The sequence below is a fragment of the Lissotriton vulgaris genome, chromosome 5, assembly GCF_964263255.1.
Source record: "Lissotriton vulgaris chromosome 5, aLisVul1.2, whole genome shotgun sequence".
Lineage (NCBI taxonomy): Eukaryota > Metazoa > Chordata > Amphibia > Caudata > Salamandridae > Lissotriton > Lissotriton vulgaris.
In genome coordinates, this window is record NC_141693.1 from 1,367,290,173 (window position 1) to 1,367,434,351 (window position 144,179).

The 144,179-nt window shown below is 46.0% G+C and overlaps 1 protein-coding gene across 2 annotated transcripts; it reads right to left on the reverse strand.

Moving 5' to 3' along the window:
- Positions 1 to 8,132: 8,132 nt before the first annotated feature.
- LOC147712609 (5' exonuclease Apollo-like) lies at positions 8,133 to 109,923 on the reverse strand. Of its 2 annotated transcripts, XM_086923316.1 has the most exons (5): positions 109,843 to 109,923; positions 109,457 to 109,678; positions 59,587 to 59,752; positions 44,166 to 44,348; positions 8,133 to 10,392 (listed from the first exon to the last, which is right to left on the reverse strand). In XM_086923316.1, the coding sequence occupies exons 2-5, from the start codon at positions 109,643 to 109,645 to the stop codon at positions 9,185 to 9,187; spliced, it is 1,746 nt and encodes a 581-aa protein (XP_086779442.1). In that variant the 5' UTR covers positions 109,646 to 109,678; positions 109,843 to 109,923; the 3' UTR covers positions 8,133 to 9,184. The 2 variants fall into 2 exon arrangements, with proteins under 2 accessions (XP_086779442.1, XP_086779443.1); XM_086923317.1 differs by lacking the exon at positions 44,166 to 44,348.
- Between the last annotated feature and the right edge of the window lie 34,256 nt (positions 109,924 to 144,179).

Sequence of the window (144,179 nt, forward strand, 5' to 3'; positions counted from 1 at the left end):
ATATTTTCAAAGCCTCTATACTGCTTAAGCACCTGTACTAACCGCTTATAATAGGCATGCATGGACTCCTTAGGTTCTTGTGTCGTTCTGTCTATTTTCACCCAATCGGTTTCATTAGGAGGGATTTTCCCTTTTAAGAAAGTAGTCACTTGGTGATACTTTTTCATCAATGGGATTCTATCAATGTGAAGGAAGTAGTTATTTTATTCGTTTTTGCAAATTATAAGGTGAAGACTTGATGTCTCGAAGAAGTGAGAAAAGCTCTCTGCGGGTGGCAAAAAGAGAGCACTATGTGCTTTTAAAATACCCCTCACACACTACGAATCCCATAGTGTCATGCTTCATCATAGGGGTCTTCCTGTCCCTCTACGGAGCGGGGCGTGCTGCGACCTACGAACTACGCAGGAGCACTTAGTTTCTGACGATAGGCTATGTGTGGTGTGAGGACAGTGGTAAGTGATAGGGGTGTAGGGACCTATGTGCGTGTAAAGGTGATGTAAAAGAATATTTAAAAATTCCCTGGCTAGTAGAAAACATTGATTTAATGACTTCTCTGGCTGGGAACAGTAAAAAGGGGGTAAATAAGTAGAACGAAATACGTTATCTACTTGTTCGACATGGCATGTTTCGTAAGCAGTCCCCTCCTGCTTACTCCTCAGGACCTCTATTGGTCCCTACTAACAATACTCAATTCTAAATAAATATAGTATGCCTAAAGTCCTAGAAACTAGTAGCAAAAATCATCTACTTAGTTTTGCTTCTGGGCTTGAGTGGGCCCCCAATGAAGCGCAAAAAAAGGTTTGACCTCTTGTGGTCCCTATGGAAAAAAAAGGAGAGAAAATACAGTTTGTAAATACACATAAAAAGACTATTCACATAGTTCTCATGACCCGCTTGTTGCGTGGGTCACATTGTGGCATAGTATCCATATAGTTGTGAAGCTTATTTTACTCTCAGTCATTCTGGACAAAAAAGGACCAGTGATATATTTTTCTTCATAATCCTGGTACAGTGGGTATAGTAGCCCTCCAAAATCTCACACGAAACAGTGCACACACCTCAATACATTCCACACACACATTCTACAGCGATCCCATGTCATGTGGGTCTCATCGCAACAAGAAGAATCTAATTAAGAGTTTCCATGTTGCGAATGGAAATGAAAATAAAGGAGACATGAAGGTAATGGAAATGAGACAAATCACTGGTCCGTTTTCTGAAAAAATGAACGAAAAACACACATAGGGCACCTATCCATGAATAAATGCATATGGCATATACATACAGTTGTTTTACATGTTGCGTGCCCCATGAGCCTGCATCTTAGGGTTTTAATCGGCAGTATACTGTGAAGAAACAAACATGATAGAGTCACTCGAAATGCTTATTTTCGAGTGCGGCCCATTCATAGCGTCTGACCAGACATTTTTAATGACCCATGATCTAGGTCTAACTTACGTGACCGCTTTTGATAATCGCAAAAACCACAGTTGATGGACAGAATGCAGAACAATGTCATACATTCACCCCAGTACAGAGATCAGGGCCTAAATCCAGAAACCGGTCCTTGGATGCTTGATTCCGGTCTGGGAAAGACATGGCTTGGTAGTTCGGGCTGGACTGTTCCCATGAGGCACAGGGTCAAGGCTGATTTGCATATAGCCATTGTCTGACCTAGGGTGGTGTGGAGTGCAAAAAAACGATGGATTTAGGCCCAGATCTTTGTACTGGGGTGAATGTAAGACATTGTTCTGCATTCTGTCCATCAACTGTGTTTTTTGCAATTTTCACCCCGAGTGTGCTGGGTATGCTCAGACGTGAGTCCCAGGCTCTCCACACCACTGGAGTCAAGCTATCCAGGCTGAAGAAGGCTGATAGCCAGAAACCGGTCCTTGGATGCTTGATTCCAGTCTGGGAAAGACATGGCTTGGTAGTTCGGGCTGGACTGTTCCCATGAGGCACAGGGTCAAGGCTGATTTGCATATAGCCATTGTCTGACCTAGGGTGGTGTGGAGTGCAAAGAAACGATGGATTTAGGCCCAGATCTTTGTACTGGGGTGAATGTAAGACATTGTTCTGCATTCTGTCCATCAACTGTGTTTTTTGCAATTTTCACCCCGAGTGTGCTGGGTATGCTCAGACGTGAGTCCCAGGCTCTCCACACCACTGGAGTCAAGCTATCCAGGCTGATAGCCAGAAACCGGTCCTTGGATGCTTGATTCCGGTCTGGGAAAGACATGGCTTGGTAGTTCGGGCTGGACTGTTCCCATGAGGCACAGGGTCAAGGCTGATTTGCATATAGCCATTGTCTGACCTAGGGTGGTGTGGAGTGCAAAGAAACGATGGATTTAGGCCCAGATCTTTGTACTGGGGTGAATATAAGACATTGTTCTGCATTCTGTCCATCAACTGTGTTTTTTGCAATCTTCACCCCGAGTGTGCTGGGTATGCTCAGACGTGAGTCCCAGGCTCTCCACACCACTGGAGTCAAGCTATCCAGGCTGATAGCCAGAAACCGGTCCTTGGATGCTTGATTCCGGTCTGGGAAAGACATGACTTGGTAGTTCGGGCTGGACTGTTCCCATGAGGCACAGGGTCAAGGCTGATTTGCATATAGCCATTGTCTGACCTAGGGTGGTGTGGAGTGCAAAAAAACGATGGATTTAGGCCCAGATGTTTGTACTGGGGTGAATGTAAGACATTGTTCTGCATTCTGTCCATCAACTGTGTTTTTTGCAATTTTCACCCCGAGTGTGCTGGGTATGCTCAGACGTGAGTCCCAGGCTCTCCACACCACTGGAGTCAAGCTATCCAGGCTGAAGAAGACTGATAGCCAGAAACCGGTCCTTGGATGTTTGATTCCGGTCTGGGAAAGACATGGCTTGGTAGTTCGGGCTGGACTGTTCCCATGAGGCACAGGGTCAAGGCTGATTTGCATATAGCCATTGCCTGACCTAGGGTCGTGTGGAGTGCAAAAAGACGATGGATTTAGGCCCAGATGTTTGTACTGGGGTGAATGTAAGACATTGTTCTGCATTCTGTCCATCAACTGTGTTTTTTGCGCTTTTGATAATCAGCATTAGTCCTACCCCATAGCAGCTCCGTGGGATCTGGGAGGGATGCCAGGCACCATCTATTTATGCCGGAAATGCAACTACGAGACAAACGCTGTGTCATCCTCGCCAGCTTGTTCTGTTGTTGGAAAGCTAGAGCGCTAACAAAAAATGGCTGCTCACTGTGGCACAATCGGAGGTAAAAAAGACCCGATCTTTAGGTTTTTCTTCTATCGTTGTTGTCTCATTAGAGAATGAATATTGATGGCTCCAATATAGTAATAGAAAAAATAGAAAAAATGCCATTGACAGCGGGTGGGTCCTTTGCGATGTTAGTAACGAGCAATGGTGAATTACATTATTTTACGAGTAAATATGAATTAAGTTGGTCTGACAGTGATTCTGATCCTGGCCAGACACCCACAAAAGTTATCTACCATCGGGCACTGGAACCCCGAAAAAAAGCCAGTGTCACTCAGGGAAGCACCAGTGTGTCCTCTATTGGTTGATGCGCTGAGGGTCAAATTGACATAGAGAGGCTGTGGTTGGGTCGCCTATGCCAGCATATTGACGCCACTCTTTAGAATTAAATTGTATTCTGTCAACAAAATTAGTGAATCATTATTTACAGAGTTTTATCTGCTGCACTTCCTTGTTGGTTCATAGATGTCAGCTCATATTGGTGCATTAGTTATGTCAGATGGCAACTCATATCCATCCATAGACCTGGATAGAGGCCTAGTTAGTTTATTACAGCTGTCCCCACGGTATCTCGTCATTAAGGCCAGTGTTATTGATGTCCAGACGGAACACCCACCTCTGTTCCTTCTCGAGGAGGTGTTCTTCTCTTGCCACTTGTTCAATTATTGTCCAAGAGATATCTTCAGGTTTGTGGTCATTTTCCAAAAAGTGTGTCGTTAATTTTGTACTTGCTCTGCGGCATTTGATAGTACTTTTGTGCTCCCCTATTCTCGTTTTTATGGCCCTGCTGGTCATGCCCACATACTCAAGACGGCAGGGACATATAATCAGATATACAACATTGTTGCTGTTGCATGTTGTGAAACATCTCTGTTCCCAGCTTGTTCCATTCCGGAAAGCCAATTTTTTGCTCTTTTTTGTTAGACAATAAACCTTGCATTTGCCACATGGATGGTGGCCTTGGACAAAGTTGGAGTTCTTGCTGGGGTTATTGTTCAAGGTTTTAGGTCTGGTGTGCACCAGTATGTCTCGTATACTCCTCCCCCTTCTGAGAGAACATAGGTTTTGGCAACTGTAGTCCCCCACTGTTCAGAATCTTCCAATGCTTGTTAACAATCTTGGTGACTTAGTTTGAACTCGAGTTGTATGTAGTGATACATATTGGTCTTTTCTCTTCCTCTTTGGGTATTTTCTCTTCCAGAAGGCTCTCCCTACAGTTATTTTGTGCCCTCTTGAAAGCTTGATTGATTACTCCCTCTGGGTACTGGCGGACTTCCAGTTTCTTCCGCAGATCTTTAGATTGGAGTTTGAAATTCTCAATTTTGGTGCAATTCCGCCTCAGGCGGAGGAATTGCCCATACGGTAGATTGTCCCGTAGATGTTTGGGATGGAAGCTACTGTACATGAGTAAACAATTCTTGGATGTGCTTTTGAAGTGGGTAGTGGTCATTAATCTTCCATCTCTAGGAAAAATGTTGAGGTCGAGGAATACAAGACTGCTGTTGGAACAGGTACTCGTGAATTTTAAGAAATCGTCCTGTAGATTCAACCATGTCAAAAATTGTTGTGACGTTCGTTCATCACCATCCCAGATGATGAGGATATCGTCGATGTACCTCTTCCAAGTTCTTATCTTCTGTCTGAAGGGATTACTGGGGTGGAGTATCCTGGTGGTTTCCAGATTGTGCACGTAGAGACCAGCTATACTGGGAGCGAAGGTGCTCCCCATGCTGGTCCTGTGCTTCTGTAGGTAGAGGGTGCCTCCTTAAGGGCCAATGAACAGCACTTTACAAATACTGGACATTTACATTTATTTATTTACATTTATATGCCCATCTATCTAAATCCTCAGGAGTAACCATCGTTTAGCCTCCCGTTCCAGTAGGGCTTATAGACACCTTTTATTTCGCCTTTTCAGATGTAACTCTCTTTGGAGTCTCAGTTAAAGGTTCCATAATTGGAAGATCCATTAATGAAATAACCGAATCACTCTCACTGGCTTGATCATCAGACATCACTATTTCCTTTCTAAAATTACTTAAAGGAACTGTTACAGTTTGTGTTTTTGGACTACTCTTTATCTCCATACAATGGGATCACGGGACCAATTTTCAATGGTATATCAAAGCTTCAGTATTCAAATTCAACTAACTTATTTCCTGAACTGATTCTTCTCTAGTTTTAGTCAAAGTTTCTCTCTCACTATCTGGTAACGCCCTTGCATTTGATGTATCATGAAGAATCTGTGGAACTAATGGTGCTCCCAACACTGAAGCACTCAGGGTGACCCTACTAGGTATCTCTTGATACGATGAAGGGCTTTTAATTAAAATATCCTCCAACATTTTGTCATCTGATTCTCCATACTCTTGACACATCCATTTGAGTTGTTTTCTCCTTACACTTGCCTCTGGACTGCTCTTCAGCCTTTAACATTGGATATAAACCCTCTGATACCACAGCTCTTCTCCATTGCTTTATCTGATCCGCACGTGAATCATATGGATATCTAGGTAAGAATCCTCTAAATCTCTTGCCACCTCTGAATTTCTCTCTTTTAAACGCCTCAGTTTCCCATTTTTCCAAAGTCTTATACGGAATGAACCTAGGCCTTGGTTCTAAATCATTAATTCGGATTCTCAAATTCTTCAGAATTCTCCCATTAAACTAACCATGTTCTGGGAAAGCTAGAACACCTTCACCTTTGGTATAATCCATTCAATTCTCCAACCATATGCAAGTAAGATATCCTCTTTCCATCATCATAAATGAAGCAGGCGCTTTTGGTGGTGGAATAGAAATTCTCTCTAGTCAACACAGGCTTATCTTTCTTAAAGAAATTCTTAATTTTCTTTATTAATGTCATCTTCCTCTTTCCTCCATACATTCTAGACGAACGATATATGAAAGAGTTTTCCGTAAACCCTCGAACTCTGTTACCTTTGTCTCGTGCTATCTCAGCGCGATTCACACCAGCGATCAAATCAGAATTCAACATACAATTTCTTTCTTATCCAATCCTAACAAAGCTCCTATTAAGCTACCAATCAAAGGTCAGGCTTGCGCTGCTCGTCTAACCAATACTAGCGTGTCCTTTTGTGATTCAAGTTTTATATAATTCAGAAACTGTTTAGGATTAGTTTATTCAATACCTAAGTTCTATTTTTAAGTGACCCTTCACAGATCAACAAGCTCTTTCCTCTGGTCGATGGACCATTAGTTGAATTTTGTTGATGGCGATAATTAACATAAAACTAACTTTTTTATATTTAAGTAAATCACCACAGCCTCAAGAAGTTTTCAAATCTTTATCTAAAATTTTAGATGCATGTGAACAATCTCAATACAGTGCAGTCACCATCATTCATAGGAGAGAAAATTCAATTAATAAACAATGCATTTATCTCAGACTCACGCAATAACTGATGTCGGAAAGGGAGAGGACAGAGAGAAAAGATCAAAAACATTAGTAAATAACAGAAAATTATATTTACCAAAGATGGTGTGGATGACCAACCCCCTGGCCAAAGGGCTGTTGGGGGTCCCCTGAGATAGATTCAGAAGACAAAGACTTCAGGACAGGATAGTTCCCTCTCTAAGATACCGACGGTTGCGCACACCCCTCTCTGACAGGCTCTTCCTCCTCGAGATTCTTCTGCAATCTTCAGATCTAATCCAATTAAATCGGGATACAAATTTCTGCTTCATGTTTTGCAATCAGCTCATTAGCAATTCAACATCTCACAGAATCAGCTTTTCTACCCATCATACAGCAAGTATCTATCTGCATCTCTCCTCAGCTCTGACTAATTAACTAAAGCTATCTTAATTATACTTTTCGTTCTGCATGTTCCACCCATTAATGTTTCAATATCGCAAAAATACTAAATTTGATTGGTACGGCAAAGGGGTTCTTCATCACACCATGCTTACATGTCACTAAATTCAGTTAAACCAATGTTCGTAAACCCAACCCCTTACTTTGTATACACAAATTGTATTTGCATATTCTACTTGTATCAATATAGAAACATTAAAACATTATGATGAATAGAACATTTCGCTGTTGAACTCTGCACTATCCGTTTCCATGAAGGAGCACTCGATCTTGGCTCTCTTTCAACTGCTGTGTCATGGCCTTCATGGCTTCACTCAGTGTGCATGCGCAGACTTTGCGTAATTTAGCTCATTCAGTTATGCGAGAAAGGCCCAAATACGCACTAATGATAAAAGTCATAAGACAGATGTTAATTTTTCAAGATAAGTGTTTGCACTGCATACCACCTACCTCTACTCTATCCTACTTTATTTATTATACTTATCCGTGTTAGCATTAGTAAAATAGCTTTATTTATTTTCAGATAAGCAGGTGCGATACATGCGAGTCTTCAAGTCGCCATGTTAATAGCTTCTGCTCATGCGCCAGAATTTCCCTCCAAACATTAACTTGTCATACTACGTAGATGTAGTTGATGCATACGCAAAACAGATTTCCCGTTTAAAGTGGTGTTAGTCCTTCTTCAATGTTATCTGCATTAGTACATCCATATGCAAGTTTCACTAACCCACAAATGTTCGTGTAATTGTGTATTAGTTTCCACAAAACTTTATTAATAACTTGTTAGTGAGTTAAACGAGCGGATTGCTTCCGAGCAAGTTTCTTTTCTCTGAGACCTTGCTCTATCACATTGATTAGGAAATGGGTTGTAGGAATGTACAGATGCGTCAGAACATTAAGATAAGTGTCCACTGCACACGAGTTGCAGAAGTTTATAAAATGTATAAACTAGGTAAGCGTAGTCTACAATACACAACCTATAACGGATAGTCAAAGTGAACATGTAAACTAATATTACACTTAAGCAATCCATAGCATAATGCAGCACACAGTCTTTATTGGGAGGAATTGGAACAATTTTATTTTCGAGACGAATTGCAATGGTCCCAAAATAAAACAGGTCTCAGCATCATTATTCTTTTGACATACACATTTTGTACTACCGTTAACATCTTTATATAAAAAAAAATGCAGAAACGTTTTACTTACATTTGAACACATATCTTTTTAGAAAATTAGTACTGCTACAAAAACCTAAGAAATACAATAAAAGCAGGAAACACTGTATGGACCATACAAACTACCTTCCAGATACTGAAAGAAACATCTCAATGCTGTAAGATAAGCAATGAGATTGCTTGTCAATCTGACTTGAAGCAACACAGTAGTACGAATTGCGGGACTCCTACATGGATTGTCAGCAACACAGTTAAAATGGACAAAATATGAAAAGTCCCAACACAACTATTGGTATTTGGAGGGCCTGGTTCAGTTGGTTTTCCATCAGCAACTCTAAATTTGATAGAACTCTTAATGTATCAAATGTAGATGATTAGGATAATTGTTTTCTTTTTGTTGATTTTCAACATTTACTATTTTAATGCACAGATGCTATTTTTGCACTTTTTCTTACGGATGTCACTTTGGTGACTACTAGCAAAAGCACCACTGCTTGAAAAAATGCAAAATATTAAGCAAAATATTAAGTACAACCCTAGAAAACTAGTTTCTGATATATGTGTTGCTATATGAAAATATGTCCTATTTAATCTGCACAATGTTACTAGCAATCCTATCTGATTTAACCTTGCCATATTCAAGAACATCGAATCACTCTACTAGAAATATTCCAGCGCGCTCCTCAAGCCTATAAAACAGGAACATTTGATTTTGCGAGAGATATAGGATTTGTATATTGAGCAGGAGACATAGCCAAAGACAATGCAAACACACCTGATCGGAGACAGAGGTATCTAAAGAAAAAGAAACAAAGGTAGTCAGTAGGGGAAGGCCACAAAGCCATACCTTTGGTTTCACACATTTATTATACACATTAGTAGTGTTCTAGCATCTTTCACTCCTAAAAATGTAATCATATAATCTCTATTGGCTTGATTTTGAATTTATGGCAATAGTTGTCAACTGCTCTGTGGAACTGTTCACTATTGTAGACAATCACTTTGCTTAGAGGAACCAAAGGAAATTGTTCTTGTCCCCCACGATGAACCCTAACAACAGAACCTTTGGAAAAACTGCTCGCAGAGCATTGCCTCACTTGTACAGAACGTGTCCTTACTCCGTCAATAGGCTGGGCATTTACCAAGTGGTCCTTTGTGGATGAATGTTGCTTGGTGAAGTCCATATGCTCAGCATTTGAGTAAGATAGAATGTCTTTCTCTGATAATATATTGCAACTACTAGTTTTGGCAGTGCGTCCTGCTATGAGCCACTGAACCAAGAGACTCTGAGAGCTGAACGGATATACCTTCTTGTCCTCCATTACAGCAAGAGTTATGCTTTTACATGGGCTGGAGCAAATGGGTTCTTGAAGAGTTCTCTTCAATTGCCATTTCTTTGAGTTACCAGGCACTTCTGCATCCTTTCTCTTCCGGTCACGTGGCGAAGCCGTCTTGGAACACTTTTCCGTAGTAGCTAATGTTCCATCTACCTGTGAATTTGTTTCACTCTGCTGATTGTCTCTCAGACTACGCAATGCCTTCTGATAGTGTCCATTTTTCTCTGGAGATTCAAATATCACTCCTTTATGAAAGTGAAGAGAGGTAGATGGTACTGGCAATCGTTCAGCTTTTCTACCCAAACAGTGCAAAGATTGTTTTGGATGCCTCATAAACTCCATAACAGATTTTGGAACTTTTACATTTAACAACGTGTTTTGGGGTGAGCCTAGGTAATCCCTGAAATACACCTGGCACATTTTGGTCTTAACAACAGGCTCTAAGGAGGAGGGCTTCAATCTGCCTACAAATTCAAGCAGCTCTTCAAAGGACGAATGGTCAGAGTAGGGGACGACATGAATATCCTTGTGCCACATATTAACTTGTCGGCTGGTTGGCAGAATTGCAATTGTTGGGTGAGTGCGATTCCAGTGCATCATGTTCGCAGAGTTTACAGCAGACTGCTCAACAACGCTGATCCTACCTGCTGCTTCTTCTGATGTGAAAACATCTTCCAGTTCTAAAAGCTTTAGTAATTCAAGTCTTTGGGGACTCACAACAATCCACGTTTGAAAAAACCTGGCTAATTCAATCAGTAATGACTCTTTTCCTATGCTGTAAAGACCTGTTAAGGAGAAAATATTTTAGTGCGGGAAAAACTTGCTAAGCATAGCATGACAATCTTAAACAATTAACAATAGTTTGTCAATCCAAGGTCAATTATGGAAAAAGTATTTAAATCTATAACTGCTTATGAGTAAATGCAGACACTTAGCAATAATGTATAAATAAAAGTTTATTACAAGTTCTGAAGTAACTCATAAACATTACCAGACATTATTTTGTTTTGTCCATAGTCTTCTATAATTGGCTAAATACTTACTGTCATATAGTGCACTCCAGAATATCAAGTAGGTTACTTTAGGCTTTTTTCCTACTGCAACATTCACAATTTTCAATTGACAAACCTAGCTCTATTTGGAGGTACGGGTCTGCTATTAAGTTACTACTAACTGAAGGGTGCGCCTATGATGGTGAAGGGGAAATGGAGTATTAGGTTATGTGATCCTCAGCCTCAATCCATTCAGATTGTGGTGCCTCATGATATGGGTGTTACTCCATGTTATTTTAGCGAGTAGGTCTTCTACTATTTTCATTTTTCGATGATATGGTTGAACTGTTGGCTAATATCACCAACTGTACCACCTGTTGAAAACAATTGCAAACTAATAAGTACACACTTAGTTACGTACCTTCTAAAGCAATATTTCTGCTCATCTTCAGGCAGATTCCTCACCTTATGAATATCGTTCAGGTGCCAGACTGGATCCAGAAAATGTTCTGCCCCCAATAACTTTCCGCTCCACCAGGTGGCGCTAGGCAGATACAGCTGGGCTTTACCCACCCAGAATGTCAAGGCACAAAGCTATATAAGGCACCAAATCGATGAGCTTTTCCATGCCTCACTAGTTCATGCAGAATGGAATGGAGATTGTACATGACAGAGGCAATAACATCAGACAGTACACTGCATACCTTGGAATCTTATTAGCAACATTAGAAGCTCGCAAGGGAAGTGGGAAGGCAGCGAATCACAGTGTCCACAGGGTAAATCATTAACGAAGGAAGACATGTTATTCTTCTGATGGATACTTCTTCTCAAAGCAATACCCACCAGGAGTACTGCCAACCAGCCATGGCTGTGCAGTAGTACTCTGTGTACTCTGCGGAGTACCTCCTGCATGATCAAAGAGAACTTGGAACTGGAACAAGAAATGATTTATCAATTCCCATTCTTATACAGGTACAGCAGACGGGGATATCTATTCTCTGTCGACACTTTCACAAACTGTTTGGATTGGTCCATCTTTCATGTGTTCTTCTAAGGCTGTCCTCCAGACTAAGCCTTTGTTTAGGGTGATGATTCTCACAGCAGGGTCAGCACTTAGTTGGAAACCCCCCAAACGATGTACACATAGTTGTCAGCTTTCTGTACCGTACTAGCAACATCCGCACCTACCAGGGTTCCGTTCGACAAAATTATTTCAAAAGGACCCTTCACACTTTTGACAACAGCAACTGCAGCCCCACCCTTCACCTCTATCATCCACCATGAGGAAGTATTTAGGAAGACTTATCAGCCGCTCTGTGCAGCATAATGAACTCATTTGATTTTAATGGGGAACTCTTTTCGTGTTTCAATGTCTACGTCCCCTCTCTCCAGTTTCAGGAATGTCCTGAATACAGTTTCACTGTTTGGGAAAGTAACCTCAACTTCATTTTGTGACCATGGGAGCCAAAGGGGCACTCGTGCCACCTTTAATTTAGTTCCATCACACATGGACAATGTGTGTAACACACAGAACACACGCATACATACACAGACACATGTGTTTAATGGAACATTTCATGAGTATGCCAGTAGCTAATTGCTCTTGTGATACAGATCAAAAAATGTCTGGTTTCACTAGGATCACAAATAAAAAAAACGAGTTACTTACCTGTACACTATGGTTCTCCAGTATTATCTTTCATAGATTCACATGCTTGTATCTTTCCCGTCTTCATGGTGGGAGTCTCACGGTAACAGAATGACCATAGCAGTACCATAGAGAAAGACTGCATAGAAAATCCCATAGGGAATGACATAATTTGGTAACTAGACCTCCTTGTTGTTTGGTCTAAAACTCAGTCAATCAGCAGAAAGCCCTGACATCACACTCCCCAGCAGAGCTCCCCTACCTTAGATTTCCAGCCCCAAGTAAGAGACATGGATATATCCAGAGGTAAAATGTACTACCTGAGAAACGGGGAGGTGGGCGGGCGCATGTGAATCTATGAAAGATAATACTAGAGAACCATAGTGTGCAGGTAAGTAAATACTTTTTTCTCCAGTATTGACGCTTTCATAGATTCCCATGCTTGTATCAGAGTAGCAAGTAGTACATATATCTCATAGTGTTTCCAGGATAGAACCCTACGATCTCTGGGCTCTGCTCCTAAACCTTGCGAAGTATAATCTATTGCACATCATCCAGTATTAATAAACAGTCTCTGCTAACTATGAAGATGAAATGCAGATTACCTAGAACAGGACTAATATGGTGCATTATCCAAACATCTATCCATAAACTACTATATCTATGCAGGAACACTCCAAAACCACTTTCAATCCCCACGGACCGGCGAAGCAGGAGACAGACCACAGGATCTGGCAAATCGATTTTCTTCATTTTACAGGTAAACAGCAATGACGCTTTTCGGGCTCACGAGCCCTTGATCACATGCAGATTGCATTCACCTTTTTGTTTTTATAATTGCATTCAAAGTGCACGCCCCCCAATCCTTCTCATTGCTGGTCATGTGACCATAAACCATGTAAAAATACTGTCAACACGTTTTCGTATTCGGTGACATAAAACACTATCTTTATGTGTAATAATACAGCCCTAAAATACATAAATGTATTTAAAACACTAAAGCCACACATTTTAGGAAGCGTATTTACGACCAATTTTTTCTGAGTCGTTTAAAAATATACAAGAAAATAAATTAGCATAAATGCCTGGAACTTCCAATATTTTGCAATTATATTTCTGTATAAATACATACTACAATTTAAACGGATAAATCCCACGAAATGAAGGAAGTAACAAACCTAGTCAGACATAAGGTATCAGTATACTGTTTTTGATGCAATAGACAGTACTGGATGGAGGATGTTATCATAATAAAGTGCATCGAATATTCATATATAACTAGGTAACACCTCTGCCTGATGTGCAAAAACTGTGCAAAAGTTAGTACAATATATACTCTAAAGTGCAAAGTGTATGATACACAGATATATGTATAAATATTGTTAACAATAAAAATGGTTGTAACCAAAATCCAGTGTTAAAACCATATAAATAACATATTTAAAAACAGTAATTCATCAAACCTATTATTAGTCCAAAAACTATTTGTAGTGTATAAAAAGTGAAGAGCAATATTTATCATGTATACAGGTGACTGTCGGTGTGATGTATCATATCATTGGTTACAGGGAACCTGTCTACCAAGACAAAAAGATTCATGAACAAAATAGACCCTATAAAAGTAATTTGCTTGAAAGAGAAGGGTAAGATGGTGAGACTAAATCCCATGTGCAAATTGATAAGGGAACAATATACCCATAAAAAGTTATACATATCCTCTGTGTTATTAAGCCCATTGGGCCATTTGCTATCAAATTCCAAGATCATAGCTGCTTCAAGTTGCCTCAACTGAAGTTCTCTGTTTCCAGCTCTGCGCAATTTAGGAACGGACCCCACCACATAGTATTTCAGGCTAGCTACGTTGTTATTATGTGTTCTTTTAAAATGGTGTGCTACCGGATAGGCAGGGTCACTATGCAGGATGGCTCTAAGGTGCTGTAGGATCCTGACGTGTACCTGTAGTTTTGTACTGCCAATGTAATTTAGGCCACATGTACACGTCAGGACATAAACTGCAAAATCAGTCTTACAGTTAAAGCTACCAGAAATGGCAATATCAGAGGAACTGAAAGTAGTTCGATAGTGAGTCTTGTTGATTCCAAATTTGCACGCCCTACATGTGGAACACTTCTGGTACCCTAATGCAGGTTGAAGCCACATAGTGTTCAGTCTGGTCTCTGGACTGCTCCAGTCCAGAGCAGATCCCATGCTTTTAGCTCTTCGAAAAGTGACCAACGGGGTACTAGGTAACTTAGAACCCAGTACTATGTCTGTTAACACAATGGGCCAATCTCTCTTGATGATAGTCATGATTTTGCTTTCTTCATTACTGAAAGCAGTAATTAACCTAGGACAGTCTTTACTCTCGTTGGTCGCAATCGAATCAGTATCCAAATTGTCAGGGTCAATTGGATTCGATGGAAAAAGGCTTTCTCTAGAACGTAGGCTAGCTTTAGTTATAGCTTGATGCATAATGTCAGAGTATCCACGTGTCTTTAACCTAGCCTTCATCTCTTTCAAGCATATCTCAAAATCACCAGTGGAACTACATATTCTCTTGAGTCTTAAGATCTCTCTTTTTTTTTATATTAAGTTTTTTGGCATCAGCAAAGAGGGAAAAAAAATCCAATCAACAAAAAGGAACAATAATACAATTCAAATCCATGATAAGCAGAGTTGCCAAAACAATAGATCAGTTGCTATAAACCATAAAGCAGAGAAAATACAGAGTAAGAACAAAAAAGAAAAGAAAAAAGAAGAGAAAAAAGACAAGAAACAGAAGCACATTATAGATGAAAACCAGAAGCGATAACAAAAGCTTCTCAATTTCCTATCCAATTAGTAACTGGAGACCATAAGTTGCGAGCAAATGTCTTTCTTATACCTTTCAGTTTGTATAATGCGGTTTCAAGATAATACATAGATAAAAGCTTATTTCGCCACAAAATAATATTAGGTGGTTCTTCATCAAGCCAGCCTGACGTTATACAAAAACGAAAAGCAGACATACATATGAACACAAATCCAATGACTGGATCTAGAATCGAATTAGTCGCATTTTCTTCACAACCAAACAAGACTAAAGATGCTGTTAATTTAACTGGAATGGTGTTTTAGCGCTTCTAAAATTTCAATATTTTCCAAAAACATTAAAGACTGTGACAACTTCTGCAAGCAAAAACTACGTACCTGAAGATATTTAAAAAAATCAGAGCGAGGTATATGATAAGTGTGCATCAAATAATCAAATGAAACAAAGTCCTTCTCTGTAAATAGATCTCCCAATTTCTTGATGCCTAGGTTATTCCACCTATACATTACCCCATCCTGAAATATCACTGGCAAAAAGCGCAGTTCTGCAGAGGTGTGTATTTCGTTAGATTTATACTGAGTCGAAATTTTCTTTTAACAGATCGCCAAATAAGAAAGGCTGTGTCAAATATCTTGAATTTAGTCTTTTTGTAGTAACTGGGCTCTATGATCCGATTTAGACATTGTTTCGCCTCTGTGCCCAGGAGCATTTCATAGATCGATGGGGATCAAAAAATCCTCTATATGATCTTCCGGTAGTAAAAGTACGCCCACGTATTGCATTATTGCCATCCAATGATAAAGTTGGAAATTTGGCATGCCCCACCCCCCTCTATCTCAAGATAGCTCACAACTTTTTAGCGCTCTCCTTGCCCGGCGGTACCCCCATAAAAATCTGGAGCTCATTCTCTCTAAACGAGCAAAATAGCCTGATGGTATTAACAACGGTATGGCTCGAAATATGTATAGGAATTTAGGAAAGATAAGCATTTTTACCAAATTACTTCGACCTAGTAAAGAAAGCTTCAGATTGTTAACCCTTTCTAAAATTCTATTGGAAGATACTATTACTGGATCTAGGTTAATAGGGATAATGTCCTCAATGGTAGCAGTAATTTTGATTCCAAGATATGTGGCCTCTTTATCTATCTTCATATTCTCTGGACATCCTACCACAGAGTGTATAAGCTGAGTTTTATCAATATTCAATTTATAGCCAGAGAAACGGCCAAATTCCTCTGCTGACTTTATAATATTAGGTAGTGCCGTGTTGAGTTCTGCCGTAACCACGGCTATATCATCAGCATAGGCACAAACTTTTATTTCCCAGCCATTTAATTGTACTGGTTTAATTGAAGAATTCTTTTCCAGCTTTCGGATAAAAGGATCAATATATAAAGCGAATAGCAAGGGGGAGCAGGGGCAACCCTGTCTCGTCCCCCTTGCTATCCGCACCAAACCTGACAGAGAGCCCGAAATCCGGATTACCGCAGTCGGTTGAGAGTAAAGTGTTCTTATTGCTTTAATAAACTCTCTGGGAAACCCCATCTTCTCCATCACTGACCACAGAAAAGCCCAGGTGACCCTGTCGAACGCTTTTTCGGCGTCCAACAGGGCCACCCCGACCGGGGAGCCAGTCCCCTGAGCCCAGTCAAGCAAAGATATTATTCGCCTAACATGGTCCGTGGTACCTCTACCCTGTATGAAACTGTGTTGTCTTATGGAGACAATCCCTGTCATAAGATCATAAGAGTCTTAAGATCTCACCATAAGGAATACTATTGATAGTATGCTTGGAATGTAGACTAGTGGCGTGCAGTGTCGTGTTACCAGCAGTAGGTTTTCTGAAAAGAGTTGTTTCAATTCTGGCATTTTTGATGTACACTTTCACATCCAAAAATTCTACTTCACTTTTACTCATGTGGGACGTGAAATTGAGGTTGAGGGAGTTATCATTTATCTCTTTCAAGAACAAAAATGCTTCTTCTTCATCCCCTTGCCATAAAATAAAAATATCATTAATGTAACGTAAATATTTTACAATCTTTTCATTAACCCATACACTATGTTTTGTGTTGAGGACCTGTTCCTCCCACCAGCCTACGTGTAAACACGCATAGCTGGGGGAGAAGCAGGATCCCATCGCCACACCCCTTAGTTGTTTAAACAAATCTTTACCAAAGAGGAAAAAATTATTGTAAAGACACCATTCAATGAGGCTGATAATTACTTTGTTGTGTTCATGATATTCATGCACTCTTCTGCTTAGGAAATGTTTAGCTGCTTTCAACCCACTGATATGCTCTATACTAGTGTAGAGAGACTCTACGTCCAAAGTTATTAACAGCACATCCTCGTTCCACTCTAGGTCCCCAATTTTCTGCAGAAAGTCACTAGTATCTCTGGCATAGCTCGGCAAGTTATTTACCATATCCTGCAGAAAAAAGTCAATATATTGGCCGACCTGTTCACTAGCACTTTTTATCGTGAAAACATCGGTCTTCCTGGCGTTGGAACTATGCACTTATGAACTTTGGGAATTAAGTAGAACCCAGGAAGGACTGGGAATTCATTGTTCATGAACTTGAATTCTTCCATAGAAATCAAACCTTCTCTGCGCCATTTGGAAAACAATTTAAGTAGTCTCTTTAGCCTTTGTGTATTCTTCATGTGTGGTTTTTTCATAACAGTAACATCCTGCAGTTGCTTCCATGGTGTAATCCTTTTTAGGCCAGATGACGACATTGCCACCTTTATCTTTGGGTGGAGAATTTGTCCATTGTTCATAGAAATCAGATCCTGTGATATCGGGCACTGAATCCTGGGAGCTATTGAGAGATGGAAAAGTTCAGAGAACCAAGCTTGCCTTGGCCTCGCTGGAGCTATCATGATTAAATGGCATGCCTCTGATCTCATTTTCTGAAGTACTCAGGATATTAGAGCGAATGGAGGAAATGCATAAGCGACCATTCCTGTCCAACATAGATAGAGCGCATTGCCCCATGATTCCCGCCTGCAGAAACCTACTTGCGAAATGTTTGCATTTTGAGTTGTTCTGGTCTGCAAACAAATCTAACGTTGGCGGACCCCACTGATGCAACACTCTTAGGAGTTGATTTTGAGCTAGCTCCAACTCGTGGGACACACTGGCTGATCTGCTCAGAATATCTGCCCTTGTGTTGTTCATCCCTGGAATGTGTTGTACCTGGAAGGAGATGTTGTGAAGCAGTAGCCATCTCCAAATTTTTTGCGCCTGTGCCGACAGCAGCTTCGCTCTTGTACCTCCTTGTTTCAAGAGGCAGTACATTGTTGTTGTACTGTCTGTTCTTATCTTAACTGTAGAATCGTGTATCCTGGGGAGAAAGGCTTTTAAACCCAGGAATACTGCTTTCAGTTCCAGCATGTTGATATGTAGTTGAGCTTCTTGTTTGGACCATTGACCTTGGATTTCGAGGTCCTGGAGATGCGCCACCCAACCTTGAAGCGAAGCATCTGACATCATTACGTAACTGGGACGTTGGGGCTCGAATAGCAGACCTTGTGTTAAATGTTATCTGATCTTCCACCATGACATAGCTTGTTGGATTTGAGAAGATAAGGAGATTTGATCTTCGAAGGACCTCTGGGATTGTATCCACTGCTTGTCGAGGAGTTCCTGCAAAGGTCTCATATGCAGACGGCAATATGGTATCAATGGGATACAAGAAGACATCATCCCCAACAAGGACTTGTAAATTCTCACTGAAGTGTACTTTTTTGACTGTAGGGCAGATGCCAGGTTTAAAGTTTTTAGAATCTGCTCCTTTGACGGATAGGCTTTCGCTTCCTTTGTGTGAAGCATGGCCCCTAGAAATTGAAGGGATTGCGAAGGCACTAGGGACAACTTTTCCAGGTTGACTTGAAGGCCCAGGCAATTAAATAGATCCATGCAGCATTTTAGAGAGATCTGAACTTCTTTGTAAGATGATCCTTTTATAAGCCAATCTTCCAGATATGGGAAGATTTGGTGCCCTTGCAATCTCAGGTGAGCTGCCACTGGTGCCATGCACTTTGTAAAGACCATTGGAGCTGATTTTAATCCAAAAGGCAGCACTTTGAACTGGTAGTGGTGCCCTTCCACTACAAAACGCAGACACTTTCTGTGCTTTACATGAATCCGAATATGGAAATAAGCGTCCAAGAGATCCAGGGATGCCATAAAATCTTTTTTGCGTAGAAGTAAGAGAATCTCCAGAAGTGAGAGCATGCGGAACGGAATTTTCTTGAAGTGATTCAGATCCCTCAGTTCCATTACCTGCCTCCATTTTGATGTTTGTTTTTTCTTTATCAGAAAGAAATGTGAGTAACGGAACTTCCTCTATAGCCCCTTTTTCTATCAGAGACAATACTTCTGCTTTGAGAGCTGATAGATGTTGCTGCTGTCTGAAGACAGGAGGTTGATTTGGGGGCCTCTGTACAAATTACAGGGTATGGCTTTGGTGAATTATATCCAGTACCCATCTGTCTGTTATCGACAACCATTGTTTTGAAAAAAGAGAGATAATGGTCGTTGCTGGGGTCTGACCAAGTGGAGGGCGCCTTGATGAAGTCACTGACCTCTATTAGATTGCTGTGCCTTTCCCCTCGGGGCATTCTTTCCTCTGGATTGCTGATGGTAAGAGGGATTTGAGGAACGGAATTGCTGGTTACTGGAATATTGACGGCAACCTTGCTGATTGTATGGCTGGTACCTGTTGGACTGGTACAATGATCTTTTGCTAAATTGGCCTCTAGATCCTCTCTTCCGAAAGGATTGGAATCTGCCCTGCTGAAGAGACCCCAGCGCCCGCGCTGTGTCCGTATCCGTATCCGCCTTGATTCCTTGGAGAGCATCATCGATGTGTTTACCGAAGAGATTCTCTCCGTCGAAAGGCATGTCAATGATTTTTGCCTGTACCTCCGGTCTAAAAGAATTGGCCTTCAGCCAACCTTGTCTTCTGAGAGCCACTGCTCCCGCCAATTGACGAAACGCTACTGAAGAGATGTCCATAGCAATGTCAATGGATTCGGAGGCCGCCATCGCCCCATCCTGTAAAATAGCTGCTGCTTCCTCTTTTTTATCCTCCGGAAGGTGAGCCAACAATGGCGCTATATCGGACCACATCTGTCTGTTAAAACGACTGATGAGAGCCATAGCATTTGTGGCCCCTTCTTTGAGAGAGGTGAAGAAATACCAGGGAGGATAAGCCGATCACCAGAGCAGGGGGCAAGCTAAGGTGAGCGGCCCTTTGAGGCGTGGGAGCTGGGGTTCAGATTGGACACACCTGGATGGCTGAGTGCCGTGTCAATCTACAGTCAGGTTCCAGTGGCAGAATACAGTGCTGCTGAGAAGTGGCTAGGGTTACCACAGGAGGATAAGCGACATGAGAAGAATGATGCCTGATCCACATATACCCTGAAGGCCTGAAGGGAGGTCACTCTGCTGAGGATAGAGTGGTGGGAGCAGCTAAGTTTTGCAGACAGCTCAGGTACCTGGAGAGGTGCAAGCGGGCGGAAGAGATGACAAGGTCGTTGCGGAGAGCTGGCTGGAGAGGTGCCGGCCTGGCGCTGAATAACTGACGGGCGAGTTACAAACACTCGTGGCAGAAGCGGTGGCTTTGGTGACCGGGATGGCCACGAACAGCCGAGAGATGAAACCGAAACCAGGGCAGGATCAGGCGAAAGGGCTGGAAGAAGATCGTAATGCCCAAAACGACCCGGAGGGAACGGCGCAGGAACAAAGACTGAACAAACGCCTGGATGGAATACTAAAAGCCATAACAGCGACCAAGGAGTCCTTGCATCAGGATATTGCACAGGTCGCAACAGGATTGGGTCTCTTGAGAGCTGATCATTCCAAGCTGGCGGACAGGGTCAAGGAAAATGAGCTACTGCTTCAGGATCTCAAGCCTGCGGTGGTGACCGCAGAACATAAGTTGAATGATGTACTAGATTGCTTGGCGACACTGGAAAAGGGAGCAGAGGATTCTGAAAGTCGTAATCGGAGAAACAACGTACGGGTAGTAGTTCTGCCCGAAAAGACAGAAGGGCCTGACGCGGTCGCTTACATGGAGAACTGGTTCAAGACGGTAGTGGCCCCGGAAGGCCTGTCCTTTTTTTCCTCGGAAAGGGCGCATAGGGTTCCAGTCCGGCCGCCCCCGACGGGTCGCCCGCCTCGGCCAGTGGTAGTCAAGGTTCTGCACTTTAAAGACAGAGATTTGCTGATACAGCGGGCGCGTTCGGCAGGTCCTTTCCAGGTGGCAAACAGTGCGGTCACGATCTTTCCGGATTACACCCAGGATGTTCAAAAACGCCGGGCCTCTTATTTGTCCGTGAAAAAAGAACTAAGAGATGAAGGAATACAATATTCTCTGCTCTTCCCAGCTAAGTTACGAGTTATCCTGGATGGGACGACACACTTCTTCTAAACTCCTGAAGAAGCATGGACTTGGCTTGAATCGTACAGGGCTGGCACGGACCGCAGAGGTAGGGGGAACCGAGGAAAGCAGAAGCCTACCCAGGTGCGCAAATTGCAACGCATCCGCAAGTGCAACAAAATCCAGAAGACGCTGCAGAGTACCCAAATGGCAGCGGACAAAAGAGGGGCTCTGGCGGCGACAGCAGTGATAACAGGCTCACAACAAGAGGGGCAGTCGATGGGCTCGGAATCTGAAGATGGAGGGGGAAAATCTGGCGCGGACCTCTAAGATGCAGACAGTGCTGGGGGACCGTTGGTCACCCCCCAAACGGGGGATGGGATTTTTAATGAGTGACACCGCCGAGAGTGGACTACTGATAGATGGCCCTGGTGGGACTGTTGAAACCGGTAAAAAAAAAGGACAGCAGGTACTGTGGCTGACTATTATATGGTGTCTTGGGCTCTGGGTGGGGGCATGGTCTGCCTCCTGTTGGCCCTGAACCACCCTCCTATTGCCCTTAAGGCCATCTGTAGTGGTACGATCATCTCCTCCTCGTACCCAGTAGGGCGAGGCACCCGACAGGGTTGCCCGCTCTCCCCTCTGTTATTTGCTCTGGCTATAGAACCATTAGCTACTTGCAATCGATTGGGTAAGGCGTTTTGGGGCCTGAGGCTCCGTGATCAGACACACTTCATATCACTATATGCGGATGATTTATTGATGTTCCTAGAGGATGATGGGGAGGCATTGGAGGGGGCGCGTGCTCTCCTCCGCAGGTTCGGAGACATCTCTGGCTTGAGGGTAAATTGGGGGAAGACTTGCCTTTTCCCTGTGTCCCGGGCACGTGACCCACCTACGAATGTGCATGATGTCACATGGGAGCCTCATTGCCTCTCTTACTTGGGGACACATGTTTACCATACCCAGGAAGACCTAGTTGATGGAAATATTGGAAGAGCTATGAGAGGGCTTAGGAGTAGCATGCAACTCTGGGGAACGTTGCCACTGTCGATGGCGGGCCGAGCGGCGTTGCTGAAGATGGTGGCACTTCCCAGTCTGCTCTACTTCTTCCGTACATTGCCGGTGTGGTTATCTCTCGCCTTCTTTCGTCAACTCCGTTCTATGGTGACCGGTTTTCTTTGGGGAACTGGACGGAGAAGGGTGGCGTTGGACACCCTGATGCGGCCCAGGGCAGAGGGGGGACTTGCTGTCCCAGATTTCGAACTGTACTACCTGGCTCCGCAGCTCCAGGGGCTCACCCAGGCAGTGGCGCTGGAGTTTAGGGGACCTGAATGTCAATTTGAACCAGAGGTGGCACGGCACGTCTTGTCCTTTGTAATCTTGCAACAAAAGCTAAGGATGGATTCATTAACTATGGAGGAACGCACTCTGAGACTTTGTTGGAAAAGGTACCATAGAAAGATATGCCCCAGAGATACCACTGGGCATGTGTACGGCACTTCCGCATGGGGGAGATTGGTAGGCCCTTGCGTCATGAGAGGAGCTTGGGCTGCAGGTAGTGGGGGACCTGTATAGCGAGGGCCTTCTCTTGTCGTATGACGTACTGCAGGAGAGATTTGGACTGCCACGGGGTCATTACTTAATCCATACGGCCTTGGTTACCACCATTCAGAGATACTGGGGGACGGGCCTGTTAAAACCGCCAGTGAGAGCTGCATGCCAATATGTAACTTTGGCGGCGGGTACATTCAAGGCAGTAACCTGTTTATATAGGCGAATGATTGAGGAGGGGCTGTCACCACTGCAGAGACTACGATCACACTGGAAGAAGATATGGATAAGGTAATACCGGACTTGGCCTGGACGCAAATAGTTAGGAGGGCATGGAAGGCACTAGGAATGCTAGATTTCAATTGGTTCATTTCTTTGTACTGCATAGGGCGTACCTTACTCCAGAGAAGATTAATCAGTACTTTCGGGTAGATACTGCGCATTGCCCCCGCTGCAGGTTGAGGGATGCGGGCCTTCTTCACATGCTGTGGGATTGTCCGCAGTTGGGCACTTATTGGGAGGACATCGTCACAGTATTAAAGGATATTACGAACAACAGATTAATCCGGATAAAGGAGCCTGTCTTTTACATTGATTTCCCTACACTAGCAAGACAAAACTGACGAGCAAGTTCCTGGACTTGGGGTTGGTGTTGGCCAAGAGAGAAATTACGTCCCATTGGAAGACCCCCGGGGGCCAGTTTCATTAGATGGAGGGCCCCTCTGCTTACATGGGGGGGAGTGAGAGTGTGATTCGGATGCAGCAGGCCCAAAAATCACACAATGATATGGCACGGGAAGCTTTTGGTCCCTGAACTAAGAATGGATGGGACGGATGCTGATTCGGAGCTGAGTGCACCTGTGGGGTATGACTGATTGTAATGTAACGGTCCTACAACAGCAATGTGGAGAGACATGGAAAAGGTTTCCCCCCACTTCTGATGTAGTCACGAGATTACGTATGGCTGCATGACTGGTACCATGACAATGTTCAGTTATTTTATTTTAACAAATTGTTGCACTGAGTAGACTTGATTGACACGCCGGTGAGATGGGATGGGGGAGGGGGGTAGGTGCAGGTTGACCTAATTATGCTGAGGCCTTATGGTGCGATGTTCATGTGGAACGATCCGTGCTATGGGCAGGCTCTTAACGATTTTTTGAATGTTCTGCTTTGATTGCACTGTAGCGAGTCAAGTTATTGCAGCCTGTGCCCTGACGAGACCATGCACTTGTGTAATTTGGATTGGTCATCTTGTACGCTAGTTGTGTATAAAAATAATAAAAATATATTTTTTTTAAAAAGGGAGACCTCAGAGAGAGGGAGACCTCGGAGAGGGAGAGGGAAGGAGAGAGAGAGGGAGACCTAAGAATGAGGGAGACAGAAGGAAGGAGAGTGAGGGAGACTTCAGAGTGAGGGAGACCTCAGAGTGAGGGAAGGAGAGAGAGGGAAGGAGAGAGAGGGAAGGAGAGAGAGAGGGAAGGAGAGAGAGAGGGAAGGAGAGAGAGAGGGAAGGAGAGAGAGAGGGAGAGAGAGGGAGGGAGGGAGAGGGAGGGAGGGAGACAGAGGGAGGGAGACAGAGGGAGGGAGACAGAGGGAGGGAGACAGAGTGAGGGAGGCAGAGGGAGGCAGAGGGAGGGAGACAGAGGGAGACAGAGTGAGGGAGACAGAGTGAGGGAGACAGAGTGAGGGAGACAGAGTGAGGGAGACAGAGTGAGGGAGACAGAGTGAGGGAGACAGAGTGAGGGAGACAGAGTGAGGGAGACAGAGTGAGGGAGACAGAGTGAGGGAGAAAGAGGGAGACAGAGTGAGGGAGACAGAGGGAGAGCTCAGAGAGAGGGAGACCTCAGAGTGAGGGAGAGGAAAGGAGAGGGAAGGAGAGAGAGGGAGGGAGACCTCAGAGTGAGGGAGAGGGAAGGCGAGAGAGAGACCTCAGAGTGAGGAAGAGGGAAGGAGGTAGAGGGAGACCTCAGAGTGAGGAAGAGGGAAGGACAGAGAGGGAGACCTCAGAGTGAGGGAGAGGGAAGGAGAGAGAGGGAGACCTCAGCGTGAGGGAGACCTCGGAGTGAGGTAGAGAGAGGGAAGGAGAGAGAGGGAGACAGGAGGGAGGGAGACAGGAGGGAGGGAGACAGGAGGGAGGGAGACAGGAGGGAGGGAGACAGAGTGAGGGAGACAGAGTGAGGGAGACAGAGGGAGGGAGACAGAGTGAGGGAGACAGAGTGAGGGAGACAGAGTGAGGGAGACAGAGTGAGGGAGACAGAGTGAGGGAGACAGAGTGAGGGAGACAGAGTCAGGGAGACAGAGTCAGGGAGACAGAGTGAGGGAGGGAGACAGAGTGAGGGAGGGAGACAGAGTGAGGGAGGGAGACCTCAGAGTGAGGGAGAGGGAAGGAGAGAGAGAGGGAGATCTTCGAGTGAGGGAGAGGGAAGGAGAGTGAGGAGACCTCAGAGTGAGGGAGACCTCAGAGTGTGGGATACCTCAGAGTGAGGGAGACAGAGGGAAGGAGAGAGAGGGGAGACAGAGGGAAGGGAGAGAGGGAGACAGAGGGAAGGAGAGAGGGGGAGACAGAGGGAAGGAGAGAGGGGGAGACAGAGGAAGGAGGGAGAGGGAGACAGAGAAGGAGAGAGAGAGGGAGACAGAAAAGGAGAGAGAGAGGGAGAGAGAGGGAAGGAGAGAGAGAGGGAGAGAGAGGGAAGGAGAGAGAGGGAAGGAGAGAGAGGGAGGGAGAGAGAGGGAGGGAGACCGGGTTAGGGAGACATAGTGAGGGAGACAGAGTGAGGGAGACAGAGTGAGGGAGACAGGGTGAGGGAGACCTCAGGGTGAAGAAGACCTCAGAGTGAGAGAGAGGGAAGGAGAGTGAGGGATACCTCAGAGTTAGGGATACCTCAGAGTGAGGGAGAGAGAGGGAAGGAGACAGAGGGAAGGAGAGAGAGGGAGACAGAGGGAAGGAGAGAGGGGGAGACATAGGGAAGGAGGGAGAGGGAGACAGAGAGGAGGAGAGAGAGAGAGGGAGAGAGAGGGAAGGAGCGAGAGGGAAGGAGAGAGAGGGAAGGAGAGAGAGGGAGGGAGACCGGGTTAGGGAGACAGTGACGGAGACAGGGTGAGGAAGACCTCAGAGTGAGGGAGACCTCAGAGTGAAGAAGACCTCAGAGTGAGGAGACCTCAGAGTGAGGGAGACCTCGGAGTGAGGGAGAGGGAAGGAGATCTTCGAGTGAGAGAGAGGGAAGGAGAGTGAGGGATACCTCAGAGTGAGGGATACCTCAGAGTGAGGGAGACCTCAGAGTGAGGGAGACCTCAGAGTGAGGGAGAGGGAAGGAGAGAGAGGGAGACCTCAGAGTGAGGGAGAGGGAAGGAGAGAGGTGGAGACCTCAGAGTGAGGGAGAGGGAAGGCGAGAGAGAGAGACCTCAGAGTGAGGGAGAGGGAAGGAGAGAGAGGGAGACCTCAGAGTGAGGGAGAGGGAAGGCGAGAGAGGGAGACCACAGAGTGTGGGAGAGGGAAGGAGAGAGAGGGAGATCTTCGAGTGAGGGAGAGGGAAGGAGAGTGAGGGAGACCTCAGAGTGAGGGAGACCTCAGAGTGTGGGATACCTCAGAGTGAGGGAAGGAGAGAGAGGGAGACAGAGGGAAGGAGAGAGAGGGAGACAGAGGGAAGGAGAGAGGGGGAGACAGAGGGAAGGAGAGAGAGGGAGACATAGGAAAGGAGGGAGAGGGAGACAGAGAAGGAGAGAGAGAGAGGGAGAGAGAGGGAAGGAGAGAGAGGGAAGGAGAGAGAGGGAGGGAGAGAGAGGGAGGGAGACAGGGTGAGGGAGACAGGGTGAGGGAGACAGGGTGAGGAGACAGGGTGAGGGAGACAGGGTGAGGGAGACCTCAGAGTGAAGAAGACCTCAGAGTGAGGGAGACCTCAGAGTGAGGGAGACTCAGACGTGAGGGAAGGAGAGAGAGGGAGACCTCAGAGTGAGGGAGAGGGAAGGAGAGAGAGGGAGATCTTCGAGTGAGAGAGAGGGAAGGAGAAGTGAGGGATACCTCAGAGTGAGGGAGAGAGAGGGAAGGAGACAGAGAGGGAGACAGAGGGAAGGAGAGAGGGGGAGACATAGGGAGAGGGAGACAGAGAGAAGGAAAGAGAGGGAAGGAGAGAGAGGGAAGGAGAGAGAGGGAGGGAGAGAGAGGGAGGGAGACCGGGTGAGGGAGACAGGGTGAGGGAGACCTCAGAGTGAGGGAGACCTCAGAGTGAGGGAGAGGGAAGGAGAGAGGTGGGGACCTCAGAGTGAGGGAGAGGGAAGGCGAGAGAGAGAGACCTCAGAGTGAGGGAGAGGGAAGGCGAGAGAGAGAGACCTCAGAGTGAGGGAGAGGGAAGGCGAGAGAGAGAGACCTCAAAGTGAGGGAGAGGGAAGGCGAGAGAGACCTCAGAGTGAGGGAGACCTCAGAGCGAGGGAGACCTCAGAGTGAGGGAGAGGGAAGGAGAGAGAGGGAGACCTCAGAGTGAGGGAGACCTCAGAGTGAGGGAGAGGGAAGGAGAGAGAGGGAGACCTCAGAGTGAGGGAGACCTCAGAGTGAGGGAGAGGGAAGGAGAGAGAGGGAGATCTTCGAGTGACAGAGAGGGAAGGAGAGTGAGGGATACCTCACAGTGAGGGATACCTCAGAGTGAGGGAGAGAGAGGGAAGGAGACAGAGGGAAGGAGAGAGAGGGAGACAGAGGGAAGGAGAGAGGGGGAGACATAGGGAGAGGGAGACAGAGAGAAGGAGAGAGAGGGAAGGAGAGAGAGGGAAGGAGAGAGAGGGAGGGAGAGAGAGGGAGGGAGAGAGAGGGAGGGAGACCGGGTGAGGGAGACAGGGTGAGGGAGACCTCAGAGTGAGGGAGACCTCAGAGTGAGGGAGAGGGAAGGAGAGAGGTGGAGACCTCAGAGTGAGGGAGAGGGAAGGCGAGAGAGAGAGACCTCAGAGTGAGGGAGAGGGAAGGCGAGAGAGAGAGACCTCAGAGTGAGGGAGAGGGAAGGCGAGAGAGAGAGACCTCAGAGTGAGGGAGAGGGAAGGCAAGAGAGAGAGACCTCAGAGTGTGGGAGACCTCAGAGTGAGGGAGACCTCAGAGTGAGGAGAGGGAAGGAGAGAGAGGGAGACCTCAGAGTGAGGGAGACCTCAGAGTGAGGGAGAGGGAAGGAGAGAGAGGGAGACCTCAGAGTGAGGGAGAGGGAAGGCGAGAGAGAGACCTCAGAGTGAGGGAGACCTCAGAGTGAGGGAGACCTCAGAGTGAGGGAGACCTCAGAGTGAGGGAGACCTCAGAGTGAGGGAGACCTCAGAGTGAGGGAGACCACAGAGTGAGGGAGACCACAGAGTGAGGGAGACCACAGAGTGACGGGAGACCACAGAGTGAGGGAGACAGAGTGAGGGAGACAGAGTGAGGGAGAGAGTGAGGGAGACAGAGTGAGGGAGACAGAGTGAGGGAGACAGAGTGAGGGAGAGGGAAGGAGAGAGAGGGAAGGAGAGAGAGGGAGACCTCAGAGTGAGGGAGAGGGAAGGAGAGAGGTGGAGACCTCAGAGTGAGGGCGACCTCAGAGTGAGGGAGACCTCAGAGTGAGGGAGAGAGAGAGAGAGACCTCAGAGTGAGGGAGAGAGAGGGAGAGACCTCAGAGTGAGGGAGAGAGAGGGAGAGAGAGAGAGACCTCAGAGTGAGGGAGAGGGAAGGTGAGAGAGAGAGACCTCAGAGTGAGGGAGAGGGAAGGAGAGAGAGGGAGACCTCAGAGAGAGGGAAGGAGAGAGAGGGAGATCTTTGAGTGAGGGAGAGGGAAGGAGAGTGAGGGATACCTCAGAGTGAGGGATACCTCAGAGTGAGGGATACCTCAGAGTGAGGGATACCTCAGAGTGAGGGAGACAGAGTGAGGGAGACAGAGTGAGGGAGACAGAGTGAGGGAGACAGAGTGAGGGAGACAGAGTGAGGGAGACAGAGTGAGGGAGACAGAGTGAGGGAGACAGAGTGAGGGAGACCTCAGAGTGAGGGAGACCTCAGAGTGAGGGAGAGGGAAGGAGAGAGAGGGAGACCTCAGAGTGAGGGAGAGGGAAGGAGAGAGGTGGAGACCTCAGAGTGAGGGCGACCTCAGAGTGAGGGAGAGGGAAGGAGAGAGAGGGAGACCTCAGAGAGAGGGAAGGAGAGAGAGGGAGATCTTCGAGTTAGGGAGAGGGAAGGAGAGTGAGGGAGACCTCAGAGTGAGGGAGACCTCAGAGTGAGGGATACCTCAGAGTGAGGGAGACAGAGGGAAGGAGAGAGAGGGAAGGAGAGAGAGGGAGACCTCAGAGAGGGGGAAGGAGAGAGGGGGAGACAGAGGGAAGGAGGGAGAGGGAGACAGAGAAGGAGAGAGAGGGAGACAGAGAGAGGGAGAGAGAGGGAAGGAGAGGGAGGGAGGGAGGGAGGGAGAGAGAGGGAGGGAGACCGGGTTAGGGAGACAGAGTGAGGGAGACAGGGTGAGGGAGACCTCAGGGTGAGGGAGACCTCAGAGTGAGGGAGACCTCAGAGTGAGGGAGACCTCAGAGTGAGGGAGACCTCAGAGTGAGGGAGACCTCAGAGTGAGGGAGACCTCAGAGTGAGGGACACTTCAGAGTGAGGGAGACGGAAGATGAGAGAGGGAGACCTCAGAGTGAGGGAGAGGGAAGGAGAGAGAGGGAGACCTCAGAGTGAGGGAGAGGGAAGGAGAGAGAGGGAGACCTCACAGTGAGGGAGAGGGAAGGAGAGAGAGGGAGACCTCAGAGTGTGGGAGAGGGAAGGAGGGAGAGGGAGACCTCAGAGTAAGGGAGACAGAGTGAGGGAGACAGAGTGAGGGAGACAGAGTGAGGGAGACAGAGTGAGGAGACAGAGTGAGGGAGACAGAGTGAGGGAGACAGAGTGAGGGAGACAGAGCGAGGGAGACAGAGCGAGGGAGGGAGACCTCAGAGTGAGGGAGACCTCAGAGTGAGGGAGAGGGAAGGAGAGAGAGGGAGACCTCAGAGTGAGGGAGAGGGAAGGAGAGAGGTGGAGACCTCAGAGTGAGGGCGACCTCAGAGTGAGGGAGACCTCAGAGTGAGGGAGAGAGAGGGAGACCTCAGAGTGAGGGAGAGGGAAGGCGAGAGAGAGAGACCTCAGAGTGAGGGAGAGGGAAGGAGAGAGAGGGAGACCTCAGAGAGAGGGAAGGAGAGAGAGGGAGATCTTCGAGTTAGGGAGAGGGAAGGAGAGTGAGGGAGACCTCAGAGTGAGGGAGACCTCAGAGTGAGGGAGACCTCAGAGTGAGGGATACCTCAGAGTGAGGGAGACAGAGGGAAGGAGAGAGAGGGAAGGAGAGAGAGTGAGACCTCAGAGAGGGGGAAGGAGAGAGGGGGAGACAGAGGGAAGGAGGGAGAGGGAGACAGAGAAGGAGAGAGAGGGAGACAGAGAGAGGGAGAGAGAGGGAAGGAGAGGGAGGGAGGGAGGGAGGGAGAGAGAGGGAGGGAGACCGGGTTAGGGAGACAGAGTGAGGGAGACAGGGTGAGGGAGACCTCAGGGTGAGGGAGACCTCAGAGTGAGGGAGACCTCAGAGTGAGGGAGACAGAGTGAGGGAGACAGAGTGAGGGAGACAGAGTGAGGGAGACAGAGTGAGGGAGACAGAGTGAGGGAGACAGAGTGAGGGAGACAGAGTGAGGGAGACAGAGTGAGGGAGACAGAGCGAGGGAGGGAGACCTCAGAGTGAGGGAGACCTCAGAGTGAGGGAGACAGAGTGAGGGAGACAGAGTGAGGGAGACAGAGTGAGGGAGACAGAGTGAGGGAGACAGAGTGAGGGAGACAGAGTGAGGGAGACAGAGTGAGGGAGACAGAGTGAGGGAGACAGAGTGAGGGAGACAGAGTGAGGGAGACAGAGTGAGGGAGACAGAGTGAGGGAGACAGAGTGAGGGAGACAGAGCGAGGGAGGGAGACCTCAGAGTGAGGGAGACCTCAGAGTGAGGGAGAGGGTAGGAGAGAGAGGGAGACAGATGGAAGGAGGGAGAGGGAAGGAGAGAGAGGGAGACAGAGGGAAGGAGGGAGAGGGAAGGAGAGAGAGGGAGACAGAGTGAGGGAGAGACAGTCAGAGTGAGAAAGAGGAAGAGAGGGAGGGGGACAGTCAGAGTGAGACAGTCAGAGTGAGTCAGACAGAGGGAGAAAGGGAGTGAGAGGGAGTTAGACAGTCAGAGTGTGTGAGACAGGAAGACGGAGAGAGGGAGAGAGAGAGTGAGGGAGTGGGAGAGAGACAGGGAGTGGGAGAGAGAGAGGGAGAGAGAGAGGGAGAAAGAGAGGGAGAGAGAGAGAAAGAACGAGAGAGAGAGATGTGTGTATGCCGGGTCTGATGGCTCAGTGGACGAAGGCGTCCGCTGCAGGGACCTGTGATCAACCTCATGGTCACAGTTTTTTTTTGGTTGCTCTAGCCCTGCCCCCTCCCCCACTGACCCCGGCCCCACCAGTGCGGCCCTCGAACACAATCCACACTGTAAATTTGGTCCCCGAGAGAAAGTTTGTAAGTACCCATTCAATAGGATAATGCCAAAGTGTGATTTGCAGCTTCTCAATCATTTCCTAGCAAATTCCCTTTCACATCCCAAAGCACGCATGAACTTGAAACAAAATAAAGAATCAATAAACCTCCTACTGCCCCTAGGGTAAATAAAACCCATATTTGGCTAGTGCACTGCATGGACTCATATCTAAGGGATTGGTCCACTTTTGGCAAAACACATTTGTACTGATTTGACATACTGTGTAGAATGGGTTCTCAATATTCCCTAGGACCCTACATCTTCAAAGAGTTTTGGTGTCCCATTCCCAGCTTTATAGAGTTAGAGAAATTAGCAGAACACACGCCCATAAGTGCCAAGGCAGGTTCTTACCTTCCAACCCAACCTACTCCCTCGTCCTTCTTTTCCTGCATACCTTGGGGCACTGGATTACAGGTATCTCCAGAGGGTAGCTGGTTCAATATCTTGCTACTGGGAGCAGTTACAGTTCTGGAAAGGGATTAATTATTTATTCTTTGCTGCCAGAAGGACTTTCTCTTTTTATTTAGAACTGTGAAGCTTCAAAAGGAATGACTAATTTTTCCATCCACCTTACTTGGGGCCCACTCTGTGCATCCTTTCTATGTGGACTTCAGATTGGTCATCTCCAAGTATGGTCAAGAATAAGCCCACTAAGAATGCTTCCAGGCTGCGTTCATCTTCTCCCTGCTCCAGGCTCCTAACATGACCATTGCTGCATTTAGACCTGCTCTGAAGGTCTTTACATTTGAGGATAGCAGCTTCTGACTGAGCATGCAGGGACACTATTTCAGTTTTCACCTTGGCTTCGTTCTTCTCCAAAATGTTATTCTTGGCTTCTCTAGGATCCTAGTCTCCACGGAGCCCACATATGTACTGCAAAGATCTATTTTGAAGCCATGTTAGGTCGGTCACATTTGTTAATATGTTTTTAGTTACTCTTTCTTTTAAGTTTTAAATGCTCAGAGACTGTTTAACAGGTCGCCATTAGTGAGGTCTGTGTAGGCCAAACTCACAATTGATGATTCAGAAAGGTACGATGGAGACCATGCAGGCTTTTCTGTATGTCTGGCAAAAAGACGTGAAGAAAGTAGCAGGCCTCCAAAATTCTACTCAGCCACTTGGAAATGCGAGTAAAATATTATCAGGTCAAACTATTTTTAGCTCCTACTAGTCCCATTTGGCTAGTAAACTCAGGCTGGAAAGGAGCAGGTGCCCTTTTCATTCAGAAAGTGAATGAGCAATAAAGATGCCATTACATCTTGTTTTTATCTTGACACATTTGCTGTCTGGTCAAGGAAAGAGGTAAAATGTCAGTTTGTCTTTTAACTAACTGCTGTTTGGAAAATAAGGTTTATTTTCCTCGCTCTTATTAGAGCTAGAGGTTTTTATCAAGTGAGCTCTCTGAAGATGTCAGTTATTTTTCCCTAACACATAAGATTTAAATAAATAGCCTGTAAATTAATATTACAAATATTTCAAAATATATCAGGAACTACGAAAGCACATTGTTTGTAATTAAGAAGTGTGATGCAACCAGAGTTAAACAGGAGCACAACAAACCAGAATACTTTACTTGTTGATGTGTAAGGGACACATATTTGCAGAAACTTTATTGCCAAACTTTTATGTTTGTACACTATATAGTTTTATCAGTAAAGCTGCATGTCAGTGGAAAGGTTTGTGCCCATTTCAATGTAAAAGCTACTGATTACCAATGACAGTGTGCTACCACTTTATACTTTAGTTATGTATTTATTCAACGGGAAACATTCCTGCCCCCGATTAAAAGGCTTTTAATGAACTAACAGGCAGGGCAGGGATCACGTGTATCCTATATGTGGCTAGATTTGTATTATATGTGGAAAGGAAGTTTTGTCTATTAAATCAAACAAAAGAGTTTTTTGTACAGCAGACATGCTAAACTCGCATATTTGTAGGTGTTCTCACAAGTGATAATGAAGAAAATGGAAGCTCAATGAATTAAATTATTCGCCCACAATCACATAATTTGAAACCAGTTTATGGGTCAAGAGCATTACAAATAGGTCAAATAGATTATTTAAGTCACTGGACCCCCTGGTCTAGTAACAGTTCTATGATTTTCCGATGCCTGATTAGTCACCCCTTTTGGGTATGCTTCTTTGGTGGCATGGGCCTGCGTGGATCCATTCTTCTGGGCTAGCGGGTTAGAAGTGTAGGATGCTGGAGTTTCTTTGTGTTGGTTCTCCTAGTTCGCACATTCTCTCTGGCTTCTTCTGCAGTACAGCCTCTTCCACCTTCTCCTCTCCTCTACTCTGCACCAGTAGATAAAAGTGTAAAGCAAGCAACCACTAGACACTCCAGGGACACTTTGGCAGGCTTTTTTTAGTCTGAGGGCCGTGACATTAGTTGTTAAATTTAGTTTTGCCTCCATGAAGGCTCAGTGCAATTACTCAGTACTTCCTCATTTTGGGTCCCCATGTTGTGCCACTTTCAGAATTAATCTGCTCTGGTGTACTCAGGTTCACTGTGTCAATCACCACTGTTATCTAGGTAAACTGAAGGAGATTCATCACCCAGGCTAACGAACAATGGCTGGGACTCCCCAACTCAGGAGTCGCCAGTGCCCATACAGTTCTTTCTGATTTACATTACAGGTCCCTGGATCCCAATGTGTCTAGGTATTGTTTGGTGTGAGAATACTAAAGGACAATTATTTTTCCCAAAATGGGGAATCTTCACATAGACTAGATATAAAAAGTGTTACACATGTAAGTTTGACTACTCCTACATAAAAAGTAAACAATAGAAAAGAATACGTTTCTCGAAAAGTATCTAAAAAATAACATTTGTTTCTTAAAATAAAAATATAAAATTAAATACACAAACACATATGTAATAATATTATATATTTAAACAATATTAACAAAACAATTATTTGTAATTGTTACTTAAATAACGTCCCACCCTATCCCCATAAAACACAACACACATCTAATTATAAAACAAATAATAAATACATTACATAATTTAATTACAATTATTAATTAATCAAACGTTTATATTTACTGAACTTCCCACCCTATGCCCCTACACCTAAAGTTAAAAATATATATAATAATTTCACAATCTACAAAATCAATTAAATATAATTATTACTTAATTAACTTCTCACCCTATACTCCTACAAACTGAACCTGCACCAAAAATAATTACAAGATTTACAGAAGTATCAATGAAATAATTAATATTAATCAAAAAATAATTATTAAGTAATTATACTTAGTTAACTTCCTACCCAATACACCTATAAACCTCAAAACCTGCTACAACACTATAACTTAATATTAACAATTAAACAAAAATTATAAATAACTTAAAATTTCAAACTCTTTAAAAAAACATTAACAACACTTAACAACATATAACATATACAAGTACAATATTACTTAAAACACTAAGATAATTAAGGAATGATATTTTTTACAACAATATTACTGTAAAGCACATTATCAGCAATATTCTTGAAAACAATATTTAGATTTTTGTTTTTTAAACTAAACGTTTGTCAGCAATAGTCCTGCATCACAATATTTTTGTGACACAATATTAAAACCTTGCTATTAGTGTCACTTGATATTTTGTCCAAATACCTGTAAAATATAGCTTAACCGTTCAACCTAAGATTGCTTGAAAGCAATGACACTTTCTCTTGGTCAGTGTGACAATCTGGCTGACCTTTCTCCCTTGAGTGAAACTGTTGTACCAAACGGTAGGCAGACAAAATATCGAGTTTTAAATATCGACATACAATAATGTCGATGTTTAAATATCGAAGGGACATAATATAGAAAGTAAGTTATATCGATATGTTTAATATCGTTAGTAATATCGATGTTACTAATATTGATGTTAGTAATATCGATGTTACTAATATCGATTTTTGTATGATTTTTATGTATATTATTATGTATTTAATTTGTATTTATGTAATTTAAGTACATTTTGTATTTTAGTACCGTAGCAGGTTCTGGGTTTATAGGGGAATAGGGTGGGAAGTAAATTAATGATTAATTATTAGGAATAATAAATTACATTGAATTATTTGGTAATACATTTTTATGAATTGGTAATTAATTTTAATTAATTGTTTAATTGATAATTATGTTCTGTAGCGGCGTATGGATTTATAGGGTAATAGGGTGGGAAGTAATTTAATTATAATAAATTCTTTATTATTAGGAATTATAAAATATTAATTAATTGGTAATTAATTTTAATTAATTGGTAATTAATTTTAATTAATAGAATAATTGATAATTATGTTCTGTAGCGGGTTCTGGGTTTATAGGGGAATAGGGTGGGAAGTAATTTAATTATAGTAAATAAATTAATTATTATTAGGAATGATAAATTAATGTTAATTAATTGGTTATTCATTTTTATTAATGGGTAATTATTTTTAAATAATTGATAATTATGTTCTGTAGTGGGTTATGGGTTTATAGGGGAATAGGGCGGGAAGTAATTTAAATGTAATTAAGTAATAATTTATTTTAATTCATTGTTTAGTAAATTATATTATTGTTAATTAATTATTAATTTGTAATTTATTATTATTAATTGGTATTTATTATGAAATCATTTTTACTTAATTATTTATTGCTAATCATGTTTTTAATATTTACGCATTGGTATTTGTAAATAGTTTATATTTATTTAATAATTAATTTTTATTTTTATTTTACCTTCTACGCTATCCAATATTTTCCCTACTGTTGCACTCTCTGGAGTTGGAATAGTAATTGTTACCCCTACGCTACCCAACACTTTCCCTACTGCTGCACTCTATGGAGTGAGAATAGTCCAACATTTTCCTTACTGTTGTTTTTTGGGAGTTGGAATAGTATTTTATTCCCTCTGTTACTTAATATTTTTTGTATTGTTTTAGTTAATGTAGTATATAATTAATTGAAAAAATATTAAAAATAAATGTATTTATTTTAATTTGTTTTGCATAATTATTTAATTTTTATTTATGTTATTATTTTATGTGTATAGATGAATTTGTATTATATAATATTTTTAATTATTTATAAGTTATTACAATAAATATTGCAACTGATTATTAAGTATATATATTATATTTATATGTCTAATTATTTTTTTTATTACATTATGTATATTACTTATTAATTTTAAATAATATAATATATTTTGTACTATGTTTATTATATTTTTAAGTATTTCTTAATAAATTTTACTTTTTTTAATTAAAAAAACGATATTTAAAAAAAACGATATTTTTTACATCAATATTTTTGTACTTACCTTTTTGTAGATAGGATGTCGATATTGTTCACATCGATATTATTGCTCCGATATATTTGCAGGTCGATATTTTGTCTTTCTATATTTTGTCATAGATCCGTACCAAACATAGAACTGAGAGCCTGAAAGTTCAGATGCTTACAGGCTTACTGGGTACTGTCTCCGCCAATCACAACGCTGCCACTGCGAACCCGCCACCCGCGAGCCACGACTGATCTTTACTCAGATGACGGATAAAATGTATACCAAACAGGCCCGCTCTCTGGGCAGGTAACAGCGATGGGGCAGTGGGGCCGGGTGAGGAGGGGGGTATTTCGAGGGTCGATGCCGAAGGAAAATAATTTTCCCTTGACATTATCCCTCGAAATCCCTCCCACGCAGCACCTCCACTGTTATCTGCATGGACCGCGGCTGATAACATACCCCTCAAAAACATAAGGTGAAGTGACACTGAGGTGACATGTTTATGATACAAAATCTAAACATGTGAATAAGAAGATTTGGTTTAGTGTTAACATTGGTGGCCTCCCATGGAGATTCAATCCTTAAAATTGTATTTAAGGGGGGCGTGGCCAAGATGGCGACCGCGGCAGACGTGTGTCTGTGAGGCTCCCGGTCCCGGCCCCAGTTTATGCCCGAAAATAGCTTACAACCCCCCCCCCCCCCAAATATCGCCCTGTGACGACCCTGGCAAGCGAGTTGTAGCGCTGATTTTGTCGGTAAGGCTGATGCTGCAGAGGTTGGCGGAGGCGGCAGCTCTTTTCCGGTCGTGGCGTCCGCGGTCCGCGAGCTGAGCGCCCCCTAAGCGCGGCGGACCCGGGGCTGGCACTGACTGGCCTGGGTGCTGGCGGCGCACTGGAGGCTGTAATCGGGAGCAGCGGAGGCTGGCAGCAGCTCCGGGAAGGAGGCAACAGCGGAGGTGAGAGGTGGGGGTGGCGCCCCCGGACAGGACGTGCATAGACCCCGGGGGCGCGAAAATCGAGGCCCGGGATTCGGGGTCTACCCCTGGAGAGAAGGTCAACCCAAGGGATACCAGCACCCCGGGGGCTGCGGAGGAGGTGCCAAGGGACCCCCCGAGGAGTGATAGCCAGTGGGGGAAGGGGAGATATACGGCTGAGGCAGCTGGAGGAGGCAAGGCCCACCTGCAGGCAGGCGGCGTGGGTGGAAATTGAGGCCCAGGCTTCGGGGCCTAGGCCTGGACGATTGCTTGAAAGCAGCAGGGGTGAATTGGAGACCAGCGCCTAATGGGGCCAGGGCTCGGAGGCTTGGGGAATTACTCCACTGCCCCCCGCTATTTAGGGGCCCGCCACAGAGCAGCGAGGGAGCGCAATCGGGTTGGCAGGACCACGTGGCAGTGCATAGGGGATCCCTGCAGCGACCATTGCGGAGTGAAAGTGCCCACCGGGACTCTGTGGTCCCCCCATAGCACAAGGACCGAGACAAGGGTCTGGTCGAGAGGGGGCCCCTCTCTGAGGATTTGGCCAGCTGGTGAAGAGCAGGATCGGGGGGCGGGGGGGAAGAGGCGGGGAACCCACAACCGAGTGAAACATCTGGAGGGGCGCAAGCGCCTACCCCCACTGAGGACCGGGCGGTGACACAGCGGTCACTGCCGGCCACGTGGACGGAACTCAGCAGCGCAGGGTGGGTGACCCTGTTGGAAGCCGCAGGCCCGGGTGACGGTGGTGGGCTCAGAGTGGCTGGAAGCTAACGCAGTAGCTGAGATCTTTCGAGAGGCAGGTCAGTGGTGTGCCTCGTGACGTCGGGTGGGTCGTGCAGGGGCAGCCGCACCATACTGGACATGTTAGCGAAGGGGTCCGCTAAGGGAGAGAAGAGCCCTGTGGGTCCGGAGGTGGTCAAGGAATCTACCGGGCGGGAGGACGGAGGAGCCCCAATCACTAAGACATTCCTGGAGTCCCCGTTTAACTCATTACGGGATGACTTTCAGACTTTGAAACAAGAAATGGCGGGCGAGTAATGAGAGCTTCGCCGGGACTTGGACGGCCTGGGAGAGAGGGTGGCCGCAGTCGAAGATGTTGATCAAACGCGGAGCGAGGAAGTTGAGCAGCTCCAGCAGGAAGTACTATGCCTGCAGGAGCAGCAACTGGAGTTACAAGCTCACGCGGAGGACCTCGAAAATCGTTCCCGGAGGAACAACATACGCGTCCGCGGGGTGCCATCCAAGGCGGAAGGGGCTGATATCACTTTGTTCCTACAGGGCCTCTTCAGAGGCATTCTGGTGGAAAGTGAGGACTCCTTGATCTGCATTGATAGAGCTCATAGAGTGGGCTTAATACGCAGAGCGCCCTCTCCTCCCCCGGATATATTAGCATTTTTGCCTGACTTTCCATTAAAGGAGCGGATAATGCAAGAAGCTCGTCGAAAACAGCCTCTAAGTTATCAGGGACAGCAAGTGGCTCTCTATCAGGACCTATCCGCTATTACCCTGCAAAAGAGAAGGGCCTTAAAAATCGCCACCGCCTTCCTGACTGAGAAGGGGATCCCGTATTCATGGGGTCACCCCTTTCGCCTGGTTTACAAGTGGAATGGTGTGCTGCAGCAGCTTAGGTCTCTGAAGGACACGTGCGCCCTGTTGGGGATAGATATGCCGGAGGACTCGGTAGTCAGCGAAGATGCAAGCGGGCCCTCACAGGGAAGGCCCTCTCGCTCCACAGGGGAGGGCTGGCAGCGAGTGCGACGCAGGCTGTCATCCAGGACCTCACGCAGGCCGGATCCGACGACGGTGGCGCAGGAGCAGGCGGCTGCCATCAAAGAGGTGTCCAGAGACACGGCGTCACAGGACTAAGTCTCTTCCTCATGCTCGAGGCGGGAGAGGGGGGGATTTTCTACGTTTAGCTCCGTCATCAAGCGAAGCTGATTGGGCAGGGTGGGGGGCCACTGGGGTTGCCAGTGCCACGTTTCCCTTTACTGCTTCATTCCATGGGTCTGCCACGGGACTTGACTGGTCCAGGACTATTTTGACTGATGGGGAGTTTGAGGTTGGGGTTAGGGTGGGCACTGAGAGGGGGGGGGGGTGTTGGGGGGCAGGGGTTGTTTCGAGTTCTCTCGGGGGGTACTACTGGGTGGGGGGGGGGGTTCCAGATCAGAGTATGGATGGTGATGAGTGCGGAAGTGAGATCCCTGGGAGAGGGAGTTGGGGCATGGGAGAACAAGGGGGCAGGGGTGCTGATGGGGGAGGGAGGGGGTCAGCTCTTGAAAGGGGCGTTGGCTAAGGTTGCAGGGCTCGGAGTATGGCAGCCTACTGATGCCGCTGACTGATTTGCGACTCCTTACCTTGAATGTCGGAGGGCTTAACAACCCTGTGAAGCGGAGAGCAATCTTGTCGCTTCTGGAAAACTCAAGTGCAGACCTATGCCTCCTCCAAGAGACACATCTACTTTCCAAAGATTGCCACAGGTTAAAATCTCACCATTTCCCGACGCAGTTTTTCTCCTCAGCCACCACAAAAACTGCGGGTGCCGCCATTTTGGTGTCCCATAGGTTTCGGGGCAAGGTCCTCCAGAAGAACGCTGAAATCAAGGGGAGATTGCTCTCCTATAGGTTTTCATTGGGAGATGCTACTTTCACTGCCTACTCTGTCTACGCGCCTAACGAGGGGCAAGAGAAGATTTTCCACAGGGTACTCAACGAGGTGGCCACGATCTCGGATAGGCACATTGTGGTTGGGGGCGACCTTAATGTGGTTTTTGATACCTTGCTGGATAGGTCAGGACAGCGCTCCATGCAGTCGTGCACTCTATCTGAAGGAGGGCTGTGCAGGATGAGGGAGGAGGGGTTGACTGACTTATGGTGGACCTTGCACCCAGGGGACAGGGATTATACGTACTATTCTAATGCTCACAAAACATACGCACGACTGGATTATTTACTGACGTCCATCTCACTCACAGCGCTGGTGTCCCAGATAGACATAGGGGCAATGGCACTCTGATCACGCGCCGGTCACGGCTACGTTTGATTCCCACCCCTTCCCCGCGCCCCGCGCTGCTGGCGATTGTGGGACACACTACTCCACAGGAGGGAGGTGGTAGACAAAATCAGGGGGGCCATAACGGAATACCTAACGCACAACCAGCCCACTGACACCTCATTGGCCATGCGTTGGGCGGCGCTCAAGGCAGTTCTACGGGGCGAGTTCATAGCGCTGTCTGCGGCGGAGAATGTGAAACGGGCGCGTAAACGGGAGGAGTTGACAGCACGCACACGCAAACTCGAAGCGATACATCAGCGCACCGGCGCGCCGAGAATTTGGCGACAGCTGTGCCTAGCGCCCCAGCAATTGGCGGCTCTCAATCAGGATCGAGCCAAATACGCGGCCCTGAGGGTGCGTCAGATGTATTACACAGGCAGGGACAGCTGCGGGCGCCTGCTGGGGCGTGCGCTCCGGAAGCGGCAACAACGATGCATGGTGCAGGAGATCAGTACGCAGGAAGGACGAAGGGTGACTGGAGACAGAGAGATTGCGGATGCCTTTAGCGATTTTTACTCCTCTTTATATGCTGGAGCCCGTCTGGATCCGGCCGACAGTGCAGCTTTCTTGCAATCAGTCATGTTGCCAACCCTGTCGGCGGACCAGGCGGAACTCCTCGAGAGGGCGATTCGCCCAGAGAAGGTGATATCTGCGATAGCGAGACTCAAACTGGCGAAGGCACCTGGCCCGGACGGGTACACAGCGATCTTTTATAAAACGTTTTGCCCCCAATTGGCGCCGCTACTAACTGCTCTTTTTAACTCGTTCTCAGACGTCGGTACCATTCCGAGAGACCTGATGGACGCCACGATCTCGGTCATCCCCAAGCCTGGGAAGGATCGCACGAATTGTGGGGCATATAGGCCCATATCCCTCCTGAATGTAGACCTTAAACTCTATACCAGCATTTTGACGACACGGCTAGCACCTCTTAAGCAGAGGTTGGTCGACCCGGACCAGACAGGATTTATTCCTGAGCGGCAGACAGCCAACAACAAAAGGGCGCTCCACCTGATCGAACGGGCCACGAGACTGCCCGGCGAGTTCATGATGCTGGCGATCGACACCAAGAAGGCGTTTGATCGCGTCCATTGGCCGTATTTGGAACAGGTGCTACTGCGAGCGGGTCTGGGCCCCAAGTTCCGCACTTGGGTACTGAATTGTTACACCTTCCCCACGGCCACGGTGCGGGTTAATGGATGCTCGTCGTCCCGTTTCCCCATAGAGTGCGGGACTCGGCAGGGATGCCCCTTCCCCCTTGCTTTTTGCGTTGTACATGGAACCGCTAGCGCAGGCCTTTCGGGAGGACACTAGAGTCAAGGGGATCAAAATGGGTGCATACACACACAGGATCAGTTTGTATGCTGATGATGTACTTCTCTCTTTGGCTACAGCGAGGAAATCATTGCCGGCCAGTGTCTTGATTCTAAACGCGTTTGCAGAAGACTCTGGCTCTCTAGAAGCAGGTTTCCCCTTTAGCTGGGCGACAGAGGCGGTCCCCTATTTGGGGATTCAACTGGCAGCGACTTTACAAGGTACGGTTCGTATTAACTATGCCAACCTCCGCCACACCATTCGCACTGAGTTGGGGCGCTGGCGGCATCTACCGCTCTCCTGGCTGGGGCGGGTGGCGGCAGTAAAGATGACCATCCTGCCACAGGCCTTGTATATTTTCCGAGCCATACGGCTTCGTCCCCCCGAGTGTTGGATCCGCCAAACCCAGTCGGAATTCGCACAGTTTATCTGGAACGGGAGGCGCCCCGAATGAAGCTAAGGCTGGCGATGCTCCCTCCTAAGAAAGGGGGTTTGGGGCTGCCTGATTTGCTACTGTATTATTAAGTGACACAGCTCCGGACCTTGGTAGAGTGGAGTAGGTGGGAATCGGAGCGGCATTGGCTTTTTCAGGATCAGGCGGTGGCGGGTCGACCGCTACAGAAGTCCCCTTCCTACACAGACGACATCGCCCCCCAAACCTTTATGCATCTTACATCACTAGAGTGCCACTGGAGGTATGGGTCCAGACTAGCGTCCGGCACGAATTGACGACCTTCCCGTCGCCCATGACGCCCCTGCTGGAGAATCCGGACTTCGGGCCCGGCAGGGATATACGGGCATTTGCTCTGTGGCATCCGGCGGGTTGTCGGTTTTAATTCCACATGTACTCTGCTGAGGGTGTGTCATCCTTTGAGCGCTTGCGTCAGGAGCAGGGCCTACCAGAGTCAGAGCGCCTGCGATATCTTCAGGTGCGTCATTGGGCGCTTAGTCCCCAGGTTCGGGAGAAGGCCGACCGGAAGCTTAGCCGGTACGAATATTGGCTCATTACGCGGACGACAGACAAGCGGCTCATTTCTGACCTTTATCGCATGCTCTTAGAGAGATACTCCTGGATATACCCACTTCGAAACAGAACTTCCGAGATTTCCGGCATATATTCTTCTGGGGCTCCCCAATGCTATCACTTTCCCTTTGAGAGCGCGAAGAGGCCGCCTGATCGCAATTACACTGGGCTCCGCCATCCAAAACATTTTGGCCCTTTGGCGCATATCGCAGGTCTTATCTTTTCAGGGATGGTTAGGCCGCCTTTGGTCAGTTTTTGGGGTGGAGAAACTTTCCTTGGTTCAAGCAGGTGAAGGGGCCAGGTATGCGGAGCTATGGAAACCATTCTTATCTCTGTTGGCCACGGAATTCAGAGAAGTGACATGCCCCCGTTACTTACGGCTGTTCCGACTGTTGTCGCCTGATGTCTGATTTGTTGTCGGGAGAATGGATGAGTGCTGGGAATGGAGTGATGGTCCTGGAACGGGGGAGGAGGCTGGGTAGGTCACGGGGTAGTTGGGGTTCCGGGCGGTGGGGGGCGGGGGGTGGTCCCTTACATGGCTCTTTCGCTTTTGACTCTGGAGTAGATGCTGCTGCGCTTTGTTCAGGGGTCTGGCTGGGTGTGTACACCCTTTTGGAAACTTCGATTCGATGTTACCACCCTGAATCTGGGTCAGTTTGCTCGCGTTGTGTATGCTGCTTGTCTTTTGCATTGTCTGAGAGTCAATAAAAACATTTAATACTAAAATTGTATTTAAGTGCCTAGCAAACTCAGTATTACACTTAGAGACTGGAATCAGCTGGTCTGCCTTCTGTCTACTAGTATGGAAAAAAAAGAGTTTCCTTATTGAGCATTTGGACTGAGACGACATTGTAATAGAAGTCAGGAGATAGTTCTTCGTTCTAACTTCATTTGGAAAGGTGTGTTTTTGCAGAGGTTTATGCATACTCATCTAAAAGTTTTTGGTATCAAAATAGAAGTACAACAGCATCATGGGTCCTGCTAAGATAGTTCTATAATATATAGTCAGTGGAGACTTACCAATAACAACATTGTGCTCTGGATGGCTGGAAATAATGGCTTTAATCTGCCCAGTAGCTTGCTGGCGAGAAGGCAGTTTAAGGTTGGGATTACAATTTGTGTTGTCCAAATAAAGAACATCGATTTTCTTCATATTATTTAATGGAGGCTGCTCCAACATATCAGGGCTGTAGCGGAAGTCACCTGTGGGATGAAAAAGTAAATAACGTATAAATAGGAATCCGCCAGCTGTGTAGATTTTTTCTAAAAATAAATCTTTCTACACCGTAGAGGAAATCAGAAAGTAGTTAACTCTCAAGTTGGTATCAAAAGTCACACTGAGAATTGTTCAGGTCAAAAATAAATATGGACCAACTACTCTCAATCGTACATCATAAGAATACTGTATGTCACAGAGGAGTTCTATGACTATGTAGAGGAATGGAGCAGAAGGCAGGGAATTATAGGCCAGATGTAGGTGGCCCAATACCGGTAGGTAACTGCCGAAATTACCGAATTTCGGCCGTTACCGACCGGTATTGGGCATTTGGGATGTAGGCGGCCTCTATTGCGAATTCGATAATTTACTGATTCGATATTTTAAGGAATCAGTAAATAACAGATTCCTTAAAATACCGAATTGGTAAATTACCGAATTTGCAATGTAGGGAGCACTCAAATGAGTGCTCTTCCCATTTTAGGATTCGTTATTTACCACCAACTATAAGTTGGTGGTAAATAAGAAATATCTTTGAAAATGCAAATCTGTGCATTTTCAACTGTGCCATGTAGCAGACATACATGCCCTTAGAGCATGTATGTGTGCCACATCTGCACACAAGCACGATTCAGAGGTGCAACAGGGTGTCAAAGTGACACCCTGGAACCCTTGAATGTTTCCCCCATTTTACCAAATCGGTATTTACCGATTCGGTAACTGCCATTCATTCCTATGGGCCTCCAGGCCCATAGGAATGAATGGCAATTTCCGAATCGGTAAATACCGATTCGGTAAATACCGAATCTTCCCGATTCGGTAATTTTACCAAAAATGTATCTACATCCCATTTACCTATTCTTAAATACCGAATCGGTAAAATTCGGTATTTAAGAATAGGTAAATTGGGATTACCTCCATCTGGCCCTAACACCCGCATGCATCATTGTAGGAATTTGCGATTCCTAAATTGTGAAAATTAAGGAATCGTTATTAGGAATCGCAAATTCCTATGCATTAAAAATTCGCAAAAGTTTTAGCGATTTCTTAATTTTCCTTTTTTGCGATTCCTTAATTGCGAATCGCAAATAAGGAATCACTTTACATTGATTCCTATGGGCCTAGAGGCCCATAGGAATCAATGGAAAGGCATTCTAATTTTGCGAATTCGTAATTAAGGAATCGCAAAATGAGAATTTATTTTATTTATTTATTTATTTATGGGCTTATATAGCGCTATGAATAAACTCCCAAGGGAGTATCTCCGCGCTGAATGCAATGTCAAGGGTGCAGGGGGGGTCCAGAGGACCCCCCCTGCACCCCTGGAATGTCACTCAAGTACATTTTACTCACACACATGTCCCAAGGGCATGTGTGTGTGTAAAATGTAAGTTTCAAAAATGCATTTTTTAAACTTTTCGCAAATTACCATGAAGGTTTACTTCATGGTAATTTTCTCCTTCCTAATTGCGAATTCGCCAATTAAAAAAAATCATGCATAGCATTTAAGAAATCGCAAAAATTGCGATTTCTTAAATGCTATCGCAATTTGAGAAATCGCAAAAAATTGCAATTTCTAAAACTGCGAAAAATGAAAAAAAATGATGCATCCCAAAAAAGGTTTTTACATTCGCAAACGGCCGATTTTTGCGATTCGCGCCGTTTGCGAATGCAAAAAAACGTTTGATGCATGTGGGCAATATAACACACAGAAACATCCTAATCATTGCCAGGCTCTTTTTTAAACTTTGGTCTCCCACTCTTGCTTCTAAAAGTGATATAATGGTCACAGATATAGTGAAGCAATGTGGCTTCTGCACTCTAGGTATAAACACCAATATGTAATTTGCAATTTCTTGTAAAAATATATTTTAAACAGTTTAATGTGTGGCTCTGAATGTGTGATTACATGAAAATAAATGTCCTCCTACAGTTCAATAAATAAACACTTTTTATAAATGTTTCTTTTTCAGCTAATTACTGTGAGCATTAGATGAAAAATAATTCAGAACAGTTAAAAAGCTAGTTATTGTTTTCAGAGCATTCGTAATTCTGTTCAGAGACCAATATTTCCCAGTGTCTACTGGTTAGGCAATAGACATTGTGACCTCCCAACTCAAATGTAATAATTTACAGTAGCCTAGTCTGTTTCGTATTATAGATGACGAGTGATGTCCAAATTAGATTGTATTTTATACAATAACAAGCGGTAGGTGCCATTAACGGATTTGTTTTCTACACTGGGGCTCTAAGTGACCTCAAATTGTCAACAAGACAAAAACTGAAGTTGTTTAATATACTAATTAGAACCAAGAGGAGGAAAGCTACACACTGACTGCTACCTATCTCCAATAATATGTTATACATGTCTCCAAACCTTTTCTGTGCAGCGGATCCTATGCATACTATACAAAAACTGCGCACGGAAAGAGGGATCAGTAGGAAGCCTTGCACAACATGGCCTCAAGCCATCAGCCTCCTTCCCTTAATTTAGTATAAAAATACCATTAACCATACGCCATGCCATGTTAGTGTCCTCCTCCCAAATAAAATAAATAAATCTAAAGCCCCGCTACCCTCCAGGCCATACTTAAAGATACCCTCACACATTTCCATCCTAATATTTGGAAAAACTCTACTACCTTGAGTCCAAGCACCCTTCCCCAACAACCTCTGCTGCGTGACTCTCTGTCACCCAAAAGAGGTACTCTGGTCTGCATCAGACAGATTCTGTGAGAAAGCAGCTGTCTGCATGCCTGGAATCATGTCAGAGTGGACATGTGCATACTTGTACCAACAGGAGCAGACCATGGGTAACAAGATTTTGTTTTATTAAGATGGTAGGATCATCCCTACCAAATTAATAACCACTTTTAGGCAGCGTGCTTGTAATATTGACAGATTATCGATGAGAACTGTCTGGGGAAACTTTCACTCACTACCATGCACACCTGGCTGAAAGCTATATTACCACTCTGTGTTATAATTACAGGTATTTTTTCTTCCTGATTTACCAATGAGAATGAGGCATCATGCCAGTCTGGAAGTCTGCAATCTGTTTTGGTTTCATATTGGACTACCAGCAGACTCAATCCTGCTGTGCTCTGAACTGAAGTTCACAAATTAATGCATTTGCAATGGACACAAATACATGAGGGATTATAAAATGACTGCGTCTATGAAGTTTAACTTAATGACAGAGAGGAAAGATACTGAATGCAGGAAATGGAGTAGCCTTATAAGTTTCTTTATTCATGAGCGGTACCACCGACAGGTCAGCTCGCCAGCGTTTACTGAATGACTCATGACATTCCCATGAAATCATTCTAATCCAGCCATGAGCTAGACATTCCAACATCACTCAAGAACAAGTTATTTAAAACACATCCCCCATACAATAAAACAAAAATAAATAAAGAAAAGGGAAAGACAAAGCAAACAATAACAATAGCAAAAACATGGATCTTCAATTCTCATATGTATGTGAGAAGCCATGAAAACGGTAATAACATGACAAAAAGTAATCTGTAATCTAAATGAGAAACCTAACAGTTGTACAAGTAAAGAATATAATCCCTGAACTTCCCAGATATCTTCCTGCACCTGCTTAAGGAAGAATTACGTATGTCATCCTCCCAAGGAACACTGCCGTCAGGAAAACCTTTAACAACGACACCAGGAGATTTCCCAGCAAATCTCCCACGTCTGGACATGCTCCAGGTAAAACCAGTGTCAACAGTTACAACATTTGTCCTGATGGCTGTGATGTTGTAAGGAGCCATAAAACCAGAGGATCCCTTTCAGCTGTTTGTTTTAAAAAAAAGATTTTATTAGAGAAAAAAAAATCACAATCATACACAGCTTCACGCCTACCACCCAGGGGCCGGCAGCTCGACCTCAATAGGCACTTACACAGCTTTTAAGCCAACATCCCAAAGAGGGCAGGCAGTGTCACAACGCATACCTTATGCTTCATCTGAATCATAGCTCATTGCACAAAAGAGCAAATAACATAAATAACGACATTGCATATTTCAGTCAGGAATCTATCAGCGTTTGTTAAAAACACAGCAGGTGTAGTAGCAGACTTAGGCCAATCGACCCTATATCCCTTCTTCCCTTGGCTCCAGTCCCTTGGGGTCTGCCAGCCTAATCAGAAGCTCCCACCGTGAACCCAGTCGTCCCACTAATCTCACAATGACTAGGGCCAGTGGCCTACATACCACCAACCGCAATTTGACAAAATGGGGCTCTTAAACAGATGCCACTGGTTCCGCTGTCTCCTCATCTCCAGGCTCCCCAGCCCTATTAAGCTTGTATGCCATGTATAGCCTCCAAAAGTTCTTCGGTCTGCTCCGTGGAGGGAACAGTTCACTAAAATTCTCTGATAGTGTACAACAGTAGAGCAGATCATGTGACCATTGCTTTATTGTGGGACCTCTCATCCAGCACATTGCTACTCTGCGCTTGGCACAACGCAAACCCATATCTACTAGCCTTCGTATTGCCTTAAAGAGTTTTTTTGAATATCCAAAGAGTGCAACTGCAGGGTCCGGTGTTAACTCCATCTCTACCACCTGGCCCAATTCTCGGAAAATATCCTCCCAGTAAGAGAATTCTCCTGGGCATTGCCACACTAGATGTATAAAATCTGCTGTAGGTGCATGACACCTGTCGCAAATCGCGTCCTCCCGCAGCCATATCTATGTAGTCTCTCTGGAGTATAATATACTCTATTGATGTATTTAAAGTGAATGAGTCTATGCCTGCCATGGAGGGAGATACGCCCAGTGTTAGTGCAACAGTAGTCCCACATAGAGTCGTCTATTGCTAATTGTAGATCTCTCTGCCATGCCAACCTGGCTGCTGTGAATCGATTAGCTCTATTAGACATAGCTAATTTCTATATATTAGTGACCATTTTAGGAGGAGATTTACTTTTTATGACATAGAACAATTCCAATACCTCAGTGGGTTCACACAGATCCTCCCCCAACAATTCACTTATAGCACTACGCACTCTATAGAACTGAAAGTGTTGTAAAGTGGTGCCTGCGCCTGCCGCACCCTTGCTTGTTCCCAGGTTTTAACATCTCCATCCTGAAACAGATCACCAGCCGAGTCGATGTTGATTGGGTGTAGCGCTCGTGTAATCCCCCCACCCCACGTCCCTGCAGGGGGCTAGCCAAAGAGTCTACTCAATTGGCATAGCCGGAGAATACAGCAGCGCCCCCGCCTGCAGTTGCAGTAGGGTATGCCAGGCGTGGCGTGTCGAGTTAAGAGAGTCAAGTATACCGGTTCTACAGTCCACGGGTTCAAATATCATAGCTGGAAGGGGAAGTGGGTCAGCAAATAGTTTTTCCATCTGAAGGAACTTGTGCCCCTTGTGCTGCTCTGTAATATAACTCGAAATCTGGTGCGACCAGTCCCCCTATATGATATGGCAATGTGAGAACAAGCCACTGCACTCGTGCCTGTTTACCCGCCCAAGCCAATTTCAACAGTGATTGATTTAGTCTGTGGAAGAAGGAGCGAGGTAAAACAATCAGGATGTTCGTGAAAAGGAACAGAAGTCTGGGCAGTATGTTATGTTATACTATTTTTATACAGCGCAAATCACCAACCGGTCTCCAAGCGCTTCTAGAGAGTGAGCAAGTCACTAGAGCAGAAATAATTGGCAGCGGTGGAAGCAGAGATTACGCAGTTGTTAGTGGCTCTCTGAAAAGGAAGGTCTTTAAGAACTTCCTAAAGATGAGCAAGACCGGTTCCTTTCGCAGGTACTCCGGCAGATCATTCCAGGCCTGTGGGAGGAGAACAGAAAACGCTCTACCCACTTTGAATTTAGAGCTGTACCTGGGTGGAACTGGCCTACATGCCTCAGATGATCATAGGACCCGACTGGGAACATACTTCCTCAAACGATTTTTTATATCTTTCGGTGCCTCACCATAGATTGCCTTGTGGGCGATACGAAGACCATTACACTGCACTCGCTGTTTAATAGGCAATCAGTGGAATTAATGTAACAGAGGGGTGGCTTGTGTCCTCCTAGAGAGTCCAAAAATGAGCCTAGCCGCATAATTTTGTAAGACTTGCAGTCTCCAAAGGAGCTTCTGACGAAGGCCAAGGTAAAGGGCATTACCGTAGTCTAGCCGAGAGATGACAGTGGCGGAGACAATTGACTGTAGTGCGGATGTAGATAGGAGGGGAACAAGTTTCCATAACTGCCTAAGTACACCCGTACAGATTCCCACAACAGAGGAGACCTGACAAGACAGACAATTCCGAATCAATTTTCAGCCCCAAGCTTTTTACCGCCGGGACTTGTACTGGAACCACTCCCAATTCTGAGGGCCAAAAAAGATCATACCATGGGCTATTATTTGTTGGAACAATGAGAACTGCGGTTTTATCCAGATTTATTTTCAAAGAATTGGCTGCCATCCAATTTACAGTGAACCTGACAGGATTTTTTTACTGAATCACCATTTTCATGATGGAGACTCGGCCGATCAGAGACAGTGGCAATCGGTTCCAAGACTCAACATCGTCCTCCAATTTATCTATTGCAATGCCATAATTCTCTCTAAATATAGTCTCGGAGTCTGTATGTAGCCGAATACCTAGGCATCGAACAGATTCTGTGGACCATTGTAACGGGTAGTCCATCTCGAAATTAGTCATGACTGGAGTGCGCGGGAAGACAATGGATTTAGCCCAGTTAACTAGTAATCCTTTACACTGTATGTCCATGAGAAGGAAGGTTGTGCATTGTCAGTTCTGATGCAGTCTTTTGGGGACAAGCAGCGTCCATGCGCGTATTTTTCGTCGACTTTAGATCCGGTAGCTAAGTCGTTGCCGAGTTGTTTGTGAGCCACAGCCGCAGCAGCTGTTTCTATTCGACAGTCTACTGGGTTAGTGATGAATAACATGTTGATCGTGATGGTTCCACATGCGGTGGATACTTTGTTAAACAGAACCAAGACACAGCACTCAACTAGTGCTCGATTGTCAGGTTACGAGTTGACACTCCTAGCGAGTCATGTGCACATAAAGAGGTGCAGTACGTAGAATCCAGCCACGTTGTTGCCGATTTCAGTTGAGACAGAGAATGTTGAAGAGTCGCATGATTGTTTCCTTAGAACTGAGGAAGAAACGAAAGGGAGGATAGACCTCAAGGACACTCCTCTTCCAGAATATGATGGTACTTTGTGGGTTGATGGTTCATGTTTCAAGTTGCCGAATGGTGATACGACTGCGGCATATGCTGTTACGACTTTGCATACGATTGTTGAAACTGCACGTATCCCACATAACTCAGCACAAGCAGCAGAGTTGATTGCATTGACAAGAGCGTGTGTGTTGGCAAAAGGAAAACAAGTGAATGTGTACACTGACGGTCAGTATGCATTTGGTGTGGCTCATAGTTTTGGACGATCGTGGAAAGAACGTGGGTTCATGACTTCGCATGGTGCTAAGATCCAGCATGGTCAGTTGGTGAATGAGCTTCTTGAGTCACTGACCTTACCGCTACAAGTTGCGATTGTGAAATGCAGTGCACACAAAAAGGTTACAGATGATGTTGGTCGCGGAAATGCGTTTGCGGATGAAGTTGCGAAAGAAACTGCAAGGAATATAATGAGTCGAATGTATGTCGCAGGCCCTGCAAGATGGATTGGTGAAGTTGGAATGTGTGAAGATACGATTGAGAGTGTGAAGTCCATTCAAGCTGAAGCTTCAGAGAAAGAGTTGAATGAATGGAGAGAAAGTAAGGGTAGATTGGACTCAAATGGTTGTTGGGTCGAATTGTCAGAACATCAGCGATGGTTGTTACCCGATGCGTATGTGCTTGCAGTGGTGACAATGGCCCATGGAATGGCTCATATCAGTGTGAAAGGGATTTGTAAGTTGTTGGCTCCGGTATGGCAAAATGCTGGAATCCCCAAGTGTGCAGAGAATGTGGTCAAGAATTGTATGATATGTCTGAAATACAATCCTGGTAGGGGAACCCCAACTCCAGCTGGTCATTTTGCGCCTCCAACGTATCCGTTCGAGGTTTTGCAGCTAGATTTCATCCACATGGAAAGGTGCAACAATTTGAAATACGTACTCGTTGTTTGTGCCTTTTCAAGATCGGTAGAAGCATATCCCTTAAAGGACAATACTGCCTTATCCACAGCTAAAGCCCTCGTCAAAGAATTCTTCCCCAGATTTGGAATGCCGAGAATGGTCTGGAGTGATAATGGGAGTGAATTTGTGGGTCGAGTGATGAAGAAAGTATGTGAAGGGCTAGGCATTCAGCAGAAGTTCCACGCTGTAAATCACCCCCAATCAGCTGGACTAGTAGAGTGCTATAACGGCACGCTAAAACTGAAATTGGCCAAGATTCAAGCAAGCTCTGGTCTTAAATGGCCTGACGCTCTGCCCTTAGCACTCCTATCAACAAGGATGACTGCGCATTCTCGGGTGGGACTTAGTCCCTATGAAATCGTGTTCGGCCGCCCGGCCAACATATGGGGAGTGCCAAGGCCAACCAAGTTCAGCGAGTTAGAACACCCTGTACTGCTTGATTATTTGTATGAATTGACGGCTAAATTGCGTGCTTTACACCAACAGGTCCACGACAGCCTGCCTCAGGTCTCTGAAACCCCAGGACATCCGATCGCTCCTGGAACCTGGGTGCTGATTAAAAAACTTCCAGCGAACAAAGAATGACCAGCCCCGGTGGACCGGCCCCTATCTAGTCCTTCTCTCAACAAGATCAGCTGTTCGAGTGGAAGGGAAAAAGAACTGGGTCCACGGCGTCCACTGCAAGAGGGTCCCTTTGCCTCTACCATACGACCGGTGGACCCAGGAGGGAATCGCTGACTCCGAGACTGAGACTGTGCCTCGTTTTCTGCCTTTTAGCGATGCACGTGTAAAAGGAACAACTTCTGAACAGGAAAGCGATAATGTTTTGCAAGAAGCTGTGCCCCCGTCCATTCGATTGAACACTACAGAGCCTGAACTCTTATTCCAAGACCAGACAACACCTGGAAGAAGCTGCTATAATTTGAGGCCGAGAACTATGAATATGGACAAATAAAAAATATTTTCTTCTATTTTTGAAAGTGCAGCTCTCTCATCTGAGAAACGTGCTTATTTTTGTTTTTCGAACCGCCATCCGGGTTCAGCTGCTAGGGTCGCGGTTGCCCAAGTCTTTGGGGTGCAGCCTAAGACGTTAGGTCGACAGTTCTGGTTGGTCTGAGGGAGTTGCCCTGGACTGACAGAAGCATTCCTTAGCATAGAACACCCTACCACCGCTGGCAGCAATAATAGAGGATGGAGTTTTTCAAAATGGAGAGACCTACCGAACAGATGAATTTTAAAACCAGAATGTGTATAATGATGACAAAGACACGATTTTTGATATTATGTATTTTTATGTTGCTTAGTGTAATGACGTTTTTAATAGGATATGTTTTATTCACTTTTCAAGTGACATTTGCACCCACTACACAGCCCTTACCTCCTTCTACTGTTTCCTCGCATTCTTTTCACCCTCTGCCTGAACACGAGTCCGCTAGGAGATCAGAATTTGCCAACAACTCATTCATTCAGCTCTTACACCAACAGCAACTAGTAGTGAACACGACTAACTGTTGGGTGTGTGGTCTTATGCCACATACTACCGATAAGGGTATCCCGTACTTGGTTCTACCATTCAGCTACAATGGTTCTTTGTGGGCGTTTCAGACGATGTTCATATATGCCATCGAACCATACCCCCCACGTTCCACAAGAAGTAACTCGAGCAACAAGGCATTGGTAGTGGGAACCACAAATATGAGCAGAGACATTGACTCGTATAGAACCATTCCCAGAGATGAGTTGCAAGCATACACTAGATGGAACATAACAGGATATAGAGTTGCTCTGAGTGAGAACCAGCAAGCAAAAAGATCCTTCCTGATTTGGATTGTACCCCATCAGGGTCACCTATGTCTGCAAAGTAATGGCAAAAATCCCAGAGCTCAGTTAGGGAGAAGTGTCTGCACTGAAACATATGTTTTTGCATCCCGGACTTCCCCTTCGTTCTTAGCAGCTAAAGGCACCTATTTCATCTGCCATGATAGAGCCTATACATGGTTGCCCCCTGACTTCTCGGGCACATGTTTTGTTTCGTTCCTGTTGCCTCCCTCCTACACGGCCATGGCAGATTACCATAAGACAAGGATAGTTAGAGGTGTCGTGAGTAAAGACGACACTGCTGGACAAGAATTTGGAGATTTCATAAAGGGTTTTCTGCCGTTTTGGGGGCCTATGGTGAACAGCAGGAACATAAGGCAATTGACAAGGGTGGTTGAATCCACTGTAATTGAAACTGCCAGTGCCCTTAGTAATTTGACTGCTGAGCTTCAGTCGGATCGCCTTATGAGTCTTCAGAACAGGGTCGCATTAGACGTCATACTTGCAGACCGAGGTGGGGTATGTAAAGTGATCCAATCAAGTTGCTGCATTTTCATCCCATATAACGCTCCGACAGTATACCAGGCCATCTCCAAACTGCATAAAAGCTCTGAATCTATTCACGTGGATAAAGGAGACTGGTCACTGATGGGGTGGTTCTGGGAACTGATATCCGCCTGGGGATGGAAGATTCTGATAGTCATTGGGATAATCTTAGCCATTCTTTTCCTGTTCTGTCTGTGTATACAGTGTGCTCCTGCAATATTTGGCCTCTGTGCTACATCGTGTGTAAGGAAACCTGTATCAAGAAACGAGCTAAGTAATAGGATGATGCTACAGCAACATCTCAATGACTTTATGAATATAGACGTGGACTCAGATTAGCGTGAGTATAGGTTATTTGCCTATGTAAGGGCAAAAGGAGGGGCTGTAGTACTGAAAATTCTGGACCAGTGTTATAAACATCGTCATACCATGACGATTTTGGTATCGGCAGACCGGTAATGATTTGAATACTGTGCGTAAGCATTTTAGTCATGATCGGGTGACGGAATCACCCTGAAATCGGAGTTTCCGTTTCAAACCCTCGGGTTCCATTTTGTGATTGCCCTCACATAGGCCCAATGACTAAGGCCAAAACGACTCTGAAGGACACGTACACCTTTGCTGACTCCTCTGTGACCTGGGCAAGCTGACTCCACTGCCCGAAGCCAAACCTGTTCGGCCCGTTCCTTTCCCAGTGGCCGAGCGAGATTAGTATCAAGGCACAACATATCATAAACCTTTCACTGCACACAGACCATGCCTAATCTTACACACACCTGTCTCTGTTTCTTGCTTTATGACTTGCTTTACGAAGAGGAGGTGCCCGATTTTATTGGGGGTCCGTCGATATCTGATGAAAATACTGGGCCTTGCCGGGTAATTGATTGCGGACTGGACGAACTGAAATATGGGCTTGTCATCATGACTATGCTTTTTCTTTGTAGTAAAAATATGTGAATGGTCAACTGTAAAATAAGGAATGTTTGCCTGAAGCATATTATTTTGTATAAAAGAAGAAGACTGGCTTTGTAAGATTGAGCAGTCTCCTGAGAATATACAGAGTGCTGTACCTCTAGGATACCTGTTACTGGCTGCAGCCAATAAATACGATCTTTGACTTCACCTACAAGACTCTGTGTTTCTGTAGTCTGAAACAGGAAGCACTCGAAGTCTTTGGGTGTTGTTCCCTGGCACCGTTGGGTTCTTAAAAACCCAGTACTTCAGTCATTCCCTGTTACAAGATGAAACCATGACAGAAACAAATTCAGGAGCTCAACCATGTAGACTTACGGTCTATTAACTCAACATTTAGCAAAGAAAAATGAGTCAGAACCAGTCCTGAGTTTGGCAATCAAGTGCAGTATTTAAGCAGGGAGGTGGGTATGATAACAGGGAATGATTATAGACTGCCTACTATAGAGAGGAAGGGAGACCCAGGAGTTTGGTGGCTGGGCCAGAGCTATGGTAGAATTTGGTGGATTCTTATCATGGGTTCATGATGTGATCATTAAAATAGCTGTGTCTTAGAATGATTTCTGAATTGTAGGAGGAATGGTACAAGGAGGATGCCTGTGTTTGGATGGGAAAGGTTGAACTCCTGTTTTTCACTTTGAGCTTCTTGCCTTTATACCTGATGAGGTTGTTGTGCAACCATGAGTACCTACGCGGATAGGGATTCGGACATGACTACTAGTGCACCAGTTCCTGTTGTTTCATAGCAGCGGCATCACATTTTAAAGATGGTGCAAGCATAGAAAGGCAAGCAGAGCAGGTCCTTCCAAGTGGAGCTGATGTGTTGCATTCCTTCAGTCCTTTGATGAGATGAGCAGTGTGTAGGAATTTCTTCATTGAGACAAACTTAAGAGTCAGGGTTGCCAGTTGAGCAAGCACTGGTGAGCACCCTGCTTCCCATATACATGCTTGAGGACCATGCTTAAACAATTGTTCTTAATTAAGCTTCTGGGAGGTAGAGCTTCAATTCCTTCAACAGCGCAAAGTGGAACAATGATGTCTTGGTGTACCTAGCTAGCTCTGCCTGGATGAGAAGTCAGTTTGAGACTAATTCTGAGCAATTTAACATTTGTGGCTAGCCAAGGTGTGACTACATCAAGCCTCACGTCAGATAGCAGTACGGATATTGGCTTACTTGTTGATATTTTTGAAGAAGAGGAAAATAGTTATAGTCGGTTAAAACCAAAATAAGCTCTGGATATTTAATACTGCCTGACAGCAAAGCAGGTATTGCGGGTGCTGAAGATGTATATCAATATAGATTAGCTGACCACTACCTAACCAAAACCAGATGAATGCACAGGAATCAGGCACTAAGGAGGACTCCTACAAATCAAGCAATTCTTGAAACAATCTTCACTGGCATAAAAAGGCCTCCTAGAAAGTGACAGGTACAGAGTGAGGGAGAAAGAGGGAATAGCACAGAGACTATTTCAGACCTGCTAGACAGCTAGAGACTCTCGCATGTAATTTCTGTACTTGAAATGTACCACTTTGTTCTTAGAAGTTAAAGTAAATCAAAATTACATAGTCTACAATTCTTAATTTAACACTGAACTACCATCTGGCCATAGTGTGAGAAGTTATACTTGCATGAGATAATCAATAAAATGATGCCCAAACCATTCCTGAAACAATACACGTGAATGCTTTTACATAACATTGCAAACAAACATTAATGAGTAACTTATATTCATATCATATAAAAAAGCAATTCAAAATCAGTAACTAACAAAAACGTTCACAATACATGTTTAATAGTACACAACCATTTTATGTTACACTACCAGTAAGCACTGATTACAGGCTATAGGCCATAAATGGTCAACAGAGGGTTATGTCCAATTAATACTGTACTGTACTTGCATCAAGTTCTCTGCTACCTTCCTGGCTCTCAAGGAGGTAGCCTTAAGTGGATAATATTCTACGTATGGACACACACTTTTCCTCAAGAGTTGCAGAGGTTTGAAGGCATGCACCTTAAGAAGATGCAAAAGGACAAATTTAAGGCTGAACTGTAAGGCCTTTAGCTGGTAGTATTTGCCTTTGACAATGAAGCATATGTGGGGACTGTGTTGTGAATGAATAGGGATTTAATAGAAAGCTTCGTCCAGAGCCATGGGCGAAAAAATAGCTGTTGTGGTGCACACATAGTAGAATCTGTTGCAGCGTTACCACCCTGAAATCATGTTTCTCCAGAAACGTATTATTCCCTATGCTGTTGTAAGTAGGTGTACTGCATTTTGTATTTTGTTTAACGGAGAGGGAACATTCAATTTGTTTTAGGTGGTTCCTACGATAAAAAGCCATCCTTATGGCTAGTCGCACTTGAACCCTTTTTTGGTTGTACCGAAGACTGTGCACAGACTTTGTATTATTGCTTATTCTGATTGTTTATTGTACTAAGTTGTTTATCAGATTATTACTCTAGTTTGTTACACACCTACTACCCACTACTATCTTGCACCTAAAATTTTGCTTTTGCCGGCCTTTCTTATTGTCTATTCGTTCACAAGTTGTTTATCTGGTTACTATCCTAGTTTGCTTCCCACCTTCTACCCATTACTATATTGTACCCACAAGTTTGCTTAATCTCCCGTTTGTTTCCCTTACCCCGTATTTACTGTAAAGCGCTCTGATATCTGCAAAGGTCTTGTCTGCGCTATTTAAACTTTGAAAATAAAAAAAAATGAAATGTTTTCTGTAGAAATCTTCATGAACCAATAAGGTGATCTCAAGTTTGAATGTGAGAAGTATTTGATGATACATGTTGAACTATGGGCTTTTCATGAACCAACCTACTTATCTTTACTTCACAGTGTATAGTGTAATGTAGCGTGAATAGAAGCCAAATACATTCCTACATTTCTACCACAAGGTCACATCACATTAGTCTTCAATGATCAGATGTCTGCTTGGTTGATTGTGATGACCTTGTACCTGGCATGAAAAGTAAGCAGGATTAGTTCATGGTTATTTTAAGTTATTACTGGTTTTGATTCTGATGACAAAGACTAAATAGATGTATTGTTTTTCGCACCATGGTGGAAAAAGTCAACTGAAAGGACTTTTTCCAGGAACATCTCTTCCCATACCTATCAATGAAGCCAGTGAAAATCTCGCAGCAGATGGAGAAAAGGCAAGTAACCGCCTTCTTTTGGCTGTCCAAGTCCGGTGGTGCATAAAATAGTTCACACAATCATCTTTTTCCAAATGTACTAGAACCCTCACTCTGGCATGTGCTATGTCTCGGCGTCGCGCAATACAGTATAAATGAATTCTACCTTAATTTAAATCATTCTGTTCTACTTCTCTGAAGGACGCTTAAAAACAGTGGTCCAATGTTACCATGTAATGAGGCAAGGCCGTCATGAATAACAGCTTAATAAATTCTGGTGTTGGATGTGCTTGTTGCCTCCCATCAGATCAGTAATGAGTGGTAAATTACTATTAATTCATTATTGTTCACATGCCATGAAAGAACATAATCCCCCCACATTACATTAGATCTAAGGCTCAGATTTATAAGATTATTGCTAACTAACAAATCGTCACATTCTCTGCTCTTCTGGAAGCTGGCACTGAGGAAAGCAGTAAATAACCACACTGAAAAGAGAGACATTTATACAGATGTCACTGGAACTTAAGATTTCTTATAGGTCAATGCACAAACATATGGTGACAACCACAAAATCAAATTGGTAACTTGCGATGACTTACCTGTGTAAAGAATTGTACCAAAGTATCCTTCAAAGAGGAACATAACTGAACCCGGACAGTGGTTGGCATCTAGTAAGGTTACAGTCATGGTCTCCAGGCCAAGTTCATCTAGGTTTATCTTGTGGCCCGCACCTATTTCTAGAGGACGAATCAAGTTTTGATTTACCTAGTGTAGGAAAGATCAAAAAGGCTGAGTGAGAACAGACAGAGGAAAATTAATCTCCAAGATTTACTTGGTCTTGAAACAGATTATGTCACTGATCCTCTATCATTGCGCTACCATTGAAAATAAGTATCAAACCTACACTGGCGAGAATCGAAGACTTTTAAAGCTCAGTAAGGATGTTCAGTAGCCAAATATTTATTGATAATTTCATTATTTATTTTGCATTTATGAGCTTAAGCAATTTCGTTCGTACTATACACACATCTAAAATAAATAATCAAGTATTACTAATCTGGAAGCTGGTCTAGTTTAGTAGACTTTAAGCACAATGACTTTTCTGTAAGGTCAGTAGCCGATTTGTTTTCAATTTGTTGCATCCCGGCTGTGTTCAGGAGCAAGGAACCTAGTACTTAAAGATCCCATGCACAATTGGTAAGGGGGAACAACAAGAAGTGAAGGGCTCCACTACATCCAACCTATGTTACTATATATAACATGATAATTTGGTCCTTTGAATTCATGGATTTGTTTTTCATGTACAGCGTGCCACCTGCTCTTGACTGAAAGTTCCTGCATTTAAAGAGAAAATGTCATTTTTTGAGAGCAGTTAGAAGTCTGTGGGCCCACTGAATGCTCTTATAAAATATTTTTTAAACATTCTCAAAGGGGGAAGGGAACCCTTTCCCTTTACCACCAGACTTAAACAGGTGGCACAGTATTACTGTTTGAGACTGGAATTTTGGTGCAACACATCAGATTTTGGAAGGGATGCCCAAAACACGCACTTCCAAATACTGAATTGCTAAAACAAGTTGCCATTCGGGGGCATGTTACTGAATCGCAATTTGTGGTTTTGCACATTTGAAAAATAATTTTTGTGGTTGAAAACAGCCCGAGCCGAAGAATCATACAGTTTGCGACGGCAAAAAAACTTTGTACATCTGGCACTAGGTTCTTAACGTAAATAAATAAGATTTTGGTACAAATTTTTAACTTTCGCCAGTGAAATCACAAATGAATAGATTACAGAACTTTACCCTTATAAGGATGTAGGCTGCAAGAATTCATTTAAAATGGATTTACAATATTTCAGGAAAAAACAAAATAGTGAATAGATTGGCATTTGGTGAATTTCCAAAAGAAGAAAGAACTAGGAATAGGCACAGTGAAGTCCAAGGGTACACCAGGACTAAGCTAAAGGCACGAGTAGAAATAAAAGGCTACGATTTTGGGTAGTGGAATTAGGCTATGGTCAGCAAGGTTTGAATAAATATTATTGGTAGAGGTACGCAGTACATTGTAGGGCAGGGATGTGGAATTCCTATAGCCCGACTCCTTGGACATATTGTTTGGGGTCAAGGGGAACAAGTTTTGATGTGTATTTTGTCCTTAGGACAAGTAGGCCCAACCCCTTGCAGCACAAACCCTTTGGGGCTGCCAGTTCGCAGTACCACATTAAGGATCAGGGAAGGGCACTGCCTGCAGTTAAGTTAATATGTGTGTGTATATGGTAATGCTGTTCATTGTTTTGTTTATGGTTTATTAATTGAAAGCCTTTATTTTTATAATGAGCGCTCTAAGTAAATGTAAGTTCTGATGCACTGCTGATAGTGGTTCCAATATAAAAATGTGTACACACGGTTTCAAAGTTTAGCAATATGAGGGTATGCATATTGCTCCCAGAATACTCTCTGATTAGATGCAATTATTTGCAGAAGCTTGAAAGCTCTCTCAGTGAAGCCAGCCGATACAGAGAGTGAGAGAGAATTTTAACACACACAAAAGGTCATGGTTACGGCCAGACCAAAATGTTGGGCCCAATTATTAAAGAAAGTCTCAAAAGTGTACCCTTGGTATATGTCCTTGCATTAAGTGCAGCTATATGGTTATCGTGAATTCACAAGAATTTCCAGAAGTAGGGCAATAAATAGTACTCCTAGAAAATATTTTTGAACTGCATTTTAGCATGAGCAAATTTGCATGTGTAGATTTCCTCATGCGAAAACCTGAGTGTTTGCAAGTTTATTTTCCCTCCAACCACTTTTTTCCCAACTCTGGAAGAAGGTTTACATCTGCCTTTGTCAGGAGTGAATTTCCAACACTTCTCAGTATGGGAAAAGAATAGAGAAGAGTTGTTGAAAACCCTTAAAACATGCAAGTTAATTGGTTTGCCCAGATCAAAAGGGCATTCCAACCCTGGAGCTATTGCTTACCACTACCTTCAGTCCCAGTATGTGGATCTGTGGAAACGTGGTAACAAAGGGATTGCTAGTATTCCAACACTACTAAGCACTGGCTTAATTGGAAAGGCTATATAGGAGCTCTTATATAATGAGATTGCTACTGTAATATGTCACCGCACTACATGGCACTAAAGCGACAAGTGGATTTTGTTCCAGGACAAGTAGATTTATGAAGCAACCTGCCCCATGGACAAGTAGATATTTTACTAAATTCCACACCCCTGTAGGGGTAGGGATACAAGCATAATCGGTGGAGTATTTGATAATCTATTAACGTAGAAGTACAAGACATAAGGCAAGTATAGAGATACTAAGCTGTAAGTGAGGAAGCATACTTGAGAGAACGCAGGCTGAAAGGTACTAGAGCATAATAAATGATAATGCCATTATAGTACAAGTAGGGATCAAGGACTACGGTAAAGAAAAAACACAAATGCAGTAGGGGTGAGGGGACAATGTGGATAACAGAAGAGGAATGAAGAAAAGATGATAGTAAATGGGAGGGGGTTGAGAAAGTGTGGGTTCCTGCCACAATCAAGACAAACAGAGGGTGGAAAGGGAATTCAAATTAAACAAGGGCTCGATTTGATTCATTTTCATTGTTTTACAAAGATCACTTCAAGATCAGTTTTGTTTCTCTGCTAGTGGATTTAACTATTAGGTCTGGGAAAATGGATACTTTCCAAAGAGTAGACATTGAAAAATACTTGACGTAGCTCGTATATGCTCTTGCTCCACCGCCCAACCACCAGACTTCACTCTGTAAACCAAGCAACATGTTATTCTCACAATCTTTAATAAGTATCTAACACTTGTGTAGGAAAGCGCCTCTTTTTGCCTGGTTACGCCCTAACTTTTGGCCAGACACCTGATTCAAACTTAACTGAGTGTATGCTGGGATCCTACCAACCAGTTCACAGTACGTATGTTCTTCCCAAAAACTGTACCTTTATGCCCACAACTAGAACATCTCTGGCCACAGGTAAACACATTGTACAAGTTACCAGGAGTACCAAGGTCACTGTGCCCGAAGAAGGCCACTAAGGGCTGCACAACTATTGTGCCATCCTTAGAGACCCTAAACCTTAAAACCCACATACTGCCATTGCAGGCTGTGTGTTTTGGTGCGGAGAAAAAATTAAGAGTCAACGTGGCACACATCCTTGTGTGCCATACCTGCAACCCACTGCCTGTGGCCCAGGTAAGTCGCCAATCAGGCAGGGTGCACTAGATCACAGTTGAGGGTACAGCTGCACGAGCACTGCATCTCTACAGTGTCTAAGTCCATTCTTAGAAGTGTGTAAGTACATTCTTAGACATTTTAGTTGCAGTAAAGCCATAGTGAGTATATGGTCTGGAGTTGGTCATTAAAAACACCACAGTTCCATAATGGCTTTACTGAAACCTGGGAAATTTGGTAGAAAACGTTTCAGAACATTAGACCCACACTGATGCAAGTGTGGGATTTTATCTAAAATGTACTCAGAGGGCGTTTTAGAGATTCTCCCGAAAAAACGAGCCCTGGTGTGGTTCCTGAATGGCTACGAGTGATTTGCCACCCCAGACAGGTCTCTGGACCCCTGGGTAGAGGGCCTCCGCTCTCTAGGTCCAGAACAAAGCTCATCCTGGGCAGAGGTGTCATCCCTGCTTCCCCAGGATGGGCTGGGTTCGCGAAAGGGAAGTTTCAAATGCATGCCACCTTTGTTAGCTGACCCTGCCTTTTGCTGCCTCCAGCAACTGGTTCCCACCAGTTCTGACCCCCACCTTTGGCGGGAAAGCCGGCGGGAAAACCAAGAAAGGAAGAGAGGTGTGCCCACCTTTGCCAACCCTACCCCTCAGGTGGGGGATGAGAGAGGGGAAGCACATGTCTCAGTCCCTTCCATCTTGAAGATGAAGGGGCACAGCTAATCAGAGAGAGGCTTGTTCCCCCTCCCACTGGAGGGTGGCATAATAGGGGGTATACTCACCCCAAGGAAGGAATCCATTGGTCCCTACCATGACACATCTGTAACACCACATAATGTAGTATTTAGGGGCAGCCCTGAACCTTGCCTCTTCAGACTGAAGAAGAAGGACCATTGAACGAGGAAGAAGAGGACAACAAGTGCTTTGGCCCCAGCCCTGCCGGCCTGTTTCAACTTTGACCTGCTCCCAGCGAAACCCCGGCGTCTCCAGCAGCCAGCAGCCATCCTAAACCTGAAGGACCTGCCCTGCCTTTGCCAAAAAAAGACTGCCTCCCGTGAGTACCGGATTTGCTCAACCAAAGAACCCATCACAGGCTCGGATCCAGCCAATTCGCTGTTCTGCACCCGATTACCACAAGCTCAAGTGGCCCAACATCAAGAGGAGGCCTCCCCAGCGATCCTGACCTGCCTCGACCTTCTGCCCAATGCCTGCAGCCTCAATCTGCAGGCATTGACCGGAGCTATTAAGGAAACCAGACACTCAAAAACATCCCTACACCTAACGCCCCACTGCCTTGGGTGGCCCGACCAACAGTGTCCAGGCATCCCCCAGCAATCCAACTTACCTCTCTTGCCGGGGTCAACCCTTAGAAGGTATTACCCCAAAACCGGTCCCAGGATGCTTATTTCATGTCCGGAAGGACCTGGCTTAGCAGTTCGGGCTGTACTGTTCCCACAAGGAACCAGGTCAAGATTTGCATATAGGTGGGTCTGAACAGGGGTGGCGAAGAGAGCTAAAGAACTATGATGGATCCAACCCAGATCTGTGACTGGGGGTGAGTGTTTGAAAAGTTTCAGTGCTACTTCCATCATCTCCTTGTGTTTGCTTTGTTCGCCCTAAGTTGGCAGGGTATGCCCAGACGTAGATGCCTTGCCCACTTTGCCACTGGATTCAAGCTAACCTGGCTGATGAGGGATGTTACTCCGAAAACGGTCCCAGGATGCTTGTTTCCGGTCCAGGGAAGACATGGCTTCCTAGTTCGGGCAGGACTGTTCCCATAAGTGTCAAGACTGATTTGCATATAGCTGGGTCTGAACTCGGGTGGCGAAGTGAGCTAAAGAACGATGATGGATTCAACTCAGATCTGTGACTCAGGGTGAGTGTCTGAAAGGTTTCTGTGCTCCGTCCATAATCTCCTTGTGTTTGCCCTTAGTAAATCTCATTGACTAAGCCTGCAGTATTTCTTCTGACCTGGAGATCTCTATTAGAAACAACAGGCCTCCAAATGTCTTCTTGGCACTCTGCATCTGACCGACAGGTGGTGCAGCTCCTGTGCTGATTGTTGGCCCCTGCAGTGTTGATCTGAATGCTTCATTCACACAACTGAGTTGCCTCCTCCTAAGCAGCTCATAACTGACAGTCCCCTAACGCCATGGCTGACACTGGGCCTCTGCACGCTGCAGCCAGCCCACCTAGTGCCATTGGTGGTGCAACTCAAGTGACTCCTTGACCCTTACGGAACCTTGGTTTTAACCCCAAATACCGAGCCTTGTAAGTCATTTACTTGCCTGCAAACCAATTACATTCTTTTTCTTTGTGGTTATTCCTTTTGTAAAGTTTCGACCTGCTTTTCTTGTATGAGCAAATGTAACTGTACTTTGAACAGTAAATTGTCTTACTTACCTTTGTATTCTAGGTCCCACAGTGTGATATCTAGGCATATCACCCCAAGAAGACCATACAACTAAAAAGTAACGCAAAAGTAATCCAAAGTATTTTCAAAAGTACTATGAAATGTTTTTAAAGCAGATACAAACATGTAACTTTTCCCAATTCCATCTACAATTGCATTCCTGTGTACAGTTTTGCATTTGAAAGTATATTTTACCTACCTGTGTTAATTTCTGCTTAGTTCTAAAAATAAAACAAAGTATACCTTTTTATACTTACCTAATTGGTCTGGATTCAGTTGCAGGGTGTGAGTCATCAGTTCTTGCCCGAGTGAATGCAATAAATGCTTCACACACCCTCTGATAAGCCTAGCTGCTTGACCATACTACAGCACACAGAGCTGTTAGTAATTATCTAATTTAGCCTCTGCTATACTTCTGGGAATCCACTGGACTCTGTGCACACTATACCATAGTTTGGTATAGTATATACAGAGCCAGCTTCCTACAACTTGCCATGGATTTCTCTGTAAAAAATGAAGTAGTACTCATCGATTGCCTGGGCAACAGTTAGTACTTCAACACATTGGAAGAATGTACTCTACACAAAATGGATTACAAGGAGTAAAACATTTGTTTTACAGGCAGGAAATATAAGGACCTACTTGAGAACTAATTCCACTACAAACCCTGGTAAAGATTGTATTTTCTTCATTTTTTTTTTCAAAGGTATTTTTATTGAGATTATAAAGGAAGACAAAAAGAATGTGACAATCCCGCACAACCTCCCTCGCAGGGGGTAATCATAGAAGCGAGTGACCAGAGGCATGTAGCATGTAGAACCACCCACGTTCAGCCCGTAGGAGCAGGCCTTAGGAGGAGCATAAGGCTCCCCTCAGTGCATAAATAGAGGCATCACAGAGTCAATAATCGAGTCAAGGAGGGTAGCTTACGGGTTCAGAAGATAGCAAAAAAATGAGCAATATGTAGTGCGTTAGGCCTCTTGTTGCCTCAGCTATTGGCCGGGCGGCACAAAACAAGAACCCCCTGAACATTCCCCCCTCCCACTCCCTCCCCCCCCCCAATGGTGGTGGCAACATCCATACTCATTCATTTATTCATTTGCCATATTCACACTTGAAATAAGTGAAGCGCCCATACTGTGGATGGGCATACTGCTGACGGCAAACCCTTAGAGAGAAAGCGGACCATGGGGCCCCAGCAGAATATGAAGTTGTTGAAATCTCCCAGGAAGATATCCGCCATGCGCTCCATACTCAACAGCTTCCATAGTCTTGCATGCCATTGGGAGATCGCCGGGGCCTCCGGTTTCTTCCAGGCTGCGGCTAGAGTAAGCTTGGCAGCACCAATACACAGCCATAGTATTTTTTTTGTTGGCTCTAGTCTGATGTTCGAGATCTGGGTCCCGAAGGCCCAGCAGAAAGTGAGCCATCGAGTCCGCAATCGGGTATCCTAGTAGCTCCTTAATATGGGACAGGATCTCCTCCCAATACGGGCGGATGATCGGGCAGTCCCACCAGATGTGGCGGAAGTCCCCCAGGAGGCAGCAGCCCCTCCAGCATCTATCCGAAGAATTCGAGAAGATCCGATGCAATTTGGCTGGGTATAGGTACCAATCCATGAGCGTCTTAAGATGCGCCTCCCGGAGTTCCACCGAATGATTATGCGCAGCGATGTCACGCCATAGGTGCGACCATTCCACATCTGAAATATCACGCCCAAGGAGTTCCTCCCAGAGTCCCATATATCTCAGGCTTGGCGATACAGCAGTAGAGAGCAGAAGATTATAAATAAAGGAGATTACACCTTTCATTGTGGACGTCCGGGATAGGAAAGCCACAAATGGGGATGGCGGTCTCGTGGCCACATCCCCGACTGCCGGAGACGCAGCCCAATGGAGCAGCTGGATGTAGTGGAAACGTTCAGATGCAGGGACCCCGTAATCCAGTATGTAGTTCTCAAAGGTGAGTGGGGTAGAGCCATGAAACAAGTGCGTGAGCGCATGGCAGCCCCCCTCCCTCCATATATCAAAGGGGCCCTCCCGTAGGGCAGGTGGGAAAGCTGGGTGTAAGGGCGTAAAGGGAGACGGGAATGATGTCCACGGGTCATCACTAGACACTGTGTCCCACACTTTCAGGGTAGAGCCAGTGGGAGTACTAATATATGCGTTCTTGGGTCTATCCCCCTTCGGTTTCCACACTAGATCCCATATCGTTCTCCCCGCCACACTCCTGTCCATGTGAAGCCAGTGTTTCTCCGAGGTCTGTTGGGACCATTCCACTATAACTCGTAGCTGAGCTGCCTTGTAATATAAGTGCATGTCGGGGAGGCCCACTCCACCCTCTTTCCGCGGTCGGCGGAGAGTAGTGAAAGAAAAGCGTGCCCGACCCCCCTGCCTAACGAAACGAAGCATTAGCGTTTTGAGGCGCCGGAAGAAGTCCATCTCCAATGGAATAGGGAGTGCCTGGAAGAGATATAGGAATTTGGGGAGAAGGGTCATCTTAAGCGCATGTATTCTCCCTAACCACGATATGTACATTGGCTTCCAGCGGCCGAGGTCGCCCTGAATCGCTGCCAATAACGGGGGGAAATCCGCGGAGTACAGCTTCCCAATTGTAGGGGTCAAATGGATCCCCAAGTACAAGATGGAGTTGGAGGCCCACGACCGCATCGTGAGCGGCCGCAGTCGGCCCACCTCCGCCGAAGAGAGTGTGAGGTTAAGAATATAGGACTTATCATAACTAACCCTAAAGCCTGCTACCTCCTCGAAGCGCGACAAGGCGGTCTAGACGTGCGGAAGGGATTGAGCTGGGTCCACGAGGGAAAGGAGGACGTCATCAGCGAATAGGGTAATTTTGTGTTGCTCTCCAGTAAAGGGAATGCCACGGATCTCCTGGTGCTCCTGTATGGCTAATGCTAACGGCTCAATGCTCAGGGCAAAGAGTAGGGGGGAAAGGGGGCAGCCCTGCCTGGTGCCTCGAGAATGCGAGAAAAAAGCCAACAGGTGACCATTAACCGCTACTCTAGAGCGGGGGCTACTGTAGTTCGCCCTGATCATCGAGAGAAGTTTAGTCGAGAAGCCTAAGGCCGACAGGGTGTGGAATAAGAAGCCCCAATCCACCCGGTCGAAGGCTTTTTCTGCATCAAGGCCCACAAGAACCGCCGGGATCTTGAATCTACTAGCTTTCTCTATTAGGTGTATCACCCTTCTGGTGTTATCCTGAGTCTGACGACACTTAATGAATCCAGATTAGTCCGGGTGAATAAGCGCCGGCATCAGGTCCTGGAGTCTCTTCGCAATGATAGAGGAGTACAGCTTGGCGTCAAGATTGAGAAGAGCTATTGGTCGATATGAGGAGCATTTGGATGGGTCTTTTCCCGGTTTGGGAATAATCGAAATTACGGCCTCGGTCATGGATCCCAACGTTTCCCCGGTGTCGGCTATACCATTAAAAAGGTGCACCAGAAAGTCGCCAACCTCGGTGGCAAAGATCTGGTAAAAAAGAGACGTATAGCCATCCACCCCAGGTGCCTTATGGGGCTTCAAAGCCTTAATGGCTCCCAAGACTTCCTCTCTAGTGAAGGGGGCCGCCAGTAACTCATTCCACTCAGTGAAGACCTGGGGCAATGGGAGGCTGCTTAAGAAGTCTCGTTGTTTCTCGGGGTCTAGGGCATATCCCGCGTAAAGTGATGTGTAGAAGTCACCGAAGATGTCAGCCTTGACCTTGTCGCGGTACTGCACAGTCCCGGTGAGTCTCGGATACCCCCTATGTATTCCTTCACTCTTTGGTCCCGGAGTTGACGAGCTAAGTGTTTCCCCACTTTGTTCCATTGGGAATAGGAGAAGCGACGCAATTTCAGTAGGGTAAACTCCGCTCTATTATTATAATGAGCCCTAAGTTTCCCCCTGACCGCAGTCAGTGGGCGAAGTGTCAGCATGGAAGCGTTCAGTTTGTGCGCCTGCTCAAGAGCGGAGAGCTCCCTCTCCAACTCTTCCCGTTCCTTTCGCCGCAGCTTGTTGAGGTTAGCATTAAGGGCCAAGCAGGTACCCCTCAAAGACGCCTTAAAAGCGTCCCACGTGGTGAACACCGACGTATCCTGCACTGGGTTGAGTTCAAACAACTCACGGATGGCCTTGCGTAGATCCTTACATGAGGTCTCGTCCCGGACAAGAGAGGCCGGAAAGTACCACTTGCGTTGGTCGTCTCCCCCCATCGACCAGTGGAGGCAAAGAGCAAGCAAGCTGTGGTCGGAGACCGAGAGCGGGAAGATTCTGGCTTTGCGGATGTCTCCTCTAAGGGATTGACTCAAAAAAATGTGGTCCAAACGGGAATAAGAGTGGTGGACATGGGAGAAAAAGGTGAAATCCCGAGAGCGAGGATGAAGGGAACGCCAGCCGTCCATTAGCCCCACGCCATCGATCAGCTGCTTTGACTCAGTGGAGAACAGACCCGCATCCGATCTCTGTTGATGAGAGCCATCAAAAATAGGTTTCCTTCTACAAAGTCCTCCACTCTCTGCAAGAGATCTTGAATATAACCGTTTTGGTCCACAGGCTCCCCGCTTCTCCATAATCCGGCCCCCCGCCTTCGCCGGGTCCACTCTACCTCTCCACCCCCACCCGCATCAGAGGACCAACATTGTGCAGCCATCGAAGCACCATCCTCATCACAGCAGACCTTCAGCGCATCTGAACCCAGTTCTAGCTGGTCATAACATAGGTGTATAGCATACCATAAAGTAGAAGCCATATCCATCCATACATCCAGGCCACCACCACTGGCCCCCCAACTCCCTGTCCTCCCCACATCCCCAACAGCCCACCCAAACTCCCACCCCCACCCCCTCCCCCAGCCCAAGAGACTGAATAGCAAACCATCATATCCAAACAAAGCAATGAGGACTCTCAGTAAGAAACAAGCAGAACAAATCAGAAGAACTGACAGTCCCGAAATGTGGACGTCAAAGGGTATCCTACGAGAACGGGGTGTCGTGGCTATAGTTAGTGATCCCCCAGAACTCCGGACCGGGGTGTCTTATCAAAAGTACATAAATACCCACGGTACCTGAAAGATAGGAGGGGGCGTCCCTCCGACGCCAGCCGTTCTTCACCTCCGGGTTCAGGCTGCTCCAGAGCTATCACGCGTAGGTGACACCGTCACCGTTGCCACAGAGGCAACAGCTGCACCCATTTCCTGCAGGCTGATTGATGGATCCAGTCTCCCCGATGCAGTAGCCCGACCCACTCTTTGCCAGGATGGTGAGCGCCGTCTCCGTCTCGTTGGAGAACTCCCCCCCTACTCGGGGAAGGAGCGGCATCATTCAGGCCCAGGAGGTCCTTGGCATCCTTCAGAGATCTGACCTGCACCAGCCTATTCTGCCATCTAAAGACGAGGCGAAAGGGATGGCCCCAGAACTAAGCCACATTCTGGTCGCGCAAGAAGGCAGACACCGGCCGAAATTCACGTCTTTTTTGGAGCGTCGAGGCCACCAGGTTCTGAAACAGCTGGTGACGGTGGTCCCGAAATTGCAGTGAAGACATCCCTCGGGCCTTCCGGAGAATACGTTCCTTCAGCTGGAAGTCGTGAATGCAGACCAGGATGTCAGGTGGTGGGGCCCCTGTGCCCCTCGGTAGGCCAACTCTATGGACCCTGTCCATGTGGATTTCATGGAGGTCCTCCTCTCCCAGGATCTGCAGGAAGAGGGCCTCTACATATCCCCGCAAGTCTCCAGCTTCTCCATCCCAAGGTACGGCTCGGATGGGGATGTTATTCCGGCGGGACCTGTTCTCCAAGTCTTCTGCGTGAAAGGGAAGTTCCCGATTCTGCTCTGTGAGCCGGAGTACGTCCTGCTGGAGCTGATGTACATCACCACCCAGTCCTAAATCATGTTCTTCCAGTGTGGCCACCCGTTCTCCAATGCCATCTACCTCTCTCCTCACCTCGCGGAGATCCGAAGCCAGCAGGGAGCAGAGTTCGGAGATGTCCTCTTTTATGGCAGAGAATAGTTCCAGCATGAAGGGCTTAGTGGCAGGCACCTCATCGTCTTTCCGTCTGGGTGAGGTGCTGGGACCTGGCGACGTCGCCTGCGGACTTCTCCTCGGAGGGGCATCCTTGCCCGGTTTTTAGTTACGGGCTTTGTTGGACATTGCGCCGTCCTTGTTGTACTCACTCCTGCCAGACAGACGTCTGATCAGACTCTGCCGTCAGATTAGGCCTCTCTGCTCCCAAGCACGCCAGCCGCCAGGCTACCCAAATCCTTGGAAGCATCTGCGGTCCAAATAGGAGAATGTCCGAACAAGTGCAGGGGAATATTGCAGGCCGGCAGGACCCCCAGGCAACAAGCGATCAACAAGCCCCCAACGCAGCTCACGGTGGGACCCTTCACCGGGGGGAATCCTCTCGGCGACCAGTTCGCCGCGGGCGGGATCAGGCCTCCTCCGGTTCCAGCAGACTCCGGTGCGCCCCACTAGGCCACAAAGCTTAACCACGTGTGTCCTAAATACCCCAGCCCACAATTCCACTAGTCCTCTAGGCTGCCACTCTGCTTCACCAGACCGTACCTTCTCCGGTCGTAGTAGTCCAGGGCCCTCCCCAGAGTGGAGGTCGGTCGGGCTATGCCACGTGTCGGTCCACCGTCTCAGGTCCACCGTCTCAGGTCCACACCAGGGCGCAGGTCACCCAGATAGTCCCAGCCGCAGGCCACAGGCACGAGATCTACCGTAGATCCGGGAGAGCACTCCAGGGGGGGAAGCAGCACCCCTCGCTCGCAGGCCTAACTCTGACTTAGGCTTCACACGCTGGGCCCACCGCCGATCCGCGGCTCGCACCAGCGGGTCCCTCCAGGTCGTATGTCAGGCCGACCGATCACTTGCCCACTAGACTAGTCTCTTGATGGTGTTCATATGGGGAGCGCGTGAGAGACCAGTCACCAGCTCCCACGAGGAGGCCCCAAGGTGATGCTTAATGGTCCGGGTCTCGAAGGCCGGCCCACCAGGCCCCACTGCCCCGGCCTCAGGTGGCGTCCACGGCCGCTTTCCACGCCTCCGAGACTGGCGTTCAATGCCCGCCAGCTGCGTACCGCAGTATCGGAAGGGCAAGGCACTGCTCCGTGGTCAAGATCCTCCGCAGCCACAGGACCCCTTGGGCCGATGTAACTCCCAGGGCCGGGGGAAAACTCAGCGCGGGCTGCGCCTGTAATGGCGACCGCGCTAGCGCCGTGCCTCCGTCAGCTCCGCAGGCCGCTCCGGAGAACTCGGTCCCTCCCAGCCCCTGGCCCCGCTGAAAGTGCCAAACTGACGGGCACTGCTGCAGAAGGTTCCCGGGCAAGATACACGGGTGGATGGCAACCCCGGGAGGTAGCTAAACAAGGCTGTAGTTATCGTGGCGCCGGAGGGACTCGGGAACACGTCCTACTCAGTCGCCATCTTGGCCACGCCCTCCTTCATTTTTTTTAACAGTTCAGCTGAACATGAGGCACAGACATTTATATAGCTCTCACAAGATCAACTCTGAACACTCATTTCTGCTTATCACAATAAGACAAATCGTATTGTTACCATCATCATATATCCTTTGAAGTGCATGGTGACCTACTTCAGGTACCAGGCTTTAAATGATTCTCCTTTTTTTCAGAATACGGGATTGATTAAATCTTTCTTTAAGGCTACTGCGATGAACCTATAGGACGCATGCATCTTTTGAATGCCTTCCACATTTTTAGTCAAGTCAAGTCAAGTCAAAGCATTTATATAGCGCACTACATACCCAGAGGGTTTCAAGGCGCTTAGGAAGGGGAGGAGGATTATTTGTCAAATATCCACGTTTTAAGCTGCTTTCTGAACGCTAGGTGATTCTGGGTGAGGCGAAGGTAAGCGGGGAGTGAGTTCCATGTTTTGGCAGCCAGGTATGAGAAGGATCTGCCTCCCATGGTGGTCTTGTTGATGCGAGGTACAGTGGCGTAGGCTTGGCTGGAAGAGCGAAGTTGGCGGGAGGGGGTGTAGAAGGACAGTCGAGAGTTGAGGCATTCTGGTCCGATGTCGTAGAGTGATTTGTGTGCGTGGGTTAGCAGTCGGAAAGTGATTCTCTTATTGACGGGTAGCCAGTGGAGGTCTTTAAGGTGACCAGAGATGTGTTCGTTGCGTGGGATGTCTAATATGAGCCTGGCTGAGGCGTTTTGGATTCGTTGTAGTTTCTTCTGGAGTTTAGCGGTGGTACCTGCGTAGAGGGTGTTTCCGTAGTCCAGTCGGCTCGTGACTAGAGCGTGGGTGACTGTTTTCCTTGTTTCGGCGGGGATCCAGCGAAATGTTTTTCTGAGCATGCGAAGAATGTTAAAACAGGAGGAGGATACGGCGCTGACTTGTCTGTTCATTGAGAGTGAAGAATCCAGGATGACGCCAAGGTTCCGTGCGTGGTCGGTCGGGATGGGTGCATTTCCGAGGGCTTCCGGCCACCAGGAGTCGTCCCATGCAGAGGGGGATTTACCTAAGATGAGGACTTCTGTCTTGTCTGAGTTCAGTTTCAGGCGGCTTTGTTTCATCCATTCGGCGACTTCTTTCATTCCTTCGTGTAGGTTAGTTTTGGCGGTGCTGGGGTCCTTGGTGAGAGATAGGATCAGTTGAGTGTCATCCGCGTAAGAGATGATGTTGAGGTTGTGTTGGCGGGCGATGGCCGCGAGGGGGCTCATGTATACGTTGAAGAGGGTGGGACTGAGTGAGGATCCTTGTGGTACGCCGCAGATGATTTCAGAGGCCTCGGATTTGAATGGTGGGAGGCGGACCCTCTGTGTTCTTCCGGTGAGGAACGACGTGATCCATTCCAGTGCCTTTTCTTGGATTCTGATGTTTCTGAGGCGTTGTAAAAGGGTTTTGTGGCAGACAGTGTCGAAGGCTGCAGAGAGGTCGAGGAGGATGAGGGCGACTGTGTCTCCATTGTCCAGTAGAGTTCGAATGTCGTCTGTTGCTGCGATGAGGGCGGTCTCAGTGCTGTGTTTGGCTCGGAAGCCAGATTGTGAGGGGTCGAGTGATTTGTTGGCTTCGAGGAAGGCGGCGAGCTGGTTGTTGACAGCTTTCTCGATGACTTTGGCCGGGAATGGAAGAAGCGAGATGGGGCGGTAGTTTTTGAGTTCGGTGGGGTCTGCTGTTGGTTTTTTCAGAAGGGCGGTGAGTTCAGCGTGTTTCCAGTCTTCTGGGAAGGTAGCGGAGTTGAAGGAGCAGTTGATGACGTCTCGGAGGTGCGGAGCTATGACGGAGTCTGCTTTGTTGAAGATGTGGTGAGGGCATGGGTCTGTGGGGGATCCAGAGTGGATGGAATTCATCAGGCGGATGGTGTCCTCAGTGGAGATTAGGTTCCAGGCGTTAAGGGTGTTAACGGGGGGAAGATGGTCAGCTGATGGTAGGGTGGGTTGGCTTCCGGCTTGGTTGTCAAAGCTGTTGTGGATGTCTGCAATCTTGTTGTGGAAGAATGAGGCTAGGGAGTCGCAGAGGGCTTGAGAGGGGGTGATGTCGTTGGAGTTGGCCGAGGGATTGGAAAATTCCTTGACGATGTTGAAAAGTTCCTTGCTGTTGTGGGCGTTGTTGTCAAGTCGATCCTTGAATGCTGTTTTCTTGGCTTTTCGGATCAGTTGGTGGTGAGTGCGGGTGGCGTTTTTGAAGGCGTCCTTGTTGCTGGAGGATGGGTCTTTTTTCCAGGCCTTTTCAAGGGAGCGGCACAGTTTCTTGGATTTCTTGAGGTCGTCGTTGAACCATGAGGCCTTCTAAAGCGCAAAATGTGTGGCTGCAAACGACCTATTATAAGTTTACCGAGGACTTGCAGCTCAGCCATTGCTTAACCATTGGTTGGCTTTATTGTAACTTTCATTTGCTTGCTTCTTATTCGATGACTTGCCTTGTCCATCTTATGTTTGTCACTCCCTGGGAGTATATCCTCTTTATCTGTGTCTTTCTACTGAGCACTTTTAAGGAACTACTTTTTTTATCTGATAAAGCACACCATGAGAGTGCAGCTGTTTTAACACTACTCTCCAATCAATCCTCTGCACAATCAACGTCACCCCGCCTCATTCAACTTCCTAATAATGCAAACAAAATAGAAGAAGCACATTTTACTTCAGGAAAAAAGATTATACAAAACATGGCAATAAAGTACTTTGTTAGTGTTCATTTTCATGAACATGAAACAAAACTAAAATTACAAACAAATGTGTGAGTAAACATTGTCTGTGGAGGGAACTACACTATCAAATCTCTTTGCAGGATTTACTCAGCGTAGGCACACACAAATTGCCGCTGATCAGAAGCACTTCTATCCAGTACATCTTTAAATGCAAGTGTGTCTACTAAATTTACTCTGTGTGTGCGCCTGCCTTGCCCAACAAGTCTATTGCTACTCGGCTCCTCCTTGCTAGATTTTGTCTGTTTTTACACCCTTACCCCTCCTCAACATTACATTACTAAAAAATTAACATTGAAAATAGAGACCTTGTTTCAATTAATATAAAAAGAAACATATGGATCCCTTTTGTTTGTTTCAAAATGACATGTTTGGGGTGTTCTGTAAACAATGAATAGTAAATAAGGGGGAGGAAAATATAAGGAGAAAGTATCAAGGCGAAAAAGAAAAAAGAAGAGAAGAGAGAAAAAAGAAACAAGGGAGAAAAAGAAAGCTCAGAAAGAAAGCAAGATAAAGAATAATTAGCAGCAGTCATAGAAGGATGATGTAGCATTATAGAAACGTTGCTTCCCAGCTGACTGAATTTAGGATAGTGGTCAGTTGGCTATTACTACTTATTCCCAGTTCGAGCAGTAATCTCTTGTAAGTATGCTTTGGCCTGAATCTCAGACACAAAACCGCGTGTAGTCCCCTTGTACACGATTTTTAGCCGAGCAGGGTTCTGCAGGTACACGTCGACTCCCAGTTGTTGAAAGGGGATGAAGAGCTGCCTCAACCTCCATCTGCGTTCGACTGTAGCGTGGGCAAAGTTGGGTCTAGTGAAGAAACTGATTCCATCAAAAACCCTCTTATTTGTAGGTCTGACCATGTCATACAAAGCTTGGAGCAGGAGGAAGTTTCCAAAAAATAAGAGAATAGCGCGAGGGTGTTGAGGCGTAGATGAGGGGCGTTTTTATGAGGTTAGCGGGAATCTATGCGCCCGCTGGATTATTTTGTCCAAGTCCCAAGTGTGTAGTTCTGGGAAGGCCCCTTTAAGGAGCGTGATCATATAGCCCCTGGGATACTTCCCATCCGCACCTTCGGGAATTCCTAGAAAGCGGAGACTGTTGCTCCGCTGCCTATTTTCTTGCTCTTCCATATGCTATGCCCGCGTGTTCGTCTCCTTGGGCTTTCAGTGTGGCGAGGTCTTTTTCCAGATTTTCCGCCGGTACAGCTACAGAAGCCATTCGATCAGCAATCTCTAAAGAAGTTCTGCCGTCCTTACTGACGGCCCCTTGTAGTTTTTTTGGCAGCTAAGTGTGATCTGCGGCTATCTGATTTACCTTCCTCCTGGAAGCTCTTGATGGAATATAATACAACTGCCGTTGCAGGCCCATTCTTCGTCCCTTCGTCCCTTCATCCCCATCTCTGTTGCAACCGTTATTACCTATGATTGTACGATTGCCTCCTTAGGTATCCGTTGTGTCTGACATGACTAAGTTGTGTGGCAGAATAGTCCATCTCAGCAGCGCTCCCTCTGTCAGGGGTATCACATCTTCTTTGCCGGTCCCCCTTTTTCTTTTTTAGGAGTTTTTTCTGCCCATGTTTATTTTTATGAGGATCTGTATTTGAGCTGCTGTACCATTTTGACCCATCTTCCTCGCTAGAAGCAGAAATATTTATATCCGATATTTCTGTTTCATCAGTTAACAAATAGAACTTTTCAAGGTTATCTGGCGTCTTAGGTGAGAGATAAGGAGTCTTGCAACTTTTGCCTAGCGTTGTTTCTGTGGATGCTTTTGGGGCTTTGAGCGGTTTGCTGCTGCTTCCTTCCGATTTATCATCAGAACAATCCCCATCCGTCCAATTTGGTAAATTAGCGGGGGCCCCTGTCCGGGAGCTAGACAAGTTATTAATACAGGGTCAATTGCAGGGCTGGGCAGAGGGGTAGAATGTGGCACATAGCATGCTGTAACCTCCTGTGCTGTAGGCGAGGGAACATCTGGTTGTGCTGTTTCTTTGAGCACATTTGGCTCTGTGTGTTTGATAAATGCCTTTTCATTCTTTTTTGCCACATCCTCCTCCAGAGCTCCCCCTTGAGTCTTGGGCCCCGACATCCACTTTTGGGCAAAAACTGCTCGTAATTAGTAGTTGGCATCTTTATGAGCCTTAACTTGCGCTTTCCTTAGCGTTTCTGCTTTTTCTGCGCGGCTTGCACCCTCATTGTTCTCCCCCTTTTCTCCCCTTTCGCCCATCTGGCCTTTAATCCCGCAAGTATCCAGTCTTTTTTTGCCGATTCTCGGCCATCATGAAACTGGACTGTGGTGTTATTTGAGTTGAAGCACTAAGCGGCTGCACATTTTACCCTTTAATGACTTCACCCCCCTGACAGCCATCCTTACTTGTTTTTTGCCAGATCCCTTGTTGTAACCGAATATCCTGATAATGTAGCCAACAGTCAGGCGATCGGCGTGCTGAACAAGATGCTGGAGTGTCAGGTAGGTTTTCCTTGCAGCTAACCGAGAGCTACGGATCACCAATGAGTTTCTATGTCCTAGCAGCGTTGAGAGATGATCGCGCCGCAGGGCAAGGAGAATCAGGGATGTCCGATCCCCGCCAGCTCCTTCCAGGCAGGGACGAGTTGCGAGGATCTTCCGCGCTTCAGCGGGACAGGTAACAAATTGCAAATGCCGGAATAAATTCATTAGCTACGTCCGGTTTCTTACTCCGATTTCTCACTCAGTGATTGAGCGGAGAGAGTCCAGGCATGTTTCTCAGGGGTCTGATCTGCGGAGCATCACAGAGAGGTTGTCACTCAGAGGCCATCTTGTCTCCCTCCAGATCTCTTATCCCAAGGTAGTAAGTTAAATTGCCCTGTAAAAGCTAAGTCCAGTTAATACCAGAACTTTTCAGGAAGAGGAACTGGAAACAAAGTTTTTGTTGAAGTTTTCCAATGTTTGTCAGAGACTATGCATTGTGAACGTATATCAATAAGGATGGAAACCTGTTTGCCTAAATCTGGCCAACAATAAGTTTGCCTTAATTACTTGCAAGTAGCGGAAACACCCATGTGTCCTTCATGAGCAATTCTAATAATTGTGTCCCTAAATTCAATAGGTGGGACAAACAAACCATTCCTTAAACATATGTTGGTCTCACTTGAAAGTCCCACAGGTATCGTACCAAAACACCTGTGATTCCAAGTGAGTCTTTTCTGAAGGCCAGCTTGTTTTGATATAATGTAATACCTTCAACAAAATCTCATCTTTAGCCTTTACAATACTCCATTCGCTCTCAGCGATTTCCTCATTACAAGCTGTCAAAGCATCCACAACAGCCACCGCACATTCTGTGTCATGATCACCATGCCACTCGTCACCATGGGGAAACGGAAATGAGATAGACACTCTGCACGAACATTACTGCCCCCTTGAATATATTTAACTACCCAATCATATTCTTGCAACTTGGACAACAGGCGAACCAGACAAGCAGATGCTTTACCCAAGCATTTCAACATAAAGATACACCAAAGGTTTATGGTCCATGTAGATGTCAAAAGTGATACCCCAAATATAGGTTATAAACTTCCGCACTGCCCAGACACAGCCAAAGCCTCCATTTCAATGAAGATGTAATTGCTTTCAACATTAGTAAACGTTCTGGACTCAAATGCAACAGTATTCTCCCAACCATTGACCCATTGTCCAAAAACAGCTCCAAGACCCTGGAGACTGGCCTCAACAGTGATAAAAGATTTACCTGTTGAGACAAAAGATTGCAAAGCAGGAGCATGGGGTACTAAACCTTTAATTTCCACAAACTCTACTCATTTGAAAACTCCATTCAAATGTGCTAACCTTTTTGATAAGTAATCTCAAAGGCTGTACAGCCAAAGTATAAGCAGGCACAAAATCGGGCTTGGAACTCACAGAGCACAAGAAAAGAATGTAGGGCATCCTTCTCAGCAGGTGGAGGAGCACTCCTTATGGCTTCTCAGTTACAAAACGTATGTCTTGCCCAGAAATTGTCTGACCTAAGTACTCCACCCCTAGCTCTAATAGTTTATATTTATTAGGTTTCACTGTTGCACCCCTGCATAGTAACACATACAGCACTTTCTTTAATACTTGTAGATGTTCCTTTTTGGTTTCAATAAAAACCAAGATATGATCCTGGAAAGACTGCATTTGGGGCATATCTCCAAACAGGGCATCTATCATCTACAGGAAAAATCATCTTGCCACAGATGCGAGTCTGAATGGTAGTCGTAAGTACTTAAATGCACCATACAAAGTAACAAACTTGGTGAGAGACTGCGCCTCTTCCCTCAAAGTAATTTAATTTAAGAGTGCAGATCAACTGTGGATCCCTCAATATTAGCAATAATCTCATGTATGTGAGGTAGAAGATGAAAAGCATCCAAATGTTTTCATTTACAAACCTCAAGTCAACACATATTCTCAACACTCCTGAACTTTGTTTTAGTCAGAAAGACTGGAGAAACTCACTCAGAGGACTCAATGATCCCCTCAGATTTCAATGTGTTCAGCAAATCCTTTAAATCCTGTCTAACACGTAATGGTACAGGCCTAAACTTGAGCACCAATAGTAGAGCATTTTCCTTGAGTTTAATGCAATACTTAAATGCTTGAACCACGCCCGTTTTTACTTTTAAAACATTAGGAAATGTTGTGATCATATGATCCATAACTTCATTATCTATATCCACTGTCAACACAGGTGTATCCACTGACAACTCAGGCAAATCCTCCTAGGCATTGGGTATATAATGCCCTAGGCGAAAATATTTCCCGATTTGGCCAAATCCTTCCAGCCCACAATGCCCCTTCTGTCAATTGCTACATAAACTTGTTGACAGAAGATCTTCCTAGGCACGCAAAGGATGACCAGAATAAAACAAGGAGTTCAATCTCCTGCTCGCCAAAGGCCTAAGGGTTAAAATCAGGATGAATCAGTTTGGAAGATTTTTGACATAGCTTGTGGAAAGTTTGATCAGCTTAAATCGTGGCAGGTGCCCCTGAATCAGCTATAACTGTCAGCTACTTACAATCAATGATCTCTTCACACAATTGGCCTTTAACGTGCTTCTATGCACATGGACCTAGAGGACCAAGCATAGTGACTGTCAACAGAACGTTAGAAAACCTGCTCGCACATTCTTGTGTCTCATGGGGAGAGTCACAAGTATATATGGTGCTGATCCTAGCTTTGAACCATTACTCGAACACTCTTACACAAACCCTGGCAGGGTCCAATTTTGTGACACCAATTGCACCTTTACCCTATTGCAAGACAAGAAGGATTGTTCACAATGTGTTTTTTACAAACACAAGGATAGCAGACTTGCTGCTCTTGTTGACACCTCTTGCCCTTAACCCCTTCACTGCTGGCCCGTTTCCGCCCCTGTGCGGTAAACAAATGAACAGGGGCGGGCCATGACGAACCCCAGCCGTCATCAGCACACGAGCACCATAGTGCATGACGGCTGGGGTTCGTCATCAGCATGCAAGGGGTTAAAGGTATTGTTGTTGACAACACAAACTATATCCTCCTCTGTGAGACAACTAACAGGTAGTAGTCCCCCATTTCTGGACAATACCTTTGAGGTGATAATCTACCTATGTATGCTTTAAGCAACATCAATGGTCTCAGCCAGTGTTGGGGGTACCGCAAGTTAACACACATTCCTGAATTTTCTTTGAAAAACAAAGAAATACAAACTGATCTTGTATGCAGATATCCACATTGGTTCCAAAATCACACTTGGAAGCTAACATCCGTAAAGTAGCAATGTATTCCTCCACTGTTTCATTGCTTACACATGGCAAAATTGAATGTTTCCAAAATTACACTGGACTACTCAGAATACTGCTTTTTTTATCCTCTCTGCTCTTTTTTTAAAATAATTTTTATTTAGCAGTACAGGTAGATAAACAAATAAATACAATATGTTTTATTTGAAAGACAAAGCTAACCCACAATGGTATTAGTAATCGAGGTTCCATCAACGAAAAATAACTTTAAAACACAAATGGAATTCATTCTAGAAAGATACCTTATGATACTACTCCTCTCCCTCCCATATTTTTTTTATTTCCGTACTCTCCACACCCTTAAAGCATATACTTTTCCCCCTACTTTCACCTGTTGCATCCTAAAAACCCAAGAGTCATAGGAAGGAGCTTCCCGTCAATCCCATTTTTGAAGAATGAGACGTTTTGCCGCCAAGGATGCTATAAAGAATAGCTGCCTTTGCCATACGGAAAAGTTCAAATAACTACAAATCCCAAAGAGGGCTCCCGAAGGATCAGGTGTTAAAAAAATCCCTGGAGTGTTGCGATGAGCCACTGAAAATTCTTAGTCCAGAATTCAGCTAACCTTGGGCAAGCAAAGCAAACTGAAGCCAATCTCCTAGATCTAGCCCACACCTAAAACACCCCCCGGATGCTGAAGGAAACATTTTATGAAGGCAATAAGAGCATCCATTTTGAGAGAAAGGTCATTCTTTTTAAGTTTGCCGCTCTAATTGCTTTATGAGCCCATACATTTTATTGATTTAAGGTAGGCAGTTCCATCCTACACCCTTTGGAGATCTCAAACTTATTCAGAGCAATCAGTACCAGTTTGGCCTGCATTTGTTGCACTAAAATACGATACCAGTTATCCACTCTGATCTGCTCACTGACATAGTAAGTATAACTAATAGGGGAAGCTAAAGAGTCGCTTGGGGGCATTTATTTATTGGTAAGAAATTATGGAACTTAAGATATGAGAAACAAGGAACCAGAGACCGCCGGTTACTCATTTGCACTTGGCTCCAGTATTTCAAAGCGCCAGACTTATAAGAATCCTTAAAGTGGAGGATAGCAGATTTTTCCCAGTCCCAAATGTGCCACCTATCTACCTGGAGACCTAAACTATGGCCCTCATTCAGTCAAATGTCTGAATAAAATTCTGTGAAATGGTACTCTTCCTTCAATTGAGAGCATCTTGAAAGCATGATAAAAGGAAACTTATAACAAAAACGTTTTGCAAGCCTGGGAACTTTTAAACAGGGGGAAGCAGCTTTCCAGTTTCCCAAAGCAGGTTCAAATCTAAAAAGGAGGTCTAAAATATTACTTTTAATTAGGAAGGGCTAACCCGTAATCTTCAATGATTAACTACAGTTTCTAATTTAGTGCAGGTTTTTTCTCAGATATTCTAGAGATGTTATACTCCACTGAGCTCAAGTAGAGGATCAAATCACCAGCAAATAGTTTCAGTTTGGGCGCATCCTGGAGAGGTGCTTTTATTAAAAATTCTTACCGGAGAGCTGAGACTAGAGGCAAGATGAGGAGGGCAAATAACACCAGGGCAGCCTGGGGAATTCCACAACTAACCAAAAGAGTCCCTGCAGAATGTAAACTGATCATAATTCTGTCCTGAGCTCCTCAATATAGATTTTCTAAAAACCCTATTAGCTTTGAAGGAAAGCCAAACTTATCAATCAATCAATCAATCAATCATATCATTTGTAAAGCGCACTACTAACCCGTGAGGGTCTCAAGGCGCTGGGGTGGGGAATGCCGCTACTGCTCGAAAAGCTAGGTATTGAGGAGTTTTTTTGACGGTCAGCAGGTCTTGGGTCTGCCGTAGGTGAATGGGGAGGGTGTTCCAGGTCTTTGTGGCGAGGTGGGAGAACGATCTGCCGCCTGAGGTCGCTCTTTGAACGCGGGGGACTGTAGCGCGGGCGAGGTCGGCGGAGCGGAGATGGCGGATGGGGGTGTAGAAGCTGAGTCATCTGTTGAGGTACGTTGGTCCGGTGTTGTGGAGTGCCTTTTGTGCGTGGGTGAGGAGCTTGAAGGTTATCCTCTTGTTGACCGGGAGCCAGTGCGGGTCTCTCAGGTGGGGTGTGATGTGGCTGCGGCGAGGGATGTCGAGGATCAGGCGTGCAGAGGCGATCTGGATGCGTTGGAGCCGTCTCGTGTGTTTGTCTGAGGCTCCTGCGCAGAGGGCGTTTCCATAGTCCAACCTACTGCTGACAAGGGCCTGGGTGACTGTTCTTCTCGTTTCATTGGGGATCCACTTGTAGATCCTACGGCGCATGCGGAGGGTGTTGAAGGAGGAGGAGGAGACGGCGTTGACCTGTTTAGTCATGGAAAGGGTGGAGTCAAGGATGACCCCTAGGTTGCGTGCGTGGTCGGTGGGTGTTGGAGCGGTTCCCAATGCGGTCGGCCACCAGGAGTCGTCCCAGGCCAAAGGGTTGGATCCGAGGAGGAGGACCTCCGTCTTGTCCAAATTCAGCTTCCGTCGGCTGTTCCTCATCCATTCAGCAACGGCCTTCATTCCTTCGTGAAGGTTGGTTTTGGCGGTGTGGGGGTCCTTGGTGACGGAGAGTATCAGCTGGGTGTCATCGGCGTAGAAGAGCATGTTGAGGTCATGCCGATGGGCGACGTGGGCGAGCGGTGCCATGTAGGTGTTAAACAGAGTTGGGCTGAGGGATGAGCCCTGGGGTATGCCGCAGATGATCTTGGTGGCTTTGGAGCGGAAGGGGGGAAGGCGGACGCTCTGTGTTCTGCCGGAGAGGAAGGAGGTGGTCCAGTCCAGGGCATTCTCTTGGATCCCAGCGTTGTGGAGGTGTGTTCGTAGTGTGTGGTGACAGACCGTGTCGAAGGCGGCTGACAGGTCCAGGAGGATGAGGGCCGCCGTTTCTCCGTTTTCAGCAGCGACTTGATGTCATCGGTGGCGGCGATGAGGGCAGTCTCGGTGCTGTGGAACCCGGACTTGGAAGGGTCCAGGATGTTGTTCTCCTCGAGGTAGCGGGTCAGTTGTTCGTTGACGGTCTTCTTAATGACCTTTGCCGGGAACGGGAGCAGGGAGATGGGCCGGAAGTTCTTGAGGTCCTTGGTTCCGCCTTGGGTTTCTTGAGTAAGGCGTTGATCTCGGCGTGCTTCCAACTCTCCGGGAAGGTTGCTGTCTAGAAGGAGGTGTTGATGACTTTCCGGAGATGGGGTGCGATGGATATGCTGGCTTTGCTGAAGATGTGGTGTGGGCATGGATCTGACGGAGATCCGGAGTGGATGGTGTTCAAGATTTTGATGGTGTCATCGTCGTTGATGTTGGTCCAGTAGAGCAGGCCGTTGGTACGGATGGTGGTCGTGGGGGCGGAGGTCTCAGTTCTTGTCGGGGTGGTCGTGGCGTTGAAACTGTCGTGGATGTCTGATCTTGCGGTGGAAGAAGGTGGCCAGTGAGTCGCACAGGTCTTGCGAGGGTGGGACATCGTTGGTGTTGGAGCTGGAGTTGGAGAGTTCCTTCACGATGTTGAAGAGCTCCTTGCTGTTGTGTGCGTTGTTGTCTAGGCGGTCTTTGAAGGAGGCCCTTTTGGTGGATCTGGGGAGGTGATGGTGCCTGCGGGTGGCATTCTTGTGGGCGGCGTGGCTGTCAGATGTTCGTTCACGGAGCCAGATCGGAGATGGGGTGCGATGGATGTGCTGGCTTTGCTGAAGATGTGGTGTGGGCATGGATCTGACGATCCGGAGTGGATGGTGTTCATGATTTTGATGGTGTCATTGTCGTTGATGTTGGTCCAGTAGAGCAGGCCGTTGGTGCGGAGGGTGGTCGTGGGGGCGGAGGTCTCAGTGGTTGTCGGGGCGGTCGTGGCGTTGAAACTGTCGTGGATGTCTGTGATCTTGCGGTGGAAGAAGGTGGCCAGCGAGTCGCACAGGTCTTGCGAGGGTGGGACGTCGTTGGTGTTGGAGCTGGAGTTGGAGAGTTCCTTCACGATGTTGAAGAGCTCTTTGCTGTTGTGCGCGTTGTTGTCTAGGCGGTCTTTGAAGGAGGCCCTTTTGGTGGATAATGATGAGGTGATGGTGCCTGTGGGTGGCATTCTTGTGGGCGGCGTGGCTGTCCGGTGTTCGTTCACGGAGCCTTATCTTCTCCAGCTTTCGGCAGGTTTGCTTGGAGGCCCGGAGGTCTTCAGTGAACCAGCTGGCTTTCTTGTTGGTATGATTGTTGGAGGGTTTCTTGATCGGGGCGAGGGTGTTGGCGCAGTCGTTAATCCACTGTCTGAGGTTGCGGGCGGCGGAGTCGGGGTCGGTATGGTCGGCAGAGTGGGCTCTGGGCGAGGGTGGTGGTTAGCTGGTCTTCGGTGACTTTGCTCCAGCAGCAGTGAGTTCCTCCAGCAGCAGTGAGTTCCTAAGTTCCGATGGAGTAGGTGTGGGACCTAGTTCTGGAGGCCACCAAGCCGACGACCAAATAGATGGTATATTACTGATCACTAACAACTCTGTTTTATTCCCGTTAAGGCACAGGCAGTTATTATTCATCCAGCCAGCTAAATCAGTTAGACAGGCTGAGAAGTTGGCTGCCGCCTCAACCGGGCTTTGGGATAAAGTGACCACCAATTGTGTGTCGTCGGCATAGGATACAATTTCCACACCATATGATTCCACAATCCTCGCAAGGGGTTCCATATAAATGTTAAACAACATGGGGCTCAGAATAGAGCCCTGTGGGACCCCCTGCTTTAAACACCAGGATGCTGATTTGAACGGGGGGCAGTAAACTTGGAAACTCCTATCCGCAAGAAATGAGCACAGCCAATTGTAGGCCGATCCAACCACTCCAACTTCACTGAACGTGCTAGAAGCAATGAGTGCGAGATGGTGTCAAAAGCCGCATTCAGGTCTAGTAATACTAAGGCAGCTGTCTGTCCCTCGTCCACTTTTTGCCGGAGCATCTCTGTGGAGAAGAGAAGGGCGGTTTCCGTTGAATGGCTTGCCCTAAAGCCGGATTGGGAAGGGTGGATAAGTTGGCCTTCTTCCATAAATTTCATTAGCTGGATATTAACTATTTTCTCCACTACTTTCATGCAGAAAGGAAGGAGCGAGATGGGGCGGAGATTATCCAGTTGGGATATATTTAGATTTACTTTCTTTTTTATAGGGATTACCTGAGCCATTTTCCAATCATCAGGCACATAACTTTCCTGAAAGGAGAGAGTGGCCATATGACCTATATGGTTGATCAGGAGATCCAACTGATTCCTAAAAATCTTGGGCGGGGCAGCATCGGTGGGAGATCCTGATTGAATGCTAAGCGCAGTTCTCAGCAATTCCAATCTCGGAGGAACCTCAAACTGATTCACGTATTTGTCCATTGTATGCCTCGTACTTCCGTCAAGGTCAAATATGTCCTTACCAGCCCCTGTCGGGAAGGACACGTATATCTTCTCCACCTTACATATATTAACATCCTTCTGACTGAGTTTCTCGAGCACAACCATCTGCTTGACATCTCCCAGACGGGCTTCCGACCCAAACATGGGACGGAGACTGCCCTGTTGGCAGTGACAGAAGAGGCAAGGCGGATTTTGGATCGGGGAGGATCAGTGGCAGTGATCCTCCTCGATCTGAGCGCTGCCTTTGACACGGTAAACCATAAAATCCTCATAAACCGTCTATCCGATCTGGGAATTTCAGGAGAAGCCCTGGGCTGGTTTAAGTCCTTCCTGAGTGATCGCACCTTTCAGGTGTTTGAAAGCTCGGCCGTCTCTTCAAGCAGACCGCTGGGATGTGGGGTGCCACAGGGCTCCTCGTTGAGCCCTACGCTCTTTAATGCATATATGAGGCCACTGGCTGGGATTGTTCGTCCGCATGGTATTAACATCATTACCTATGCGGATGATACTCAGCTAGTGGTCTCCCTTGTGCAAGGGAACAACTGCCAACCACAAACCAACCTAGCGACGTGCTTGGAGGAGGTCAAGAGCTGGATGACCATGTCTTGCCTGAAACTCAACGATGATAAAACGGAGCTCATGCTCCTAGGCCCTGCAGCCCCCACCACCTTGGAGCTGTTATGGCCTCTGAGCATGGGTGCTCCTCCCACTCCCAGAGATAACATACAAAGTCTGGGAGTGTGGTTGGACAAATCGTTGACTTTTAATACCCAGGCAACCAAGGTTTCTGCGGTCTGCTTTGGCCTCCTTAGGTCGATTAAAAAAATCCTTCCTCTTCTCCCCTTTGAGGCCAAGCAGATAGTGATTCAAGGCCTAATTCAATCTCGCCTTGACTTCAGCAACTCCCTGTACCTCGGGGCTCCAGAGTACAGCTTGCAAAAACTACAGCGGACACAAAATTGTGCAGCCCGCACTTTGCTGGGACTCCCACGCAGAACCTCGATAAGGCATGGCCTAAGGACTCTTCACTGGCTTCCCATCAGGGATAGAATAAAGTTTAAGACACTCTGTATTGCCCACCAAGCCTTTTGGAGGACTGGCCCAGAAATTAATCATGCCCTGATTCTTCCCTATCAGCCCAATAAATCACTCCGCTCATCAAATGCCTTTTTGGCAAAAGTCCCTAGGATCTACAGAGCTAGATCAGGAGGCCGCTCTTTTGCCTACAACGCTTCCAGACTGTGGAACACTCTTCCATGTCATCTGAGAAGCAACTCCAATTTGGCAAGTTTTCGCAAACAGCTCAAGACCTTCTTGTTTAACTAATTCGGACCCTTCCTGGATCATCTCTCTGGAAGACACTGTTCTAGCTTTAGCGCCTGGACGCCTCAGGGCAACTGTTGCGCTCTATAAAATTGCTTTTCATTTCATTTCATTTCAACTTCTTCACGAAGTGGTCCGCAATAGACTCACAGATCTCTTTGGAAAAGGTGTCTTGGGCCACTATTCTATTGGGCAGCGTTAGCTCCTTGTATATTGAGAAGAGCTCCTTAGAAGAATTCTCGGCTGACCCAATTCTCTCCTTTAAGAATTCTCTTTTCACTTATCTTATCAGCCTATGATACTTCCTCATGCTGTTCTTATCTTGCAGCTTATGGGTTGTACCATAGTCTTTGCGCCATGTGCGTTCTAGATCTTTACAAACTGATTTGGCAGCTCTTAATTCCTCATTGAACCATGGAGCAGACTTAGTACAACGTGCTGGGGCCCTGTTGGTCCATGGTGCCACTTTGTCTAATGCCCTAGTCATCCAATCTCCATATGCTTTCCAAGTCTCATTAGGTGTCCAACTTAATGGAGGATAGTCTTGCTTCAAGGCAAGCTCAAATGTTTCTTGGCTAAATTTCTTCTGATTCCTACGTTTGGGAAATGAGGGTCTTCTCGATGTCGCCCCTAACAACCTACTTAAGACAGAAAACAGGACAAGGCACTGATCAAACCAGGGAACCCTGATAGGGCACTGTGCCTTCACTTCGTCCCAATTAGCAAAAATAGGGTCAAGAAGATGGCCCGCTTGATGCGTGGGTGTCAGCGATAGGAGATCAAACATCAAAGACTTCATGGAAGCAATGACCCCTTGAGCCTCCTTGCAACTAGCATCCTCGAAATATAGGTTCAGATCACCCAGAATTAAAACTCTGCTATATCGTAGAGCTGGTTGAGTCACCACCTCCAACAAGCTGTCCACATATTGTGTGGATATCTCTGGAGGACGGTAAATAAGATAGCCATTTATGGTGTAATTAGGGGAGACTTTAATAGAGAAAAAACCTGCTTCGCTATTAGTGATATTCACTGGTTCTAGAGCGTATGTCAACTCCAGTTTATGCACCAGTGCTATTCCACCCCCTCGCTGGCCCCCCCGGTCAATTCTCAACAAGCCATATGCGAGCGGGAGGGCTTCCAGAATCTCCGGGGCGGACGCCTCATCAAGCCAGGTCTCCGTTAAAAACAGCACGTCCGGCTGGCAGTCCACTAGAAGATCATAGATTTCCAATCTGTGCTTTTTAAGGGAGCGGCAATTCACCTGAATCATGCTTAGTTTCTCTACCTCCCTTTCGTCAGCCAAAATAACTAAGGGGCCAAATCAAATCAAAAATAACTTTATTCGGTTTTTAGAAAAAAACATAAAAGTTCATAGAAATACATTTTTATACATTAATTCAGTTAATAAAAACTGTTAAAAACAGAAATTTAAAACTTCAGTGTTTAAAAATGACTAAACTTTTACTACTGTTCTTTGTATTCTATTCATTCGTTTGGTTATCAGAGGTTAGTACGATGGCGGATGCAAAATTTCAAAAAACATACAATTGCTTTTGCTATTAGTTCATTTTCAAGATATTGTAATGCCACGTAAGCTGGACGACATTGGCGTAGGCCCCAGTATTTTAATATTGGCAATAGCCATTGTCTGCGGGGTACCTCAAAAAACTTGCAGAATAAAGTTGTATGTATTGTTGACTGTTGTGATTGGGAATCGCAGGGGCACAATAAAGATTTTGATGTCCAATCATTCTGTGTTGGAAAGCAGACCATTTGGTGGAACATATTGAACCTGAAGCGTGTCAGAAGTAATTTTTCAAATTGTGTTATTTTATACATCAGATAAGGTTCAACAGATGGGACCATTTGTACCAAGAGACTTTGTTGTACAGAAGGTTTATGGATTTCTTTTAACAGGCGTATTTGACGCAGATGTGAGAGACATGCTTTTCTCAGTTCTGATTTAGAGATGCTGTTTAGAGATAATGGGTCTGTAAAAAAATGTTTGTATCCCATGTCTTCTAAAAAGGCTTTTACATATGCTGTCCATTTCATCCTCCCATAATGGTCAAGCGTCTGTATATCTTGGATAATGAGTCTGGTTAGATGACATTGTTCAGTAACCCAGATTCTGCGCCATAGCATTATAGGTTGGGCTTTTATAATATCCTCTAGATGGTCTATGCCCAGCTCTTCGTGACAGGCATATGTAGAGGAGTTTTTCGGTAGCCCTAGTAGGGTTCTTAAAAAGGAGTTTTCTATTTTTTGTAAATCAGTCACATTTGCATACCCCCATATCCCTGCCCCATAAGTAGCGGTACTGACACATTTTGCTTTATAAATTTTTAACATTTCTAAAGGTGGTTTTTGTCCCAATTTTTGAGCAAATGATCTCAAGGCCGTTGTTGCTTTTAAAAAGGATAGTTTCCTGGCATTGATTGCTGCCTTCCATTTGAATTTATCATCAATCACGATTCCCAAGTATTGGTAAGTGGATGTTCTTTCCAATGCTTCCCCTTTCACAAATAGTCTTTTAGGTTTCAAGCTCTTTTTCCCCGCGTGCATAGTAAAAGTTTTCTTAACATTTAAAAACAAATTCAGACTTAACATAAATTCACAATATTTATCCAACTCTCGCTGCAATTCCACTGAGGTTCTAGCCATGATGACCGCGTCGTCGGCATATAACAAAGCGGGTATATGCCGACGGCCAACCGAGGGGAGATCTTTACTTCCCTCGAGCATTGCGGCCTCGAGGCCGTTTGTATAGAGGGTAAATAAAGAGGGGGCCAGCACACAACCCTGTCTGACCCCCTTTTCCACACCAAAACTCTCTGTCAATTGACCCTTTGTTCCAAATCGTACTCTGCCTGTTGTTCCGGTATAAAGTTCTCAAAGAAAGTCTACAATAGGGGGGTCAACTCCCATTGTGAGAATGATCTTCCACAGCCTTGAGTGTATGACACAATCAAAGGCTGCGGATAGATCTACATACACCATATGAAAGACACTCCCCTTAGCCTCTAAGTACTTTCCTGCTAGTAAAGACAGATTTAACGCTTGATCTATAGTACCTAAGCCCTCTCGGAATCCGTACTGTATATCTGATAAAATGTTATTTGTAGCTGCCCACTTCTGGAGCCTCTCGAGAATGATCCGACCAGCGACCTTCCCAAGAGAGTCCAGGAGTGAGATGGGCCTGTAACAAGTTGGTGAGTTTCGATCTCCCTTTTTAAATATCGGGACCAGTACGGAGGTCTTCCATGATTTTATCAGTCCTTCTTCTAGGGTTGCGTTTAAAACATTTGTCAAAAGCGGGGACCAAAGTTCTTCCTCATGTTTGAAGATATCAACGGGAACCCCGTCTGGCCCCGGGGCCTTGCCTATTTTTGAGGATTTTAATGCTTTCTTTACCTCATCATGTGTAAACTGCAAGTTTAACGGATAAATAACTTGGTTCATCGAATCCATTGTTTCCATATTAAATAATGATCCTAAACCAAAAACATTAGAATAATGATTTACCCATTCAGTATTGGTAATTACGACATCGATAGAAGGTAAATCCTCTTTACTTGTGAGATAGGGTGACCTTACTATTTGCCAGAACTCAGCGCTATCTTTAAGTTCTGAGCTCTTCTTTAGACGGTCCCATAAATTGATTTTTATCTCGTTTCCTATTTTTTATTGCTAAGGCGTATTCTCTTCTTAGAGTAGTAATTTCCTCTCTATCTCTTAGATTCCTACCGAGCGCTTTTTTCAGTTTTGTATGCGCTTTAGTGCAAGCTGGATTAAACCAGCCTTTATTCGCTCGGTTTTTTTGTTTACACGATCTGGTGAGTGCCTTTATCATCTTTTCTATAATAGTGTTAAAACTATCTATTATATTGGTACTTTTTGCCTTATGCGCTAGACAGATTAATATCTCGTTTTTGCATGCTGTAACTATTCCTGAAGTGATCGCTTTTTTGTCAATATTTCCTCATTTTAAGGTGTAGCCGTTAAGAGAACCCAACTCTAGGTTTTGTTGATCTAATAAAGTTAATATGTCAAGATCTTTTTGATTATTTTGATCTTTTAAGGTGATTATTATCGGGAAGTGATCGCTTCGAGGGTTTTTGACTACTTTGAATGATTCTATATTTGGGCCTTTGTGTGCTGAGATCATGACGTAGTCTATCAGACTCATTAGTCCCCTACCATTAAAAGTTGGTGTAAAGGGTACTTGGGGAGATTTTAGTTCGTTTGCAAAGCCCAATTCTAGTTCAGTTACAACCTCGTTCATTTTTTCGCCCTCATATGAGTGCGTGAAGTGAGTTATCATATTGCCTTCATCTTCCTCGATTCCACATTTATCTGTGTTGTTATTCTCACATAAATGGATATTAAAATCGCCACCCCAGAGTATGGTACATGATTTATTAATATATTTCTCTTTTAAGTCTTGTAAGATTAGAGAAATCTCTTGAAGAAGATTGGTCAAATCGTCTGATTTCTTGTTGTTATAGAAATTTACTATAATATATAACGTCTGTTTAGTTCTCATTAGAATAACTATTTGGTAGTTCTCGTTTAGTTTAACAGGGACGATCTCTTCATAGCATAAAGTGTTTGCTATATAAATAATTAGGCCACCACTATTTCTTCCAGATGGAGATTTTTTTGCCGAGGAAAGAAAGGTTTTGTACCCCATTATATGCAATGGGTCAATGGCCCAAGTTTCCTTGAGACAAATAAGACTGCTCGTGTTCACTTGGTTTATAAAGTTAGGATTTGTTACTTTGGCCAGCAAGCCTGCTACATTCCAGAAAGTTATATGTATAAAAGAGGTACTACTATTTTGTCTGGGAGAAATTATCTTAATTGTTCAGAGCTAATTTTTGATTGTAGTGAATTAATTTCATCATTTGATCCTATTTGATTGTGGGGAATTAGAGTATTTTCTACAGTAGAATTTCGTATATCTGTTTCCTGTCTGTCTAAGGCACTATCTGACACCTGACCTACTGGATTTAATATGTAGGTCAGTACCCTTTCAAAATGGATATTTTTTTGTCAATCATTGAAATCAAGGGTAGATAGTGCAGCAAATCTATTTTGAGTCGGGATGCTATAAAGGTTACCAGGTGCGGCAGCAACTTGTTGCCAACGAGGGTCACCATACTCTTTATGAGGCATTGTGGACAGATAGGGATGAGGTGTGAAGTGAGAACGTACCTGCGGTTGGTATCTTTGTGTATGAACATTTGGATATGTAAATTTAGGATATTGATGTAAAAACGGGGAATTGTTTTCAAACATTTGATGGTGATCAGGAAAAGGAGTAGCTAAGTTGGATCCCATTGATGGTATATTAGTAATCAAATGTCTATAAAAGTACCCCAACGGAAGTAAAGTGATATTAAATTCCCAAACCGAGGGTGGAGGGGCTCTAGCCAAGGTCTTCTCGGCCCATTGCGGATTCTTGAAGCTTATGGATACACAGTCACCTTCAAATTTTTTCTTCAAGGGGCCTATCCATCCTACTCTCTGTACATTGTTTATTTCTCCTGTGCATTCTATCGGGAAGTTACAGTTTGCTATCAACCAATGCAAAATCTTATTTTTCAAGGACGAAAAAGTTTCCTCCTGATCGTGTCTAAGTCTAGGAACGTTAACCAAGACCAATACGTAGGCACCACATTCAGGAGGAAGATTGATTCTTGGAGGGATCTGCCTTGAATTGTATGGTGGATCATGTGTTGGCCGAGGTTTTTGAAAGTTTATTGAAGTAGAAATCAAATGATTGTGTGTCTTTTTTTTATCATGAGATGGTGCTGTCGTCTTTCCTGGAGTTTCAGTCACGGGCTGAGCGGTAGTAGTTATACTCGAAATTGGGCCGCTTCCTGTGGTAGAGTTGTTTGTAGATTTATCTCTGCTTAGAGAAAGAACAGGATTTGGTTGTGATTTTGTCGCTCTGTCTGCAGATGATGTAGCTTTTTCTCTCTGCTTAATAGTAGTAGATTTACTAATATTTGTTATTGCTGCTGTGTTAGTAGATACAATATCTCTAGGAGTCTTTTTATTGACAGCGATGATTTCCTCAAGTTTCTTTTCAATTCGGGTCAATCTAGATTCGATTGGTGACATAAATATCGCCAAGAGGTTAACAACTCTTTCTATGAGTTGGTCATCTTGTATCTGATTTATAGGTGCGTCGAGATTGTTTATACGCTCCTGATCCTTCCCCTGAGTGTCTTCAGTTGATACCCCTGCATGTGTTGTTATCCCACTAACGGTGGGATGTTTAGTTGTGGTTTTTCTAGATGGAGCTTTGGTTTTTTTATGCAGTTTTTCAACAGGAGGAATGATTATTATTGGTTGTTGCGTCTGTTTACGGATTGCACCCTCTTGGCTGGGTCTTACTAATATAGCACTATTCTCTTCTGTATTGTCCGGAGTATGATTTATATTTAAATCCGGTGTCTTTTCTAGATCGTTACTCGTATCAGAATCACAATCAATCAGTGGATCTGTTGCTGATAGGTTAATTTCATTAGGAATAGTGTGGAGTTTGGGACGTATTTCTTGCAGACAGCCCGCTTGTGAGTCGTTATGTTTGGCTGGAGTTTTTGCCAACAAGATTTGGCCAAGGGAGGAGCGTTTGGTTGTTAATAGTTCGTATGAGGCTCTACGCTTGGCGGCTTCTAAGTCTTGTGAGACTCTTCTTTCAAGAAGTGAGATGCTTAGATCAATAGCATTGTGTGTTCTCGTAATGAAGCTATCAATAGGGCCAATGATAGATATAGTGCTTGCTGCTGCAGCAGTCTTGCTTCTACTTCCCCTGGTAGACATTGCGGTCTAGTCGTGACTGTCCTGCAATACCATGCACTGAGAAAGAGGACCAGGTGTCTCCTGGTAAGTGTGATACGGTGCGGCCCAGTATCAGGGAAGTTATTATCCTTCAAGAGTATAGTGTACCGGGTAACAAAGTCCGTTTTATTCACATGCAAGTTGAATGAAAAGTTTTACCTGTAGAACAGCAGAGCGAAGATGTTAGAGGGGTATACCGGACCCGTCCTCCTCGTCCTCTGAGGGCCTCAGAGGGCCCGCCCTTTGCGAGACGGGGGTGATGGTGGATTTATGCGCCTCCTGGCGCGGAAATGTCGCGGTATGTGCCGCCAAGCCTGCTGGGAGTTGTGGTCCTATGCCTGTGCCACGCCCACACTCCACTCAGCTGCCGGACTCCCGAGATGGCTGAAGGGGTCACACGGCGGGAGGCGGGCGGGCTGGGTCCAAGGCAATATCCCAAGCGGTATCCCAGGGCAAGAAAAGGCAACGCCTGTGCAGCGGTAAAAGTTTCTAAGTTGTTAGCAAGGTCATAAAGGCATACCTTACACTGATCAGGCATCATTTCTGCATGCATACTATGCCTGCAAGCTTCTTTAATGATAGGGCACCAGCGTATCAGCTGTACTTTCATATACTGACTACTATTAGGTCCCACGGTTTGGTTTTTTGAGCAGGGATTCTGGCCCCTGGCCGTGCCCGGATGCGGACGGGCGCAGACGGGCTTGCCTTTGGCGCGACTTCGGCGCACCAGCGGCGCGCCCGCTGTCCTTCCCTCATTAAGTAAGGGGCAGGACAGCGAGACTAGAGCGCTAACCTGCTTCCTGCAGTGTCTGGAAGTGCTGGGCTCCTCACCCTCCGCAAACAAACGCCCACAATGGACGCGGCGGACAACAAGAAGAATCAGGTAGGCAGAATGCACAAAAGAATGCTCACTAGGGCTACAAATTACAAAACAGTGATTGTTTAAAAAACACGTAAAATAGTACAGGATTTCGCGCTAGCTCCGGGAGCCTCACGTGCCAGACCCCTGATAACTGATTTCTCCAAATGGATGTGTCTGTCAACAGACAGGCCTCCACCAAAGTGACTATTGTGGAAATAGAAGTTGCGAGTATGGGTGACAGCGACAAATTGCTGGGCACCAAAAAGAGACTCGCAGGAGCTGTGTAGTTACCAATTTCTAGGTCACAGGGTCACTGCCGTTCGACAGTGGGGAACCCCAATACTGCGGCCAATGCAGAGCCCGAAAAACCACGCTCCTCACCCTGGTGGCCAGGACCGGATTCACAAACAGAGAGGACGGCACTGGAACGGTACACCGCCAGCAAGAAAATTACGAAGGCCACGGCACAGCCCTCGGCAACCAGAGACCGCCCAACAGGTCCCCGAAAGGAGACCGCACCAGACACCCCGGGACCCGCCCATGGAGAAAGCCAGGAAACCCCCGCAGCTGCAGCGAACGACATGCACCAAAGACGGCCAGAGACCTGCCCCACATAAAGCACCAAAAGCAACAAAGCCCCCAAAGGATCCCACAGGGAGGCAAGGGCTCCCCGACACGCCGCTAACAGACAACGGCGCACAATCCGACTCCAAAGAAATGGAAACACTCCCAGCAGAACAAGCCACAAAACACAAAGGCGCGTGCACCACCATCCCGAAACCAATGAGATGGCGGAAAAATGCAATCAAGCCGTGAAAGTAAGAACACCACCGGGCTAGGGCAAAGCCCTGAACCGGATAGACAAACCGAGCAAGAAAGTTGAAACATACATAGCCACAAAAAATGCCACCACAAGCAAAACCATGCAAATAGACAGACAAGCTCGGCAGTGCACCCTGCAAAGACCCAGCACCCGACCCGCCATACCTGACTGACAAGCATACAATAGGATCTCCTCACCAGTCGTGCGCGCACACCGCTTGCCCCTCCCAGTAATAAGGCAGCACGGACACCATTCCCCAATGGCGGCTCCCTATCACGGGAGGCAGCAGCACAATCCATCGCTTGTGGGGCACTAGTCGCTGGCACCCACCTCATTCAGCGAAGGCCTAGGAAGAGGGAGAAACCTCGCGAGAACGTGCTTGATCTCGCTGTCGCGCTAAGAGTAAAGGGAAGAAGAAGGGGCCCAGGCCGGCTTCTAAACCGGAAGTGGATGACACAAGTCTTGGTTTTGCTGCAGAACTGGTATTGTGGCGTTTAACTCCGGCATGCATTTAACATCGTAGAAGCAGCAGTGCTTTTATATATTAGTTTTCATGCTGGAAAAAACAAAGTGCCTCACACCGAATGGCTAGGTAATCACGGATCCCATTGCAACATGGCTGCCACTATTAACGCCCACTGCAAGAGCGAGCGCCTTGAGAGGTGATCGGCACCTTATCAAAATATTGCCCCCATGGTAAAGAGCAGTTAAAATAATACTGTTCATTACAATAGGCAGGCGTCTGTTACCATTATGCATTTAACTTGCTGCAACAGGCGAGTTCCCGACTTTGCACGTGATGTTTGCACACAGCCTTTTATCTGTAAGCCCCGTCCTTTTCAGACTGGGGGCGTGTTTTTGACTGTTGTTTACATTCTTTGATGTTTTTAGGTCTTCGCCAGCTCGCCAGATTTTAGGCGGAGACCTAAAAACATCAAAGAATGTAAACAACAGTCAAAAACACGACCCCAAGTCTGAAAAGGATGGGGCTTAGATAGAAAGAAGAACGTCACTAGGACCTCTTCTCCAATGGCTGTCCACGGTTTAGGAAGCCAACCAATGGAGACGAGGGGCAGGGCTTAACCTCGCTAGTGATGTTCTCTCTATCACATTAAGTCTTGCCAGCGAGACTGCGCATGTGCGCAGTCTTTTGCAGGCGGAGACCTAAAAATGGCACTCACTTTTATCAGTAGGTGTGCCCATAAGAGGTGAGTTGGGTCGCAGCGGCCAAATCGGTGGACTCCGGAGCACAGGGCTCACACTTCGATCCCCCCCCATGGCAGCTCAGATCATCAATAGCTGGGCAAATAGCTCACTCGGGGCAAGATGTACGACCCACCAATTTGCGACTCGCAAACTGCATCGCATTTGCGACTCGCACATTGAGATGTAGAACATTGTCTCAGACACTGTTTGCAATTCCTAATGGGGTTGCAAATTGCATGCCTCTTTTTTGTAATGGTATGGCAGCACACTTACTTTAACGTCTGTGTGCAAAGACTTCTTTTCCTTGGGGTGGGAAGTTGTCATCTATGAGCTCTTATCTGGTGCATAGAGTTGGGGGCTGTCACGCACTATTATTACACAGGCTACCTTTGTGTTAGTTAGCCAGGCATGTCCAAGATAAACAATTAAGAGAGAACTTAAAAACGTTACATACCAACGAGCACAAAGTGATCCCACTTTCAAGGGAATCTATTGCAGTTCTAAAGCCACATAAGACTACAAATCAAATGCGAAAACTGCCTCGCAGGCTTCCATTTCCGCCCCCTCCTCCACCCACCCTATACACATTGGCTGAAAATAATTAATCTGTAATTTGATTTGCTTAACGTGTACCAACCAATCCTCAAATTTCACCGTTTCTACGTATTATTTGAATCAGTTGGTGGAACTGTCAACTCATGCATCGGACATTTTTGAATTAAAAGCGGAACTAGACAGAAAACGCCCTCCCCGTAGTTAGAAAAATTAATTAGAAAACGCACTGTGAATGTGAAGCAAAGCTTGACGAAGCCATTGTTACATAAGTTAGAATAGATACAAAAACAGTTTTTAATATACCCGAATTAACTATTATTTATAGATGCTATCAATGTATACCTATCCAATATTTCTTGTACAGATTTTTTCACTCGTAAAACCAATTACTCTATTTCAAATTTATGAGCAGCAATTTATTTACAATTATCGGAAGTATATTTCAGTGGTGAGGCTTACTTACCACTGACACAAGGAAAATAACCATCCTCGAAAGTGTCTGCCTCTTGTACATGCTTCTCTGTATTCGGCTATCTTGCCCTCTTTAAAAAGCTTCCTTGCTGTGGGTAGCCCGCCTTGTATTAGGTAACCCCATTTCCTCTCTTGCCCTAGGCACAGTAAGGCTCCTGCTTGTAAAATGCGCAGGCTTATTTTATGAAGCAGTAAACACAACTGGGTAGCCCCTAATTGGGCTAGATAAAATTATTCAACAATGACGTACTGTAATATAGAGCCTAGGATCGTGCAGCTCTTACAAAAGCCTACAAATTTTTTCTGCTAGGCACTGAGTTGACTGTTTGCTGGGGGAAAACATCTGCATTATTTTGTTTTGAGAGTGGTTGATTGCTGATGGCAGGAGACGAAATGGAAATTATTATTTTCATACTTGGTGTATGTTGTAAAGTGTTTCTTAATCTCCTTATCTGTCATCTGGCTTCTCATGCTTTCCAGCTTGTCTGTATTTAGAATGCTATGTATGTCATAGAATGCTGGCTATGAGATGGGCCTTCACTTGGTGATGGAAGGCTGAGTGTCCAGGAGGACAGCTCCTGGTGGGGCTAACTTAATAGCTAACTTACCTACTTACTTGACCATTTAACTACCATCTTGGTTCACCTGTACCATCTATAACTTCAACTACAATAAATACCAACTTGGAACTACACCTTGACTCCATGAAGATTATTACATCATTTCATTGGCGACGAGGATGGGATTGTAGAAAAATAGAACTAATAAGAATCGAGAACCGATATGTCTAGAAATAGAATGATATAGAAAAAGATAATGAATTAAAACACAAGACACAAGACACACACATCCCCTTTCCTTACACAACATTTTGGCGACGCTTTGAAGGAAACCTTGCGTGTTTTGACCTCAAGAAAACCGAAGGTGAGAGAACCTACATAATTCTATGAACCTTATTGAACTTCATTGATACAAGTAACTAGAAACTAAGCAATTTTTAAAGTTAAAAGAAAAACAAGGAAAAGAACGCCCTTAAGAGTCCCACCAGTGTCCTCCACCACCTGGACAGCCTACCCAGGGCGCTTCACATTTCTTGTAATTGTGAAACCATGTTCTTAAAAGTAAAGGAAAACTACAGTGCTGACATATTTTTCAGTTGCTGCCTATGTACTTTGTTAGCGCTACGATGTTCTCCAGCTTCACCCTGTACTACAGAGTCTCTAAAATTCATTACCAGCAATATCATTGACTGTTGTTTATCCAAGTACTTGCCACCTGCATGGAATGACATATCGATGCTACGTGCAACAGTGTTTGAAAAGCTGTTGTGGCGTTATTTCAGCAAGCGCTTTTCACTGCTGTTCAAGGTTGTAATTGCTAGTTGTGATTAAGCTGCTGAGACAAGGTTTTAGGAGAACAAGGCACCGTGCTAAAAGACATTATCTGTTATTAAAGGTGGCATCTCTCAAGAGTTTTAAAGATGAACTGTATTTGGAAGTTTAAATAGCACTCGAGCAGCGTGAAAGTAATGAACTGGCGAGTGGAAAGGAAATTTACATGCGTGATGGACATGAGTCACAAGTCACGAAGAGCATATTTTGACTTTGTTTTTTTTTTTTTATTGATGCCTGTTCGGTCTTAGAGATTGCCGTCCTATTCAACTGTTTATTTACAAATTCAAAAGTCTTTGCTCGCGCTCAACTTGTGATGCTGCCCAGCTCTTCATGACGTTCCTAGTCAGTGGAGCTCTTCATGACGTTCCTTTGTCATTCGATTCTCTGGTGCTGCTGATGGACGTTTTGATGCACAGGTGTGCAGGAAGCCATCCTGTGCAGCGTAAAATACGTGCCTTCATCATGGATATCTGAACTTTCCGATGTTTATGGGAGCAGTTGGAAATGCGGTAATGCCTGCAGTGAGGATGGTGAAGTAAATCCGCAGAATGAAGATTCCGTTGTCATTTTGGTGGTATTCTACATATTTGCAATCTTCTTTGCTGTGACGCGATGTTCACCAATTTATACGTTTCCTCCAGTATGGCCTTTACTTGCATCAGTGTTTTTAGATCTCGGATCAGAGCAAGTAACTTCAGGTACTGTTTAAAATTGTTCTTCGTGTTGGGAGCAGTAAAGTAGCACATTTTAACGAACATTCATGTTGCACTGAAGGAAAGGAAAGCCTTTGGGACTAATTTATGAGAATTGCGAAGAAGTATTGATGAAAATGGATCTACGGTGACAACTTTATTTGTTTTAGTTTATTGTGTTTCAATGGTTGTCATGTTGAACAGTGTTTGCTATAATCTTTTCTCATCCTGTAAGTGGGTGTTTCGGCTTATATGATATGTGCTACATTTTCTGACCTAGACACTTGTGTAGGACTAGCATTTTTCTTTTCTGTGGTGTAGTTTGCGTAGGAGCTGGTCTCTTTACATTTCTTCAATTCTTTAGTGTGGGTGGTGCGCACACCTTTTCACTGTTGATATGCTACACTAGCAGTTTTGTTGTGCTCAACTTTCTACTCTTAAAGTGTAATGGGTCTTGTACCAATATGTTTATGCTTTCATGGGGTTGTGTGTTTCTACCCTATACATTTATGATTTTATGAGCTGGAGTATTATACATTTATGCGGCATTTATTGATGCTATTATGCTATAATTATTAAGCGCGCAAGTAGTAAGACAGAGAAGCGCGCAAATAATTATTAATATTCATGGTGCACTTATTGTGGTTGCTATACGAAAGGTTGTGCACTTATTCTAGGGTCAAGTGTTTACCCTATACATTTGTTGCTATACGAAAGGTTGTGCACTTATTCTAGGGTCTAGTGTTTACCCTATACATTTATTGCTATACGAAAGGTTGTGCACTTATTCTAGGGTCAAGTGTTTACCCTATACATTTATTCTTGGGTCATGTTTTTACCCTAAATATTTACGTTACTTTTATTGATGCTATTTTTATGCTTCTATGTGGTGGGTTTCTACCCAATACATTTGCGCCTTAGTGCAACGTACTGTGTTCTTTTTCTTTTCTTTTCTCTCCAAGGGAAGGGGAGATGTGCCTGTTCTATGGTTTATCCTTTTACTTTTTAAGTTGTTTCTTTGCTTTACTTATTCTTCTTTCCTTTTCTTTTCTTATATGAACTGTCCGCTTTATTGCATGTGTATCTTTCAAGATTTTAATTGATTTATTTAATTGCTTTATGTTGCAAGCATTTCTGTTTTTTCCTGTTAAGAAAAGGAGATATGTTGTAACTAGATTTATCTCCTTTTAGGTTGCTCAGCCAGAATGAGTGAGATGTCTGCGTGGAATGTTGGTGTGCGTGATGTCAGAGTGAATAGAATGTGTGTGTGCCTGGTGTGTGTGGAGAATGTCAGTTGGTGAGTGAGGGCTGAGCAACATCCATCAAGCTCCTGGTGGGACCGAATACTTATCATATTGAAACCAACTAATAAACACCTGACTTGGATTAATTACCTGGCTACCTCTACATTTTATCCTCTTTTATTCACAACATTTTTCATTGGCGACGATCCGGACTTCAAACCCTACGTGGATGCTATTTTAAAGGATTTCTACATTCAAAGTCTTCAACTACATCTAAGAACTCTAACTCTGCAACTAAGAACCCAAGCACTTACCTGCAACTATACATTGTTGGCTGCCCGTGCCCCACCAGTGACCAACTGTCAACGGTCAGCCTCACCTGGGCTTGCCAACATCAACTTAAGCTTGGTGAGTTCTCTACTTATTTCGAAGTTTTTTAATTATTTACTGCTGCACCTGATGTTAAAGCCTCTGCTCCTGTTTTAAAATTATTTCTCTTGATTCAAAAGAGACTGATTCAAATGAGACTGATTCAAAAGAGACTGCCTGCCTGATTCAAAAGAGACTGCCTGCCTGATTCAAAAGTCCTTGACTTGTTTGGACCATGCACTGTGCTAATTCATAAGCCTTCACTGTGTTTTATGTCCATGAATTCCTGCAACTTAAAGTGTTAACTGCCTGACACCGTCTTAATTTTCCAAAAAAAAAAAAAGGTTTCTTTTCTGCATCCGCCCGAGTTATGGTTTCATCTGTCACCATCTCTTGTGGCTGTGCCCTTTCCGACCTTGCTTGTCTGGTGATTACAGATTTATGGGGCAGCTGGGCGAGGTGAAGGCATTTGAAGAGCTTTTCACTTCGTTCGTGATATGTTTTTCCTTTATCCAGCGCTACATGGAAAATGATTTTACATTTCAAGCATTTGCATTACGATTATTTTTGGTTCAGTTAGTAAATGAAAAGATTTATTTTTACCTTGCCTGTTCAACTCGGCAGTTCAACCTCCTTCAGTCCATTTAAATGTGGCACCAGCGCTCTCGCGTGCAGCCTCACAAGACTTCAATGTTCTCTCTTGTCCTCTTGTAATGACGTGCCTTTAGCGTCAATGTCACTGCGCTTTAGCTATGGAGTACATTACTGTGCCTTTAACCACCCGGCACGACGTGAGGAAACGTGCTGCCATCTTCATAATACTTTGAAGTGTTTTTTTATTCAGCATGTCATAACCTGCACCTCTTCCAGACGTGTTTCCTTCAAGTTCAGTTCCTCTGTTTTGGCCTGCTTAAATTCTGTGGTGGTACCATTCTATCTGCATGTCTCTCATGGTATTCGGAATTACTATTTCTTCACATGGGAAAGTGCATGGAGTGCATTTTGTCATTTATTTCAGCGCAGGTACTGCTTCAATTCTACTTGAACTACAATGCCAAGCATGTTTTCCGTTTTTCAGTCTACAGTGATCAGGTTCTTTCAGCACCAATTATTTATTAATATCTTGATTCAACTGCGAATCCTCTGCGCTGATTCGCACAGCTTGCATCTTCTTAGTGCTTTGACAATTGTGACAACTTTATTTATTTTAATTTATTGTTTTAATTATTAATCATCACATTTTGATAGTGAGTTTTCTTCCACATATTTCTTCTTGTTGTGATGCTTTTTAAGATGAAATTTTGCATTGTAATGATAGGTTACAACAGGTATAATTATAAATTAATTATATGAATTTTTCACGGTTTAACATAGTGATGTTTATTGAATTTCATGATGAATTCAGCTATTTATGTGTGTTTTATGAGTGTTCACTATTGGTTTACACCTATCAGCTTATAATGATATGTTCTGTCATTGTTACATTTATGCATTTTTGATGAGTGGACACTATTTGTCTACAGCTACAAGTTTTAAAGATGATATTTACGTTATCATTCAATGCATGCATGTTTTATGAGTCGACAGTCTACAGTTACCGGTTTTAAAAATGATATTTACGTTATTATTCAATGGATGCATGTTTTATGAGTCGACAGTCTACAGTTACCGGTTTTAAAAAATGATATTTACGTTATTATTCAATGGGTGCATGTTTTATGAGTCGACAGTCTACAGTTACCGGTTTTAAAAAGGATATTTACGTTATTATTCAATGGATGCATGTTTTATGAATGGGCAATATTTTTGTCTACTGTTACCGGTTTGAAATGCGTTTTTCTGATGTCATTCCTTCAATTCAGTACTGTTTATGATAGTTTTGCTCGAGCTCTATTAATTTTTTGTCTTCTTTTTGCGCAAAATAGCTTTACTGATTGTTTCCTGTGCGTAGACGTACGTCACATGGAATTTTGTTTTATTATATTCGTGATATTTAAGTTTTATGTTTTTCTTACATTGCTTTAATTAATTTTTCTTGCTGATATGTTCTTGTTAGGTGTTATTCTTTCACCTTTACTTGAATTCCTTCTTATATTTATTCATTCTTGTTCTATCTTTCACTACTTGGTTTCACAATTACGCCAATCTGGCCAATTGGTGTGGTTAATGATCCCGTGGACTTTGTGTTCAATGTTCATCTTCTTATTAATGTTTTTTTTCTCTTCTCTTGTGTAAGGAAAGGGGATGTGTGTGTCTTGTGTTTTAATTCATTATCTTTTTCTATATGATTCTATTTCTAGACATATCGGTTCTCGATTCTTATTAGTTCTATTTTTCTACAATCCCATTTCTTCCTGTTGTTTGTATACCGTTATTTACATTTCTTATGCTTCATTCTTTTTTTATTCCTTCTTTGTTTCTCTTCTCTAATGTAAGGAAAGGGGAATTGTTGTAAAGTGTTTCTTAATCTCCTTATCTGTCATCTGTCTTCTCATGCTTTCCAGCTTGTCTGTATTTAGAATGCTATGTATGTCATAGAATGCTGGCTATGAGATGGGCCTTCACTTGGTGATGGAAGGCTGAGTGTCCAGGAGGACAGCTCCTGGTGGGGCTAACTTAATAGCTAACTTACCTACTTACTTGACCATTTAACTACCATCTTGGTTCACCTGTACCATCTGTAACTTCAACTACAATAAATACCAACTTGGAACTACACCTTGACTCCATGAAGATTATTACATCATTTCAGTGTGGAATTAGGTGGTTGTTGCTATTGCTTGTCCACAACTCCAAGTCTGTTTGATTAGTGTTGGTTGCAGTGACTAAGTTGTCCACTTGTCGCTTTTGTGCTCTTTTCCATTCGAGTAGTTGTCACGTGCCAGTCTCCAGTAGTGGTAACAATCAATACAAGTGTATTTGTAAAGTGCACGTTCACTCCTTTGGGGCATTTCGTCAGATTAACAGGTGCCTATTGTTACCCAACTCGGTGGCACTCATTGTATTGACCTAGGGAGGATGAAAGGCGGGGTTGACCCGCAGGGATTTGAGCCTGTGGCCAAGAGGTGAAACCCAGGTTTGTGTAGTGGATGCATTAGTCAGCTCAGCCACTACACATGGTTACTGAAATGAGTAGTTGTATTTCTTGCCTTCTCCGAGGTTCAGTTTCCAGATGTATTTTTTTATTCCTTACTCGCGCTCGTGTTGACACAGTATTGTTCATTTTCGCTATCTCTCTCTCGGTGGAATTGTAAAGGCAATGTTGCCCGAAGTCCCTTTGTTGTGTTCTGATGGAATGGTCATAGCATGCCGATGTGTGCTTTCCTCGTCTTTGGCAACAGAATTGCAGTAATTTACAGTTTAAAGTTAGTCACTTCTGGTGACAGATTGACACTATTATCCCTTTCCGATAGTCACATGCATAGCTGGCGTTACCTGCCCTCTGTGAAGGTAGAATGAGTGGCAGGCTTGGTTCTATTGTGGTAAAACGACAGCAGCCTTCTCTTTGCATCCTTTGCTGGTATAACAGAATTTCCACTGTTTGTACCAGATTAGAATGATAGTTCACTTTTCTACAGCTACGTTGTTGGATCCTTTCTCTATATTCTCAAGTGTTAAACTTAGGCTTGCGGTTATTTGTAATGTAATGTAAGCAGATTTATAGAGCGCATGGTTACCCGGAGGCATCCCAGCGCTGCACTTGAATCAGGCTCACACAAGGGGGAAAAAACAAGAGATCATTTGGGGAAAATAAAGGTCTTCAGTAGCTTCCGGAAGCGCAGATGGCAAGGTTCCACACGTAGTTTTAATGGAAGCGAGTTCCAAAGCGGGGCCGCCTTTACAGAAAAGCGGCGACCGCCCGTGCGTGCCTTCCTGAATCTAGGGACTACCGCCAGGTGCTCATTATCGGGGCGCAAAGGCCTGTTGGCTTTGTAAGGTATAACTAAACTCTTCATAATAGAAGGACCCTGGCCTTGTAGAAGTTTATGGACAATACTCATGGACTTAAACTTGATCCTCTCACGAACGGGGAGCCAATGGAGCGCTTTCAGTGCTGGTTTGGCTGACTTCCTAGAAGAAGTGCCCATCAGAAGCCTGGCTGCGGCATTCTGCGAGACTTGTAGTTTATTGATGGTGGCTTCAGGGGCCCCCATTGCGTTACTATAATCTAGTCTGGAAAAGACAAGTTCTTGAACCAGCAACTTCCTAGAGTGCTGTGGAAGGAGAGGAAGGACTTTCCGGGCGGACCGCAGAGGGCCAAAGCAGGTGCCCGCTGTGTTTTTTGCTTGGGTTTTAAAAGATAGGTCCTGCTCCAACCAGACCCCCAGGCTCTTAATTTCTTTTTTAGGGCTGGGGGGCTCACCCAGACAGTCGGGCCAGATGGAAGTCGGTATAGTGGACAGCTTATTGCCTAACAGCATAATCTCGGTTTTCGACCCGTTCAGTTTGAGTGATGAGTCACCCATCCAAGTATGTATTTTCAACAGGCATGAATGCAAACTGTCAGGGAACTGATCAAGTTGGGATAGTGAGTCAACCAATTGAGTGTTGTCAGCGTAACTCACAATCTTGATCCCAAACAGGATCACCACATCCTCCAGGGGGGCCATATACACATTAAACAATGTGGGGCTTAAAGACGAGCCCTGCGGCACACCACACTGGAGGGGGACTAAAGCAGATCGCGAGTTACCATCCCAAACTTGGAAGGTGCGATTATTCAGGTACGATGTCAACCATGCCAAGGCAGCCCCCCCCCCCCTACTCCCACCCCAGCCAGGCGTTGTATAAGGACACAGTGATTCACCGTGTCAAAGGCTGCACTCAGATCAAGGAGGATCACTACCACTGATCTTCCTGAATCCAAAATGCACCTTGCTTCCTCAATGACAGCGAGGAGTAACCCTCGGCTGAGGAGTAAGATACAGTGTTCATTCCTTATTAAGAGATACTAACTGATATGTACTGACTGAATTGCGTCGTAAAATACTCTACACAAGAGAACATTTTATTGTTTTATTAACTTATTTACATGCACCTTTTTAGGTAGCCCTTTAACCATTTACATGAGACACTTTTGAGGCAGTAAGTGAACAGGGTGTGGGGTATTGTTTTGCTTTTGCTGCTTGCCCAACGCAACAGACTCACATTTCACACAATGCCAGACTAATTGGCTTCATCAAATGTTTTTGTTTTTTTAAGGTGTGCTTGGTAAATCCACACACAAAGTGCACTTTTGAAACACTTCCTTGCCATCCTTGTGTGCAGCTGTGACTGATAAAATTAGAAAGAGAACATCCTACACACTAACTTGGTGCATGCTCACAGCAGGTTCGAGTAGAAAAGTTGTACAAATATTTTACAGTGCCACTAAAAATTGATGAAATGCCCACCCCCCAACACTTGAGCCATGTTGGTGTGCCAATATCTGCATGAAATGTGCCAGAGAACCCCTTTCCATCTGCGAGTGGTTTACCACCTACTTGAAGAAGGTGGTAAACTGCAAGTGTTTTGCGGCCGTAAATGTGGTAGCAAAACAATTGTACATGGCATTGTGACTTGCTAGTTGGAGGAGACATCCCTTCCTGTAGGGGCTATCTCACAGGGAAAAGCCAGGACGGGTTCCCAAGGCAAGCGCCGGGAAACCTCCGTGTAGCTGTGCGCTCAATAAATGCAATAATAATAATAATAATAGCGGGAGTCGCAAATGCTATTTTGCGAGTTAGTGACTTGCAAAATAGCATTTAAACATTCTATTACCCTCTTTTGCGGTTGTGGCTGCAAAAAAGTGCCCTACATCTGGCCCTTAATTTCTCGGACGGCACCCTGCGCCTTGAAACTTTAAAGGGTGATATGTTCACGCTTTTCAAATATGATTATTAATTGATCATGCATGCTTAACGAATGCCCTGGGTCCAGGTAGCGTCATGATACACAAACGCTTAAAAGTGTTATCTCACAGTATCTTTTTGCAGACATGTCAACCCTCCCGATTCAGGCGTGAGACTACCGATTTGAAGGCTAGTTTCCCGCGTCCCGATTCCTACAAGCAAAAACCCGATTTGTCTTTGGTTTCAGCTGACAGGGCTTGGTATTGTGTAAAGTGCTAATTCTTCCAACAAAGAGTGGCGATGCAGGGGCTCTCGAAGGGGTGAAAAACCAACAAAGCGTCATTAACTTGGGAATCGTCTTTTAAAAACCTGCGAAGTACTGGGGGGGGGACTTATCAGCCCGGGCTGCCATAGGGGAGTGGGGGATGCATGCACTGCCAACAACCTGCCATTGGCCAGTGCCCAGCACTTCCATCACCCTCTTTGCCTGCCATTGCGCTCCATGCTTATTAAAGATAAGGAAAAAATGTGCATTTGCGTTTCAGATGTCCGATCCTGCAGCAGCCACTTCCAAAGCCCATACATGCCAGTAACCCGATTCAAGGCCCCATTCTCCCGATTTGTTTTTTAAATCTCCCACTTTGCTCTCCTGAAATGTTGGCATGTATGCTTTTTGCCAATGGCTGGCAAATCCGAGAGGTAACAATGGTGAGACATACTGAGTTTGCCAGTGCTTATTATGTAATTATTGCACAGAGCTTCGACAGTTTCAGCTCGTAGGATCAAACCCTTTCCTAATAAATTAACGTAACTAGTTTCGCGCCAAAATGCATTCCAAAACATAAACTGCAATACGTTTTCCATTTGTCTTTTGGATTACAAACCCAAAATACGCATTTGATACATGTACCTGTAGTTTGTGATGAAGAATTAAGCCAGTCACAGCAGAGCAATAAATCGGGTGCATCCAAGATGATGTTAAACCCTTAGTATGGTCCGAGTGCATATGGCTGAGGAAAAACAGGCGGACGTGGTTACTGCCTCTTGATTTCCAACAGTCGACCGCAATTGGCGTATTTGGGATCACTACTCCGTTCATTTCCAAACTTGCGATTCTGATGAGTTAGAAAGCCTAAACCAAATATACGGATATAATGAATAGTCATGCAACCTTCGTATTTTATATCTTCAAACAAGTGCATACTGATCTTTCCAAGCTCAACTACATAAATATATTAGTTGATTTATGTAAACATTTTTATTAAACTCAAAGATGACAGCCATGCCTCTACTTACACGGACAGTTTATAAATTCCGCTCGACATGCTTTTTTGAATCATCACACTTTAGCACTATTCTAAACTTCCGGGTCGCGTGACAGCCAATCCCATAGCGAAGCATATTCTGCGAGTCGTCTGGAAGGACTCGTAATTTGTAAAGCAATATAGGGTTGGAGGATTGTAGAAACCTCAGCCAATGCTAGCGCGAGGAACATAATTTGGATGAGCTCATTGGCTGTGGAAACCGCACGCATGTGTGTCTGAGAGTTAATAAACATTGTGGGAGCCTGCTCTACAGATTCGGGGCCTACTCCAGTGCGTATTTATTTTTTTAATGTGATTTTAAATAGCGCGAACTTTACCCGAAGGTGTCAGAGCGCTTTACATAAGAAACAGTTGCAAATCATAAGGATTTAGGATTACATGCGTTACATAAAAGATACAAACAGAAAAAAATGCAAATGCACAAGATGTAAAGTCACACAAGGAAGAGAGACAAACAGAAAGAAAAATTGCAAATGTACAAGATGTAAAGTCACACAAGGAAGAGATACAAACAGAAAGAAAAATTGCAAATGTACAAATAGTAAAGTCACTCAAGGAAGAGATACAAATGGATATACTCTAAGAGTCACATAGGAATAGTAGAGAGCACAAAGGTCTACTGCATATACTAGTGATTAGAGTTATCTCCATATACATATATATACACATAGATGTTCTCAGGTCAAGATAAAAAAAAAAACCCAGGGGAGCAGAGTTCCATTAAGTGAGGTCGGAGGGGGGACGCAGTCACAGCACCAAGGGAGAGTGGGAGGGATACAAGGGTATGGAGAAAAGGCAAATTAGAAAAGGGAAGAAACATTTGAGGATCTTCAAGGGGGAAACGAGGGAAAAGGGTAAAGGACAAGGGAATGGACAAGATGGCGGGTCGGGGTCCAGATAAGAGAGGCCGAGGACAGAAGCAAAAGGGCGGCCAGGACAAAAGAAAAAGTAAACAGGTCCATGAAAGTCCGTGGCGGGACAGGCCGCTCCGATGAAGAGTGTTCTCTGGGGGCCTGGGGTGGGTATGTTCCGAAAGGTTTGGCCAACTAGTTGCTGCTGTCGCCCAGGACCTGGCCGACCTGCTGAGGTGCCCCACGCACGGTGCCTGCTATGCGCTGGGGCCTCTTGCCTTAATTGCCTCATCACCGCCTCAGCCCCCGGGACCAGAACCGAGGAGCACTGGCCGCCAATCACCGCTGCAGTCGCGGTACTTTAGGGAGGCTGCCTCGCCGCTTTCTCCTGTGCTCCTGCGGCTCTGCCTTTCGCTCCACCACGGCGATCCCTGTCCTCGCTGCCCAGGACCGGAACAGTCTTCACCTCGCTCTTTCCCCCGCCGCCGCAGCCTCACACGGCTCGCGCTGCGTGGCGGTGGGGAAGTGTTGGCGCTCCACTGGTCTGCTCGCACTCTACTTTCCTCTCCCCTCCCGCCCTTAGCAGCCATGTACAGTTCCTTCTCTGCACGTGCCTTGAATCGTATTTGTTGACCTCGAGGCCCTGGTTAGAAATGCTTGAATTGTCACACATCTCTCGGGGAGGCCGTCTCCTTTGGCCAGAATGCTGCCGGCGACCGGCCCCACGCACCACACCGCGGCCCCAGAGGGCGGCCGACCCGACAGAGCCTACGCCCCTATGGGTCACCTACAAGCCAGAGCTGGGTCCGCCCCAGCAGTCCCTGTACCTGGCGCTCCGGGACCAGCCCCAGCCGCGAGACGGCCTCCTCCGTCAGACAGCCTCTCCAGTTTAATAGCGGTTCTTCAACAACACTGAGTCTCCTTCCTTGATCCGGCTCTCCTGCGCTTTCCGTCGATGGCTTGCCTGTTCATGGGCCTTCTTCCGACGAGTATCAATCAGAGAGTCATCAGGGCCTTTTGGCTGCCATTCGGGATGGTGAGGGATTGAGTCAGTGACCACTCGACCCATCAGTAAGTGTGCAAGAGCTACCCCAGTGGTTGTGTGGGGTGTCTGCCGGTAGCTGCGAAGGAACGTAAAGATAGCCAGTTCTATTGATTGTTTCTTGTCATGTGCAATTCGGATGACCTTGTTGAGAGTCCTCATGAAACGTTCCGCCTCACCATTGGCTTGAGGACAACGAGGCGTGATTCGACGGTGTTGTATGCCAAGGGCTGTTAGGTAAGTGGCCAGCTCTTGTCCCTGAAATGGGGGCCCATTATCAGTGCACAACTCATACATCAATCCATGGCCATGATTTTTTCTATCTTGGGTATTACCTCAGCAGCATTGGGAGATGTTATGATTTCCACTTCCGGATATTTGGAATAGTCATCGATTACCACCAGTGTGTGCCGGCCGTCAGACAGACTGCCAAAGTCCATGCTGACACATGACCACGGGGATTGTGGTCTAGGCTCAGTGATTACGGGGGCAGAACGAGGCCAATCTCCAGTGACTTGACATGCCGAACAGGAACAAACAGCATTCTCCACCAATTCGTCCATGAGGGGGAACCACACCTTGGTGCGGAGTCGTGCCTTTGTTTTTACCATGCCTCGGTGCCCCACATGGGCCAATTGTACGCATCAGTCGATTAATGATGTGGGGATCACTAAACGATGCCCTCTTAGCAAGCAACCCGTTGGGTCTTCAGTGAGTTCATCCTTCACGTGATGTAGGCTTTCCATGATCCGTTGAGCGGGAACTGTCAGAATTTTCCATTCTTCTTTGACCTTGTGCCAATTTCCACTCTTTAAAATCCTCTTGGCCCTCTTGAGACACTCATCTTTGGCTGTAGCTTTAGCCAGATCTTTCATGGCCAGGGGAAGTGGACAGGACCGAGCTGTAATGCCTTTTACATACTCTTCAGTGTCAGCAGCGTCCTCCATTTCTTTCTCGGTGGCTGCTCTGGGATGTCGGGACAGGTAGTCCGCCGGATTGCGGGATCCGGGTTGATATTCCACTCTGCAATTATAGTCTTGAAGTTGGAGCATCCACTTTTCGATTCTTGGTGGAGGCTTCGTGGATGTACCTGCAAACAGAGCTACCAGAGGTTTATGATCGGTCGTGACCACAAATGGTTTCCCATAAACATATAAGTGGAAATGGCAACATCCCCAATGGATGGCAATAGCCTCCTTCTCTATTTGAGAATAACGCTGCTCAGTCTCCGTGAGTGACCTGCTCGCAAACGAATCTCTGACAGAATATCGACGGACAGAATATCGACCTACAAAACATCGACGCTGGAATATCGAAGGCAAGTATATCGACACCCTATCTACAACATGGTAAGTACAAAAATATCGAAACCAAAATATCGATGTTAAAAATATCGTAATTAAAAATATTGTTTTTTTCTGTAAAAAAAAAAAGTAAAATAAAGTAAATAATACTTATAAATAAAATAAACATATTTAAACATGTTTAATAATGTTTAAAATTAATAAATAATACATATTTAATAATAAAACTTTAATTAAAAATAAACATAAAATATATAATATATACTTACTTAATACCAATTGTTAATAATTATTTTAATTACTTATACATTATTACAAAATACTATAAATTACAAATACATCTACACACATAAAATAATAACATAAATAAAAATACATAATCATATTTAATACATTTAAAAAATATATATACTTTCAAAATTTTAAAAAATAATGAAATACAACATTGACTAAAATAATACAAAAAATATTCAAAATATTAAATACATAAATAAATAAAACTACTATTTAAAGTCCCAAAAAAACTACAGTAATGAAAACATTGGATAGCATAGAACGTAAAATTACTATTCCCCCTCCAGAAAATTCAACAGTAGGGAAAGCGTTGGCTAGCGTAAGGGAAAAAATTACTATTCCCACTCCAGAGAGTGCAAGAGTAGGGAAAGCGTTGGATAGCGTAGGGGTAAAAATTACTATTCCCGCTCCAGAGAGTGCAACAGTAGGGAAAGCGTTGGATAGCGGGTGGGTAAAAATTACTATTCCTACTCCAGTGAGTGCGACAGTAGGGAAAGCGTTGGATAGCGTAGGGGTGAAAATTACTATTCCAACTCCAGAGAGTGCAACAGTAGGGAAAGCGTTGGCTAGCGTAAGGGTAAAAATTACTATTCCCACTCCAGAGAGTGCAACAGTAGGGAAAGCGTTGGATAGCGTAGGGGTAAAAATTACTATTCCCACTCCAGAGAGTGCAACAGTAGGGAAAGCGTTGGATAGCGGGTGGGTAAAAATTACTATTCCTACTCCAGTCAGTGTGACAGTAGGGAAAGCGTTGGATAGCGTAGGGGTGAAAATTACTATTCCAACTCCAGAGGGTGCAACAGTAGGGAAAGCGTTGGATAGTGTAGGAGTAATAATTACTATTCCAACTCCAAAGAGTGAAACAGTAGGGAAAATGTTGGATAGCGTAGGGGTAAAAATTACTATTCCCACTCCAGAGAGTGCAATAGTAGGGAAATTGTTGGATAGCGTAGGGGTAAAAATTACTATTTCCACTCCAGAGAGTGCAACAGTAGGGAAAGCGTTGGATGGCAGGTGGGTAAAAATTACTATTCCCGCTCCAGTGAGTGCAACAGTAGGGAAAGCGTTGGATAGCGTAGGGGTAAAAATTACTATTCCAACTCCTGAGGGTGCAACAGTAGGGAAAGCGTTGGATAGCGTGGGGGTAGAAATTACTATTCTAACTCCAGAGGGTGCAACAGTAGGGAAAGCGTTGGATAGCCTAGGGGTAAAAATTACTATTCCTACACCAGTGAGTGCGACAGTAGGGAAAGCGTTGGATAGCGTAGGGGTGAAAATCGCTATTCCAACTCCAGAGGGTGCAACAGTAGGGAAAGCGTTGGATAGAGTAGGGGTAAAAATTACTATTCCCACTCCAGAGAGTGCAACAGTAGGGAAATTGTTGGATAGCGTAGGGGTAAAAAATGCTATTTCCACTCCAGAGAGTGCAACAGTAGGGAAAGCGTTGGATGGCAGGTGGGTAAAAATTACTATTCCCACTCCAGTGAGTGCAACAGTAAGGAACGCATTGGATAGTGTAGGGGTAAAAATTACTATTCCAACTCCTGAGGGTGCAACAGTAGGGAAAGCATTGGATAGCGTAGGGGTAAAAATTACTATTCAAACTCCAGGGGGTGCAACAGCAGGGAAAGCGTTGGATAGCCTAGGGGTAAAAATTACTATTCCAACTCCAGAGGGTGCAACAGAAGGGAAAGCGTTGGATAGCGTAGGGGTAAACATTACTATTCCAACTCCAGAGGTTGCAACAGTTGGGAAAGCATTGGATAGCATAGATATAAATAATTTTGATATGTAAAATAATGTATAATTCAATTTTTAAGTAAATCTACATAATTTACAAACAATTAATAATTATTAAAAGCAATTACAATTGAATAATTAATTAACAATAAATTAACAACAAATACCAATAAATATAAATTAATAAATAATACCAAATAATAAATATTAAACAATACAATATTTTTCATTACAAAAAAATATTAATTATTTAACATTAATTCACAATTAAAAATTATTAAACAATAACATTATTTTTCATACCAAAGAATACTTTTTATGAAACATTGATTACCAATTAATTAAAAATATTTTCCGATTAATAAAAAATAATTACCGATTAAAAATATTAATTGCCAATTAACAAAAATGTTTACCAATGAAAAAATAATTACCAAATAAAAAAATTATTTCACAATTAAAAACATGAATTACCAATTGAAAAAATGAGTTAACAATTAAAAACAACAATTACCAAATCAAAAAAAAATTATCAATTAAAATCATTAATTGCCAATTAATAACTAATTATAAATAAAAAATATAAATCATTAATTAATTACAATTAAATTATTTCCCACCCAATTCCCCTATAAACCCACAACCCACTACAGAAATAAAAACAAAAAATAATTAGAATTAATTTGGAATTCCTAAAAATTAATCATTAATTTAGTATATTTAAATTACTTCCCACCCTATTCCCCTATAAACCCACAACCCGCTCCAGTACTAAAACATAAAATTCACTTAAAAATAACATTATTTATATATAAAAATAGTATACATATAATTTAAAACAATTAAAATACTTAACAAAAACATATTACACATACATCATAAAATACATAAAAATAATACAAATATCGATATTAGTAACATCGAAATTAGTTACATCGATATATATGCTATTGATATTACTAAGTTTGATATTACTTACATCGATATGAAAAAATTTGATATTACTTACCTTAGGGTCGATATTCTGTCCAACGATATTCTTGACATCGATATTCTGTACCTTCGGTATTTCCAACTCGATATTTCTGTAGGTCGACAATTAGGAATCGATATTTAGATTGTGTACCCTCGCAAATGCCACCGGAGCCCAATCTTCCTCCTGATGCTGTTTCTGCAGGAGCACAGCTCCTAGACCTACCGGGCCTGCATAAACAGCAATTTGGGTCATTCGCTCCGGGCAAAGAACGCCAGAGTGGTGGCCTCTGAGAGGGCATTCTTGATGTGGTGGAAGGCCTTTTCTTGAAGCAGACCCCACTTCCATGGAATGGAGTCCTTGGTCGGCTCTCGTAATGGCAGTGTGAGGGTGGTAAGGTCTTTGATGAACCTGCCGCAATAGTTGATCATGCCCAAAAAACTGCAAACTTCTGTCACGCTGGCAGGGGCAATAGCATTTTTGATGTCCCACACTTTTTCGGGATCCGGGTTGACTCCCTCCATGGAGAAGGTGTAACCGAAAAACGGAAGCTTCTTCTTTAGGAATTCGCCTTTCTCCCTATGCAAAGTGAGGCCAGCGTCTCGCAGCCGTCGTAGTACCTGCGTGAGACGAGCGTTGTGTTCCAGTAACGATTTGGCATGAACCATGATGTCGTCACTTACATTAATTACCCACGGGATATCTGTGATCAGTTCTTGTATGACGTTCTGGAATAACTCTGCAGCGCTGGATACTCCAAAACTCAGGCGCGTGTAACGACGCAGCCCCACATGAGTTGAGAATGTGGTTATATTTCGTGACGCCTCATCAAGGACCAGTTGGTGGTATCCTGACTGTAAATCGAATTTGGAGAACCAGCAGGCTCCAGCCATCTTTCCTATTAGATCATCGATTGTAGGGGTAATGTGGCGCTCGCGCTTGATGGCAGCATTCGGTAAGCGCATGTCAACACATATTCTCACTGCACCAGGCTGCTTTGGTTTCCGCGTGACCACTATGGGGTGACACCCATGGTGTGGGTCCGGTGAGCTTCTCTATAATCCCAGCGGCCTCCAGTTTCTTCAGTTCCTGCTCAACCTGTGGCTTCAAGTGGAATGCTATGCGTCGATGTCGTAGAGCAATGGGTTGGACCGTGGGGCCAATGTGCAGATGGACCTCCTTCCCTTTAAACTTTCCAATACCTTCAGTTACTTCGGAGAATTCCTCGAGTAGATGTTGTATTGACTCATGATGTACACTGAAAGCAAAGGTCACTACCCCCAGGTCTTCTGCAGTACGACACCCCAGAAGCATGCCTTGGCCGTCTTCGGTGACGTATATATTGGTGTTAACAGTCCGTTCTCCATGAGTTACTGATGTTTTAAAATGTCCCAGGACTTTCAGAGGGGTATCCTGACCATACACAAACACGGTGATAGCTGACGGCTGTAGCGGGGGTGCAGGACGCAATGTTCGGTACAGGGCGGCAGCCATAATGTTGATGGTGGCCCCAGTGTCAACTACCGCCATTACTTCTTGAATCCCTACCCTGATGTTGCACTGGGGCAGGTGTGGCGCTTTGCGGGATGTGGTGCCAATCATGTGCACCTTGTGGACTACCCGCTCTTCCTCCACATCATCATCCATGTCGCTTGGTGTTTTGTCTCCCTCAGGCACCGCGTTGACCATCTGCCGTGGTTTGCGGTATTTCTTGGCTCTGCACACCTTCTCAAAATGATTAAAACGTCCACACCCTGAGCATATTTTCCCTTTGGCTGGACATTCTGCTGGCTGATGTGGCGGTCCGCCACAGTATCCGCATGTTCTGTTCATCGCCCCCATGGCTGGCCGGGCTCCTTTCTTGTTCCAGTGCGTTGCGGGCTTGGTGGTTACGGCGTTGACCGGCTCCGTATTCACAGAGGCTTGGAGGGCCACCTCCATCTGAGCTGCGCAGGCTTTGGACAGCTCCTTGGTGCGTCTGAGTGTTAGGATCTCGAGGAGAGGTTTGCCAGACTCTTCTAGGATGTGTTCCCGAAGTTTTGCGGAGGCACACCCGTGTATTATCTGCCCTCGTATCTCTTCCGTCACGTCCTGGAAACCACACGTTGAGGCTAAGTTCTTCAGCCGTGCATGGTACGTGTCCAGTGATTCCTCTGGAAGTTGTCGGGCTTGTCTGAAAATGAATCGCTCATAGTCCTGGTTGGCCATGGGCTCGAAGTGCCTGTTGAGTGCATTGATTAAGGTGTGGGGGTTCTTGAGAGTTGCTTCCACGAGTGTTTTCGTGATATTATTTTTTTTTTTGTAAAACAATTTTTATTGCAGATTCCAATGTGCACATTACAGTGTATATACAATTTTGTTTGCGCGGGACCCTAGTATTCACAGTGTTACCAAGTAGTATGTACACAGCCTTATAACCCGCATCCCTGAGGCCGGGTGGCGTCGATCGCAATCAGCACATTCTCCTCACTACTCAGTGTTGGCATTTCCAGTGGTCAACCGCCATCTGCTTTTAACTTTTTTCGAACCAATCCCTCCCCTCCAGTATCCCAACAGTGTGTACTGCGATTCTTGGTGTCGTTGGGGTGTTGTACCTCCCTCCCCCCCCTCACTCCCCTCCCCCTCCCCTTCGGTGTTCTGCGGTGTCCAGTGCCTGTGTCCGGTAGTAGTGTATTGAAGTGTGTGGGCAAGCTACGAAGTTTAGAGTAACTCATGGAGTGTGTGTGTCCATGGTAGGCGCTGAGATCGGCACCGCCTCCCCCTGGACCCCGGGGTCTACTATGTACTCTTCTTCCTCACTCTCCACTGCATTGTCCCTGAGTGCTTGGACCAATATTTCCCATGCCAGTGCCGTTTCCTGAGCTTTCTCGTCTGACCCCCGACGTGCCAGTTGGTATCTGATTGTGCTTTCTGCCGCCGCCCATTTCTGAAATTCGGTCAGCCATTTCCGGTGTGTCGGCGCCGTCTTTGATATCCATCCCCTGGTAAGTTCCCTCTTCGCGATAAGTAGGCCCATGTCTATGAATTTGCTCGTCAGTTTAGTTTTGCGTGTGTGTGGGAACCAATGTAAGATTGTAGTCGCACTGTCATATTGTAGGTCCCTGTCTGTGGCTTCGTTCAGGGTGTCACCCACTTCCCTCCAGAAGTCCTGTAGGTACGGACAGCCCCTCAGCATGTGCAGTAAGTCCGTGCCTAATAGCGCACATCTGGGGCACGCTGCATCCTCTGCGCCAAAGTATTGTGATATTTTATGTGGGGTAAGGTAAGCCCTATGGAGTATGTAGAGGTGTATTAATGGGAAGCGGGCGTTTCTGGTGCTTTTCCTGGCCCTCTGAACCAGTTGAGCCCACGTCGTGTCCGGGATTTCCTTCTGCAGGTCCGTCTCCCATTGGGTTTTTAGACGCGTCAGGGGCTGTAAATTAGCCTCGAGTAGTCTAGAGTGCAGACATGTGACTGCCTTGATCGTCCCCGCAGCCATCATCGTGTATTGGCATACAGGCGATGTTGGAGGTTCAAGCAGCCCTTCCCCCAGTGCGCCTGGATCACGCGCACCACGGCCGCATGCAAGAGATAATCACCCCTTGGAAGGTCGTACTGCTCCTGCAAGGTCTGGTAAGGCATGAGCACCCCATCAGAGTATAGGTGCCCCACCACTTGCAGGCCAGCCTCCTCCCAGCCCTGGAGGTTCGACCAGTCACCGCCGTGTGGAAACGCTGTCAACATACCTAGTGGGATCTCAGGCGCATATGGATGACCAGGACCCACTCGCCTCTGCATGCGATTCCAACAGAGCCTCAGCGTCTGTTCCTCCTGGGATAATCCCCGGAGTATGAGTTTCTGTTGTAAGGTAATATACGCCAGTACGTGGCGGGGGTGCCAGTATCCCTCTCCTGTTCCGGACCCCGGTATACCTTTGCTACCTCCTGTGTAAAAAATTGCAGCTGGGCAGCTAAATAATAGAGTTCAAAATCCGGAACCGCGAGGCCGCCCTCGTTCTTCGGGCGGGTCAGGGTCGCCAAAGCTATCCTCCGCCGACCAGTACCCCACAGAAAGGACACCATCTGAGATTTCAGGCGACGAAAGACGCTTCCCGGTATCCACACTGGGAGAGTCCTAAAGAAATATAACAACCGCGGTAGGGCTATCATTTTAAGCAGGGATACCCGACCTGTCACGGACAACGGAAGAGTGGCCCAAAAGGTCATATTTTCTTGTAACGTACGGATACAGCGGCCGACGTTGCCTTCCAGCAGGTCAGCGGGTTCATGGTAGACGTGTACCCCTAAATAAGGGAGGCAGTCCGGCTCCCAACGGAGCTTGGGGTGGGCCCAGGGACATCGCTCCGCTTTCCGGAGTGGGAAGAGGCATGTCTTTGCCCAATTCACTTTCAGGCCTGAGACCTCCCCGAATCGCGCCAAAAGGCGCTCCGCCCCCTCCACCGCTTCCTCTGCATTGTCCAAGAACAGCAGGAGGTCGTCTGCGTACAATGATATGTAGTGGTGGGTCCCGCCAACCTCCAGCCCCTGGTAATAATCTCCTCTCCTGGCCAGCGCTGCCAACGGTTCCATCGCGAGGGCAAATAACAGGGAGGAGAGTGCACACCCCTGCCTAGTACCCTTATGCACTGCATAGCGATCCGATATCAGCGCTCCCACCCGCACCCTAGCTCCAACCGACGCATAGAGCACTTTCGTCCATCGCACATATCCCTCACCTATACCAAAACTGTGCAGCACCCTGTACAGGTAGCACCAATCCAGGCTGTCAAAGGCCTTCTCTATGTCAATCGCCATGACCATAGGGGCTCTGGCGAGCGGTGGGGGGTCCGCCACAAGCCTCAGCAACCTGCGGATATTGTGTGACGTGTTTCTGGTGGGTATGAAGCCGACTGGTCCTTGTGAATCAGGTCCTGCATGTGGGACACTAATCTGGCGGCTAGTATAGTACTCAGTATTTTATAATCCGTCGTCAGGATCGACAAAGGTCGGTACGACGCCGGATCAGTGCCATCTCTACGTGGTTTCAATAAGGGGATCATAATCGCTTCGCGCATCGAGCTGGGCAACTCCCCTTTCTCATTCGCCTCGTGGTATACGAGCTGAAGGCGCGGTGCTAGGATATCTATATATTTACCATAAAATTCCACAGTGTAGTCCATCCACACCCGGTGTCTTGTTGCGCGCCATTCTTTTTATGGCCCCTCTAATCTCCGCCAGTTCAATCGGGCCGCGAGGGCCTCTGCCTGTTCTTGCTCGAGATGTGGCAGTTGGGTCTCCGACAGCAAGGCGTCAGTCATCTCGGTTCGGTCCACTAGGTCTCTCCCGTACAGCCGTTCATAATATGTTGTGAAACAACGCAATATGTCCGGTTAGGAGTTGGATGAAGTGCCATCCGCATTCACCATGGATAGTATCGGAGCAGCGCCCCTGCTGGGGTTAGCCAGGCAGGCCAGGAGTGTCCCCGTTTTGTCCCCCTCTGCAAGCGCCTTAGTTAGGTACGTTTTGTAATCAAAACTACGGAGGCGCTCCACCTCTGCAGCCACCGCCTCTCGCGCAGCGCATACCCTGTCCTGCAAATCAGGGCGGTTGGGTCTCAGTTTCTCTACCACTCGCAGGGTTCGCTCAGCCTTGTCCAGGTCATCTACTAGCGTCCGCCACGCACCCGCAAATTTTCCTATACAGTGCCCCCTCACCACTACCTTTAGTGCGTCCCATTCCACGGCCCTGGAAGAGGCAGTTCCCTCGTTCTCCGCAAAGTATTGGGAGATCCTCTCCTCCAACGCTCCGCTGAACGGTGGGTCATCTAGCGTGTCTGGACGAAGCCGCCATGTCGGGATCGGTGAGACCTCGTCCATCCAGGCCAGCGTGAGGAGCAAGGGGTTGTGGTCCGATATCGTTCGTGCCAGGTATTCCGTCCGGGCCACCGACGGTAATACCGAGTGGGAGCACAGGAACGCGTCTATGCGGACATGAAGGTCGTGTATACCCGAGTAGAAGGAGTAATCCCTCTCAGTCGGGTGCTGTGCGCGCCATGCGTCTGTCAGGTCCCACCGTCCCTGCCAAGTAGATCTGTGCTTCGCTAGTCTGTGTACCAGAGATGCCTGCAGTGGTGGATGCGATCTGTCCAAGGTGGTGTCCTCGATAGAGTTGAAGTCCCCCCCCATCAGTACCGGCCCAGTTAAATAAGAGGCCAACAGCCTGGATAACCTGGTGAAGTATGAAGCCTGCTCTACGTTCGGTGCATAGGCGCTACAAATAACTATCTGGCGACCCCTGAGTAACCCCTCAACCGCCACATATCTCCCATCCGGGTCTATAGTGTGCCTAGTAACCTGGAAGGGAACCCCCGCCCGGATCCAAATTAGTGTCCCTCTAGCAAACGCCGAGTATGTGGTGTGAAACAGGTGACCTCTCCATCTCCGCTGCAGAGCAGCCCCCTCCTTTTTGGTTAAATGGGTCTCCTGCAGAAAGGCAATGTGTACCCCTCTACGAACTAGGTGGGAATGTATCTTATGCCTCCTCGTCATTGAATTCAGTCCCCGCACATTCCAGGACACACATTTCAGCGAACCCATACTAGCCATCGCCCCAACGTATTCACTGCAGTCCAACAACAGTTCGCATCCGGACACCAGACACCATCCCGCCCCTGCCCATCCCCAACTCCCCCCCCCCCCCCTTCCCCCCACCCCAAACCCCACCTCGAGTCTCCCCAACTACCCCAGGCCCTCCCACCCCCAGAATAGGACCCAACTGCAAAGTAGTCACTCCCATCCAAACCTGTGAGCAAACGTGCCCACGAAACTGTTTAGTCCGTAGTAAACACCACGGAGGCCTTATGGGCCCTGTGGCACGTGAACTGGCTACTGACCCTTACCAAACCCGTCCCCAAACCCCCTGCCCAGTAGTACTCAATGTGACTCATAAAAGAAAAGTCTTACAGTGGTCTGTCCCAGTGTTCGTGGAGGCATCGCCTTCAAAGTCACACCTCACCGCTATTGTGGACAGCTATCAGGGTCCGATGATCTCTCCCGAAGTTTGCGGCGTGACCTTTGGGCCCCTGGCGCCCTCCAACCCCGACAATTCAGTGTCCGAGCCCGTAGCCAGGGCCTCCGAAGCCGAGTCCCTTGTCGAGAGGGCCGGCGCCGTTCCCGACACCTCTTTCACCGCCAGTAGTGCCGCCTTCCGTTCTTCTTCTGTCTGCGAGGTCGTTGGCCTCCTGGGTCCCCTGCCACGGTTACGAAGTCGACGTGATCGCCTGATTGAGTGGCTCTGGCGCTCTTCCTCCGCCCGAAACCGGGCCCCATCCGTTCCCGCCTTGTAGGAGTCCCATCAAGTCCACGCTTCTGCTGAAGTTTCGAAAAACAACGCTTTCTCATCTACAATCACTCGGAGTTTGGCTGGGAATAGTAGCGAATACTTCAGCCCCTCTGTTCGTAGTTCCTTTTTGATAGAGAGGAATGAGGCACGCTGTCTCTGGGTCTCAAACGTGTAGTCCGGGAATAATGTGACCCTACTGTTGTCCACTTGAAATGGGCCTGCATCCCTGGCCCGCTGTAGGAGCCAGTCTCTGTCTATATAGTGGAGTAGTTTGATGACCACCGGGCGGGGCGGCAGGCCCTCACGCGGGGGTCGGGAAGGCACGCGGTGCGCCCGTTCCAAGGTGAAGAAGGGAGATAGGCCCTCCGGGGCAACCACAGTTTGTAGCCAGTCGGTCAGGTAACCCACCATGTCCGTGCCCTCCTTTTTTTCCGGAAGGCCCACCAAACGCACATTATTCCGCCGATTGCGGTTCTCTGCGTCCTCTGCCCTCCTTTCCAGGGCTTGTATCCGCTCCATCGCGTCCGTGAGCCGTCCCTCCATCGACTTTTGAGCCGGTACGACAACTTTCAGGGCATCTTCTGTTTCCTTGACCCTGTCCGCCAGCTTCGCATGGTCCGCTCGCAGAAGCCCCAGCCCCGTCGCCACCTGACCAATATCCTGGTGCAGAGCCTCCTTCGTGGCCGCAATGGCGTCCAGTATCCGGTCTTGCATCTGCTGTAGCTCCGTGGGAGGCCGTGGGGAGTCGTCTGGCGCTTCCGTGGTTGGGCCCCCCTCTCCCTTGGGTCCTTTAGGCTTCCCCATCGTTCACCCTCCGAGCTGGCCCGGGCCTTCAAAGCCGGTCGGGTAGAGGCGACGGCCCCGGGAACAGGCGGGTCGGCGGCCCCTCGGCGGTTCCGCCACCGGCTCGATGTCCAGGTGTGTGGTGGTTCTTCAGGGGAGATCTGTGGGGATCAGGTCGGGCGCCAGTCATGGGAGTATCACCCCGGGGTCACACAGCGCGCCTCCACTGCCCCGAGAGCCAGGGATCTGCTTCAGGGTCTGCGCGGCAAACTCCATACCCCTCTCCCCACTCAGCTCCACTTCAGGGCGTCCGCACTGTGCAGCAGTAGCGGATCGGAGCCGCCGTCACCCAGAAAAGAGAGCCCCTCCAAAGTATCGGGGGGGGGGCAGGCAGTTTCAGGCGGTCTGTCCTAGCTCACAGGGTTGGTGCGCCGGTACTCCCAGGTGGGTCTCGCCCAGAGCACGAGGCTGGGCCGCAGCGGTCTCATGGGGGTCTCCGCCGGCCTCTCCCAACACCCAAAGTAGGGGCGTCGGCCGCTCACGTAGCTCCAGGTCGGGGCTCAGGTGGCCTCCAGTGGACCCCGCCGGGCTCCCCCAAGGGAGAGACTGCAGTCCCCAGCGCCCGGGCAGGCACTAACTCGGCGCCGCCTGGGTCCAACGCGTTGATGCGGCGGCCCGATCTGAGCTCCTCCTGGCTCTCCGCCAAAGGTAGCGCCTCGGTGCAGACGGGGCCAGGGACCTCAATCTTCGGCTCTGAGACTCGGCCGCAGAGCGGACCTCTCGAGCCGGGTTCGGCTGCACCGGGGGTCAGATCCCGCTCCGAGTCTCCAACGCGTCCCCGGAGGACCAGACTCACCGTGGAGCGATCTCTTCCCGGCAATCCGTCAGGGCCAGGGTTCAGGCAGCAACACTGGAGCCACAGGCCGCAAAGCCGGGGCCTGGATTTTCCGCCTCGCAGAAGGGGCGGAGCCACGCCGAAGCCTCGTCTCGCGGCCGAGCCGCACTCCGCCTTCAGGGTCCGCCGGTATACCGGGTAGCTGCAGTCTCCCCTCGGTGTGTGATGTTGCTCAGCACTCGGGCACCAGCCATAGGTCGACACAGATTTCCTGGGCACGAGCGCCGTGAGTAGCGCAACACACTCTCGGCCGCCACTCCGTGCTGCGAGGGCACGCCCACCCTCGTCGCCAAATGTTGTGTCGGGCGATTGATCAGCCCGACGCTACAGGTGTTCAACACTGGCTATTATATTTGTGCCCACGTGCGTGGCAATAATCACAGTAGCCAGATGGTGTGCTTCAGGGTCTTCGCCTCCGTCGCCGACTGGCCGACGTGAGCGCGTCCCATAACTTTTATTAACCAGGGGTCACATGACCCTTACGTCGTGACGTGAGAACACCGTCATTAGTCACGACATTACAACTTTGACCGTGGGAACTGGTATTGAGTCTCGGCATCCCTGATCAGCCTTGGATTTCTGGCTAATCACTTAATCTTTCAGTGTCTAGAAAATAAATTGAGCGTGACCTTGTGCAATGTATTGGGTGCTCATGTAAATACCCTCTGGTCGAGTTAGCGTTATAGAAAACTGGAAATAAATATTTTAAATAAATGTGGCTCTTCGAAGGTTAGGCTCCCAGTGTTCGCCTATTGCTCATTTCGCTACTTGATGGCTGGCTGTGCTGCTGCTTATGTTTCTGAACTTCAGGACCCTGACCGACGTAGGGGAGATCTAGGAGTAGAACGTTGTGTTGGAATTCATGGACACAGTGAGGGACGTTAGTGAAGGGATTCATTCACATAGAAAGAAGGACTAGTATGTGTTTTATATAGTGCGTACTTTACCCAAAGGTGTTAGAGCGCTTTACATTAGAACCAGTTACATTAAATAAGCACTTCAGAGTGCATGCATTATCTAAGATACGGATACATGCTTCTAAACATAAAAAGAAAGCATTACAATGGTATGTACGAAAGATGTTCAAGCTAAACTAACAGTGTAGATCTAATGTACTACTATTGGTGGGAAGTGAGCGCAAAGTATATAGAACTAGCATAATAATATTAATAGCATAGGCGTATGTGCATAAGCTAGCAGTGTTGCTGCCAAAGGAGCATGAAAGCCTGCAGGCATAAAATAGTATGTGAACATCCAATAATCATATAGATCAGTGAATGGGCATAGAGCCGGAGTCAAAGCGGAGAGGGACTACTCGTCACAGTTGGTGAGTACTGCATCTGATATAGGCAAGAGGGGTGGCAGTCTTTTGGTCGCTAGAACTCTGGGGCAGTTCTGCAACACATGGGCTGTGGTGGGGTCAGACTGGCTCTCAGAGCACATGGGAGACCCACAAATGCTGTGCGTTTTGTTTCATATCGCAAAATTTTGTCTATCGCGGGGATCTTTGTGTAATAAAAGCTAATTACTCGCAGTGAAAATCACTGCGAGCTATTAGTATTTTTTGCATTGCAATAGATCTCAGACTGGATGATTTTAGTGGCAACCATATGCAAGGTTATTAGCAGTGATCACTTAACACTTAACACATCAGACAGGGTTTGCTAATAGTAAAATGCTTAGTCAAGTTGGAATTCTATGTCAGGCCCGGAGACTCTGATTCTGTTTCTCTTTCATAACTATTTTTCATCAGCCAATCATATTACACTTTTTAAAAAACACTACATTTCCCATGACCACCTCATAGTCACATGACCAACCATAGAGCCCCAGCCCTATATAACCATCTTACACAAATGCAGCTTCCTCTGTTTGTTGCAGCCAGTTAAGTGCACTCCTCTAATATTATGATTTTGTGTGTTATGACTATTGCTTGCCTTGCTATCGTTATTGTGTTCAATATTGGCAAATGTGTTTTGCAGGTTAGGCTTATGTGTTTGTGTAACGCTGTTCCTGGGATTAGTGCAATTTTATTCGGTGGCTGTTATCGCTGCTTTCACTCTGCGTTAGTTTCTGAGTGAACGTTGGTGCTTCAGCACTGAACCCGGGCAGGTTAGAGTGTGATTTTATCCTCTCAGCAGGGCGGCTTGCCCCCACCTGCTCTTTTTCTGTGAAGAGGGTGAAGGTGAGTACAGTCCTCTTTCTGTTTCAACGATTGGGCAGTCCGCACGCATGCGTGACGGCCAGAGTGTAGATTTTGGTACTTGCGGGTATAATGTAGATTTTCCTAGTTATTAAGACGGAAAGTCTTAATTTTATTAAGGACACGGAGGCGAGTATTATGCATTCTAATCTTGCATTTATTATAACAGCAGACAAATAAGTGAAGAAACCACAGATTCCAGAGGGCCAGGCGATAACTGGGCCATGGGAACTAGAAAAAACGATAGTACAGTAGCCAATCACAACCATGAAAACAGATAAGAGACCACACTGACTGCGCAGCTTCCTCTTTTCGCTGACGAGCTCATCAGATAACATTAGAGAACAAAGGAAAAATGGCCATAACTATAGAAAAAGCCAAAGTCCAGGAGCAGATATCTTGAACCACAGGGAGCCAAGGCCAAAGTCCAACGTGAGCATCTGGAGAGGTTGCCGGGAGAGCCGAAGAAGAAGTCCATGAGGGTGAAGCACGTAGTCGATGGAGAGAAGACCTCCTATGATGAAGCAGGTGGCAAGGCCGGATTCGCTGTAGGGAGGGAGAGCCCAAGTTAGAAGTGTAGCGGTGGGATAATACTCGCCTCCGTGTCTTTAATAAAATCAAGACTTTCCGTCATAATAACTAGGAAAATCTACATTTTATGGCAAGACCGGAGGCTCCTATTATGCTTGTTCAAAGCATATCAATAACATCAGAAGCAACAGAATGAAGTAGTGTGGCTCACTGGTTAGAGGCGGCAGACCCGAGAGCAGAGGACGGCCCGGGACCAGGGTTCGATTCCCGGCGCGGCAGGTTTCTGGACCAGGGTCAGCGGACTCGATAATTCTCTCGCCTCGGTGCCCACTCTGATCAGCGATCACACTCGGCAACTCTGGGCATTAGCTTGCCTCATCTTCACTAACGGCCCCACCAGACCGCCGGGGATGCCTGGTCTCACCCTGGAGATACCCATTAAGGGACCATCTCTCAGGGAAGCCAGGAAGGGTTTCGCAGCGGTCAAAGCGCCTTGGGACCCTCCGGCTAAGTAGCGCGCTATATAAATGCCTATACATACATACATACATACAATGAATAGGCTTACAATAGAACATGCGGAAAACACTGTCATTGGACCAATCTGCTGATCTCAGGATGTCCTCCAAGCGGGAGCCGGACCAAAAGGCCTTAGAGGCCATGGCCCCCCTGGCCGAATGCGCTCCGAAAACGGAGACGTCAATACCGGCAAGAGACATGACCCAACGAACCCACCTGGCGAGGGTAGGGGAAGAGACGGGAAGGTGGGGTTTGCGGAAGGAGATAAGCAGTTGGGAACAAGAGGACGCTCTGAGATCAGCGGTCTTTTGTTCATACACTTTCAAGCACTGTCCCACACATAGTTGGGGTTGGTCAGGAAAATAGGGATAAAATACAGAATCTAAATTTGTCTTAGTTCTTCTGCGAATCTGGAACAAAACACCTGTAGGAGAAAATTGGGGAGAAGAAACATCTAAAGCTCTAACATCAGAGACTCTTTTAATAGAAATCAAGCAAAGTAACATCGTGAGTTTGGCAGATAACATTTTGAGAGATAAGGCAGAGTTAACTGGCCAATCCATAAACAGTTTAAGAACTACAGGTACGTCCCATAAAAAGGTATACTTAGCCAACGGTGGTTTAGAACATCGAACACCCTTGAGGAGACGACAGATCAGAGGATGGGCGCCAACCGGTTTGCCATCGATCTGAGCATGGTTGAGGGAAATGGCAGAGCGATAAAGGTTAATGGTACGATAGGCCTTACCGGCACTGGCCTCAGAAGCCAGAAAATTGATTATAAAATTTAGAGGGGCTGAAAGGGGATTGATATTCCTTTCCAAAAATCAGCTTGCCCAAAGAGACCACGGCGGATTTGTATGCTTTGGAAGTTCCAGGGGCCCAGGCCTGGCTGATGAAGAGAGCAGCCTCTTGCGAAAGGAGGACGTTAGAAGGGGGAGGCCGGAAACTTTCCAGGCCGACAGAATCAAAGAGTTGTCCAGGATGAGACTGTGGCGAAGGCCTTGGGGGTTGAGGAGAAGATCGTTGAAAGATGGTAGGAGAACAGGAAAATCTATCGACATCTTCAACAAGGAGGGGAATCAAATTTGAGCTTGCCAAAAAGGAGCAACTAACACCAGAGAAGTGGATTGTCGGCGAACTTGAGACAGTACCCTGCTAATCATGAGGAAAGGAGGAAAAGCATAATTGAGGTGTTGAGACCAATCCTGAAGGAATGCATCTGTAGCTAGGGCCAGAGGGTCCGGCCGCCCACTGAAGCACTGGGGCAATTGAGAGTTGAGACGGGAAGCAAAGAGATCGATAGAGAAGGGACCCCATTTGAGAGAAAGAGAAAGGAAAACGGAGGGACAAAGCTTCCAATCGCTGGAGTCGTGGAGGAACCTTGAGTGCCAATCCGCTACTGAGTTGAGGTCCCCTGGAAGGTATTCCGCTGTTAAGGAGAACTGATGTGCTAGGCAGAATTCCCACAGACTTTTCGCTAAATCCGCCAGATTGGTCCCGCCAAGATGATTGATATAGCGAACCGCAGAAACATTGTCCATGCGAAGTAGGATGGAACATCGGATTCTGTCTTTGGAAAGACCTTGGATCGCAAAGGAAGCTGCAAGCATCTCTAAACAGTTGATGTGCAATTTGGACTCCTCTGACGACCATGTACCTCCAGTCGAGATTGGACCACAGCGGGCGCCCCAACCCGACAGGCTGGCATCGGATTCTAATACAAGATCTGGGGCAGTGGCGAAGATAGTGCGCTCGTTCCACGCATCTAAATGGTCTATCCACCATTGAAGCTCGGTGCGGGACTCGGGGTCTAGGGCGATGAGATCTGCATAGGCAAGCCCTGGCGAAGATGCCTGATTTTTAGACGCTGAAGAGTAGAGAGGGTCGGAAATATGGCCTGTATGGAGGATGAAAGAAGGCCGACGATCCTGGCCAGAGACCTGAGGGACAGAAGGGACGACTGGAGGACTGAAGCAATCTCCGCTTTGATTCTGGAAACTTTGGAGAGGGGCAGGCGGAGAGAAGCGGCCACTGAATCCACAAGGAACCCCAGAAACTCCATGTTCTGAGACGGAGTCAAAGACGACTTCTCTGCATTGACGAGAAATCCCAGTTCCAGGAGAAGAGATTGAGTCGTCTGAAGATCTGATAGTAGAGAAAGTCTGTCGGAATTCAAGATCAGAATATCGTCCAAGTAGATGATAAGTCTGATTCCGAGAGAGCGAAGAAAGGCCACCACTGGCTTCAAGAGTTTTGTGAAGCACCATGGTGCGGAAGAGAGACCAAAGGGAAGAGAGGTGAAACAATAGGTCACTCCTGACCACTGAAACTGAAGGAACTTCCAATGGGACTGGTGAATAGGAACCGTGAGGTAGGCGTCCTGAAGGTCCAAATGAACCATCCAATCTTTTGGCCCTAAATGGAGAATCGTCTCCATTTTGAAGTGACGATATACCACAACTGGTTGAACCGCTTTAGATTGATAACAGGACGCAGTTTCTTGTTTTTCTTTTGGACTAGAAAAATAGAGCTTAGAAAGCCGGAGGAGTCAAAGGGAAAAGTTCGAATGGCCTGTTTTTGAAGAAACGTATGGATCTCGATTGAGATTAGAGCGGCCATATGGGAGGAGAAGACTAGAGGAGGCGGGAAAGAGGTTTGGAGAGGCGGAGAAGAGAGTTCTATAAGGTAGCCCTGAACAGTGTTTAGAACCCAGGGGTCTGAACTTATGGTGTGCCATTTTGACAGAAACAATTTTAGACGACCCCCTACAGGAGGGGAAGAAGAAGGCTTACCTTGCTGGTTGGAGTTGGAATTGCGGTAGGTTTTTTGTCCTCTACCTCGGAAGCCACGGCCTCGTTGCGGGTAAAATTGGGGCTTGTAGTCCTGAGTGGTGTTGTAGGAGCCTCTGGAACCTTGGTTATAGGGATGGCCGGAAGAGCGACCCCTGCCTCGTCCGGCCCGTCCAAAAACACGAGGGGCAAAGACTTTCTTAATGGACTGTTGCGCCTTATCCAGAGAGGCAAAGGTAAAAACGAACCTGCTGAGGTCCCGGACCAGGTTATCGCCAAAGAGGAGACCATTGGCTTTGGGGCCTGGATCCATGGGTGCGAGATTGGCGAGTTTGGGATCAAAAGGCCCTTTCGTCTTTCGAGGGTAATGGCCGAGTTGGCGTTGCCTGAAAGACAGAAAGCCTGTTGGGCCCACATAGAAATGTCTTCCGCAGAGAGGTCAGAACCTTCCAGGCGGGCGGATTCCGCCATGTCAAAAATACGGGCCAGCGGACCCACAATATCCAACACCTTGTCCTGACAGGTGGACCATGCCTTGTCAACCCCTTTAAGGGGGTCCTTGCCAAATTTGGAGAAGAAAGTGAGGAGGGGCTGATCAATAGAGGGGACTTGGGTCATTTTTTCAGGTAAGGAGGGTTTAGGGCATTCAGATTTTAGTCTAGACCGCACCGCAGTCTCCAGAGGAAGGCGTAAACGGCCCAAAATATATTCGCCCACATGATGAGAGGGGAGCCATTCAGTGGAATTAGGGTGACGAATGGAGGAAGGGTCGAACATGGGGAGACCCTCAGAGTCATAAACTGGCTCAAACGCAAAGGAGTCTGACTTGGGAAGTTTGGGAGGGGGGAAAGGGGGGTCAATAACATCAAAAACATAGAATAAATTGTCAGCATCAGCCATATCATCGTCTGTGTCCAAGACGGTGGAAATAACCAATTTTTTAATTGGTGACTCTGCGTGCTTAGTCTTTTGCTTTTTCTTGCCCTTGGAACCAACAAACCCCTCCTTATTATGAGGCCTGTGAGGCACCAAGTCCTCAGTCATATGCGAGAAGGACTCGCCCATCAAAAGTGACGCTTTTTTAGGTACATGCACAGAAGCAGAGTGGTCCACCTTACGTCTTCTGCTATCTCCCGCAGAATGGGCCAAAGCCTTGGACATCAGGGTGAGCATAGAATATTCCATGGTCTTTGACATGCGTTTCATTGATAATTCCACAGCATGTTCGACAGAATTATTAATAAACTTGCTCAAATCCTGTTTGAAAGACCCACTGTCCTCTTTTGTAGGAACTTCCTCTGAGGAACTATCACGTTCCATGATAACCAAGTAAACAGACAGAAACAGTGGCAGGCAAGGGTTAACGAAGCAGGGAGAGCACTGTGGGCGTGTGCGGGGCGAGCCAAGCTGAGAGAAAGCTGACGTATGGAAGAAGACACAGGGCGGCAGCAGCGGAGCACAAAGCCGGGCTGAGGCAGGGGCTCCGTGAAATGCCACGAAATGAACCTGAAACGAAGGCAGGAAGAGGCGCAAAGAAGCCCGAGGGAGCAGCGCCGGGGGATACCACCGGGCAGTAAGAGGGGGGGGGGGGAACAGCTGAAAAGGCAGAGCACGGCCAATGTGAGAAAGCGGAAAGCGCGTGAAGCGCGAAAGGTCAGGCTTGCCGCAGCGCAATACAGAAACGCTGAAAAATCAATTACAAGAAAAAACGAGCAATAAATAATACTTAAATAACCACAATAGAGCAAAAACTGGGAGCAAAAATAAGAGAACACTTATCTGACTGCGAGCAGCAAGAAAAGAGGAAGCTGCGCAGTCAGTGTGGTCTCTTATCTGTTTACATGGTTGTGATTGGCTACTGTACTATTGTTTTTTCTCGTTCCGATGGCCCAGTTGTCGCCTGGCCCTCTGGGAACTGTGGTTTCTTCACTTATTTGGCTGTTGTTATAATAAATGCAAGATTAGAATACATAATAGGAGCCTCCTGTCTTGCCATAAAATGTGAATGCAGTGGGACGTGATGTTTAATCCCTGCTTTGGCCTTTGTCTTGGCTCCCCGGCTACACCGTGGTTGGTTGGAATTCTCCTCCAGGTTTGGAAAATAAGGCATTGACCCTACCCTGATTTTCTTGCAAGTCCTCCCTCCACGTTGTATTTCCACTTCAGCCACAACTTGTGGCAAGACTTGACCTGCCGTGGGGTACTAGCTGTGTACTCCCCCCTGATTGCTCCAAATTGGGGGATTGGCATTTTCCACACTCTTGCCCTTTTGTCCTTGTTACCCTCCTGAGGCACTGGTTTCTTTTCTGGGCAGACAGTAAAGATGTCAGAGTATTATAACAATAGTATGGATGGCTAGTATTATGATGATCCGGAGGGGTCTTTGGAGCCGGACCTGGTGGATGCATTTGACACTGGGGTGCAACATTCAGTGAACAAAGCCCTTGTATGGGCCACTGAACTTCTGAAATGACACGTGGGTATGCAGCGCAACAAGGTTGGATTCCAATCCCACCTTTGTGGATTGAAGGTTGCCAGTGGGCTTCCCAAGCAAAGCCCATCAAAAAAAACCTCTATGAGTCACACGCTGCAGATTTTGAGAAGTTAGTGAATTCATTGGCAGAAGACCACGATTATAGCGCTTTGCTTGTTCCCACAGTTTCTTACCAGAGGCAGGATGACACAAGCTCAACTTTTTCTCAGAGCTCAGATCAAGGAGACAAACCAAGCCCTAGCAAGGGCAAACTCAAGAGATGCCACATTAACGTGTCATAACAACCTCAAGTCCTTACCTTTGAACCCAATGATATCAGCCTGAGGTCAACAGTGCGGTTCCCGCCACAAGAAGTGGCAGATTATGTACAATCACTTTTCAGGCAAGGGTGTGACAAGGATGTCAGCACAGCTGCAGTCTGAAGGCTTCAGACCAGACCTTTCAGGCAATGTCACTGCGATTGCCCGCAGTGTCTATATTACTTGAACTCCAGAGTGGACTTGAACGTCTTTATTCAACACATACAGAGGTGCTGCCATTATCCTTCCCTAGCCCGTAATAACTGCCTTGCATATATTCCAAAGCCCCCTTCCATTTCAGCACAGAATCCTCCTCCTGCATTCCATTACAAACTTCATATTCCTATCTTACACCGCATTACTAGACCCCCCCCCCCTTTTTTAAAAAACAAAACAAAACAAAAGAAAAACTGATGGAAGACATGCACGTCTGAGTTGCCAAATGCTGTGTGGTCTAATCTAGCAGCAGATGATTTTTATGGACCATTGGATTCAGTGCATTATTTACTAGCAGTAATCACTGAGTATTCCTGTTTTCCTATAGTAAAAGTGGTTTTGTCAACATCTGCATCAGTTGTACTTATTGTTCTTGATGAAATATTTTCCACTTGTGGAATACCAAATGTGCTAAAAAAACAGATAATGGGCCACCATGCAGTGCTAATGAATTTCAGAAATGTATGAATTATTTGGGTATAGTGCATAGTCAAACTCAAACTCCTGAGTGGGCGTGAACGTCTTTATTCAGCACATGCAGAAGTGCTTTCTTTAGCCTTCCAGTAGCCCTTTGTAGCTGCCTTGCATATATTACAAAGCCCCCTTACATTCCAGCACAGAATACTTCTCCAACATTCCATTACATACTTCCTATTCCAATCTTACATCACATTACTACAGTCACTGACACCCCAGAGGTAGACCCCTTCTTAGTAACTTATCTGGAAAAATACTTTAAAGATCCGAAGGAAGGTATTGATTGGGCTTGGCACGGTTGCCAAGATAAGCTGCTGAGCGTATCAATTCCACTCACGAAAATCATTGTATAAGACTCTCATGCTCATAGTCAGTGACCCCCATTGACACAGATGTCTTGGTCGGCTGGACCCAAAGAACTATTTGCCAGCTGGGAGATGCAAACGAACAGTGCCTATCCATCCTCCTCAAACTCGACCTGAAGGTCACCGGCTTGCTTCATTTTATTTATTTATTTATTTTACAGATTTATAGAGCGCATGGCTGCCCATGGGCGTCCCAGCGCTGATAGACAAGAACCTAGTGAGAACCTAGTAATAACCTAGTGAGAAATATTTTATGGGAAAAGCCATGTTTTAAGTGCTCTGTGGAATGAGAGAAGGTTAGGTTGAGCTCTAAGGTTTGAGGGGAGCGAGTTCCATAGTTTAGCCGCGTTAAATGAAAACAGTCGGCCGCCTGAGCGGGCTTTTCTGATCCTGGGTACTGAGGCTAAATTGCAGTCGGAAGAGCGGAGCGTTCTTAAGGTGGTATGGGGTGAGATAAGGTTTTGGAGTATGGGAGGGGCCTTGCCGTGCAGAATCTTATGGGTCGTGCAGAGTGCCTTAAATTGGATTCTCTCTTGAATGGGGAGCCAATGTAGGGCCTTCAAGGACGGTTTGGCTGAGCATCGACAATGGGTTCCTGTAAGAATGCGGGCTTCCGCATTTTGAGCCGTTTGAAGTTTTGCTAGAACTTTTTTAGGGGCCCCCAGGTATAGGGCGTTGCCATAGTCCAATCGGGATAGTACAAGGCCGTGGATGAGGAGTTTACGGGATTGTGCCGGAAGCAAGGGTAGTATTTTCCTTGCTGATCTTAGCAGGCCATGACAGGTTCCAGCAGTTTTCCGCGCTTGGGCTGAGAAGTTGAGCTCTTCATCTAACCAGATGCCCAGGCTCTTAATTTCTGGTTTGGACACAGGGGGAGGGCCCATGGCTGACGGCCATACGGAAATGGAGCTGTATAGAGATTTGTTGCCTAAAAACATTATCTCGGTTTTTTCGTTGTTTAACTTGAGGTGGGAACTACTCATCCGTTTCATTATTTCGATCAAACAGGTGTGTCAGCCTTCATAGCTCAAGGACTGCTGTTCGGAAACCCCTTTCTGAAGGAGTTGTCAAAGTTTATTGCAACGTACAGTAACTTTGATAAGCCACAGGGGTCCCTCAAGAAGGTATTCGGCCCACTTTTTGGCAGGGCCGGAAGCTTTCGGGGCGAGTGTTTTTACCAACAAGGTGGAGCTGGAAACCAGGATTCCTCTTACAGTACCACCTTCTACCCACCTGACCCTGAGCCCACAAGAACCGTTTACGGAAGGGACGATACAGAATTTTGCAAGGCTCTTCCCAGTAGTCTAGTTCCACAGGTGAGCGTCATGCCACTTTCAGAGGTGTTCCTGGAGGGCAGGACCAGGTTATTTCTACACAACTGGCAGAGTGTAACACAAGCCCCATGGGTTCTAGAGGCTGAGCAGGGTTACAAGTTAGAGATTTACATCTCCCAAATGCAGACCTCTCCCCCTGTATTTTTCTCAACAAGAGCGGGATTTCATCTCCTTAGAGGTTCAGGCTCTGCTGCAGAATGGCACCATAGAGGTGTCATTCCTCCTCCTCACAGACAGGTTTCTCAGTTGCATAATGTTTTAGTAGAAAAGAAGTGAGGTGGGTCTGGCTTGGTGCTGAATCTGAGGGATTTCAATAGTTGGATCATTTCAAGATCGAAAGATTCCATCTCTTAAGGGATATCCTTCAGGAAGGGATTTGGATGGTCTGGTTGGATTTAAAGAACGCCTATCCAACCATTCCAATTTTTCCGCCTCACCTACGCTTTCTTCTGTTCCTCTGGCAAAGGTGCTGTTATGAGTACAAAGGCCTCCCTTTTGGTCTCTCCTCCGCCCCTTGATGCTTCACAAAAATCATGAGATAGGCGGTGGACTTCCTCAGAGACCAAAGTGTTTGTCTGATCATCTATCCAGATGGCATCATTATCGTGGCCCCATGTCCTCAGTTGTCCCTAACCCACTCGGAGTGGACGATTCTCCTCCTTCAGGATCTCAACTTCATCATAAACGCTCAAAAGTTGATCCTGACTTCCTCCCAACTCTGACCCTATCCCCAGGGGAGTACCAAGACCTCTTTTAAATAAAAGCCTTCTTGTGAAAAGTTGCCCTTATCCCTAGAGGAGTATGAAGTCCCCCTGTAGCTTGTTTGGTTGTAGACTAGCGCTGGCGTTGTTTTACTCGAAGTGAAAGAATCTCGTTTTGAAGTGAAAAACGATATCTTTATTTAGTGGAACAGACAAGGTAGCATTGTTGTATGTTGTTATCAACAAGAATTTGGTTAAGAAAAACCTAGGAAATACATTGCCGTATTATTTTGTAAAGGGAGGGTCAGTAGAAGGACTAATACTGATGTCTGAAAAAGCTGCGCTGGCATTGGTCAGATAGCGGGAATGTAGAAAGCAGTGATTGGTTGAGTGTTGTAAGCTGCATTTGTATTGGTCAAGATACTGCTGACATAGTAGTGTCTGATTGGTTGGTTGGTGTGAGTCACGCTGGTATTGGACAATCGTTAACAAATAGAAATTGTAGAAGTACAAAGAGTTTGTTGTTGGTTTGTTGAATTATATTTTGGTGTCAAAAAGTTGGGAAAAATTAGGCTAATTAATAAGATAAAAGGTTTCTTTAAAAAGGACAAACCAATAGTGACTAGAGAGGGAATTCCTATTCCACCTACAAGAAATGCCTGCTTCTTTAATGATGTTGGAATGTGGTTACCTTACATGTACTTAGTTGGATAATTGGATATAATACACAGAAGATGATGGTGTTTTAGTTTTTACAGAGTATGGTACATTTTATGTAACGATTCTGCAGAATCTGAGAGGACGAATGAATTCTTTAGAACCAAGACCTATACCTACTCAGTATGAAGCGCTTGAGGAATGGGAATATGGGGTATTCGAGCGAGAGAAGTATAGGGGTGGAAGAAGATACAGAAATATAATGACCAGATATCCTTTTGAAAATCAGGAAGGGGAAGAAAGAATAAAAAGATGGAGGAGAGCTGTGGTAACGGAGGGTTTGTGTTCAGTTTTAGTTATTGAAGAATCGACTGGAGGCAAATGTAAGGATAAAAAGAAAAATGTATAGACATCAGGATAAAATTTTGATGGATCTGATGATGAATTGTTAGATGACATTTTGACTAAAAGAACTCCACCATATCAAGAAGACTCGATGAGACAGTTCCAAATGCACCATTAATCGGAACACCACTGATTCCGCAGATTCCACAAGTTCCGGTAGTTACTAGAGTAGTACAAGAAATTAAATGGATATGTTGACTAAAGCAAGAGAGGAGTTGACTCAGAAAATCAACAAATTGAGTCTAAATGCTGAAGCATTGACATTGTCCGTAACAATTGGTCCATTGTATTGAGATAAATAGAATATATTGAGAAGACATTCATTGACATTTCCAATGAATAGTGTTAGGAATGAGGTAGTAAAGGTAGCTGATCAGGCTGAACACATTGAAACAAATACTTCATTGATTGATCTTCCAGTTTGTGAGTTAATAACTGAAACCCCAAAGAGAAGTGTGCAAATAGAGCCAAGGAAAATAGTGCAGAATGTTACTCCAGATTCAGGTAGTTCAATGGGTCCTTCACCAGATAAGTTAGAAGATTGGATAAGGGGAAAGGAAGAGCGAAAACCTCAACCACAGAGTATAGATGCGAGTAAACTGAGAGTGGATTTGGAAGAAATGATCATTCGTACAATAATCATCCAGACAGATTCAGTACTTATCGGGGTGAAGAGTTGTTATGTTTGTGTAAAAATATTACTTGGAGAGCAAGAAATCCTGATGAGAAATTAACATAAGCTGCTTGTGCATATGAAATAGACATAGAAAAATCAAAGGTGTTACAGAAAACATATAGAATGGATTTTACTGACAAGGATTTAGAGAGTTTGAATGTGTAAAAGATTGCAAATAAAAGAGTTAATGAACATTTTGAAGAAATGGGGAGATGTAGAACGATGGAAAGGTTGATGGGCGAAAAAGAAAGAAGAAACAAATACTGATAAAAATGTGTCTTTATTTCCATTGAGGGAGGCAGAACAAGCTGAAAGGGTGTGTCCGATGAGAGAAGTTCAAGGTGGCGTATATGTTCACGTTCCATGGAATAGACAGGATATATTGTCTTTTACAAATTACTTTCCTAGGCTGAGGGAGAAACCAGTTGAGTAGTACAAACAAGTAGAGACGTTTGTGAAAGTTTCAAAGGTTTTGTTGAAGGATTTAGAGGGTTTGATTGAGATTGTTGTCCCAGCTGATTTGTGGACTGAGTGTAAGATTACGGTTGATTGGCTTAAAGAAGAATACTAAGTATGAGCGTAAAATCCGTTCCGCTCGCGGAATTTGCGGATTTTGGGCAAATTCGCGATCTGCGAATTCTCGCGAATTTGCCAAAAATTCGCAAATTCGCATGCAGTGGATTTTTTTGCTTGGTCGCGCTTGACAGATACAATATTGCGGCGCGCGGCGTTCACTTACCGTCATTCAGCGTTTGCAGAGTTGTTTTTCTCCAAGTTTGCGTGTGCTGCGCCATATTGGATCTTGCTGCGTGATCCCGCGGGAGTATGCCGACCGCGATTACGTCATCGCGCCCGCCACCTTGCACAGCGAGAGTTTGTCAACGCGAGTACGTCATAAAGGCTCGTGATCACGCATCGCGGGAGTAAACAATTGCGAACACGTAGATGCGGCGGGCAGCAACAATCTCGAAATTGCAAAATTTGCAATTCTGCACAAGAACTCCACCAGCAGGCAGCATAAACCTTCTGAAAATGATGATTTTTATCAGAATAACTCCTCAGGTTGACATTTGCCTGCACTTTTTTTTGCAAGGAGTCCATTTTGGGGGGAGGGGGGTGGGAGGAAGGAAGTGCCCCACAGTCTCCAGCTTCCTGTTCCTGTCCAGCAGGCTCCTCCCAGTGCTTTGTTCATGTCCTGGTCACTTTGATTTGGATCTTGACCTGGAAGGATTACTTTTTGTGGATGCTGCTGGATATTTGGATTTGAGGCCTTTTTGACTTTCTTTGGATCACTTTTGGATTAGAAATTTCACAAGTAAGTTGATGTTGTTTGTTTGGGGCATTACAGTTGCTACAACTACAATTTTGGAACTTTTTCAGAACATTAAATAAAATATATTGTGGGTAGCCACAGTATCCAGTAGGACCAGGGTTAGTTATGGGTGCATGATACAACTGTTTTGTTGAATTTCAACATCATTTAGGGCATGGATGGCATTGGATTGGGGTGATTTTTGTGTGTTTTTCGATTTTTTGGCTATTATTGGGGCCTTTTGCCCAGGGGTACTCAGTGGTGCATGGACTGAGTCTTTCTGTTGGGTCTCTTTAATGTAAACATCATGGAGGGCATGGATGGCATTGGATTGTAGTGATGTTTGTGTGTTTTTCGATTTTTTGGCTGTTGTTGGGGCCTTTTGCCCAGGGGTACTCAGTGGTGCATGGACGGAGTCTTTCTGTGGGGTCTCGTTAATGTAAACATCATGGAGGGCATGGATGACATTGGATTGTGGTGGTGATTTTTGTGTGTTTTTCGATTTTTTGGCTGTTGTTGGGGCTTTTTGCCCAGGGGTACTCAGTGGTGCATGGACTGAGTCTTTCTGTGGGGTCTCTTTAATGTAAACATCATGGAGGGCATGGATGGCATTGGATTGTGGTGATTTTTGTGTGTTTTTTGATTTTTTTGGCTGTTGTTGGGGCCTTTTGCTCAGGGGTACTCAGTGGTGCATGGACTGAGTCTTTCTATGGGGTCTCTTTAATGTAAACATCATGGAGGGCATGGATGGCATTGGGGTGTGGTGATTTTTGTGTGTTTTTCGACTTTTTGGGGTGGTGTTGGGGCCTGTCCATGTGGGTGGGGGCCATTTTGAAGCCTGGTCCAGGCAGGGCCTGGCCATGTGGGTGGGGGTCTAGGGGCCATTTTGAAGCCAGGCAGTGTGCTTTGTTGTGCCATAGGCCTGCACCCAGTCTGCCATGCTTTCATCCATTATGCCCAGGGGTACTCAGTGGTGCATGGACCAAGTCTTTCTGTGGGGTGTCTTGAATTTCAACATGATTGAGGGCATTGATGGCATTGGATTGTGGTGATTTTTGTGTGGTTTTTGATTTTTTTGGCTGTTGTTGGGGCCTTTTGCCCAGGGGTACTCAGTGGTGCATGGACTGGGTCTTTCTGTGGGGTCTCCTTAATGTAAACATCATGGAGGGCATGGATGGCATTGGATTGTGGTGATTTTTGTGTGGTTTTTGATTTTTTTGGCTGTTGTTGGGGCCTTTTGCCCAGGGGTACTCAGTGGTGCATGGACTGGGCCTTTCTGTGGGGTCTCCTTAATGTAAACATCATGGAGGGCATGGATGGCATTGGATTGTGGTGATTTTTGTGTGTTTTTCGATTTTTTGGCTGTTGTTGGGGCCTTTTGCCCAGGGGTACTCAGTGGTGCATGGACTGAGTCTTTCTGTGGGGTCTCTTTAATGTAAACATCATGGAGGGCATAGATGGCATTGGCTTGTGCTGATTTTTGTGTGTTTTTCGACTTTTTTGGGGTGGTGTTGGGGCCTGTCCATGTGGGTGGGGCCATTTTGTGGCCTGGTCCAGTGCCTGGCCATGTGGGTTGGGGTCTAGGGGCCATTTTGAAGCAGGCAGTGTGCTTTGTTGTGCCATAGGCCTGCACCCAGTCTGCCATGCTTTCATCCATTATGCCCAGGGGTACTCAGTGGTGCATGGACCGAGTCTTTCTGTGGGGTGTCTTGAATTTCAACATGATTGAGGGCATGGATGGCATTGGATTGTGGTGATTTTTGTGTGTTTTTTGATTTTTTGGCTGTTGTTGGGGGCTTTTGCCCAGGGGTACTCAGTGGTGCATGGACTGAGTCTTTCTGTGGGGTCTCTTTAATGTAAACATCATGGAGGGCATGGATGGCATTGGATTGTGGTGATTTTTATGTGTTTTTTGATTTTTTGGCTGTTGTTGGGGCCTTTTGCCCAGGGGTACTCAGTGGTGCATGGACTGAGTCTTTCTGTGGGGTCTCTTTAATGTAAACATCATGGAGGGCATGGATGGCATTGGATTGTGGTGATGTTTGTGTGTTTTTCGACTTTTTGGGGTGGTGTTGGGGCCTGTCCATGTGGGTGGGGGCCATTTTGAGGCCTGGTCCAGGGCCTGGCCATGTGGGTTGGGGTCTAGGGGCCATTTTGAAGCCAGGCAGTGTGCTTTGTTGTGCCATAGGCCTGCACCCAGTCTGCCATGCTTTCATCCATTATGCCCAGGGGTAGTCTGTCAGTGGTGCATTTTATTGGTCTTTCCATTTTGGGGGTTGAAATATTAAAAATGCTTACTTGCAAACTATTAATTGAAGCACTACATATGCAACATTTATTTAACTGATGTTCCTCTGGCTTCGTTTGCTTTTAGGTGCAGAAAGACTAATCATCAGCCTCATCGTTTCTTATCAGTGCCAGGAAGAAGTCCTGCTGGGGTGTGTGCAGCACAACGTCACGTGTGACCACAGACAACTCTGCAACTTGTGCAACTGCGGCCTGCTGTTCTGACATCTGAAGTAGATGGCCCCAAAAAAAGTTGCCCGTATCTCCTCTAGCAAGAAAGTTGCTAGTAAGGAGCAGAAGAAGCAAGTGGCGCCACTTACCAAGGAGACTGGTGTGCCGACCGCCGCATTTTTGGGAAAAAAAAGTACGCCTGCAGCTGCAGCGGGGTCTGCTGGGGACCAAGCTGGGAGCAACACCTTCGCTCCATTGGGCTCAGTGCCACCACCACCACGCCAACTTAGGTCCAAGCTCTTGAGTGCTGCAGAGGCAGCCAGTATAGTTGTTCAATCACCATCGACCAGTGATGTTGGTTCATCGCAAGAAAGTAGCAGCATCCCTCAATCAACACAGGTTGTTGTAACTCATCTGACGAGTGTTCAACAACCACAGCCGCAACAACAACCACATGTGCAAGTACAAGCCCAAGTACATGTGGAAGGAGAGGCGGCGCAAGGAGAGGCGCAAGCAGAGGTTAATGGAGCGGCACAAGTGCCCACAATAGTTGTTCCTCCTGAAGTAGGGGCACATCAGGAAATCGACATTCAAGCCGAGGTATCATCTGAGGAAGCCACTCCTCCTGATGATTCATTGTCTTCCAGATCTCCAGCAAGGAAAAGATCAAGGATGGTGTGTACATCTTCTTCAAGCCCCTTTCCTTCTGATGATATGGATGAAAATTGGGAACCACCAGTGCCGTCTGAGAGTGAGGCACACCATGATCTGACAAAGGTAGCTAAGCGTAAAAGGAAGGTCCCCGAAAGTCTCATAGTTATGGAGTGTGATGATGACGCTGAACAAGAAGTGGCGTATACTCCTGCTGATGAAGACTCTCACGACAACGACGCAGTCATCATAGACGTCACTCCAGCCTCAGCGGGCATGCAGCAAACAGACATTTTTACCCTATCCCGAAATGCTGCTGAGCGTGATATTGGCGACGTGTCAATGGGACCACCACCAATGCAGTTAACTAGTACACCACCACCTACAGCTTCCATATTTTCTCGCCAGAAGGGACCTCCATCCACCTCGACCTCCATTTCCTCAATTAGTGGTGCTGTAAGTGCACAACGTAGTAAATTTCGGCAACACACAACCTCCACTTCATCTGGCATTAGCATTCCCAGTATCGCCTCCTCCGCCCCTCACAGACATTTGAAGTCTGCAGTTTGGGACTTCTTTAGTGTTAGCCCAACAAGGGAAAACATAGCCATTTGTACCATTTGTAAGGTTCGAGTTAGTCGTGGTAAGCTTGGTACCAACTATGGTACCGGAGGCCAGAGAGGTCATCTTGATAGACAGCACACTGTCAAATGGCATGCGCACCTAAGGGATATCAAGGCAGCCCGAATTGCAAGTCAACAAATTGTATCCGTGGATGTGTCATCTGATGATGACGAGGAGGAAGAAGCGTCAAACATTTCTTCAGTTACACCCAGTACCCCTGTCAGCAGCACACCCCCTGCAAGATATATGAGCCACACTAAGAGTGTGGAAGAGAGTGAGACACCAATGCGAAAAAGTTCGTCATCACTGAGCGTAACTGGGTTGAAGAAGTCATCATCATCCCGTATAATGGTCCAGCCCACCATTAGAAGCATGTTGTTTTCAGATGCGCCAT

Coding starts and splice junctions, on each gene's coding strand:
- LOC147712609 (XM_086923316.1), bottom strand. CDS start 109,645: ATGAACGGAGTAGTGATCCCAAATACGCCAATTGCGGTCGACTGTTGG. Junction 59,753..109,456: donor TTCTTCATCACAAACTACAG/GTACATGTATCA, acceptor TTCCTACACTAG/GTAAATCAAAACTTGATTCG. Junction 44,349..59,586: donor TGGTACAATTCTTTACACAG/GTAAGTCATCGC, acceptor TTCATCCCACAG/GTGACTTCCGCTACAGCCCT.